Source organism: Acomys minous (assembly GCF_964271855.1).
Source record: "Acomys minous genome assembly, chromosome: 12".
Classification (NCBI taxonomy): Eukaryota; Metazoa; Chordata; class Mammalia; order Rodentia; family Muridae; genus Acomys; species Acomys minous.
In genome coordinates, this window is record NC_140493.1 from 13,306,391 (window position 1) to 13,413,840 (window position 107,450).

The following is a 107,450-nucleotide window of genomic DNA, read 5'->3' on the forward strand; positions in this document are numbered from 1 at the left end:
TTGAAGGCCAGCCAGGGCTACATAGTGAGACCCCCTCCTCACTCACTGCCCCCCAAAAAGGAAAAGCATATATGAAAGAGCAACAGTGACTTGCATACCTTCCTTAAGGAAGAGGACTTTGGGAGAGCCCCTTCACCTGCTGACATTGGCTCAGAGCCCTCTTACCTGTGATCCCCAATGTTTCCCAACTCCACTGTTTTAATATTAACTTTCCTTTTTGCCTCAACATCCGTTTCTACTGCAATATGTTGACAATTCTCTTTCTTCTTCAGCTGCACATAAAACGTCTCCATCACTAGTGTCTTGAGGTTTGGATCTGGTGTATCTCAGTGTGGAGTTATTTAACATCTCTTCTCTGCCTGAGTCTCACTGATCTCAATCATACGAATCTCTATTTCATCAGTGAAAAAAAATCTGATACTTCTTAAAAGCAGTTCCATCACTTAAGATATTGAGGAAGGGAGAGCTAAGGTTTGAGGCCAGCCTGAGCTACATAGTGAAACTCTTGTCTCAAAAAACCAAACAGAAAAATATGTGTGCACCATTCTTTTTTTTTTCTTCCAGCACTTCCATTAAACTCATATTGAATTTTCTGCCTCTAGTCTCTTGCTTATGTTTTTCATTCTATGTCTTTTCAGACAGTATTTTCTTTATTTTATTATTTTGTTTTGTTTTGTTTATCGAGACAGAGTTTCTCTGTGTAGCCTTGGCTGTCCTGGACTAACTTTGTAAAACAGGCCAGCCTTGAACTCACAGCAATCCTCCTGCCTCTGCCTCCTGAGTGCTGGGATTAAAGGCGTGTGCCAGGACCGCCCAGTTCCAGACAATATTTGCAATACTTTATTCACATTTATATTTTAGTTTATTTTCTTTTCAACTGTTTACAATCTGTGGATAAAGCTGTGTACTGTCTTAAATTTCATTAAATTAAATTTAAGATTCGACTAAAATTTCAATTACAAAGCCGGGTATGGTGGTGGCACTGCCTTTAACCCCAATACTTGGGAGGCAAAGGTAGGTAGCTCACTATGAGTTCAAGGCCAACCTGGTCTATATAGTGAGTTCCAGGACAGGCAAGGAAAAGCCACAAAATCTTCCTTCCTTCCTTTATTTATAAAGACAAGAGTTTTACTATGCTGGTCTCAAGTTCATAATTCTTCTGTCTCAGCCTCCCGAGTACTGAGATAATAACCATGCATATATCTGGTTCCTTTTGGTTTCTACACGTATTTCAACCTTGCCTATTATTACGTTAGATGTATTCAATATATAATTTGCTTTTTATTATTTGTACATGTGTTCATGTATGTGCAAATGCACATGTGTGTACAAATATGCCTACACAGAAGTGTGTATTGCATGTAGAGGACAAAAAATAATTTTGTATGTGGAGATCGAAAAATAACTTCCTTTGAGATAAGGCTTCTCCTTGGCCTGGCCCTCACCAGTTGAAGAGCAACTCAGGGGCAAGATGCATATGCCATCACACTTGGAATTTTTGCATCAGGTTTTCATGCTTATGAGGCATGTACTTCACTGACAGAGCTATCTTCCTGAACCACAGGTATTTAGTAATCTTCTTTTATTAATTTTTTTTTAAGATATGGTCTCTCAGTTTTCTTGGGCTCCAGTTCACACATTGATGCACCTGTAGGCATTTGCCTTCTCTGCAGCCTCTAGGTCACCTGGCACCTGGGGAAGAGCTGCTCAGAGGACAGTTGTTGGATCCTTGTCTCAAAGTATCCCGTTCCTGCTTAGGTCCAACTCAGATTCTCCACCTCTCATAGGGAAAGGACACAATTACAACGACTCTCTCGGGTTTTTGTTTGTTCGTTTTTAGTTTTTCAAGACAGGGTTTCTCTGTGTAGCCTTGACCAGGCTGGCCTACAAAGCCATATGCCACCATGCCCATCAAATCTTTCAGTCTTTTGTTTTTGTTTTTGAGATAGGGTTTCTCTGTGTAGTCCTGACTGTCCTAGCCTCACTTTGTAGACCAGACTGGTCTCGAACTCATAGAGATCTGCCGTCTCTGCCTCCCAGAGTGCTGGGATTACAGACATGCACCACGCCCAGCTGACTCTCTTCAGTTTTAAATTGCCTTGTGAGCTCAGGAAAACTCTCTTGCAAAGGTCTATCTACTTGCCCACCCCAGGGCCTATCTCCACCACGAAAACCTAGGTTTGGAGACTAAGTCAGGAAAAGAGTAGACTATGTCTATGTCTGGTCGTCCGCATAGAAGTCTGACCTTGATTGCTGTGACAAACCTCCCAACAAAAACAACTTAAAAGAGAAAAGGTTTATTTAACGCACAGTTCCAGATTATAGTTTACCATGGCCAGGCAATTCAGGCAGCAAGAGCTTGAAGCATCTGGTCACATTGAATCCACACTTAAGAAGCAGAGAGGAATGAACTCACACCACTCAGATCAGTGACATAGGTCAGGTCTTATCCGCAGGTAAGATGACAATCCTCCACAGATATATATGCCCAGAGGCCCATCTCCTAGGTAATTGTAGATGCTGGCAAGTTGACAAGACCAACCATCACAATTAGAAATACAGATTTATCGTTCAAAGACGTATGTTTAAGTATGATGTAACAGCAACAATGTGAAGCCAATCTCCAGATCTAATCCTGAAAGACAAGGGTTTTTGTTGTTGTTGTTTGGGTTTTTTTTTGTTTTTCAACACAGGGTTTCTCTGTGGGGCCTTGGCTGTACTGGACTCACTCTGTAGACCAGGCTGGCCTCGAACTCATAGAGATCCACCTGCCTCTGCCTCCCAAGTGCTGGGATTAAAGGTATGCACTACCACCACCCAGCCCCAAGACAAGAAATTTTGAGAATTTATTACCTGAGGGTATATGAGCAAATGGTATATAACTCTTTAAAATCATGTTTTCAAAGAATCTATATAAAGTTATTTTCTTACTATGAGTAATGATGAAAAATAAAAAAGCATGGTAGGCCGGGCGTGGTGGCGCACGCCTTTAATCCCAGCACTCGGGAGGCAGAGATAGGCGGATCGCTGTGAGTTCGAGGCCAGCCTGGACTACAAAGCGAGTCTAGGACAGCCAAGACTACACAGAGAAACCCTGTCTCGAAAAACCAAAAAAAAAAAAAAAAAAAAAAAAAAAAAAAGCATGGTATAGGACTGCATATAGTACAGTCTTGCTTATATAAAAGAAAAATTTGGGGTATATTCATAAAAATATATATATGAGATCTCACCAGGTAGTGGTGACTCACACCTTTAGTCCCAGCACTGGGAAAAGGGGGCAGGGGGGAGGCAGGTGCATCTCTTGAGTTCAGGGACAGCCTGGTCTACAGAGAAAGTTCCAGGACAGAGGACTACCCAGAGAAACCATGTCTCAAAAACCCAAAAACAAAAACAAACAAGCAAGAAAAGGTCTGTCTACGTACGTCTGGCTGTCCTTTGTAGACCAGGTTGGCCTTGAACTCACAGAATTCAACCTGCCTCTGCCTCCCAAGTGCTGAGATTACAAGCATGAATCACTCACTATACCTGGTCGAAAAATACAGGGTGTTTTTGTTTGGTTGGTTGATTTTGTTTCACATGTGTATGTTGGGGTGTGTACGTGTGTGTGTGCTAAAAACCTAAACTAGGCCTGGAGAGATGGCTCAGAAGTTAAAAGCACCACCGGCTCTTCCAAGGGTCCTGAGTTCAATTCCCAGGAACCACATGGTGGCTCACAACCGTCTATAATGTGATCTGATGTCCTCTTCTGCAGATAAAGCACTCATATACAATAAATAAATCTTAAAAAAAGAAAAAGAAAAAGAAAAAGAAAACATGGACATAATAGCCAGCCAAGGAGAAGCATAAAGAAGAAACAAGTGCAACTTGTTTGGGGGTTTAAAAAATAATTAAAATAAATCCTAAGGGGCCGGAGAGATGGTGCAGTGGTTAAGAGGCTTGCTGAGGACCTGGGTTTTAAGCACATGGTGTCACCCAACCATCCAGAATTCCCGTTCCCAGGGAGCCAGGGTCCTATTCTGACCTCTACATGCACCGGGCATGCATGTGTTGTACACACATAAATACAGGCAAAACAGTGCTCGCTTCGGCAGCACATATACTAAAATTGGAACGATACAGAGAAGATTAGCATGGCCCCTGCGCAAGGATGACACGCAAATTCGTGAAGCGTTCCATATTAAAAAAAAAAATACAGGCAAAACATTCATACAGTAAATCTAAAATATTAAAGATAAATAAATCTAGTGGGGCACACCTTTAAGCCCAGCACTCAGGAAGGCAGAGGCAGGCGGATCGCTGTGAGTTCGAGGCCAGCCTGGTCTACAAAGCGAGTCCAGGACAGCCAAGGCTACACAGAGAAACCCTGTCTCAAAAATACCACAAGAAAGAAAGAAAGAAAGAGAATCTTAAATAGGGTGGGGGAATAAGGAGATGGCTCCGCAGTTAAGAGCACTGTTGCTCTTGTAGGGTCTAAGTTTAGTTCCCAGCACCCACACTGGGTAGTTTACAACAGCTAGTATCTCTAGCTCTGGGGGAATCTGATGGCTCTGGCCTCTGTTGGTACCTACACTCATACACATACCCTGCCCCCAAGACACACAGACGTATACATAATTTAAAATAAAAATAATGAAACTTTTTTTTTTCAATGTAAGCTGTGACAAGGAAGAAGGCTTGGAGGCTAAGGCACTTGCTGCCCAACTCTCATGATCTGAAACATAAATGTCAGGTGTTGTAGGTGCATATATTATAAATCTATTTTATTTTATTGGGGTTCTTTATATCTTTCTCCCTTCTCCACTCCAAACCATTCCAACACCCCATCACCAGGTAAGAGAGAGGGAAGATTGGTGGGGAGAGGGGGGCGTGGTTCCCTTTAGTTACTTCCTGATGGTTAGGGTCGTTGGGTTCCTTGGGAAAAGGCCAATTTTTGTGTCAGGATACCTCCAACTTCTTCTCAACCTGCATCAACAGCAGCCAGGAGCAGCAGGGGAGCACCAGCCTTCTTTCTCAGAGCCACCCCCTCCCATGTTTCCCCTGGCTCTGGCATTTATCCCCTCTCCAGAATCCTCAGAATTAAACTATCTGCAGCTGGCAAAGACCACGGCCCTCTCTACACACCCTGGTCTACAGAGTGAGTTCCAGGCCAGCCAAGGCTAAAGAGAGAAACCCTGGGGGCTGGGGGAATAGCTCAGAGGTTTAAGAGCACTGGACGCTCTTCCAGAGGGCCCGGGGTTCAATTCCCAGCACCCACACAGTGGCTCACGACCATCTGTAATGAGATCTGATGCCCTCTTCTGACGAGCAGGCACACAGACAGGCAGAACATTATATACATAATAAATATATCCTTTAAAAAAAAAAAGAGAAACTCTGTCTCGAAAAAAAAAGTTACGTCCTATTTATGTAGCTGAGGGTGGCCTCAAATTCCAGCTCCTCCCACTGCAGTCACCTATTCCACACACACTCAAGTGTGTGTGTGTGTGTGTGTGTGTGTGTGTGTGTGTGTGCGTGTGCGCACGCGCGTGCACGTGTACAAGTCAGATGACAACCCTAGCACCTTGTTTGGGGTCTCTTGTTCGGCACCGCTTATGTCAGGCTAGCTGGCCTCTCAGCTTCCAGCAATTCTCTCGGCCTCTTTGCCTTTCATTAGAGGTATATTGAGATCAAAACCACATGTGCCCTATCATATCTTGTAGTGGAAGGTTTGGTGCCTTCCAAAACTCAGTTATGTTATGTAAACATGTTTTTGTTTAATCCCAGGTGTGGGATATGGGGCTGATTCAGATTGTCCGCAGCAGCAGACTATTTGCCTTGTCAGGCTCTGAGAGGGACGTCATCTTTGCCAGCTGGAGAGGGGATAAATGCCAGAGCCAGGGGAAACATGGGAGGGGGTGGCTCTGAGAAAGAAGGCTGGTGCTCCCCTGCTGCTCCTGGCTGCTGTTGATGCAGGTTGAGAAGTTGGAGGTATCCTGACACAAAAATTGGCCTTTTCCCAAGGAACCCAACGACCCTAACCATCAGGAAGTAACTAACCTTCATTCTCTCTTACCTGGTGATGGGGTGTTGGGACATACTGGGGTGGAGAAAGGACAAAAAGAGATAAGAAGCCATCAACCTCACTCTCCTTAGTAAACTGATAACGGGGCTGAGAGCTGTTAATGCTTTATTTAGCTCCTGCGTTCCACATTTTTGTTTTTCCTGTAGGCTTCCCTGTGCCTGTCATCCTGTATGTGCAGGGCACTTATACTTATTTTGCTGCTCCGGTTCCACACAGTAGAGAAAGAACGTGTGTGTGTGTGTGTGTGTGTGTGTGTGTGTGTGTGTTTGCTATGCAACGGCAAGGCATTTCCCTCAGGCACCTGCTCTCACAGACAACAGCAGCCGGGGTAGAGACACAGGTTCACACTGCTCCTGGTGCCTCCCCCAGAAACCTGAGGAACTCTTTTTCAGAGATATTCACTCTGGTGAAACTGGATCTTGGGCTCACTGAAGAAAGGGATTTTCAGGAGAAGTCAGTATTAAGCAGAGTTAAGAGTTTATTAAATGACATTTGAAACACAGATTTAAGCATAAAGTTATTCAGTAAAATAGGCACATTCAAGAGCATGAGTATTAGTGTCTTAGTGTTTCTATTGCTGCGGTAAAAACATCAAGACCAATAAGCAACTCGCGGAGGATAGGGTTTATTTGGCTTACACTTCACATCAGTCTGTAGTGGAAATTTTTGGTGTTTTTAAAAACTCAGTGATGTTATATAAACATATTTTTGTTCTAATCCCAGGTGTGGGATATGGAGCGGATTCAGACTGTCCGCAACAGTGGAGTATTTGTCTCGTGCAGGCTCTGAGAGGGGCTCTTTCCCAGCTGTAGATACTTTAATTCCGAGGACTCTGGAGAGGGAATAAATGCCAGAGCCCGAGAGAGAAGAGGGGGCTCTGAGAGCGAAGGCGGCTTCTGCTTTCCCCCTTGCTGCTCCTTGTTGCTGTTGATGCAGTTTGAGAAGAAGCTGGAGATATCCTGAAACAAAGATTGGACTTGCCCCAAGAACCCAACAGCCCTGACCAGCCGGAAGCAGCTGAAGAGAACTACGCCCCCTCTCCCCACTAACCTCCCTTCTCTCCTACCTGATGATGGGGTGTCGGAAGGGATTGGGGTGGAGGAGGGAGGAAGAGGCAGCAGAAACTCCAACATAATAAAGATAGATTTTTAAAAAGTACGCCAATAACATCCATCATCAAAGGGAGTCAGAACAGGAACCTGAGGCGGGAACTGACCCGGAAGCCATGGAGGAGTGCTGCTTCCTGCCTTGCTCCTCCTCAGTTTGTTTATACAGCCCAGGACCACCAGCCTGGAGGGCTTAGGCTCACAGTGAACTGAGTTCTTCTGCATCACTAATCAATCAAGAAAAGGACCCACAGGCCTGCCTATGCACCAGTGTGATATAAGGATTTTCTCAGTTGAGGTTTTCCCCTTCTCAGATGACTTTAGCTTGTGTCAAGTTGACAAAAACAGAAACAAAATCAACAAACAAAGAAACAACACCAGCCAGGACTTCTCAGAGTGGGCTTCTCAAACAAGAGCAACACTTTATTTATCTTAACAATAGCCACATGTACAGTTTTTGTGAGTTATGAAATTAAAAACTCCAAGGGCTTAAGAAATTTAAATGAGCTCACAGGATGGTGACCACCGTATCCCCAAGATTACAGTTGATTAAGGTAAAACTCTCCACCACGAAGATGCAGGAAGTTAGGATATCTTCACTGAAAACAAGAGTTTTATTTCTGAGGTCCAGGGACTCTATGCAAGACAGGAGTGAGTCGTATCTAAGGGCATATATAGCCAGGCCTTAAACCTAGGTTATTGCTACTTTAACATTCTTGCTTGAAAATATTTCTGTATGAAAGAAATATTATCTCACATAGCAAGCTTCATAACCAGTGATAACTCTGCTGACTTTTGTTGCTGTTTTTCTGGCTCTCTACTGCTGGTCACCTTCCTCCCCACCCCCACCCCCCACCCCAGTCACCTTCCCCACCCTGCCCTGCCCCCATCCTTTGTGCAGACTCCAGGTTCTTAAGCAGGGCAGACACCTCAAATGGGACCTAAACAGGGCAGGGACCAAATAGGAGAGCTCAAAGCTGTGACAAGGACAGAAGGGATGGCTTCCCTCTCGGCAAAAGGGACTGAAGAGGCGAGCTTGGTGACTTGAGGGCTCTTTTAACCTGGAGGTCCTGGGGCAGAGGTAAGGATACTGACCCTGTCCTCCCCACCGCTACCCCTGAGGAAAGGAAACCCTACAGCCCCATGCTCCACCCACCTGGAATACAGTGTTTAGTCGCTTGTGCTTCTGGCACCAGTTAGAGCAGCACATCTTTCTTCAGCCCATGCTGCTCCTTGACCACGCTGATCTTGCGTAGACTGAGTCTCCAGCACGGCAGGTACAGACTCTTCACATTGCCTCTCAAATGCTTCTACAGACTGAGGCAAGACAGCAAACAGTTTTTAAATAGGCAGACAGCTAGCGAGAGATATCCTGGATTAGATCAGGCTCAATTTCAATTACCCTCTCTCTGTCTTAGTGCTCACTGTCTGTGGAGAGACACCATGACCAAGGTATCTCTTATAAAGGAAAGCATGTAACTGGGGCTTACTTACATTCAGAGGCTTAGCACTCTGGTTGGTTTTTCCTCCAGACCCAAGCTCCCGGAATAACAACTCATGAAACTCAAATATATTTACAAGTGCCTAGCCCATATAGCTAGGCTCTTCTCAGACTAGCTCATAACTTAAGAATAACTCATTTATTCTAATCTACATTCTGCCATGTGGCTGGTTACCTGAGCTCAGGTACCATGTGTCGGTCCTCTTCACATCTTGCTGGTCAATCTCCTGCACCTGCCTCTCTCCCAGAATCCTGTCTACCAGATGTCCCACCTTCTATTTCCTGACTAAGGTACAGGGCATCAGATTTATTATTGACAGGTGCTACATCCATGCAATAATACAAGAGACTTCATCTACAGTTTAGTCCACTGTCATCATGGCAAAGATGAATGAGAGCACCCAGGCAGATGTGGTGCGGGAACAGTAGCTTAAGAGTTCCACATCTGGATGCACAGGCAGCAGGACCTGAACATTTGAAACTCCAAAGCCCATCCCTGCTGACAAATTTCCTCCAACAAAGCCACATCTGCCCCATCCAACACGGCCTCACCTCCTAACAGCCCCACTCCTTGGTAACCAAGCACTCATATCTGTGAGCCTATGGTTTCTCTGTGTAGCCTTGGCTGTCCTGGACTCATTTTGTAGACCAAGACAGGAGGTCACTTAGTGGCCTCCGAACTCACAGAGATTCAATGGAGGCCGTTCTTATTCAAAACAACATCCCCCCATTCCTCCCTGCCCCCCAACTCCCACTGTTTTGTGGGTTTTGTTGTTACTGTTTTTTTTGTGTGTGTGTGGTTTGTTTTGTATTGTTTTTGAGACAGGATCTCATTATGCAGCCCTGGCTGTCCTGGAACTCAGTATAAAAACCAGGCTGGCCTCAAACTCACAGAGATCTACCTGCCTCTGCCTCCCACGTGCTGGGCATAAAGGTGTGCGCCACCACACCTGGCTCCAATTATCCTTTGAACTGAGATGGCTTATTTCCAAGTTCTTGTGTCCCTCCTGCTAAGTTAGATGGGCAAACTGCCCTCACCCTCACTAAACCCAACCCAGCCTAAACAGAGACTTCAAAGCTTCCCCATCCTAGCTGAGGTTCCTGTTGGCGTTCAAAATGACCCACCCCCGAAGTGTACCCGCCCACGTCCAATCCAAGCCCTGCCCCACACCCTACTAATCTTCGTCCCACACATTCAAATCTGTTCCCGCTAGTATAGCCGTGGGCAACACAGGGGCTGGAAAAGGAGGCTAACGGCAGACAGAGACACAGGCCCCTGGGGTCACTTCAGGAATGAACAGTTTGCCTTTTTCCCCCGCTGCTGTTTATGTATCATCTAGCTAGCGACTGAAGATAGCTCTGCAAGCAGAACTTGAGCACAGAGTCTCTCTGACCACTTCGTTTCAGTTCCTCCTCCTCCCTCACCTCCCGTCCTGTGGTCTTGTTTTGCCTTGCAAAGGCATTGCCTTCTAAGCCTTATTTTGTGCTTGCAGTTTTCCACAGTGGCATATAGGTCATATTTTTGACCTGAGAAAGGAGCTGTAGACTGTCTGGACATTCCCAAGGTCAAATGCTGCTCCGTAGACACACACACACACACACACACACACACACACACACACACACACACCGTGTTATTCAGTAGGGTGTGACTTTGTGTGCTGTGCTGTGTGTGCTGTATTTTGCTGTAATAAATTATGGGTACAGTGGACTTCAAACTTCTTATCCTATAGCTATTTATTTGGTAGAGAAACTAAAGCAAGAACTAACAGGCTACAAGACTACTTGCCATCTCTCGCAGGCCTGCCCAAGAGCCTCTGTTTTGCATACTTCTTGAAGATTCTCCTGGTTTTGTTTTTCTCTCCTTAAAGACAAATGTAAGTACATTGCAAGAGACAATGCCTACTCCTTTTTTCTTTTTTTCTTTTTCTTTTTTGGTTTTTCTAGACAGGGTTTCTCTGTGTAGCCTTGGCTGTCCTGGACTCACTTTGTAGACCAAGCTGGCCTCCAACTAACATCGATCCACCTGCCTCTGCCTCCCGTGTGCTGGGACTAAAGGCGTGCGCCACCACACCCAGCCTGAGAATGCCTACTCCTAACACAGAGATTCATCTACCTTTCCCACTAGCATCTTTGTTTATCTGAGAAATTTATACTCAACTCCAGGTATATAGATAATATAAAGTACACAAACAAAACATTTAATGATAATTCATAAAATACTTAAAAGCAATTCTTAGGAATATATGCTACTTTACAATTTATTAAGATGGAAAAAATTGCTTCCTAATGAGATAGACCTGCTTATCTTTACATAAAACATTAAATTTTGAGCTGGGCATGGTGGCTCTTTTTTCTGTCTCCGGGAAAAAGAATAAATAAATTTCGGCCAGACAGTGGTGGCGCCCACCTTTAATCCCAGCACTCAGGAGGTAAAGGTAGGCAGATCTCTGAGTTCAAGGCCAGCGTGGTTACTCTGTAGAGAGACTTCCAGTATAGCCATGGCAACACAGAGAAGCAGTGTCTTAAAACAAAACATTAAATTTTGACTGAATATTTGATACTCTGGGATGCAGAACTTCTTCAGCATTTTTTCAAAATTGATACTCTCATTTTATAGCTCTCCATACTGAGAGTATGGCTTTAAATATGTAGTACGAAGTGGCAGAAATATGTTTAGCGCCATTTCAGACATACCTCTTGCCACAAAGACCCTTGGAATTCTTCATTTCCAGATGTCAAATAAAGTTATTCATGTTTTCCCTTTGCTATCTTACTGCTTCATTCTTGGAGGAAGAACGGGCAGGAACCTGGCCAGAGACAGGAGACCGACCTCACTCACCAACTGTTTCAATAATATACAATAGCCTCAAATCCTAGCCAAGCTCTTTCGGGTATTTGTTTCCACTTAGTGGTATGACAGCAGGTATAAAGCAAAGTATGCATGCTGTGTGTTCAAAACCGAGGGTACAGTGAAGTTGTCTAGTGGTCAGAAACATCTGCATTTCTTTCTTTTTTTGGTTTTTTCAAGACAGTGTCTCTCTGTGTAGCCCTGGATGTCCTAGACTTGCTTTGTAGACCAGGTTGGCCTCCAACTCACAGCGATCCACCTGCCTCTGCCTCCAGAGTGCTGGGATTAAAGGTGTGCACCGCCACATCCGTCTATGTCTAAATTTCTTTTTTTTTTTTTTAAGATTTATTTATTTACTGTATATGAGTGCTTTATCTGCAGAAGAGGGCATCAGATCACATTATAGATGGTTTTGAGCCACCATGTGGTTGCTGGGAATTGAACTCAGGACCTCTAGAAGAGCAGTCAGTGCTCTTAACCACTGAACCATCATCTCTCCAGCCCCCTATGTCTGGATTTCTAAGATTAATTTCTGGTTATTATTTGTTCAGAAACCTTTACTGTTCACCAACCCCCACATTCGGTCAAACCTCATTGGGTCCTGCGTGACTCACAGGTTAAGAAGCTGTGCTCTAATAAACCACATTTAAAGGACAAGCCATGCCATTTCCGATCTAACTGCCTTTACTGATAGGACCAGTTACATGAAAAACAGATTGTAATGATATGGTCTGCTCCAAGCAGACAGGAGACTCAAGGCCACATTCACCTAGAACCTCTGCCCAGAAAGCAGAGCCTATAACCCTCCCCCGGGCTTTAAAGCTAGCCAAAAATAAAATCATAGCCTCATATCTCCAGGCATGTCCAGCTCCTTAACATTGCAACATAACACAATGTTATCATCTACAAAGTTCACTCTCCACAAAGTTCATCGTCCAAAGTAACGTGGTTGTTAGAACACCCACCTGCACACCACGCGGCTCATCATTCCTGACTCTCTCCACCGAGTCCCATACCCCAACACACACACACACACACACACACACACACACACACACACACACACACGATTTCACTGTGTAGCTCTGGCTGGCCTGGAACTCACTCTGTAGACCAGACTGCCCACAAACTTACAGGAATCCACCAGCTCTGCCTCCCGAGTGGAGTGCTGGGATTAAAGAGCTGAGCCTCCACCGCCCAGCACTAGCTTACATCTTTGGGCCAACTCCCACAGCCTGACTCAGGGGATACCTCCCTGCAACGCTCAGTGAGACAGAGAGTGGAACTGCTCGCTCGAGCTATGACCTGACCTGACAACAGTCCATGATTTATGGTCCTAACTAGGACCTGGCGGCAGGTTCTTTGACCTGTATATTAGCTAGGTTGAACTAGATAAGGTGATATGAAACTTCTTTTTTGTTTGTTTTGTTTTATTATAATTTGTTTAGTTTCATTTTATGTGCATTAGTGTGAAGGTGTCAGATCCCTTGGAACTGGAGTTAGAGACAGTGAGCTGCCAGGTGGGTGCTGGGGATTGAACCTGGGTCCTTTGGAAGAACAGGCAGCGCTCTTAACCACGGAGCTATTTCTCCAGCTTTGTTTGTTTGTTGTTTTTTTGGTTTTTGTTGTTGTTGTTGTTGTTTTTCGAGATAGGGTTTCTCTATGTATCCTAGGCTGTCCTGGATTCACTTTTGTAGACCAGGCTGGCCTCGAACTCACAGCGATCCGCCTGCCTCTGCCTCCCGAGTGCTGGGATTAAAGGCGTGCGCCACCACGCCCGGCTTGTTTGTTGTTTTTTTAAAATCAAATTTCCCTTTTATTTAGGAGATTGGTCTAGAAACACCTCAGCTGTCTGAAGGCGTGCGCCACCACACCCGGTGACTCCTGGCTTTTTAAAACACACTTCATGAAGTTCTTCCCTAGGCTTTAAAGGGAAGCCTTTTCTTAACTTTAAGGTCTCATGTTTAGAGCCCTCTATATTTTATTATTTGTGTGATTCTCTTTCCCCCATCCAGAAGCTCAGTTATGGCCTTGAGGCTCTTTCATTCTAATAGACCTCATTCTTTCAAAGGAATTATGAATTGTGTTGGCTTCCCTGCTGACTGACCACTAAGGCCCCCCTCTCCGCGATATTTAACAGGCAGACAGACACACACACACACAAACACAACCTCAAAAAGAAAAACAAAACCCACCTCATAATAATAGTTTCTTGTGGCACATTTGTAGCGCTCATGGGGTCCATGCAGCGCTGGGCACGCCACACTGATTTCTATTAAGGCCTTCCAGCATTACATAAACATGCTGCCTTGTGGAAAAGAGAATTGTTGGAATTTAAAATTCTACTCTTGGGGGCTGGAAAGATGGCTCAGAGGTTAGGGCAAATGCTTCTGGGTAGCAAAAAAACCATTATCTTTTTTTTTTTTTAACTTAAAGTTAGAACTGGGTGGTGACAGCATATGCCTCTAATCTCAGCACTCAGGAGGCAGACGCAGGTGGATCTCTGAGTTTGAGTCCAGCCCGATCTACAGGGTGAAATCCAGAACAGCCAAGACTGCACAGGAAAACCCTGTCTTGAAAAAACAAAAAAAAAGGGGGGGCTGGAGAGATGGCTTGGAGGTTAAGAGTGCTGCCTGCTCTTCCAAAGGTCCTGAGTTCAGTTCCCAGCAACCACACGGTGGCTCACAACCATCTGTAATGGGATCTAATGCCCTCTTCTGGCGTGCAGGTGTGCATGCAATAGAACACTGTACATAATAAATATTTAATAATAAAAAAAGAGCACTGCCTGCTCTTCCAAAGGACCTGGGTTCAATTCCTAGCACCCACATGGCAGCTCACAACTGTCTGTAACTCCAAGATCTGATACCTTCAGACCAATGCACATAAATTAAAATTAAATAAAACACTTTAAAATAAAATTCCATTCTTCCATTCACTCACCAAGTGCTCGATCACTCTACGCCCTAGTCGGGTGTTTCACACTGCAAGTGTCACAGTGGAGGAGCAATATAGCACGGTCTAGAGCCTGGCTCCAGGTAAGCTTTGCAGAGTTTAAGTCCAACCGTCCAAGGCGCTGCGGATTGGCCTACGTCACTTCCTTGGTTACCGGCACAGGCCACGCAGGAGCCTGTCTTTACAGAGACCCGCCTGTAGGGCGTGACCAGAGCGCGCGTCGCTCGCAGAAAGCCGTCCACGATCTCTACCCTGAACACCACACCCCTGTGAGACTCTCTTCTGGCTTGAAAACAGTCTCAGGACTGCAGCCACACTCCAGCCGGCCGGAAGCGGAACCGATCTTAGCCGGAAGGAGCTTAGCCCACCTGAAGGTTGCTGAGCATCGGCGGGCGTTGAGCCACGTCATGGCGGCGGATGGGACAGGTGCGGCCGGAGGAGGAGCTGTCGGCGGTTGCCTGACCAAGGACAGCTTGCGGGATGCTAAGTGCCCAGCGGCGATCCCAAATCGGCGGCGCATTTCCTCCCTGTCTCGTGACGCGCAGCGCCGAGCCTATCAGTGGTGCCGGGAGTACCTGGGCGGTGCCTGGCGCCAAGTGCTGCCCGAGGAGCTGAGCGTTTGCCCCGTGAGGTCAGGAGTCAGCCTCGGGGGGGATCTCTCCAGATACTCCCTGTTTTGTCGCTGTCTGTGCTTAAGTAGGGTGGGGCGGGGTGGGGGTGGAGCCAGGTCCGCAGGCTGCTGTGCTGAAAGGGGTGGGTGGTGGGGCGTGGCGAGGTCTTACCGGGAGGTGGGTCTAGAATGGATCCCACCAATCGGGGGCGACCTATGCTGAACCTTGACTTGTCTGGCTCTTCAGCGGAGGCCTCAGCAACCTGCTGTTCCGATGCTCGCTACCGGACCACCTGCCCAGTGTGGGCGAGGAGCCCCGCGAGGTGTTGCTCCGACTGTATGGGGCCATCCTGCAGGTGAGGGCCATAGCTTGAAAGTGAGTTTGGACTTCTGGAGCAAGTGGTGCAGAAAGTGTTGCCTAGGTTATGTGGATGAATATACTGATGCTCCAGAGTTCCCAGTCAGCAAGACCAGAAGCCCTAGCGATGATGGATGAAGAAAAACATCATTTTGCACCCAGTGCCCACTTACCTCTAGCTCTTTCTGACTTGGGCCCCTTTGCCGTCCGTCTTCCTTCAGGGCGTAGACTCCTTGGTATTAGAGAGTGTGATGTTCGCCATCCTTGCAGAGAGGTCTCTAGGGCCCCAGCTTTATGGAGTGTTTCCAGAGGGCCGCCTGGAACAATACCTCCCAGTAAGAGCCCAGTTTTTGTAGTTTTTACCAAGTCCTTATCCCAGCCCCAATGTCTGCCATCAAATCCCAGGTAGGGAAATTTCCCTAAGGCCTTGATCTCCTCCCATCCCCCCATCCCTTCCCCCCTCCTGCCCCAGCCCCCTCACCACCCTGATAGGTTACTGGGTACAGAGCCGGCCACTGAAAACTCAAGAGCTCCAGGACCCAGTGTTGTCAGGAGCCATTGCAACAAAGATGGCCCGCTTCCATGGTATGGAGATGCCTTTCACTAAGGAACCCCACTGGTTGTTTGGGACAATGGAGCGGTGAGTCAACTTTGGGAACCGAAACGGAACTTATAGTTGAGGAACAAACAGGTGTCCCAGTATCTATCATAGACTCTCACCCAAATCACAGTGATAGGAAAATGTGGCCTGAGAGTCGATAGATTTGAAAGGGGTGGGGAAAGATAGAGTGAATGTATCCTTTTAAAAAAATATTTATTTAGTTATTAGGTATACAGTGTTTTGCCCGCACGTACATCTGTACGCCAGAAGAGGGCACCAGATCTTGTTATAGATGGTTGTGAGCCACCATGTGGTTGCTGGGAATTGAACTCAGGACCTTTGGAAGAGTAGGCAGTGCCCTTAACCTCTGAGCCATTTCTCCAGCCTGAATGTATCCTTTTTGGGCGTGGCCCTACAGGTACCTAAAGCAGATCCAGGACCTGCCGTCCACTGGCCTCCCCCAGATGAACCTGCTGGAGATGTACAGCCTGAAGGATGAGATGAGCAACCTCAGGTGAAGGCAGGCGGCACAGTGCGGTGGCACCAGGCATTTATCTGCCTCCTCCCCAGGACTGGCTGAGGCCTAGAGCCAGGAGCTAGTGATGAAGGTGGCTGTAGTCCCAAGGCCTTGTAACCTATGCCTCTCTACCTCTACAGGAAGTTACTGGATGCTACCCCATCGCCAGTGGTCTTCTGCCACAATGACATCCAGGAAGGTAGGAGAAAGTATGTGAGTTTGAGCCCAAGCTGAAGGGGAACAGAGTGCCCTAAAGTGACCAAAATCCTTATTCCCCCAGGGAACATCTTATTGCTCTCAGAGCCAGCAAATGACAGCCTCATGCTGGTTGACTTTGAGTACAGTAGTTACAACTACAGGTAAGAGTGGGAGGACAGTGTCCTAGCCAAACAGGCCAGGCCTTCATCTCTGCATCCTAGCTGCCCAGGGAGCTGACTCTTTGCTTTGTTCCCACAGGGGCTTTGACATTGGGAATCACTTTTGTGAGTGGGTTTATGATTATACCCATGAGGAATGGCCTTTCTATAAAGCAACACCCACAGACTACCCCAGCAGGGAACAGCAGGTATATAGACAGGCGGCTGGGGCGGGGGGGGGGGGGGGGGGGGGAAGCATTCCGGGGCTGGACATGGTGGGGCACGCCTTTAATCCCAGCACTCAGGAGGCAGAGGCAGGTAGACTACTGTGAGCTCGAGGCCAGCCTAGTCTACAAAGTGAGTCCAGGACAGCCAAGACTACACAGAGAAACCCTGTCTCAAAAAAGAAAAAAGAAAAAGCAAAGCATTCCGGTTTTGGTTTGGGAACAGAAATACTGGCTACAGAGTCACACCGTCTCCCCACTTCCTGACTCTTGTCCATTGATCTCAGCTCCATTTTATTCGCCATTACCTGGCAGTGGTCCAGAAAGGTGTGATCCTCCCTGAAGAGGAGCAGAAGAAAGTGGAAGAAGATTTGCTGATAGAGATCAATCGGTGAGGAGGGAGGGGAAGGTGGAGCAGGAGGGAGGGCATGGGAGAAAAAGGAGGGCTGCGGGTGAGGTGCCCGGCCAGAGGCGGGAGATCGCGCAGAAAGAACTGCAGTGGGGGAAAGGACTGGGAAAATGGCAGAGCAGTTGGCGCTTTGGAGACAGACCAGCCTGGAGGAAGCCAGGCAGTGCTAAATGGACTCTTGATTGCACCTCCTTTTCCCGCCCCCCCCCCCCACTCCCTAGGTATGCTCTGGCATCTCACTTTTTCTGGGGTCTGTGGTCCATCCTCCAGGCATCCATGTCCACCATAGAGTTTGGCTACTTGGTAAGTAACCAGTACGGTGGGCACGTTGGGTGGGGGCTGGGGAGGAGCCCTGGGCACGTCGTCCAGGGTGGCTGTGGGAAGAGCACAGCTCGGGCGCTGCCTCCAAGCCCTCATCACTGCTTTGTATGGTGGGCTTCCTTCCTTAGGAGTATGCCCAGTCTCGGTTCCAGTTCTACTTCGAGCAGAAGGGGCAGCTGACCACTTTGCACCCATCGTCTTGACGAACCAACCTCACCGCAGATTTCTCCTGGAGCCTCCAGGGCAGGACCTTGGGGGGCGGGGAGGAGACCCCCGACTGGGCTGTGCCTCTAAATGAGGCTCTTGTTGAAATAGCTGACCTCTGTCCCCCTGTCTGTCTGAATAGTTGCCTGAGATGGGCGTCTGGGAACCCCTGGGTCTGTGTACCTAAATAAATGAACTTCAGAAATACAAAATTGAAGGGCACAGGTTTAAGTGATTTCTATTTAATGCACTGGGCTTAAAAGTGATGGGGGAGCAGTCGGTTCCACTCATTGAGATCTCCTATCCCATAATATTCCCTGGCTCCAGTTTAGAAGTGACAAATACTGAAGATTGGGCTTAGAACTAACAGAAAGGGGACTTGGGGGAAGAGGACTGGAGAGGGACGGGGCAGCAGCTGGGCCCTGGATGGGATTGCCAACCTTGAGCCCTGGAATTAGGGAACAGGCTGCACAGCTGACTCCTGGTGACCTTTTCCCTACATTCAGCTATATTTAGCACTGATGCAACCACGCTCACGTGAGACCCTCCATTCCCCAGACCTTCTGCAGGCTTGTGAGAACCCTACCCACTCCTCCTAGGCGGGGGGGGGGGGGGGGGGCCCCCAAAAGGACGGGGTTCTGGTTTCCGCCCATATCTGTTTTCTCCCCACCCCAATTTGGGAGTGGGTGTCAAGTTCCCAGTGAGAACAGGGCGGGGCCGGGCAGGGGTGGCCAGGCCTGAAGGACGCGGGGACACGGGCCAGAGTGGCCAGACCCATACACCGACAGAAGCAAACCTGAGCTGTGAGTCGGGGACCAGCACAGGGAGGCCAGCCGGACCCAGAGGCATTCCATCCCACAACGCTTCACTCTTAATCTCACCCGAGCTTTCCCAGCGAGGACAGTGCTGGGAGCATCCGAACCTAGTCGCTGTCCAGGCCCGCTTCCCTTCCCTGAGCGTCTTTCCCCGACCCCAAGCCGCCCTTCGCTCTCCTTGGGGTACTTGGAGCCCGACTCTTGCAGCATTGCAGATGGGCCTGTCCGGAACCCCCACGAGGGTTCGGCAGCAGCGGCGGCGGTTGACCAGACTTGGAAAGGCCCAGCGGGGCGCCGTAGCACTGGGCCACGGGCGGGTTTGGGGGGTGGTCGCATAGGGGAGGGGGCGAAGGGGGGTGGGGAGCGAGGACCAGATGGGGCAGTGGGAGGGCGGAGCCTCAGCTAGAGGTGGCCGGCGGGGGCGGGGCTGGGTTGGGCACACTAAGCACTGTCTACCCCTACTCTTAGGTTCTGACTAACCCCCAGGATGGCGGAAGCACACCAGGCAGTAGCTTTCCAGTTCACTGTGACCCCGGACGGGGTCGACTTCCGGCTCAGTCGGGAGGCTGTGAGACACATCTACTTGTCTGGAATCAATTCCTGGAAGAAACGCCTTATTCGAATCAAGGTGTGGGCACAGGTGGTCCTCCGGATCTCTTTTTTTTTTTTTTCCAGCAGTGCCTAGGCCAGCTGTCAGCAGTTAGTCTCATTGACAGCGTCTGTCTCTGCTTTTGGCCAGCAGTACTGCTGCTGGTTATAGATAGGTTCCATCCAGCAGTGCAGAAGTCAGAAGGATGATGCTGTGGTGGGGCCATATATACATAAGTGTAATTGTGTGGAGAAAGAACACAGTGAATGGATGAGGCAAAGACCAGGCGCCCTTTCTCAAGACTTCCCAGGTGCCTAATTTACATTTTCCTACTCCGCAAGGATGCCTGTTTCTTCCCCTACAGAATGGCATCCTTAGGGGTGTGTACCCTGGCAGCCCCACCAGCTGGTTGGTTGTTGTCATGGCAACAGTTGGGTCTAACTACTGCAAGGTGGATATCTCCATGGGGCTGGTCCGCTGCATCCAGAGATACCTCCCTGAAAGGTAAGGCCTCTGAAAGACACCAGTTTCAGGCAGAACGGTGTCAGATCCGTTCCCAAGGCCAGCATTCTTGTACTGGACAGATCCAGAAAAGCAGCTGTTGGTGGCCAAGGGGCCCTTTCCCAGGGCTACCATCTCTCAGTTCCAAAGCAGTCTGCATTTGATGCACGCACCCAGAGAGCTCCTTTTCCATTTCTTCCCCTAAGAGAGTTCGTAGCCATCAACTACAATCAGCATTCCCTGCAGGATGGCCCCAAAGGGATATCCTGAAGACTTCCTCCTCCTCCTCCAAATAGGTATGGCCACTATGGGACCCCACAGACGAAGACACTTCTCAGCATGGTCATCTTCTCCACCGGAGTCTGGGCCACAGGCATTTTCTTATTCCGACAAACCCTGAAGCTGCTGCTCTCCTACCACGGATGGATGTTTGAGATGCACACCAAGACCAGCCATGCTACCAAGATCTGGGCTGTGAGCAGCAGCAGTGGGTGGGGAGCAGGCATCTGGCCTGAGATCATAGGAACCCTTATTCGGGGCTCTGAGGAAGCAGGGAAAGGCGGACTGAACATCAGTGCCGGGTGCATGGGTTTGCCCTAAAGGAGCCGGAGTGAGGGGGCCGTGGGGGGGAGGGTGTCTGAAGGTCTCAGTCGGTTCATTTTTTTTAGTTTGTGTCCGTTCTTCCTGCTGGCTCTTCCCCAACACTGTGCTCTGTACCTTCAGATCTGTGTTCGCCTCCTGTCCAGCAGGCGACCTATGCTCTACAGCTTCCAGACCTCTCTGCCTAAGCTTCCTGTTCCCAGTGTGCCAGCCACCGTTCACAGGGTAAGAGCCCGAGTGCCAGTGAGCACAGAATCCTAGATTTGGAGGGCCGGTCCAAACCTACAAGGACTGTTTTCTTTTCTTTTTTAAAAGTTCGTTTTAATTTTAGGTGCATTGGTGTTTTGCCTGCACATGTGTCTGTGTGAGGGTGTCAGATCATGGAGTTAAAGACAGTTGTGAGCTGCCATGTGGGTGCGGGGATTTGAACCCGGCTCCTCTGGAAAAGCACACAGCGCTCTTAACCGCTGAGCCACCTCTCCAGCCCAGGACTGTTTTCAATAAATAGCTGGCCTGAGAAGAACGGGGGGTCTGGTTGAGGAGAGGTGGTGAGAAGGTTAAGATGGAGGAAGCGACTAGGTGGCGGCGGTGGCACACGCTTTAAATCCCAGCACTTGGGAGGCAGAGGTAGGCAGATCTCTATGAGTTCAAGGCCAGCCTGGTCCTCAGAGCGAGTTCCAGGATAGCTAGAGCTGTTACACAGAAAAACCCTGTCTTGGGGGAAAAGAGAGAGAGAGAGAGAGAGAAGAGACAGACAGACAGACAGACAGACAGACAGACAGACAGACAGGGATGGAGGTAGCCATCTTTGTTAATCATTTGCCTGGACAGTACCTGGATTCTGTGCGGCCCTTGTTGGATGATGAAGAATATTACCGCATGGAGACACTGGCCAAAGAATTCCAGGACAAGACAGCCCCCAGACTGCAGAAATACCTGGTTCTCAAGTCATGGTGGGCAACTAACTACGTAAGTTCGCCCTCCCGGCCTTGTTCTGAGCCGCGTGTTCTTGAGATCCCTCCCTCCACTCTGACCTCCAGCCCTCTGGTCCGCAGGTGAGTGACTGGTGGGAAGAGTACGTCTACCTCCGAGGCAGGAGTCCCCTCATGGTCAACAGCAACTACTATGCCATGGTAAGAACCAGAGCCTCCTAGGGCTCCTGTGTGCCCAGCTCTGTCCCCAGCTCTGGAACAAGGATCTAGATGACATCCCAGAGCCTTTGCTTCCGTTTCCATGGGTGAGTGGGGGTTATGGAGTGAGGCCTGAGGGAAAGAAAAAGGGAGGAAAGACCCTACAGGAGCAGTCCAGAGCCAGCCTAGGGGATCCTGACACCAGAGAGAATTCTGAGACTGCCCTTGACTTTCTCAGGCTAGCTGCTCCATTGCTTCCTAACTCCCTGCCCCCTCTGGCCTCTCAGGCACAGGTTCTCAGCTATCTTGACACTATTTTCAGAGAACTTCATAAAAACCTACTTTGCAGCCGGGCGTGGTGGCGCACACCTTTAATCCCAGCACTCGGGAGGCAGAGGCAGGCAGATGGCTGTGAGTTCGAGGCCAGCCTGGTCTACAAAGTGAATCTAGGACAGCCAGGGCTACACAAAGAAACCCTGTCTCAAAAAAAAAAAAAAACAAATAAATAAATAATAAATTTTTAAAAATACTTTGCCCTTGTCCCTTTGTGGAGCCAGACCACAGGATGAATGCCAGCTTCTTGTAGTACTCAGGAAGTCACTGTCTGCCTCACTTCATGTGACTGCTGTCTCCACCATATACCTGTGGACAGGTAGCTGATCTTCCTGCTGCACAGTATCCAACCTCTCTTACTGTCCAAAGTATACCCTGCTAGCCTCCTGGAATTCCCCTCATCCACAAACCATCTTTCTAACAACTTTTTGCCTGTCAGAATCAAAGATTTGTGTTTCTTGTTGCTGTTTTGTGGGAGAACCCCTTTGAAGGAAAATAAGCAGAGTGTGAATGGGCAGAGAATAGCTCAAGGTTCAACCCTGGTTATACATTTCCAGAAGATCACCCTGACATGACGTAGGATGGAACATAGACAGGGCATACAATAAATACCTCAGGCCCCTGAAGAAGTCCCCTCAGGCTAGTGAGGCTCGGGTGACACCCAGACAGAGGTGCCCAACCTACAGACTCTGCTCCATCTATAGGATTTTGTGCTTATCAAGAACACAAATGTGCAAGCAGCACGCCTGGGAAACGCTGTCCATGCTATGATCATGTATCGCCGCAAACTGGACCGTGAAGAGATCAAGCCTGTGAGTGACAGCAGGGTTAAGGGGCGGGGCGAAAAAGAGAGGGCTGAATCTAAGCCATGCTGGGCCTTCCTCCCAGGTGATGGCACTGGGCATGGTGCCCATGTGCTCCTACCAGATGGAGAGGATGTTTAACACTACGCGCATCCCAGGCAAAGAGACAGGTACTGGGGCTACAGCCAGGCACCCATGAAGAGGAAGTCCTTGCCATGCCAGCTAGGTGCCCAACTATTATTTGTCTCTAAGCATTCCAGTGTCTCAGGGTCATGAATTTGTGAAAAGTGGTCAGTTTGTGAGAGATTCTGGGTAGTTGTTATTTACAGACTCGGTGCTGATGCTGGGACCCCAGAGGGGTCCAGAATAGTGGCTCTCCTTCCTGGGCCTCCAAGTGCCTAGGAAGGTAGTCATGTGTCAAAAGGAATGAGAGAAGCACTGCTAGTGTGGTGGAACTCGAGAGAAGACAAGCCATCCCTCTCAGAGCCTGAAGAGGAGACAGGAGCACTCACTAGGGCCACAGGGACTGGCTTAGTGTAGAAATCTACCCCTAGATAAAGGAAGGCCCAGGTCAGGTGTGAGGCAACCCAGAGTCTGCAGGGATCACCTGTGTGGGAGAGGTGGGCCCTTTCTGGGCTCGGGAGGGGGAACTGGCTGGTCCCTGAGGCCCCGCCTCAGCCTCTCACCGGCTTCCATCACAGATGTGCTACAGCATCTCTCAGAGAGCAGGCACGTGGCCGTCTACCACAAAGGTCGCTTCTTCAAGGTGTGGCTCTATGAGGGCTCTCGCCTGCTCAAGCCCCGAGACCTGGAGATGCAGTTCCAGAGAATCCTGGATGACCCTTCCCTGCCTCAGCCTGGGGAGGAGAAGCTGGCAGCGCTCACCGCAGGAGGAAGGTACCCAGGGCCTGTGGGAAGGGCTTGTCCAGGCCCAGGCTCAAGGCTTCATGAGAAGAAAAGTTTGACCCCCACCTCCATCCTAGAACTGGGGGCCAGAGGTGCATCCAAGGATAGGCACCTAATGCACAGTGAAGGGCACTAATGGTAAGGGCAGAGGACAGCTTTCAGGGTACCCAAGTGGCCCGACCTCACCTTGTCTCCAGATTCAGGCAGATCCTAAGAGGTACCCTGACTTAAAAATAACAACAAAAAAACCCCTACACATTGGTTCTACTGCTTTCCTGCCCCGTGTCCCCAGGGTAGAGTGGGCAGAGGCACGTCAGAGCTTCTTTAGCTCTGGCAAGAACAAGATTTCTCTAGACGCCATCGAGCGTGCTGCATTCTTTGTGGCCCTGGATGAAGAGTCCCACTGTTACAACCCTGACGACGAGGCCAGTCTTAGCCTCTGTGGCAAGGCCTTGCTGCATGGCAACTGCCACAACAGGTATGTGCCCCAGACTCGTGGGTCAGAGGTTAGAGTTAAAATTCAGTGGTTAGAATTATAGGCTAGCAGTTAGGGTTAGATTAAAGCAGAAGTCTGTTTCGGGGTTGATGGGCAGGTAGCATTTATTTGGGGTAAGGTGGTAATAGTTAAGGTTGGACGTTGAAGGTTAAGAATAAAGATTGAGGGGTAGGCAGTGGGTACCTGCTGCTAAGCCCAGTGACCTGAGTTCAAACCCCAAGACCCACGTGGTGGAAGGAAAGAACCAGCTCCTGAAAATTATCTTTGACCTCCACACAGGCATGTGTGTACACACACACACACACAAATGTAACTTAAATAATTAAAAAAAAACAATAGAAATGGATCATGTGTGTTAGCAGTATAGGGTTAGGGTTGTGCATGGGAGATCTGTATAATTTCCAAGCTTTGGGTCTACCCTGATCTACTCCTACAGGTGGTTCGACAAATCTTTCACTCTTATTTCCTTCAAGAACGGTCTGTTGGGCCTCAACACAGAACATTCATGGGCCGATGCCCCCATCATTGGACACCTCTGGGAGGTAAAGGCCTGGAGAGGGGGGACCTTCAGGGCAGGTCCTGGCAATGAAGCTTGTCTCTCAGTTTGGTTTTATCCCTGTAGTTTGTCCTGGGCACTGACACCTTTCACCTGGGCTACACGGAGACTGGACACTGCGTGGGTGAGCCAAACAAGACGTTGGCTCCTCCTCAGCGACTGCAGTGGGACATTCCTGAGCGGGTATGTGGACTAGGGTCAAGTGGGTCGGGTCTCACCCTCAGGACAAAGGAACAAGAGTGTCTCAGGGTGCCATGTGGGCCACAAGGGAAGCAGAGACCACAGGGCTGACTGAGACCCGTGGCTCATGTCCATAGAGCGCCTGGCAGTGCCTTCCTCTCCACCAGGCTCCGCATGGCCTCATGCTGAGCCCTCACAAACTGTCCTTTGTGTCCCCTGAGGCTGTTGGGCTGACTCTGCCTTTCATCTGTCACCTAGATTTCATACCTTCTTAGATCTAGAGGGCTCCTCAGAGGACTTTGCCCTCCACTGACCCTTTTTCCACATCGTGGCAGTGTCGGGCAGCCATCGAGAATTCGTACCAGGTAGCCAAGGCGCTGGCTGATGACGTGGAGTTATACTGCTTCCAATTCTTACCCTTTGGCAAAGGCCTCATCAAGAAGTGCCGCACCAGCCCTGACGCCTTCGTGCAGATTGCTCTGCAGCTGGCTCACTTCCGGGTAGGAGCTCCCGAGGGCGGCTGAGTGTGCAGGGCCTCCTCAGGGCCCCGCCTGCTTGATTCACCCTGCTGTGTACCCCAGGACAAAGGCAAGTTCTGCCTGACTTATGAGGCCTCAATGACAAGAATGTTCCGAGAGGGGCGGACTGAGACGGTGCGGTCCTGTACCAGTGAGTCCACAGCCTTTGTGAAGGCCATGATGAAGGGGTCCCATACGGTGAGTGCTCCCCTCACCCACTTCCTCTTCCTCCTTCACCCAGTTACCTCAAGGGCCAGGCCTACTTCACCTCTCTGCTTTTGATCCCCAGAAAGAAGACCTCCAAAATCTCTTCCGGAAAGCTTCCGAAAAACACCAGAACATGTACCGCCTCGCCATGACAGGGGCTGGGATCGACAGGCACCTCTTCTGTCTTTATGTTGTCTCCAAGTACTTAGGAGTCAGCTCTCCTTTCCTGGCTGAGGTCAGTGAGATTGTTGGGTGTGACCTCTGGCCTCTTGCCCTTAGGCCCAGAGCAAGGTCTTCTTGCCATAGGGCTCTGTGGAATTAATGTTCTTATGAGGGAAAGCCGACAAATATGTGCTCTGCCAGAAGGTGACAGTACTTGCCTGAGGAGAGTAAAAATGGGCAGAGGTCAGGGCGGGGCAAGTCAGATGGGACTAAGGCAGCTTTGGAGAGTTTATGCAGATGCTGAGGTTTTCAAACTCCCTTAGGGAACTCCAGCACCACACATGTCCATTTCTGTGCCCTCAAGTAGTGCCTTCTTGTGTTTTGTTTTGTTTTGCTTTTTTTGTTTTGGTTGGTTGGTTTTTGAGACAAGAGTTTCTCTGGATAGCCCTGGATGGCCTGGAACTCACTGTGTAGACCAGGGTGGACTCAAACTTAGAGATCCATGTGCATCTGGCTCCTGAGTGCTGGGATTAAAAGGCATGTGACACCACTGCCAAGTCTGTGCTTTGTGTTGTCTTGTTTGTTTATCTAAGACAGAGTCTTGTTGTGTAGTCTTGGCTGGCCTGGAATTCACTATGTAGACCAGGCTGACTTTGAACTCATGGAGGATCCTCCATCCTCTGTCTCCTGAGTATTGGGATGACAGGTGTGTGCCACCACGTCTGGCTGATAGCGTCTATATTGAAGTAGTTCTTTGTCGCTATCAGTAGGACAGGTGCACACTGAGTGCTCCATGTCTGACAGGCTTCCACTTTCCTGTTACAGGTCCTTTCAGAACCCTGGAGCCTCTCCACCAGCCAGATTCCTCAGTTCCAGATCCGCATGTTTGACCCAAATCAGTACCCCAACCATCTGGGTGCTGGAGGTGGCTTTGGCCCTGTGAGTGCCCCAGAAGGATGGTGGTTGGTAGCGCTAGGACCCTGAAGTCTCACTTTAGGGGTGCAGGGCCTCAACCAGATGCCGTAGGGGTGCAAGTACTTTATTTAGAGAAGACTTGTGTGAATGTAAAGTGATAACTTCTGGCCCAGGCAGGCAGCTACTAGGACTTAACCCATTTCACATGCATCGCCAGTGAGCCATCACCATGCCCAAGGCTAGTCTCCAGGGGGACAAGGGCCCTTCAGAAGTGCACTCGCCTGAGGAGAACTGTTCCCACGAGCTACTCTGTCAGAAGGCTACAGATGGTTACAGAAAGAGCCAGAGATGATCTATAGTATGAGTCCCTGAGGAAATGTGAGGCCCAGAACCCTGACACAGCGGCAGCATCCTTTCGAGGAACCAGGAGTAGAGGCACAGTCCTTTGGCTTGCATACTACATCCTGTATTAGGAGGGTGTGGGCTGGTCTCAGGAAGGCAGCATCCAGTGTGGAACGTCCTCCTGTAGGTCTGTGGGAAGGGAAGACACGTCAGCTTGGCTCGGGGTCTCATTTGCTTCTTGTCCTCAGGTGGCAGATCATGGCTATGGGGTTTCTTACATGATCGCAGGAGAAAATACTATGTTCTTCCATGTTTCCAGCAAGTTCTCAAGTTCAGAGACGGTGAGTCTCCCCTGCTCCCATCTGGGGGTGGTCCCCAAAAGAGCTGCTCCCTGGGGTAGCCCAGAAGCACATTCCATCTCTGGGTTTGTTAGAACCACAAGAGTTCACTTGTGGGTACAGTGGGTACAAACGGGTGGGAAGTGTCCTGAAAGTGTGTCTAAGCTCTCAGTTCCCCTCAGAACGCCCAGCGCTTTGGGAACCACATCCGCCAAGCACTGCTGGACATCGCTGATCTTTTCAAAGTTTCCAAGCCTGACAGCTGAGGACAAGAGAAATACCGGCTGCCCTTTTGTCCCCACCTGCTGGAGGAAGAGGCCTGTGGCCAGGTCACAGGCATAAGGGGTGGCATACACACATGCCCAGTTCTGAGCCAGCTCTGGCGGCAAGTGTGCCCAGGCAGATACTGCTCCTTGAGGGCCCAGTTGGAGGTGGGATTGGAGCGGCGAGGGGATTTTGATTTTGAGATTTTTTTTTTGTCTTGGTAGATGCTAATAAAAAATAAGGCTGTATAATTTCTCTCTCAGCCCTCAGGTGCCTATGTTTTGTTAGAGAACTATAAGGCCCTCTTTGTGCCCCAGTTCACACTAGAATGGTGGCAGGGGAGTGTTCCTGGGGGCTTCTCACCTGCTTTGAAATATGTGCCTTCCCTGAATGATGCTGGCCTTGAGAGCACTGCCCACCCTCTCAGGTGCACATGGAATAAATTCTTACCTTAGAACCTTTGCCTGTTCCATGGGACTTACTTCTGTTTGTCTGCCAGGGAGTGGGGCCCACCTGCCTACTCCTTTCCTTGGCACACCTTCTGTACCAATCTGGGCTAGATGCAAGCCTATAGAGCCTGTGGCACCCTCCCAGGCCTGAGGCCAGGGTGTCCGGTGAGCATCTCTGTAAGGTCACACTGGGTCCCCTGCAGCGACAAGCCACTTCAGTCTCACTGTCTTGCTGAAATAATATGAAACCAAGTTGGGCATGATGGCTCAATACCATTTAGACTTGCCATCAATACTTCTGAAATAGTATTGCCTCGCACTTAGCAGGCTGAGGCAGGAGGATTGCCAAAAAACTCAAAGGTAGTCTGAGCTGCAGAGTGAAACCCTGTCAAAGAAAGAAACAAAAAGAGTGAGCCAACAATAATCTTTCCTGAAGGCATAAGAAGCACCCAGTAACTACTGCTGCATGCTTGAATGAATTCAGACTCTGCGCTCTCCAGGTGTTAAGAACCCACAAACAAGTCAGATTTACAAATCATGTTTGTTGGGCACGAATATGACCCTGTTCTGGAAACTGAGCAATAACCAGGATACTCTCTCTGCCTATACAGAATTCACTACGAGAAGAGGCTGGTATGGGAAAGGGACAGTGCAGCTGATGGACACAAGGCTATTTATGGAATGACCCATTTAGCAAGTGTTTGCTGGATGCCTGTAGTGTGCATGGCAAGTGAACCACCAGGGACCAAAATTAGCAAACAGCCCTTCCTTTGGCACCCAAGGCCTTCAGTAAGGGACACAGATGACAACTAAACGTGTAGGTGACCATGACGTGGTAAGCCAAATGTCCGTTATTGTTCAGGCGAAGGTAAATAGAGGGACAGACAAATGGAAGGGCACAGTTTCAGAGTGTGGTAAAAAGGTCTTTTTAACTGAGGCTGCCAACTTACAGGGGAAAGGGATAGGCCCTGTTCTTTCCTGTCTCAAATCTGAAGGCAGAACATTCCTGGACAAACCAAGAGCCACGGGGGTGTGTTGAGAAATACCTGTTGTGAAGGATTAGCACACGATAGCCCAGCATCTACTTTAAAGTCAGAGAGCAGGAAGGCCAGGCAGACCTCGCTTGAAGAACAGATTCTGTCTTCTCCAAATAAAGGGAATCAGATTTTTCTTGCCAACCAGGAGGGTGTAACAAATAGGATGCAGTCATAGGAGAATCAGGAGGCCTGTCTAGAGGCAGTGGTGATGACGGCAGAGGTGGAGGAAATGACAGGACGTACACAGACTGGAAATGTGGGATGCTGAGACTGTCAAAGATAGGACTAACAAACCTGATGGGATCTCATGGATAGCTCACTTTTAAAAACTATTACTGCCGGGCATGGTGGCGCATGCCTTTAATCCCAGCACTCGGGAGGCAGAGGCAGGCGGATCGCTGTGAGTTCGAGGCCAGCCTGGTCTACAAAGCTAGTCTAGGACAGCCAAGGCTACACAGAGAAACCTTGTCTCAAAAAACAAAGACAAAAACGAAAACACAAAAAATAAAAACTATTACTATTACATTAATCTGGTCTACAAAGTGAGTCCAGGAGAGCCAAGACTACACAGAGAAATCCTGTCTCGAAAAAGAAAAAAAAAAAGGCAAAAAAACAAAATTACATTAAAACATTTTAGACTTATTTCATGTGTATGGGTGTTTTACTACAGGCATGCATGTGCTTGTACCACGAGTGTGTCTGGTGACCATGGAAGTCAGGGTGTGAGATTTCTTGGAACTGGAATTACAAATGATTGTGTGCTATACAGGAATGTTCATTCAGAACATGGCTGCTCTGGCAAGAGATCGCATCCAAAGATCTAGGTCTGCATGATACAAACTCGCCTTTACTCCAGGAAACAAAGAGCTCTGAGTTCAAGGCCAGCCTGGTATAGAGCAAGTATCTGGTAAAGAAAAGCTTAGGTCCTGGTGGTGGTCCATGTCTTTAGTCCCAAATGAAGGTAAAGTTAATTTGTAGAAGGAAGCACCAATGTTTGACAGTGATGTCTAATTGAGTGGCAGAAAAGGTGACAAATCAGAGAGGATTTGACAGAATAGGATACACCCAACTCTCACAAGAAGAGAAAAGAAAGGGAAGCTACTCAAGAGGCCGTTTTACAGAGTGAGGAGGCAGTTTTTAACCAGGACAGTAAGAGTGAGATGGGTTGCAAAGAGAGAGGGAACTCAGGTGAAGACAGAACTAGAAGGAGCCAGCGAACGAGAAGGAGCCAGAAGATTAGAGCAGGTTGCTGAGTTTGAGGCCAAGCAGAGCAATTCAAGGCCAAGAGAGAGAAGCCAGACTGAATGAGTCAGCTGGGAGAAGAGTTTGAGGCAGAACAGCTGAATTGAACCAGCCAGCCCAGAGCACAAAAAGAAGTAGTAAGGGTGAGCTCATTAATCAGTAAGTCTCAGAGGCTGAAAACATCTCAGGCCTAGGTTAGCAGAAGGAGGCAGTAAGCCTCCCAGACAACAACTGAGCCAGGAGAGTATGTTACTTCTACAGTGAGCCAAGTGGAAGTTAGGGACCAAACCCCCAGGGTCTCCACAAGAACAGGCGCTCTTAACCATCGTGACATCTTTCCAGCCACAAAATGATTACTTATTTATTTTGTATCTATGTGTGTGGGTGAGTGCATGCATGCATGTGTGTGGCAGTCAGAGGACAACTTTGTAGAAGCTGGTTCTTCCTTCCCACCATGTGGTTCTAAGGATTGAAGTCAGGTTGATAGGCGTCACAGCAGGCACCCCTGCTCGGCCATTTTCCTGGCCCTGTAATTCACATTTATTTTTATTTTTTTAATTTTTTTTTTTTTTTAGCAATAGAGTGATTAGATGAGAAGTTAAAATGTTAGTGCTGTAAGAACCGCCTGTGAAGGGCTGGGACTGTGATTCAGCTGCTAGAAAGCTTGCCTAGAATATTTGAAGCTCGGGACTTGGTCCCTAAGACCATGTAAACCAAGTTAGATGGTGCCTGTGGTTGCATAGTTTGAGGCCAGTCTGAGTTACTTGACCCTTTCTCTTTAAAAAGGAGGAGAGGGAAGAGGAAAGAAAAGAGAAAAATGTATGAAAATGTCTCAAAGATTCTTAGACTATAAATTAAAAGCTGAGAAAGATCTAGCCTCCTTATAACAACTATTATAATAGTCATTAAAACCTTAACAACAAAGCCAAGTGGTAATGGCGCATGCCTTTAATCCCAGCACTCAGGAGGCAGAGGCAAGTGGATCTCTGTGAGTTCGAGGCCAGCCTGGTCTACAAAGTGAGTCCAGGACAGCCAAGGCTACACAGAGAAACCCTGTCTCAAAAAACAAAAACAAAAACAAAAAAAACAACCAAACAAGGCTACACTCCATGTTAGAGATTCATCCTTGAGCTTCCAAAATACTTGAACAGACTTTTTTCTCATGAGGCCTATGTCACCTTCTATGAGGAAACATCAGGGTTTCAATAGGTTTGCGGCAACAGTAGTTCAGCCAGTGTGGGAAAAACTGAACAGGGAATTTCCAACAAGCTGGTTTGTAATTCATGTTAAAATTCGGTCATTCAAGTTCTTACATCAAATTTGTTCTTAGTTAAAATAAGGGAGAGCAAACTCTGTAATGCTAAACCAGTGTATAATCCTCTGGCAACCACACACCTGACCTAAATATGCACCAGTAAGTCCTATGTGTTTGAAAAAGTCTGCGATAGTTAAGACTTCAGCTTTGGGGCTGGAGAGTTGGCCCGCTGGTGAGACCACCTGTTGTTGCTTTTGCAGAGGACCCAGGTTGCAGTTGCCAGCACCCACTTGGTGGCTCACAACTGTAACTCCATCCAGTCCCAGGGGATCTCTGACACCGTCTTCTGACCTCTGCATGCATCTTTCATGGATGTGACACACATACAGGCAAATCACTCATTCACATAAAATAATAAAATCTTTAAAAAAAAAAAACAAACAAACAACCACCTTTTGGTCTTAACAGACAAATCCTAATCTCACTGCCCAGTGCTTTAATACAAGTAGAACATTCTAGGAAACGCTGTGAGGCCGTATGCCTAGGCTGGAATAGGATCACAGGAGGACAGTTTGGTCAGGTATGTAAGGGCATGGGCATAGCTGACAGATCCTCTGGCCTTCCTGAAAGAGCAAACTTCTTCAAACTTCCATAGCTGGCTTCCGCAGGACATTTGAGACAGCACACCTCCAGTGCCAGACAGTCAACTACCCACAAACACAGAGCCACGCACCTTCCACCCATTCCGATCCATGACTTCCTTCTTCATTCTCTCTGCAGAAACAGACTCAGCTACGCCCCCCCCCCCCTTTTTTTTTAAACTTTGCTTTTTAAAAAAAAATTATGGAGGCCGGGCGTGGTGGCGCACGCCTTTAATCCCAGCACTCGGGAGGCAGAGGCAGGCGGATCGCTGTGAGTTCGAGGCCATCCTGGTCTACAAAGCGAGTTCAGGACAGCCAAGGCTACACAGAGAAACCCTGTCTCAAAAAAACCAAAAAAAAAAAAAAAATTATGGGCCAGGCATAGTGGCTCAGGCCTTTAATCCCAGCACTTGGGAGGCAGAGGCTGGCGAATTGCTGTGAGTTCGAGGCCAGCCTGGTCTACAAAGTGAGTCTGGGACAGCCAGGGCTACACAAAGAAACCCTGTCTCGATAAACCTAAAATAATAAGAAGAATAATAAGAATAATCATTATTATTTATTTATTCATCATATTACATCTCAATTGTTATCCCATCCCTTCTATCCTCCCATTCCTCCCTACCTCCCACTTTCACCCTATTCCCCTCCCCCAAGACTGTGACTGAGGGGGACCTCCTCCCCCTGCATATGATCATAGGGTATTAAACTTTGCTCTTGCTAGAAGTTCTGCCTAGAATCTTGGTCCCTTTCTTTTTTCTTTGGCTGACTTCATTGCCCATCAGAGTTAACCCTGATTTGTGGTTTGTTTGTTTGTTTCCTTGTGTGTGATAACAGAAGTCAGGGGTGAGCTGTTTATGCAGTTGGAAAATGATTGGAAGTTTAAAGGGTAACTCAGATTGGAAAAGGACAGTCAGAAAACCAGGTTCAGAAGAGGCAGGAGCCGGATCGTATATGCAGTGATTTGACTAAACAACACCCTTCTCAATAAACAATAAAAGGAGCCAGAAGGTGGTGATGCACGCCTTTAATCCCAGCACTCGGGAGGCAAGGTAGGTGGGTCTCTGAGTTCGAGGCCAGCTTCGGTTTACAGAGTGAGTTCCAGGACTGCCAGGGCTACACAGAGAAACCCTGTCTTATAAAACAAAACAACAACAACCAAACAAACAATGAATGGATGGATGCTCATTGTGCCCAGAATTATTTGCCTTCACTCCTGCTGTTTTCCTCTCTGGCAGCCTGCTAAGGATAAGAATGCCAAGGAGAGCCGGGCATGGTGGTGCACACTTTTAATCCCAGCACTCGGGAGGCAGAGGCAGGCGGATTGCTGTGAGTTTGAGGCTGGCCTGGTCTACAAAGTGAGTCTAGGACAGCCAAGGCTACACAGAGAAACCCTGTCTTGAAAAACAAAAACAAAACAAAACAAAACAAACAAACAAACAAAGAATGCCAAGGAGAAAATTCTGAGGGTCCTACATGGTTTGTATTCTCGAATCTGAAACTTGGTGTCTCGAAGTTAGTTCCATACTGACCTGGCTCCCGCTTTTCTCCCAACCAGACCCTGTTGAACCTTCCTGGGTTTTAACTCCACACTTCCCTCCTCTGTGCTCATGCCTTCCTTTGTTCACGCTTCCATCATTACTCAAACCACAGTCGGCTCCGTCTCCATCCTGCCTCGTTTTGACCAATCAATCTCCTGATGACGTGCCCCACACAATATGTCCATGGTCCCTGGATGAAAACTGATTTGGAGGTTGAAGCGATGGCTCAGGGAGTAAGAGCACTTGCTGCACAATCGTGAGGATCCGTGTTTGAATCCCTGGCACTCATGTAAAAGCCAGGCACTGCCACACGGGTCTGTAACCCCAGTATTGGGGGATGGAGAGAGCCAGACACCCCCAGGAGTTCACTGGCAAGCCAGTCTAGCAGAAACAGTGGGCTAAGTTTATTAACACCACCTGTCTCAAAAACATAAGGCAGAGAGTGACAGAGCAGGAGAGCCAATGTCTTCCTGCAAGTGTGTAAACACACGCGGCTTTACCCGGGGGTGGGGAGTCAGGGGGAGGGCAGGCTGGGGAAGATAGTAAAGTGTTTGCCTTACAAGCAGGAGGACTTGAGTTCAGTATCCAGGGCTTGAGGGGGGTTGGTTTGGATTAGCCTTTTATTAGCCTCCTCCCAACTAGAGATATGGTTTTTGGTTGTTTGTTTTGAGATTTATTTGTTTTATTTATTTATTTATTTATTTATTTATTTATTATTTTGGTTTTTCAAGACAGGGTTTCTCTGTGTAATAGCCCTAGCTATTGTGGAACTCTCTTTGTAGACCAGGCTGGCCTGGAACTCACAGAGATCCTCCTGCCTCTGCCTCCAGAGTGCTGGGATTAAAGGTGTGAACCACCACACTTCGCTAATTTCTTTCTTTCTTTCTTTCTTTCTCTTTTTAAAATTTATTTAATTTTAATTTATGTGCATTGGTGTAAGGGTGTCAGATCTTGGAGTTACAGACAGTTGTGAGCTGCCATGTGGGTGCTGGGAATTGAACCCAGATCCTTTGGAAGAGCAGGCAGTGCTCTTAACCACTGAGCCATCTCTCCAGCCCATTTTTTTTCTTTCTTTTTTGTTATTATTTATTTATTTTTATTTAATGTACATTGGTGTTTGGCCTGCAAATATGTCTGTTTGAGGGTGTCAGATCTTGGAGTTACAGACAGTTGTGAGCTGCCATGGGGGTGCTGGGACTTGAACCCCAGTTTTGGAAGAGCAGTTGATGCTCTTAACTGCTGAGCCATCTCTCCAGGCCCAAGATTTATTTGTTTATTGTATTTATGAGTGTTTTGCCCGTGTGTCAATATGTACATCATGTATGCTTCCAAGGTGCCCTTGGAAACTGGAAATCAGAAGGTAGCTTTGGATCTTCTGGAAGTGGACTCAAAAATGGTTGTGCTAGGAACCAAACCTAGGTCCTCTGGGAGAGCACAGCGTTCCTTTGGTTGGTTGGTTTTGGTTGTGTTTTTTGTTTTGTTTTTAATGTACAGTGTTCTGCCTGCATGTACACCTGCATGCCAGAAGAGGGCACCAGATCACCATGTGGTTGCTAGGAACTGAACTCAGGACCTCTGGAAGGGCAGCCAGTGCACTTAACCTCTGAGCCATCTCTCCAGTCAGGGGTTTGGTTTGGTTTGGTTTGGTTTGGTTTGGTTTGGTTTGGTTTGGTTTGGTTTGGTTTGGTTTGGTTTTTTGAGACAGGGTTCCTCTGTGTAGCCCTGGCTGTCCTGGAACTCACAGAGATCTCTGTGCCTCTGCCTTTCATTGCTGGGATTAAAGGCATGTGCCATTACACCTAGCACAGTGATTGCTCTTAATCGCTGAACCATCTCTCCAGCCAGCCCTAAGTGGAGTTTATACTCTTGCCTCATAAGTATTGAGTGGAAACAGGACCATATCGGGCAGACTTGGGCTGGAATTGGTGCACAGCACTTCATCTGCGTGTTCCTCCTTTTCTGTACGCCCCTATCCTGTCCCTGCCTGCCCCAAGCACTGACTTTCCCTGTGAGGCAGGTGCACCAATGTCCGTCACACATAATACTGGACATTTAACAAATGTTCATAGCACCTTCTTCTTCTTCTTCTTCTTCTTCTTCTTCTTCTTCTTCTTCTTCTTCTTCTTCTTTTGTTTTTGTTTTTCGAGACAGGGTTTTTCTGTGTAGCCCTGGCTGTCCTAGACTCGCTTTGTAGACCAGGGCTGGCCTCGAACTCACAGCGATCCGCCTGCTTCTGCCTCCTGAGTGCTGGGATTAAAGGCGTGCGCCACCACGCCCAGCTCATAGCTCCTATTCTAAGCCAGGTGCTGTCCTGAACATTAGGGACACTATAATCAGACAGGGCCCTGCTCACGTGGCGACACACAGCGGCAGGTAAGAAAGGAACATAACTGTTAAGCACTGGGGGCTGTAGGGGTTGTGGAACACAGTCAGGAGGCACCTTCGGCCTTCCCTCACCTCTACTCCATTCACAGCACCTAAACCCAGGTTAAGACCAGGAAAGGCCAAGTTGAAGGCCACGGAACAGGCCCCGCCCACTTATAAGTCCCGCCCTCAGCAGAAAGCTAGCCAATGAGAGCGAGAGACCAATTCCGGGGCGGGACTAGTAACGGAAAGGGGCGGGGCGTCGTTGCCAGGAGTCCCCTCCTTCCTTTCCCGCCTCCTCGTGGGCTGTGGAGCTGACAAGAGCGCGGGCCCAGCCTGAGGTGAGCGAGGCCAGCGCGCCCAGGGGCCCCCGACTGTCGCGGCACGCCTGGACCTGAGGGAGTCATGGACTCTGGGGCGGGGTCCCCGCGGTACTCACCGCCTCCCACGAAAACCTTCAACCGCTGTAACTCGCCGCTTGCTTACGCCCCTCAGGCCTCACCTGCCTCTTCTAACACCTCACCTTTTCCCCTTAGTTCCTACGCCCCCCAGACCCAGCTTTCCTTCATAGCCTCACCCTACAGCCAAATATACCACCCTTCAGTCTCCTCACACACTCCAAGTACTTCCCCTCAGATCTCCTCATCTCCGTACCCTTACCTCCCCTCAGCTTCCTCTCACTCCATAACCCCTCAACTTACCCCACATCCTCTCCCCCCTTAGCTTCCTCAGCCTACACTCTTTTTGTTTTGTTTTTGTTTTCCAGACAGGGTTTCTGTGTGTAGCTCTGGCTGTCCTGGAACTCGCTCTTTCCCCCCCCCCCCTAAGATTTATTTATTATGTATACAGTGCTCTGCCTGCTTGTACCCCTGCAGGCCAGAAGAGGGCATCAGACCACATTCTAGATGGTTGTGAGCCACCATGTGGTTGCTGGGAATTGAACTCAAGACCTCTGAAAGAGTAGTCAGTGCTCTTAACCACTGAGCCATCTCTCCAGCCCAGGAACTCATTCTTTGTTTGTTTGGTTGGTTTTGTTTTTTGTTTTTTTCTTTTTTTGAGACAAGGTTTCTCTGTGTAACCTTGGCTGCTCTGGACTCGCTTTGTAGACCAGGCTGGCCTCGAACTCACAGCGATCTGCCTTCCTCTGCCTCCCGAGTGCTGGGATTAAAGGCATTTGTCACTACACCCAGCCAGCTAGAACTCGTTCTTAAGACCAGGCTGGCCTCAGAATCACAGAGATCCTCTTGCCTCTGCTTCCTGAGTACAGGGATTGAAGGCCTACACCACCGCTGCCTGCCTTCAACCCACAGCCCAGATGCTCTCCTTGTTATTATCCTCCTCTCAGAATCTTCAACCCCCACCACACATCCTAATCTTTTTTTTTTTCACATCCTAATCTTTCTCCCCTCGTCTCCTCACACTATTCCCTTGCCTCCTTCCAGATTCCTTGACTCAACGCCCTAGATGCCTCCCCTTCATCTCTTCACTCCACACTTTATCTCCCTTTTATCCACTTCTTCAACTCATCCTTATCCTCTTTCCTTAATCTCCCTGTCCCTCTAAGACAGTGGTTCAGTCTCCAAACCCTTAAGATCTTTTCATTCAGTCTCCTTGCCCTATATCCAAAATGCCTTGCCTTTAAGCTTCTCACCCACACCCACTCTGCTCACAACAAACATCACCCTTCAGCTTCTCCTCACACCTGAGATGGTTTGAATAAGACTGTCCCCCCCCCCCAACCCCACCCCATAAGCTCATGTATTTGAATGCTTGGTCTCTAGAGAGTGGAACTCTGAAAGGATTAGAAAGATTAGGAGGTGTGGCCTTGCTGGAGTAGGTATTGCCTTGTTGAAGGAATTGTGTCACTGGGGGTGAGCGTTGAGGTTTCAAAAACCCTTATCAGGCCCGTGTGCTCTCTCTGCCTCTGCAGCAGCATGTAGCTCAGAACCTGCTTGCATGCCCCCGTGCTTCCTACTTTAAGAGGTGCCTTGGTCATGGTGTCTCTTCACAGCAATAGAGCCGTGACTAAGTTGGTACCAGAGAGCGGGTATTGCTGTCACAGCCATGACCGTGCTGCTTGGTGGAATGTGGACTTTGGAACTTTGGGTTACGAAAGCAGTTGAAGGCTTTAAATGGGGCTTAATGGGCCACCCTAGTAGGAGCATGGAAGACAGTGGTGCTGAGACAGTGTAAATTCTGGTGGCCCAGCTAATGAAGTTCAGAGTGGAAGAATTATTAGTAAGTGGCCTACAGAGAATTCTTCTGATAGTTGGGCAAATGTGGCTGTTTTTTGCTCTAGTTCAAAAATCTATCTGAAATTAAATTTAAGAGTTTTTGGACTAATGGCATTGACAGAGGAGATTTCTTTCTTTCTTTCTTTTCTTTTCTTTTTTATTTTTTCCTCTTTTTTTGGTTTTTTGAGACAGGGTTTCTCTCTGTAGCCTTAGCTGTCCTGGAGTCACTTTGTAGATCAGGCTGGCTTTGAACTCACAGTGATCCACCTGCCTCTGCCTCCTGAGTGCTGGGATTAAAGGTGTGTCCATGCCTGACATGACAGAGGAAATTTCAAGACAGCCTAATATTGACTATTTGATATGGTTATTAGTGGTAGCTCTCATGCAGTGCTACAGTATAAAGGAACAAGGGAGGCTAGGAAAAATACAAAATGTACAGTGTGAGGAGAAATTTTGTTGGAATATTTTGTTGGAGACAAGTCCAGTGCTCAAGGAGATAAGAAGTTTAAAGAAAAGCCAGAAAAAAACATAAAGAAAAGGTTAACTTCAAAAAAGAAAAGAAAAGCCTCCTGCTAAGTGGAATAAAGAGAGTAGTGTCCTCAGGGCAAGAACCTACCCAGCTAAGCGTCCACCTTGTGAATGGAATTAAAGGAAAGCTTAAGCAGTAAAGGAAACCGTCAACCACAGAAAGCTGAAGCAAGTGTAATTGGATAAGGAGGCCGTGTTCCTGTCTGAGCGAACAGTAGAACCGTGGCAGCCTCAGCCACATGGTTCTGGCTTTAGAATCAAAGATACAAGTAAGGGGTTATGGAGTGTCCCTTCACAGCTAAGGAAAGCCGATGAGGTGTGTGTCAGGAGAGGCCTGTATGGAGGCCTAGAGAGGCCGTTGCATGAAGCTGTGAAGGTAAAGCCTGGATTGTGTTGAAGACCCCAAGATGTTAAAGAGTTGTGGGATACCTGTTATGAGTTTCCTTTGTCATGATGTCTTTTCACAGAAATAGAACAATGACTAAGACACACCCTAGGTCCCCTCACCTCAGTTCTCTTAACCCACAGCCTAATCCTGCTCTCCTGACACCCACATCTTATATCCTAGGACCCTTCCCCAGAACCTCCTCCCCTACCCAGTCTCTTCTCCCCAAACTCCAGACACTTTCCCTCAAGCTCTTCACACCCTAAGTCCCCTGACTTCATTGTCCTCACCCCTCAGTCCAGATGCTTCCTCTTACTCCCTACTTCATACCCTAAGGCCCCTTTTCACAGTCTCTTACCCAGACCCTAAAATCTCTGCCATCCTCCTCCTCACTGCACACCCTACGTGCCCCTTCCTCAAAATTCCTGTGTTGTAATCAAAGACTCCTACCCTGAGTCTCTCCCTCCAAACAGTTCCTGCTCCTCTCCCCTCACATCCTGAGTCTCCCACCATCAGTCTCTGCATCCCTCATTGCAGACATTCCCCCTCAGTCTCCTCCCCTCACAAACCCTGGTCCTCACCGCATTCTCCTCACACTACACATCCCAAGTCCTGAGAATTGTGCATAAGTGCATCATTTTGATCTATCCAATTCCTCCTATATGCCACCACCACCTCTTGATTTCATTACCTCTTCTTCTTCAACTATTGTTGACTTATATATATGACATACACATACATATTTTTTTCAACCTACAAAGTCTAATAAGTGTTTCTCCTATGTGCATGTGTTTAAAACCAACCACTTAGGGTTGGGTGCTTGTCCCTAAAGAAAACTGGTTCTTCTTTCATCAGCCATTGACTGCCTGTAGATATTCATCTAAGTATGTAGCCATGTGATAATTTCCTCCTTCCATGTTGGCATGTTGATCGGTATGGTATTTGCAGGTCTTGTGCTGGCAATCATATTGTTAAGTGTCTGTGGTTGCAACAGCACCTTTGTGTCCAGAAGAAACTGTCTTGCAGCAGTCATCCTGGTCCCCAGGCTCTTACAATATTCCTTGAACTTTCGGTATAGGGATTATGTTATAGATGTCCCACTTGGGGCTGAGCACCCCACCGTCACTTAGAATCCACATTTGGACCATTTGTAATAACCTCTGTACTACCATCCACCTGCTACAAAAATAAGCTTCATTGATGAAAGATTGAAAGCTGCACTTATAATATAAAGGTAAGTATTTAGAAGGCAGCTGGAAACTCTATTTTTCAGCAGCATGCTAGTAGCAGCTTATCCTCTAGGGTCTATGGCCTCTTCAGCCATGGGTTCTTGGCTAGGTTTACAGTAGCCGGCAGGAGTTCCTCCCAGTCAAGCAGGCTTTATAGGTCCAAACATATAACTCTTGGTTACCCCCAAGATACAAGTGCCACTACTGTACCATTGGGAATATCTTGCCAGTGCAGAAGTTGCTGTTCTCATGCTTTACAGTGAGGTAGAACTGCTGATAACTCTTCTCCTTTGGAAGCTTATACATCACCTTTTGACACTATGAGGGCCAACACTGAGGAACTGGTAACACTTCCAGATACCAGTTTCCTTTCTTCCAGTGCGGTGACAGATGTGTATGGTGTCTTCAGCAGGAGGGTGTTACCCTCATGCTTTGGCAAGCAGCCAAGAACAATGGCAGTAGCCTGTATTGTCTGGGGGTCTCCTAGATTTGAATCTTTAGGCCTGAGTGTGTAGCTTGGAATAACCAGTCAGGAAAGCAGAAAGGAGCCATTGCAGGCATGGGGGAGGGGGTGACAAGGAGCTCTAGATGCAGAGAGCTGTGGCAGGAGACAGGCCAGAAGGGAAGAGAAGGACGAGGTGGGAAGGGAAGATAATACAGAGGGAGAGGAAGGAAGGATAAATAACACCAAGAATGTTTGGGAAAGTCATTGGAAAGCTTGTTATTTTATAAGCTTTCTTAAAAGTATTTTTAAATGGTTACTCCATACAGCTGAATAATGCACCCCCCAGGAACTTCATGCAACAACCCTCAGTACCAGGCAGATGATATCTCCCTTTGAGTTGTTTATTAGTTGTATTCTAAGTCTAGTAGCAAGTTTTTGTTGTGGTTGTTGTTTTGTTTTGTTTTCCAGATAGGGTTTCTCTGTGTAGCCTTGGCTGTCCTGGACTCGCTTTGTAGACCAGGCTGGCCTCGAACTCACAGTGCTCCACCTGCCTCTGCCTCCCGAGTGCTGGGATGTGCGCCACCACTGCCTGGCATTCCAGTAGCAAATTTTAGTAATAACTTTTTTAAAGTTTTTGCTTATTCCACTTATACACTTAAACTCATCTGATTATAATCTTAATATAGTCCATCTCTTTAAGTACCTCAATTGTCTTAACAAACCCGTCATGATTTTTTTTTTCTTTTTGGTTTTTTGAGACAGGGCCTCTCTGTGTATCCTTGGCTGTCCTGAACTCACTCTGTAGACCAGGCTGGCCTCGAACTCACAGCGATACACCAGCCTTTGCCTCCTGAGTTCTGGGATTAAAGGCGTGCGCCACCACGCCCGGCCCTCCCTTCGTGATTTCTTAATAGTTAGGTTCTCTTTTGTTTGCTTGATTTTGGTTTTGGTTTGATGCATGTTTGTGGTTCTTTGACATATTTCAGTATGTAGCTCAGGCTGGCTTAAAACTCATGATGATCCTCTTGCCTCTCCCTCTCAAGCGCTGACCTTACAGGCACATGCCATTAACTCTAGTTTCTTTAAGTAATTCTTATAAATATCACATCAGACTTGCAGTGAAACTTGCATTCCTTTAAATGCCCCCCAAACTGTAAATAAACTTTGGTTGAAAATTGCAGTATGTTGCTAGGTGTGGTAGCGCACGCCTATAATCCCAGCACTTGGGAGGCAGATGCAGGTGGGTCACTGTAAATTCAAGGCCAGCCTGGTCTACAAAGCAAGTTCAGGACAGCTAAGGTGACACAGAGAAACCCTATCTCAAAAAAGAAAAAAGAAAATTGCAATATGTAATAAATTACACATTTTAAAGCAGAATAGTTAAATTAATCTATTGCCCTAATATGCCTAATTAATTCTCTTCTATATCCAAATGCACAAAATGATGAATAGTCATAGTTATTGTTTTTATTCTTATAAACATTTAGGGTTGTAAATTGTTCACATTTCACACAAAACACCTTATCCCATACAATTTTGGGGAGTTCCTCTCTTGTGTTCTTTGTTTGTTTGTTTGATTTTGTTTTTGTTTTTTGGTTTGTTCTGTGTTTTTTCAAGACAGGGTTTCTCTGTGTAGTCTTGGCTGTTCTGGACTTGCTTTTAGACCAGGCTGGCCTCAAACTCACAGTGATCCACCTGCCTCTGCCTCCCAAGTGCTGGGGTTAAAGGCGTGCGTGCGTGCGTGCGTGCGTGCGTGCGTGTGTGCGTGCATGTACCACCATGCCCGGCTCCATCTCCTGTACTTTTAAGACCCTCGGTTACAGTTTAGTAAAATCTTCATGATGGGAGAATACTGGCTGGAATGCCTAGACTTGGGGACATGACTCTGCCCTGCTCTTCTACCTGTCGGTTCTGTACCCCTCGTCTCTGGATGCTTCCTTCTCCATCTGTACTCAACCTTAGCGGTCTCCTCATTGTGGACAGCATCCACACTCCAGAATCCACTTATCTAACTTCCTATCAGCATCCCTGTTCAGACGCATGGGAAGCATACTAAGCTTGTGCCTGCGATGGTTAGTTTTAATTGTCAGCACAATCTAATCTAACAGAATCACCCACCTAGGAAGAGTCTCCGTGAGGGAGCCTCGTGGCCCGTGGAAAGGCTGTGGGAGATGTGGGAGATTGCCTCGACCCTATTGAATGAAGCGGGAAGCACTGTGGGCGGCACTGTTCCCTGGCCTGGGTCTTCTCTGTAAGAGTGGAGACAATCAGCTGAGCATTAGTAAGCACGCGTGCATTTATTCTTCTTCCCTGCTCTTGACTGTGGATGTGACTCAGTGCTTCCAGTTCCTGCCTTGACTTTCTCACAGTGATAGACTGTGAAGTGTAAGCTGAGTAAACCCTTTGCCCTTAAAGTGGCTACTGTCAGGGTATTTTATCATGGCAATGCTAACCAAAACCAGGACAAAAAACAGTGAGTGGGCTTGTTGCTGTGATGAACTTGACGGTATAGCTTTTAAACCTAATTTTAACACATTTACTCTGTGTGGGAGACAGACAGACGGACAGACAGGCAGAATGCATTGCCCATGGAGAACAGAGGACAATTTTGAGAATCACTTCTCTTTTTACACAATATGGGTTTCTAGGAATTGAACTCAGGCTGTCAGGCTTGGCAAAAAGCACTCTTACGACCAAGCCATCTCGCCAGTCCTAGAATTGCTTTTTGTGGAAAGAATGTGGAATTGGCCGGGTGGTGGCGGCGCACACCTTTAATCCTAGTACTCGGGAGACAGAGGCAGGTGGATCCCTGTGAGTTCGAGGCCAGCTGGTGTATAATGTGAGTCCAGACAGCCAAGGCTACACAGAGAAACCCTGTCTCGAAAAAAAACAAAACAAAACAAAAAACAAAGAATGTGGATTCGTTTGATGCCTTGGGCTAGAAAAGCTACTGAATGATGTAAGCAGAGCCTACTGGGCCACATGTGTGCTTGGAAGAGAAATGCAGACAGTGGAGGCTCAGCTTAGGGGCCCAGAAGGGACTAAGAACTCTATTAGGAAGAAGGATAGTGACCACTCATGTGGGTATCCACTCTGCTCATGTCTTGAGATCCTGTGTGAAGATGGATTTGGAGGTAACTGGTTTATTCAGCAGAAAAAAAATCAAAGCAAGGCATTATTCAGGCTGGTGCTGCGGAAGCAGCTGTAACTGAGAGAGATCAGCACCATTGTGGAGAAGCTTCCTGCTCTGCAGTGCAACAATAGGAAGTATTCCTCAGGGATGCTGATGCAGCTGTGGTCCAAGGAGGCCAGAGGACATTAAAAGCTAGCCGTAGAACTGGGCAGTGTTGTAAACATGGTTTCATGTGGCACTGGTTTTGAAAGCATGACAGATTCAAGATTCAGATGAAGAATAGCTGAAGCCAGGTACCACTGTGGCAGGGTCAGAGATCCTGTGAAAAGGCCCTAAAGACGGGTGTGGTGGCGCACACCTTTAATCCCAGCACTCGGGAGGCAGAGGCAGGCGGATTGCTGTGAGTTCGAGGCAAGCCTGGTCTGCAAAGAGAGTCCAGGACAGCCAAGGCTACACAGAGAAACCCTGTCTCGCAAAACCAAAAAAGAAAAAAAAAAAGAAAAGGCCCTAAAGGCTGCTGAGTGAAACTGTGATGATGAAGCCTTAGTTGCATTGCAGAGCCTGGGATATTGAAGATGCCAGGATAGATTTTTGCAGCCACCCATACAGCAGAATTAGTCTCTTTCATTTTGTATTTCTTTGCTTCTTACAAGAGAACCATAAAGATTTTAACTTTATCATCTTGTGGTTCGTAGTCATGGACCTCCCCTCATCATTCATCATAGTTTTAAAGTAGTATCCAAGCTTTGTTCAGTTAGTTGGCTACAGCTCACAACTGGATAAGAATTGGGGTCACCAGAGCTACACTGAAATTCTTCAAACTATAGTAAAAAGATTGTTATCTTTTTAATATGTGTAATTCTGCGCCTTGAACCCAGGGCCTTCACTGAGCTACATCCACCCTTTGCCCAAGAAGATTGTGTTTCATCCTAAAAGAAACAAGAAGTTCTTGAGAAGTTTCAGTGGTACGATATTTTCACATCATTAAAAAAAAAATCAACACCCTGAAAATGGGCTGGGCAAGATGAGACTACAGAAGGAAGGCCATTTACAGACTATAGAAACAGTCCCAGTGAGAGGCGAGAGCCTGACAGTCAGTTCTAATGCCCTGCCTGATAGATACACCTCTCTCTCCTCTCTCTCTCTCTCTCTTTGTTGTTGTTTTTTGTTTGTTTGTTTGTTTGAGACAGAATTTCTCCATGTAGCACAGCCTGGTCCTGGCTTGGTCTACAGAGTGAGTTCCAGGACAGCCAAGGCTACACAGAACAACCCTGTCTTAAAACAACAAAAAGCACCATCTGAATCTTCAACATAAACAGGACAGTGAAGCAATGGGCATCACGATTGTCTGTTTTGTGCCAAGAGAAAGGGCTGAGAGGACCCTCACTGACATTCCAAAGCCAGTAAAGGAGAGGGCCCAAAGAGAGCAGCTTAGGAGCTAGCAGAGAGATCTAACTTAAATACCAGGAGGATTCTGAGCAGGAGAAAATGCCTGCCTCGTAGGGGCTAAAGAGGTTAAATATAGGGGCTGGAGAGATAGCTCGGTGGTTAAGAGCACCACCTGCTCTTCAAAGGTCCTGAGGTCAATTCCCAGCAACCACATGGTGGTTCACAACCATCTGTAATATGATCTGCTCCCCTCTTCTGGCCTACAGGTGTACGTGCAGGCAGAACATTGTATACATAATAATAAAAAATAAATCTTAAAAAAATATGTATATATATATGGACAGAGGTGCCATGAGTATGCCTTTTATGACTGGTCTAATCAGTTTCAGTGAGAAGCAGAGAAAGATACCAGACTACAAGAGAGTGATGAGGTAGGAACCCCAGGACAGGTCAACCTATGTGGCCTGGCTATAAAACCGGGACTAACCCTACAAAAAAAGATTCAAGGAAGGTGCTCCAGATGCTTTCTTTTGTTCTGTTTTTCAAGACAGGGTTTCTCTGTGTAATAGCCCTGGCTGTCCTGGAGTCACTTTGTAGACCAGGCTGGCCTTGAACTCACAGTGATCCACCTGCCTCTGTCTCCCAAGTGCTGGAATTACAGGCATGTGCTGCCGTGCCTGGATCCCCCCACCTTTTTTTAAATCACCCACTCTCAGCCCACTGCCATGGCCACCTGTTCTTAGAAAACTATCTCACTAAAAAAAAAACAGGCCAACAGAAAAGATGGGCTCCCCAGTGAGGAATGGCTCCAGAAGTGACCCCAAAAGGTCATATGCCCTACCCCATACCTCAAATCTGCCTCATGCCTGTCAGAGGCCTTCTGGTCTGGCCCCAGAATTTCACCCTTATCCTGGTGTGGTGCCTATACCTGTAACCCCAGCACTTTGGAAGTGGAGGCAGGAGTATCAGGAGTTTAAGCAAGTTCAAGGTCAGACTGGGCTACACAAGACCATGTCTTTCAAAACAAAACTTCCTTCTAACAGTTTGAGGATGACAGACACTGACCAAAAGCAACTTGGGGAGGAAAGGGCTTTTTTCTTTTTTTTTTTTCTTTTTTCTTTTTCTTTTTTTTTTTTTTTTTTTTTTTTGTTTTTCGAGACAGGGTTTCTCTGTGTAGTCTTGGCTGTCCTAGACTCGCTTTGTAGTCCAGGCTGGCCTTGAACTCACAGCGATCCGCCTGCCTCTGCCTCCCGAGTGCTGGGATTAAAGGCGTGCGCCACCACGCCTGGCTGGAAAGGGCTTTTTTCATCTTATAAATTACACTCCACAATCAAGGGAAGCCAGAGCAGGAGCTCAAGCAGAGACCTAGAGGCAGAAGCTGGAGCAGAGGCCATGAAGGAGTGCTGCTTACTGGCTTGCTCGGCTACCTTTCTTACACAGCCCAGGTCCACCTTTTAGGGATGTCACCACCCACAGTGGGCTAACCTTCCTATATAAATTAGCAATCGCAAAATGCCCCACTGGGGCTGAAGAAATGGCTCACAATTAAGAGCACTTGCTGCTCTTGCCAAGGACCTGGGTTCAGTTCCCACCAGCCTCATAGTGGCCAACAACTATTATAAAGCCAGTTACAGGGGATTCAGTGCCCTCTTCTGATTTCCATTCACGTGCACAAAACCCCAAACAGACAGACAGACAGACAGACAGACAGACAGACAGACACACACACACACACACACACACACACACACACACACATAATTAAAAGTAAATCTTGAGGACTGGAGAGATGGTTCTGCAATTAAGAGCACTGGCTGCTCTTCCAGTGGGCCTGGATTCAGTCAACTCCAGGACCTACAAAGCAGCAGCTCACAACTGTGTAACTCCAGTTCCAGGGGATCCGATGCCCTCTTCTGGCCTCTTCAGATGTTGCATACATGAGATGCACAGGTGTACAGGCAAGCAAAACACCCATACACATAAAAATAAATAAACAAACCTTTAAAAATAATATTAAATTAATTAAATAAATTTTTGAAAGGAAAAAAGGAAAAGAAAGGGGGAGAGAGAGAGAGAGAGAATAATTTTTCCCACAGACATGCTCACAGGCCAATCGAGTGGAGGCAGTTCCTCAGCTGAAATTCCATCTTCCAGGTGTGTCGAGTTGACAGCTGAAACTGATTATGACACATAACAAGGGCCAAAGGGAAAAAAGGAACAATTAGCATTGCTATAGTCCGTGTGGACCCGTCCACACACTTCTGTCTAACCTTCACAGAGCCTCTGGGGCATGAGTGGTGGAGTCCAACCTTGAGAGATGGCAAACGGCTGCTGAGGGACCGCCCACCTGTGAGCCGTAGGGAGGGAACTAAAGTGCTGGATGTCCCATGCAGCTTCTTTCCGTTCACTGCCTAGATGGCTGACTCTGAGCCTGGGGAAAGAAGCTATGATAACATGCTGAAAATGCTGTCCGACCTGAATAAGGACCTGGAAAAGCTACTGGAAGAGATGGAAAAAATCTCAGGTAGGATGCCTTCCCAAACACCGCCTTTCCTTCCTCAACAGCTCTGCTGCTCCCTAAACTCACGAACCTATACCAAGTGCCTTCTCTAGCAAGGGTTTCTCCAGCACCTTCCAACTCATAGCTGGTAACTATGGCAACACAAAAGTTAGCAGCTCCAGTGACTGGCTTTGAATTATTTTGTGATTATCTCTCATGTGATTACATCTCACTTCTACCATTGGTCCATTATCATCTTGAAGGCAGAAAAAGACGCACGTAATCAGCGTAGCACCAGATACTACCTCCCCTATGCAGCAGATGGCAAGCGTGCACAGGTCATTATTGCACTGGGGAACAGAAGGTGAACAGTCTGTCTGTGAATTATTTAAGTAAAGGTTTGGAACACTCATAAAACTAGTGTACTCCTGAGAATGGGAGGCACAGTACTATGGAATGAAACAGCAACAGGATGAGTGCTTTCTTCATTCTTGGGAAATAATATTATTTTGTTGTTTTATTCAGTGTGTTTCAATGAAGCAGTAGTAGCAACAACATCATAATTTTATATGTTTTTAATTCAAAATATGTATAATTCTAGAGGCATGCAGATCTCTGAGTTCTAGACCAGCCTTGTCTACAAAATGAGTTCCAGGACGGCCTGGGCTACACAGAGAAACCTTGTCTCAAGACAAAATGAAAGACTTAATTTTGGGCCTGGAGAGGTAGCTTAGTGATTAAGAGCACTGGCTGCTCTTCCAGAGCTCCTGAGTTAAATTCCCAGCACTGGAATTGCTTCTATAATGGAATCTGATTCCGTCTCTGGCACCTCATGAAAACAGAACACTCATATACATAAGATAAATCATATTCATATGTATATATATGTAATTCTTATAATCTATGAGCCCAAATTTTGCTACAGAAAATAGAGAGTGCTTTACCGTACATAGACATGTATATTTTATTCAAATTAAAACAATTTTAGAGCAAGCAAGATGTCTGTGAGTACAGAAAGGCACTTGTAGCTGAGCCACAATCCAGGGATTGTGAGTTTAATCCCTGGAACCCACAGTGAAAGGAGAGAACTGACTCCTACACATCGTCAACCTCTGACCTCCACACATGTATGATGGCACATGAGCATGTGTGTACCAACACACACAGGATCCTGCATGCACACAGTGCACATAAACTCGGGCAGGCTCATGCACATACACAGAAACACAGTTTAATTTTTAAGATGTAGCCAAAAAGCTATGTAATTCCAGTCTAACTGTTTGTCCTTTTATTAACTAGAACTACTCTGTGCCTTTTAAACTTAGAAGCGAGCCTGCTGGTGGTGGCGCACTCCTTTAATCCCAGATTTGGGAGGCAGAGACAGGCAGACTTCTGTGAGTTTGGGGACAGCCTTCTACAGAGCAAGTTCCAGAACAGCTAAGGATACACAGAGAAGCCCTGCCTCTAAAAAACCAAAAAAACAAAACAAAGCAAGAAAACAAGAAAAAGAATAGAAACTTGAATAGAAATCATTCCTTTTGTGAAAGTGGGTAAGGGCCAGGAATAGACATCAATGTGACCATAATTTTAAAATATGAACTAAGATGAAAATATTTACATTTTATATTAAAATGGCTAGCACTAATAATGTTGTGTTGTTGTGATGGTGCTAAGATGGAGATGAAGAACACTCCAGAAGACACGGTTGAGACAAGTGTGAGGGGTCAGAAAGGTGCCAAATTCCTGAGATGTCTAGCCAAAGAGGGCCAGACTGAGGAGACAAGGACTAGAATCACCCAAGGGCTTTCACCATTCTCCTCTAGGTGACGGGCAGCTTCAAGGTTTCAAGCCTTTCCCTTCACAGGGATTTTGGAGGTTTGATTTGGTTTGGTTTGGTTTTTTGAAACAGGGTTTCTCTGTTTTAGCCCTTGGCTGGCCTTGAACTTCACAGAGATGCACCTGCCTCTGCCTCCCAAGTGCTGAGATTAAAACCGTGTGCCACCACTACCCAGGCACTCACAGGGATTTTTGACATGATTTTGTTGTTGTTGTTGTTTTATTTGTTTATAGCCTGATCCCAGCCCCCTCCCTTCTCCCAGTCCCACCCTCATGCCCCTTCCACATGACCCCACTACTTCTCAGAGAATGGGAGAGTCCCAAGGGGTACCATCCCACCCTGGCACCTCAAGTCCCAGAAGAACTAAGCACAATCTCTCCCACCGTGGCCTGATGAGGCAGGCCACTAGGGGAAAGGGATCCAGAGGCAGGCAACAGAGTCAGAGACAGCCTCTACTCCCATTGTTAGGGGACCCACATGTTGACCAAGCTGCATATCTGCTACATAGGCGTAGGAGGTCTAGGCCCAATCCATGCATGCCCTTTGGTTGGTGGTTCAGTCTCTATGAGCCTCAATAAGCCCAGATCAGTTGACTCTGAGGTCTTGTGGTTTATCAGATGTTTTATCACAGCTTAAGTGTGATAAACCCTAATGCAAACAGTACCACAGTTGGGGACAAACTATTCGAATGGCCAAGACTGAAGATATTTCTCATTCAACTACCACACAAATCTTCATACAAATTGTCTAATTTAAGGAATAATATATTATTTTTAAAGTTTTATTTATTCATTTATCATTCCTTAAGAATGTTATCAATATATAAGCAACCACAAATTAAATGCTGTTTTAATTTTTTGAATAATTTATTTTGGTTTTTTGTTTTGTTTTGTTTTTAAGAGAATGTCTCACTATGTAACCCAAGCTAGGCCAGGGGGATAGATCATGGGGTTACAAGTTCAGAATAAGCTGAAAAGCATAGTTTGCAGCATACATTAGGCTAAGGAAATAGAAACTTATTCCTAAAAGGTACCAAGAATTAATAACAGTGTATGACAATGTGGCTCCTTAACAGCAACGTGGCTCCTGTTTTGGTTTCACATAGCTCTAGCTGTCCAATTACTCACAGTATATACCAGCCAGACCTCAGAGTCACAGAGATCCCTCTGCCTCTGTCCTGAGGGTTGGGATTAAAAGATTGAACCAAGACACCCGACCTCTACATATTTTTCTAGGCACATACTTGTGTGGTTTTGTTCCTATTAGAAGTGGATACTTTCTACTTTACTAAGCCACAGAAAGGCTGCACAGGTCTGGCTATATAGTACTCTTCTGTGTTACTGATAGTGATAATAACAGCTTTGTAGAGGAGTGTTAATTCAGAACATGACTGCTCTGGCAAGAGATCACATCCAAAGACCTTCTAGGTCTGTGTGATCCAGCTGGAATACAAACGTGCCTTTAATCCAGGAGACAGAGGCAAGCAGACCTGAGTTCAAGGCCACCCTGATATAGAGCAAGTATCAGGTAAAGAAAAGCTTAAGTCCAGGCATGGTGATATATGCCTTTAATTGCAAATGAAGGTAAAGTTAGTTTGTAGAAGGAAGCACCCATGTTTAAAAATGATACCTAATTGAGTGGCAGAAAAGGTGACAAATCAGAGTTAACAAAAATAGGATATGCCCAACTCTCACAAGAAGAGAGAGGAAAGGGAAGCTACTTAAAAGGCAGTTTTTCAGAGAGAGGAGACAGTTTTACCAGGACGGGAACAGAGAGATGGGTTGCCGAGAGAGACCACTCAGGCGAAGATGGAATGAGCCAGAAAATGAGAAGGAGCCAGATTAGAGCAGGTTGCTGAGTTAGTTTAAGGCCAAGCAAAGCAATTCTGGGCTAAGAGAGAAGCCAGATTGAATAAGTCAGCAGGGAGAAGAGTTTGAGCCAGAACAGCTGAGTTGAACCAGCCAGCCCAGAGCTCAGAAAGAACAAGTAAGGGTGAGCTCATTAAGCAGCAAGTCTCAGAGGCTGAAAACATTCTAGGCCTAGGTTAGATTGTATGGAGGCTAGAAACTTCCAGGACTGGGCCTAGGTTAGCAGAAGGAGGCAGTAAACCTCTGAGACAACAACTGAGCTGGACAAATAAAAACTACGTTTACACAGCTTATGTTTACTTTTTTTTTTACCATTTTTTTTATTAATTTGTTCATATTACATCTTGATTGTTAGCCCTTCCCCTGTTTCCTCCCATTCTTCCCTCCCTCCCACTTCCCCCCTTCTCCCCTCCCCTATGTCTGTGATTGAGGGAGACCTCCTCCCCCTATATATGCTCTAAGATTATCGAATCTCTTCTTGGTAACTTGCTATCCTTCCTCTGAGTGCTGCCAGGCCTCCCCATCCAGGGGACGTGGTCAGAAAAGGGGCACTAGAGTTCTTGTGAGAGTCAGATCTCACTCTCCACTCAATGGTGGAGAATATCATGTTCGTCAGCTAGGTCTTGGTAGAGGTTCGAAGTTTACTGCCTATTTCTCCTTGACTGGTGCCTTAGTTTGAGGAGGACCCCAGGACCCAGATCTGCCTGTCATAAAGTTCTTCTTGTAGGTTTCCAGGACCCTCTGGATCCTTTTATTTCCCCATTCTTCCATGCTACTCTCGCCTAAAGTCTCAATAGGATGTCCTCTCCTCTGACCCACTTTCTTGGTAAGTAAAGTTTTTCATGGGACGTATCCCTTGGGCTAGTGTTTTGATATAAGTGAGTATATACTGTTTGTCTCTTTTTGCTTCTGGGTGAACTCACTCATTATGATAATTTCTAGGTCAATCCATTTGTCCACAAATTTCGGGAATTCCTTGTTTTTAATAGCTGAGTAGTACTCCATAGTGTAAATGTACCACAGTTTCTTAGTCCATTCTTCTACTGAGGGACACTTAGGCTGTTTCCATGTTCTGGCTGTTATGTATAAAGCAGCTATGAACATGGTTGAGCATATGTCCCTGTTGTGTGTTAGGGCATTTTCTGGGTATATTCCAAGGAGTGGGATAGCTGGGTCTTGAGGAAGCCCTATTCCCATTTTTCTGAGAAAACACCAGATCAGCTTATGTTTATTACATACCACATTGATGTATTCCTGTGGGCTCTAAATACATTATTTCATTTACTTACAACAGCTTTAGGGCTATCTACCATTATATCCTGTTTATGGATGAGGTGGCCTGGTGGGGAATGTGATTACCATATGTTGGATGCCCTAGGTTCACTCCCTAGCACTAACTCTACCTTTTCTTACCCCCAGAAAAAGAGAAAAAGAATAATGTAGCTAAATACTAATAAATAGCTGAAATAGCTCTCTACCTTTTTATTGGCAATTCTGGAATCAGATCACTCAAGGAACTGTAAATTCTTGCTAATTCTCTCTTGAGAATCATCACAGCTTTCCTACTCACCGTCCTTTTCCAAACTACCCTCAGTGGCTTAGGGTTTTGTTATGGAAGCACCCAAATCCTCGGGCACCCAAATCAGTATCTGCTATCTATTCCTGCACAATAAATCCAGGATGCTGGAAGCCAAAAGCATTTGTTATGGCCCAACTTTAGAAGGAAATAAATCTGAATTTGGCATAGCTTTAGGTTCTGGCTATGATTCCCCTAAGATCAAGTCGCTAAGCCAACCATCGCTTCAGTCCCTGCACACTTGACTGTGTGCTGGAAAATCTGCTTCCAAACTCATAGTTGGGGACAGGAGATTTTGTTTCCACCTTCTTTCTTTTCCTTCCCTTTCCTTCCTCTCTTTGGATGGTGGTGGTGCTGAGGCCTTAGGAATACTAGGCAAGTCATCTCTCCTTGAGCTACAGTCTTAGCAGGAGGCTTTTCTGTGTGACCTCTTCTTAGGGCTGGTCTTGACTTTGCCTGCCACTTCTCTGTCACACACATACTGTTTACTTTCTTCTCAGCATGTTTCACAATCTCCAATGACTTATTTGCTGGGAATCTGTCTTCTCCCACCGCAGCTTATCATGGACAGTTCAGGAACCCAGATATGTCCTCTCTGTACCCTTCTGTATAGTACCAGAGCTGCCTTAACAAATGGCAGGACAGAGTGGCAGTCAGTAAACAGTAAATGCATGCAAACCTCGAGTTCCTTGAGAAGCACATTTCTGAACTGGGATGTGGTAACACACACCTTTAATCCCAGCACTTGGGAGGTAGCAGCAAGAGGAGTTCAGGGTCACCCTCAGCCACTTAGCAAGCTTGAGGCCAGCCTGAGTGACATGAGACCCTATCTTTACTGATGTCCTTACAGTGCTTGGAGCCATGCTGCCAGCTAACTTTTATCAGTAATTCTAACTACAGGCATGAAGGGGCCTCCTCCTGTTCAAAATACAGATGTTACCAAAGTCATTTGCAGCTACAGGATACTCTTTTTTCTTGACTTTTACTGTAAATATATTTATGTTATGTGTATGGATGTTTTTGCCTGCCTGTGTGCATGACTTACACTATGTTTGCAATGTTCAAAGAGGCCAGAAACGAGTGCCAGAGTAATCATCTGAGACTGGAGTTAGAGACAGTTGTGAATGGTCTGGTGGGTTCTGGAAATCCAACCCGTGTCCTCAGGAATAGCAGCAGTGCCCTGAACCACTAAACCAACTCTCCAGCCCCCAGAACACTCTTCAGAAAGGAACCTCCTTGGGAATTGTTGTCTTAGGATAAAATTCTTGTTTCACTTTGTTAGTTTGTTGATTTGTTTTGTTTTGTTTTCTTTTTTTAGACAGGGTTTCTCTGTGTAGCCTTGGATGTCCTGGACTCACTTTATAGACCAGGCTGGCCTCAAACTCAATCTGCCTGCCTCTTCCTGTAGTGCTGAGACTAAAGGTGTGCACCACCACGCCTGGCTGTTGGTTGATTTTTTTTGGGGGGGGGAGGTTTTTATTCTTCCCATGTTAGGCATCAAGTCAAGGCTTCGTGCGTGCTGTGGAGGGTGTGGGGGTTTGAATGAGAATGGCCCTCATAGGCTCACAAGTTTGACTATTTGGTCCCCAGTTAATGGAACTGTTGGGGAAGGATTAGAAGGTGTGGCTCTCTTGGAGGAGTTGTGTCACGCTAGGCCCAGTCTCACTCTCTATCTCTGCCCGCAACTTGTGCATCAGATGTGAGCTCTCAGCTAATTCTCCAGTGCCATACCTGCCTGCCTACTGCCAAACTCCTAGCCATGATAGTCATGGACTCACTCTCCGAGTCTATGTAAACAAGCTCCCAATTAAATGCTTCCTTTTGTAAGTTGCCTTGTCATAGTGTCTCCTCACAGTAATGGAAGTGACTAAGACAGAGGGCCCTACCCCCATCTTCAGAAACAAGGTGTGCTAAAGAGTGCGTCCATCTCTTTTCTATGGACGCTGGCCTCATAAAAGATTTTCTTTCTCTGATTTGGCCTAGGAAGCTCAGATTCATTTCTTTTAGCTATTTTTGTTTTGTTTTGTTTTCTTTTTTGTTTTGTTTTGTTTTCTGAGACAGAAGTTTCTCTGTATTAGCCCATTCTTTGAGCTACTTTTATCCCCTGATGTTATTTTCTTTCCCACCTTAAGTCTTTGCCCTGAGTACCTAAATTATTTATTTTATAATAAAAGTTTCTAGCCAGGTGTAGTGGTGCACACCCATAGTCCCAGCACTGAGGGGGCAAAGGCAGGCCATCTCTGTTAGTTGGAGACCAACCTGGTTTACAAAGCAAGTCCAGGACAGCAAAGGCTACACAGAGAAACCCTATCTCGAAAAATAAAAAACCAAAAAACCAAATTAAATTGAAATTTAAAAGTTTCTAATGTTAAGCAGTTCTTCTCATGTGGGCATGCAGGTTCGTTGCTCAGAATTCTACCTCCCACCAAACCCTGAGTGCGAACATAACGGGGCCAAGTCCTTTGATAGCCATAGCAAGGTCATCTTTCTTCTAGTTTCTGATAATATTCCTTATTTCCTCCTGAGTTCTCATCAGAATGGCTTTACCATCTGCAGGTCCCTAAGCATTCTGTCCAGCGTTGCATATATTCTCTAAGAAGATGCAGGGTTTTTCTCTAAATTCAAGTTCCATTCGTGACAATACTGTATCATGCATTTCTATTATAAGCTTCAAAACTCTAGCGGCCTCTACCCACCACCAAAGCTGCCCCCACACTTGCAGGTGTTTGTTATAACAACACTCTCCTTGTTGTGCTGACTAATCATCTGGGGATACTAAAACAGATGGCCACAAACAAAATAGCTTTAAAAATAAACATTTATTTCTCATGGTCCTAGAATCCAGGAAATCCAAGATCAAGGTGCCAGTGGGTTATCTGGTGAGAATTGTCTTCCATGTTTGTCTAGTCATCCACCTTCTCAGTGTGTCCTCACAAGGCCAATTGCAAGTGCTGTGTCTCTTTTAAAAAGACACCAGCCCCATGAGTCACGAGGCTCTTCCCTTATTACTGCACATCTCAAAGGCCCATTACCTAATACCATTAACTTGTATTTCAGTACATAAATGTGGGGCATACATGCATTCAGTCTATATCATGTGCTAGGAGTTTGTATATTAGCGGTTGGCTCTCACTTGAAGCTGGTAGGTATTCTGTTTTGTGAATGAGGAGGCTTGGTTAGCAAATGAGCACCCTTGTTGAAGCTCACGTAGCTAGCAAGTAGAGAGACAGGAAGCCGACTCTGCTCTCGTGTGCAGATCCATAAGGCATCTGCTGCCTGGAAAGTGTGCTCTTCAGACCCTTTGAGTTAGAATGAGCCCAACCTGCTAGACAAAAACTCCATATGTTGTGGAATGGGCCAGTGGTCTACAGTGTAGGAAGGTCCCAAGTGCCACTCTCAATCCAAAAACTAAAGACCCCCTATGGTAGCAATAGTCATATGAGCTCTGTTGAGACTCTGCAGGTGCCTTTTCCTGTAAACTTTCCACAACTAAATCACTTCTCTATTACTTCATCTGTGACGAAGAGATGTTGCTTGCATATATATATGTACACTTGCACAGCTCTCACTAATCGTCTTCCTACAGTCTCCTTGGTTAATTTCCTTGATGATATAATTTCCCAATGTATCCAATAAGGGGACATGGATGTTGTGCTCAGTTGTCATGCAGAGGGGCGACCATGTTCTGTAAAGCTCTAGAGATGTGGACGCGCAGAACAGGCTCTGCTCACACCTCCACTGAATCTGCACAAGAACTGTGCGCTCCCTTACAGCCCCAGTAGATGCTGCCCTCAGGCTGTTCTGAGAAAAAAAGAGGAGATGCTTGGCTGTATGATACTGAGTGCTCGAAGATGCCAGACCTCCCCCGGAGGACTCCTGCCCTGTGCCTCTCTGCTGTCAGGTAGATAGGTGTCGCAGATCACTGAGCATGAGAAAACATCTAATTTGGGTCTTATGGGTCTAGAAATGGTCATCTTCCCTGAGCATGTGAGCCTGGGTAAAAAATGATGACTTCTTAGAAGTCAACCGCAACTATTAGCTGTGAACTACATGCAAGTAAGGGCCCGTGTTTTGCTCTAGTTTCCCTTCCATTCTGTCAGACCAGCCTCCAGCTTATTACTCTCATTGCCTTAAATTCTGAGAAGTTACCTCATCTAGAATATCAGCAGGTGTCATTACTGCTACTCTAGAGAGAAGTTTTATGGTGTCAGATACTTGGTGTCCCCCAGGGCCTGGCCCCTAAAGCCGAACACAGTCCCCCCAACCCCCCCCCCAGAGCATCAGTACCTCTCACCTGACTGGGCCTGTTTGGTTGTTATAGTGCAGGCAACCTGGATGGCCTATGACATGGTAGTCATGCGTACCAACCCCACACTAGCAGAGTCCATGCGCCGGCTGGAGGATGCTTTCCTCAATTGCAAAGAGGAGATGGAGAAGAACTGGCAAGAGCTACTCACCGAGACCAAGCGCAAGCAGTGAGCCACCACCTGTCACCAGCCGAAGGGCAGAACCCATGGGCATGGGTCCAGAAGCCCAGACATGTAGCTGTGTGCACGGTATTTGTTTCTCAATAAACTTATTTTCAAGCAAACCCAAGAAGCCCTTTCTGTCTTGCACTGACCCAACTTCACAGCAGACTTTGTAAGCAAAGAGACAAGTGTGTGAGGAAGATGCTTTCAGCACGCCAAACACCTGGTGGTATCCGTTGTACTAATCATAGAATAAATAGGGGGAAATGGCCAGGTGGTGGTGGCGCACGCCTTTAATCCCAGCACTTGGGAAGCAGAGGCAGGTGGATCTCCGTGAGTTCGAGGCCAGCCTGCACTATAGAGCAAGTTCCAGGACAGCCAGAGCTGTTACACAGAGAAACCCTGTCTAAAAAAAAGGGGGGGGGGGATGAGATTATAGATACAGGCACTTGCTGCTCAGGACTGATTGCCTGAGATCAAGCCCTGGTACCACACAAAGGAATAAGGAGAGAAGCAAGTCCACAGAGTCACCCTCTGATCTCTGCACATGCGCCAGGACACACGCAGTCCCCTCACAATAACAGTAAATAGTTTCTTTTAAATTATTTTATTATTCCATGTGTATGGGTGTTTCCCCTGCATGTATGTCCATGCACCACATGCATGCAGTGCCCACAGAGGCCAGAAGAGGGTGTAAGATCCCCTGGGACTGGAGCTACAGACAATTGTGAGCCACAAGATGGATTCTAGAAATCAAACCTGGCCCCTCTGGGAGAGTGCTTAACCACTGAGTTGTCTCTTCAGCCCCTAAATTCTTCTTTCTTTCTTCCTTCCTCTCTTTTTCTCTCTCTCTCTCTTTCTCTCTTTCTTTCTTGTGAAAAAAAGAAAGAAAGAAAGATGGTTCAGTTGAGATAAGCCAGGTTGCAGGTCAGGACAAGCAGCAGTACTCAGATTTACCTACCTGCCTAAAGTGGGCTTTAGTGGATGAAGGGAGAAAGCACATGATTTTGAATGTCATTTGTCCCAGGCATCAGGCCAGGAGGCCATTGGTGATCTTGTCCCCATGGGACTCCTGAATGACAGGGGTCGAGGGGAGGGTTAAATGCCTCGTCCTGGTTCACACAGGTAGCAACAGGTACAACTAGATTAAAACACAGAGCTCATGTAGAGGGGAGCCTGTCAGAAGTGGTGCGGGAGTCCAGAGTTGAAGAGAGGCTCACAGTATGCCACATGGTCTTGGGCCAGCCTGGGCCGGGACTGGGGGCAGGAGGGTCATTACACAATCAAGGGACAGGATATTCAAGTGCCGTTCAGACCCAGGATAGCAAAACTCCAGAGTGAAGATATTTCCTGAGGAACTGTTTGCTTTCCTCTTCCATCTTGAGGCAATGTAGGAAGTTCAAATAGGTTTCCAGTGAGTATTAAAGGATACCACAGACAGAAGTGGCTGTGATGAAACTAAGACATCCTAAGCAGGTAGGGCCTGGGCCAAAACCAGCAAGGTGGGGTGGAATTCAGAAGGAATGGAGGGAGCCAGGCCTCCAAGGAGAGGGAAGCAGAAGGAATCTCACTTCAGAGATAATGTCCCAGGTCCACTCAGACCCACACAAAAAAGGGTTTCCTGCACAGTTCTGCCTCTTTTCCAGCACTCAGAGCGTGGTCTGTAACCAGGTCTTGGGGGGCAGAGTCAGAGTGAATGGATAGAGGACCCCCTTACTTCCCAGGGGAAAGGGTTGCAGCTCCTTGGCCTGAAACAGAGCAGTCCCCTCCGAAACTGTGAAGGTAGCGGTGACCTGGTGGTTGAGACAGTAAATGGTGCTGCCCAGCACAGTGCAGTGCAGTGGGGCAGGGTCAGGCAGTGGCAGGGAGGCGGCCCGGCTCCAGGAGCCTGTCACTGTGTTGTAGCGCATCACCGCAGCACCTACGCCCCGCAATAAGTCAAAGCGGTATAGGAAGCCCCCTAGTGCCACCATATCACTGGACCGTCGGTGGCTGGCGCTATAGGGACACTCATCCCATGAGTCCTTTACAGGGCTGTATCTGAGCAGGCGGTAAAAGAGGTGACCCCCTGTGACGTAGATATCTCCTCGGCAGACCACAGCCTCATGGGCCACCGGGAAGGTGCCCTCAGGGAGGGGTGCCCTCAAGGTCCAGGTGTCTGTGCGTGGGTCATAGCGCTCCATGCTGTACAGGCACTCACCACCAATGGCATAAAGCATTCCGTCCAGAGCCACCAGCTTGAGCTGGGCCCGGGCTTGCTGCATGGGCCGAACCTGGCTCCAAATGTTGGTCAGAGGGTTGTAGCAGAATACCTTGTTGGAGCAGACAGCCTTGGCACCAGAACCCCTGATGCCACCTGCCAGAAACAGGTAGTTATGCATAGTGCAGAGGCCACAGCCCCGGAGTGGGACCTCTTCTGGTACCTGAGTCAGGGGCCGCCACACATTCTCTTGTGGGTTGAACACGTGGAGGTGCGTGTGAAGATGCGAATGTTCAGACCTGACTGCAGGAGCCTCCTCACCAGGAGGGCCCCTCGTGAGCCCTGAGCGGCTCACCTGATAGAGGCTGGGCAGCACGAGGACTCCCAGCACTGTCTGGCCCTGGCAGGTCCGCAGGTTCAGGATGCGCTCCCTGTCAGCTCCACTCAGCTGACGGTAGAGATGTGGGTCTCCCAGAACGTGAAGCAGATTGTTGCTCATCAAGACATAGGTCTCCTGGGCTAAGGCCAGCTCACCATGCTTCTGGGCAAAAGCCAAAACCTCCAAGCAGCTGCCTAGGTCTAGCTTTGGAGGCCATGGTACCACTGTTGTGGTAGGCTCTGCAGCCTGTGAGCAGTACTTCTGGGGCCCCTCCACCACTCCCCAACTCCCGGGCTTCTGCAGAAAAACCATAAGCTTTTGGGTCTCTTTCTGCCTCTCTGTGAGGATTTCCCTGCCGCCTGCCGGTCTGGCTCCCTCCTTCAGCACCTGCCCCTGGGGCTGCTGGGGTACTTCCTGGGTAAGCATCTGTTCAGAGCTCTGAGCTATGCTACGTTTCCTCCGCGGCCGAGGCTGGGGGATGGGCTGAGCATCTTGCCTCGTTGTAGTAGTTGGTACAGGAGCAGGCTGTGCCCGTGCGGGCAACTGTGAGGCAGCCGCAGGCTCTGCAACTGGGGGCAGCAAGCCTAGACTTTTCTGCATGGTTCCATCTCCTCTAGGGTCTAGGGTCAAAGGCTCATTAGTCTCCAAGCTCACTGCCTCTGTTTCACATCTAGCCTCCCCTAAGCTCCCTGAATCTGCTGGTGTGACTAACCCTGATGATAGTCTGGGTTTGTCCTGAAGGCTGGAGATGGCTCCTTCAGAGGCTGGCCCTGGCTGTCTATCTTCAGAGTATGTGAACGTGCTGGGCCCTGCAGGACTCTGGGGATCTGCCCTTGGGATACTGTCTTGGGCCTTTTCTTGCCTAGGGAACGGGTGGTTCCTAAGAACCATGGTAATAAGATTACCCCAGCTATTTGAGACTCGTCCTTCCTGGGAGCTCTTGGACAGGCCTGCACTCGACTCCCTAGACAGAGGCTTTGGCTCACTGCCTACTGCAGGATCTTGGGCTGCAACGAGGGCAGAGGCTGGAGTTGGGGGTGATGTTGGGGTTGGTGGAGTTGGTGTTGAGATTAGGGTTAAGGCTGTATCTAGGGCTGGGCAGGGCGGTGATGTTAGAGACGGGGTTGCTGTCGAAATTGGGGTTAGGGCTGTAACAGGGGCTGGGGTTAAGGCTGAGGCTGAGGTTAAGGTTGGGGGTGATACTGAAGGTGGTTCTAGGATTGCTACTGGCCCTGAGGTTGAGGCTCCCGCTGAGGCTAAAGTTGGGGTTGGAAAGGGTCCTGGCCCTGCTCTGAGACTGTCACCACCAGAAGGACCCTGGCTAACTTCCAGGGGCAAACTGTTTAAAGGAGCAGAGGTAGAGACTGTGTGTAGGAGCCCAGGGACGGGATGCTCTGCCACAGCAGAGGATGGAGCCAGCTCAGTGTCCCGGCTCAGAGGGGAGGCTGGAAAACTGTGGGAGGGAGTGCAGCTCTGGGCTGCAGCTGGACTGCCAGCAATGGGCTCACTTGCCTTGTCTTGGCATGACCCTCTCCCTTTGCCAGTGAGGTGGCCAGCTCCTAGTTTCTCTGTCTTGCTCTGGCCAGCAGCTTGGTCCACTTCACAAGCCTCAGGGCGCAGCTCTTCTGGCAGGGCACCTTGTGACGGACTGAAGTTGCTGGTGACAACAGCTGCCCCACTCTCTCTGGCCCAGGTTACCTCACTAGCCAGGATCCTCTGAGTCTCCCCAGGGGCAGGGCATCCAGTCTCCGTGCTGTCACCGCCCTTAGCCCCTGAGCGTGCAGTGCTGGTGGGAGCGAGCCGAAGGCTGCTCCTCCCACGCACGTCCTGGAAAGGGTCCGCCTGAGGCCTACTGACTACAGCATCAGCTGGGCCCATCTCCTGAGGAATCTCGCTCCCCCTGTCTGAGTGGAGAGATGAGGGACCTGTAAGGGAACTGCCGGTGAGGATGTCTTGGGTGGCTGCGGCTGCCATATCCACAGCATCCCACACACTCACCACAGTGCCCAGGCGGAGGGGGTCCGGCTTTAGAGGTCGGTAGGGTCTGTCTCCTGAGCTGGCACCAGGCCTCCGTCGCCGCCGATGCAAGCTGCCTAGGCCTCTCCCCAGGGGGCCAGAAGGCCCCACAGCCAGGTGCCAGGGGCTGGTGTCCTGTTGCTCCATACGGATGGGGCCCTGTCGAGCTGTCCCCTTACCACACGTGCCAGTTACCTCCGCCTGGATCTCTGTTTTGCTGTCAGGGCTTCGAGGAGTAAAGTGAATAGTGATGGGGACAGGGATATCCCTTGCTTTGTGGTGGCGCAGGAAAGATGTTTCTGGCCTGGGTGGCTCCTTTCTCTTCTTTCCCAGGGATGCTGGAGTGGTCCCTCTATTGGCCACCTCTTCGGGTGTCTTGAGTGGAAGCCGGGTCTCTGAGGTCTTACTTCCGCCTATTGATGGCTCTAGGTCCTGGCCACTAGCTGTAGCAGGTCTCCTCTGGCCACCTCCAGCAACTTCTGATTTCTCCTGTCCTTTGCTCTGCCCGTCACTGGCATCACTGGCCTTGGACTTTGGGTGCAGGGCCTGCCTGCCTCCTCCCACCTGAGCAAGTTGCACGCCTGGAGTTGTAGCTGCTGATCCTTGTGTCTCCTGGTCCGGCGTGGAGCCAAACCATTGCAAAGCCAGTGCTATGGTGGCTACCACTGCTAGTGCCAACAAGGTGAGTATGGCTCCATCCCAATCGTCATCTCCATCACCATCCCAGCCCCAGAGGGGACCACCAACCTCTAGAGCGCCCTGGAGCATGGCGAGGCTTGCAGATCTACTGTGAAGAGCCGGCTCTGGCTGGCAGCTATGCGTGCCCCACACCCAGCTTGAGCTGTGCTGGATGTGCAGATGACATTGCAAGCAGTCCGCCTAGGACAGCCCTGTTAAGGTGGACTGATTCTCCAGGCCCCTACGGGATACCTGCCTGCATTCAAGTTAGGCCGTATCAAGAGAGGCTGTGGTTTACAGCAGCCTGCCCTGTTGTGTATATCCCCCATCCCAGCTCCTACCTCTGTCTTCTTTGCTCAGGGTCCTGGGAACAAACAGCAGTGTTTCTGGACATTCTACAAACATCTCATCCCATTGTCTTCTGCCTTAAAGACCCTCAGACCTGCCCCCCCCCACCAGTTCACCCTAAACCCCATAGGCTGAACAGGAGCTCTGGTAAGGAAGGGTTACCAGGCAGGGAGATGCTAATCTTGAGTCTCAGCAACATGATGCAGCCCTGATGAAATTACCAGAAACTGGAGAGGCCAATTCCACCACGGCCTTGAGGGAAGGGGGTGGGGGTGGTGATTTGGGTGGGCTCTCAGAATGAAAAGGTAGACCCTCAGATGAGGGTCATGTGAGTGACCATGTGGGTTTGGGACAGGTGAAGTTCCCACCCACCCACCCACCCCCCTCCTCCAGCAGCTACCAGACACTGCTCCAAGGAAATAAGTTTGCGAGTCAAGAGGGAAAAAATAAAGGTGAGAAAGAATGAAAGAAAACAAACAAACAACCCCTCAAACAGTCTATCTTCCTCTCCGTGGCCAGTTTTAATCCACTCCGGGAGCCTCCTGGCCTTCTTTCACCCTTTTGGCCTGCTCGGCTCTCATCCCAGTACCTCTCACAAGCTCAGGGCACAGCCTGCCTTTCCTGTGTCCGTCAGAAGCCCCTCTGGCTCAGGTGCTCTACCAGCCAAGCTCCTGGGTACCCTCTCACTCCTCCACCTTCCCCGCCTGAACCAAGTCCCACCCCATCCCACCCCACCCCACCCCCTCACCCACTTTATTCCCCACCGCCACCCCCAGGCTGGCTTGTGGATATCTCATTAGGCATAAGTACGTAGGTATTTATGGCAGGGGCCTTCTCAGTCTGCTCATCACTGAAATTCATTACTGAGAAAAAAAAAATCTTTCTGTTTTGTTTTGTTCTGTTTTTCTAGACAGGGTCTCTCTGTGTTAGCCTTGGCTGTTCTGGGCTGGCTGGGTAGACCAGGCTGGCCTTGAACTCACAGAGATCTGCCTGCCTCTACCTTCGTGAGTGCTAGGAATGCAGACGTGCTCCACCCCGCCCTGCCTCAGGAGGGAGTCTTAACACATTTACCAGGTAGGACCCAGACTCAGAAAAAGAGACCGGAGTCCCAGTATAAAAGCTCTGCCGACAAGAAAAGAACGTTTTCCTCTGAAAGACAACGGACCCAAGGTCTCCTTGACTCAGACATCAAGGAGGTGCCAAGAGTGTCCCTGGCACCTCGCCTGGCCTCTGCTGAGCCTCAAGTATCTCATCTGGCCTGGTCCCATCCCGGCTTCCCATCAGAACTATTAAGTGACATCGAGAGGATGGGGCGAGCCCCACACCTTAAGGTGGACTTCAACTAGCAGAGGACTTCCTTGCCTTTACTCTCTGTCCCCGTCTCAGGCTCTGTCTGCTTCTGTGGTTAAGTTTAGAGACCCAGGACCTTCAATAGATAAGAGTTGATGCTTCTCTTATACCTCCTTTATGGGCTAGCCGGTGCTTGGTTAGCTCCACGCGGCTTCTGAAGATCAGGCCAGTTAGAGTGAGGAGGGTCACAGGGGAGCCACAGAGGGCAGCGTGAGTGCAGGAATCAACACCAACAAACCCACAAGGAATGATGGCCAGGGCGGGGAGGCCTCATGAGATGAGCAGGGCATGCTTAGTCCTATCAAAAAGGAAGACGGAGGGCAAAACTTAGTTGCGTCTAGATCAGTGGCTCTCAGCCTTCCTGATGCTGCCTGCGATGCTTTAGTACAGTTCCTCACGCTGTGCTGACCCCCAGCCATAAAACTATTTCATCGCTGTTTCAGGACCGTTACGTAAATACCTGATATGCAGGATATCTGATGTGCAACCCCCTAAGTGGGTCGCGACTCAGAGGATGAGAACAGCTAGTATAGCGACACTGTGAAGCTGGAGAGAGAGCTGAGCCAGCGGTGAAGAGACACTGCAGGGCGGGGAAGGTGTCTGAGGCTGTGGCTGTGCTCACACACACACACACACACACACACACACACACACACACGCCAAAGGACAGCCACTTCCACACATCCCTTCCCAGAGGAAGTTAAGAAGAAGTAGCACTTGCTAGAAAGGTTACAAAGAATGAACCACACAACTGGCCTATGTTGACTTTAAAAGCACAGACGGCATGAATATTATCAAAGAAAACTGAGAAAGGGGGGCCTAGGAGGATCTGATGAGCAATGGCGACCTCGCCTCCCCCCCATCTCCATGAGAGAAGTGGGGAATATCTGCTTGCATGTGTAAAGTTGGTTCCTCCAGAGACGGCACAGCACAGCACGTACATTACATCAGCTGTGGAGCTAAATACAAAAGAACCGCCAAAACATAAGCTATGCGGACTATCAATCAAAGCTCATCATACATAAGCTTTCTCTATTACTGAAATTTTTAAAAAATGAAAGTACCTATAATCAAAACATCATGTTGTGATATTTATAAGCCCATCCCTAGAATAATTTCAATGCTTAGAAAATATTAACCTCTGCCGCTGGGCAGCGGTAGCGCATGCCTTTAATCCCAGCAACTTGGGAGGCAGAGGCAGGTGGATCTCCGTGAGTTCGAGGCCAGCCTGGACTACAGAGGGAGTTCCAGGACAGCTAGAGCTGTTATACAGAGAAACCCTGTCTCGAAAAACAAAAACAAAAACAAAAAAATATTAGCCTCTGCCAAGTGTGATGGTGCATGTCTTTAATCTCAGGACTCAGGAGGGAGAGGCAGGGGAATCTATGAATTTTTGGCTAGTCTGGGCCACATAGTGAGCTCAAGGACAGCCAAGGCTATATAGTAAGACCCTGGTCTAAAACAAACAAACAAACAAAAAACAAAAACAAAAACAAACCCAGTAAATGCAAAGAAATACTCAAGATCTATCACAACAAAAATTAATGAAATAGAAGTATAAAAAAACAAGCTGGAGAGATTCAGCAGTTAAAAGCACAGGCTTGCAGAGGACCTGGGTTCAACTCCCAGCACACATGCACAGGCTCCTAACTATCTGTAACTACTAACTCCAGGCCCAGAAGATGCACTGCCTTCTTCTGGCCTGCTCAGGTACTGCAGGCAGAGATGGTGCACAGACATACAGGCAGGCAAAACATGCATTTATTTAAAAAGAAAGGTAAAAATAACACAAATGATCAACAAAACAGTTAGCTCTTCAAAACAATATCAAGAAACCATTAGCCAAACTAAACAAGATAAAAGACAGGCTAGGCAGGCAGCACACAACTTTAATCCCAGCACTTGGGGGCAGATGATGGTTCTCTGAGTGCTCAAGGCCCACCTGGTCTACACAGTGAGTTTCAGGACAGCCAGAACCACATAGTGAGACCCTGTCTCTAGGGAGAAAGAAGTAAAAAAAGAAAAGAAAAAAGACCTAAATTATTCCCACCACTTGGGAAGCAGAGGCCATCTTGGTCTTCAGAGTGAGTTCCAGAACAGCCAGGGCTACACAAAGAAACTCTGTCTCTGAAAACCAAACCAAAAAAAAAATTTATTTTACATAAATTAATGTAATAAAAACATAAGTAACATCCTCAAAGTCAGAAATCACATGGCCATCTCAATAGAAAAGGCTTTGACAAAATCTAATATTCTTTTATGATAAAAAAAAAAAAAAAACCTGAAGAAGCCGGGCGTGGTGGCACACACCTTTAATTTCAGCACTCAGAAGGCAGAGGCAGGCAGCTCACTGTGAGTTCAATGCCAGCCTGGTCTACAAGGTCAGTCCAGGACAGCCAAGGCTACACAGAGAAACCCTGCCTCGAAAAACCAAAAAACCAAAATCCTTGAAGAAAATAGGAACGGGCTGGAGAGATGGCTCAGTGGATAAGAGCCCTGACTGCTCTTCCAGAGGTCTGGACTTCAATTCCCAGCAGCCACATGGTGGCTCACAACCATCTGTAATGTGATCTGATGCCCTCTTCTGGCCTGCAGATATACATGTAGGCAGAGCTCTGTATACATAATAAGAAATAGATAAATCTTAAAAAAAAAAAAAAAAAAAGAAAAGAAAATAGGAACAGAAAACCCTGTCTCAAAGAGAGAGAGAGAGGAAGAAGAAGAAGAAAAAGAAGATGAAGAAGAAGAAGAAGAAGAAGAAGAAGAAGAAGAAGAAGAAGAAAAAGAAGAAGAAGAAAGAGGAAGAAGAGAGAAAGAAAAAAAGAAAATAGGACTGGAAGAATATTTTAACATAGTATCTTAACATAACATAATAAAGACTATGTGTGACTGGCCTACAGCCAATATCATACTAAAGAGAAAAAGCTTAAGAACATTTTCACTAAAAACCAGGAGCAAGGCAGAATGACTTTCTCCACCTTTATTCAACATATTTCTTGAAATCTTAGCTACAGCAATAAAACAAAAGAAAATACCAATAGACACAAGTAGGACTAGAAGACAAACCACCCTTGTTTGGAGATACTATGCATAAAAGACTTTAAAGACTCATTCCGTAGATTAGGCTCTCCCGGAGAACTGACCTGCCTCTGCTGAGTACAGGGACAGGTGCCGCTGCACCTGGCCTGGTATCTAAGTTTCTGTTGGCTATCACTTTCACCTTTACCAAGCTCACTGAAATGCCATCTTTTTACAAATAGATATATATATCAGAATATATATATATATATAATCTTTGATGCATTCTTTTGTGTTTATTGAGACAGGATCTCACTATGCATCACAGGTTGGCCTTGAATTTGAGATCCTCCTGCCCCAGCTCTGAGTGCTGGAACTACCTGCTTACTCCAAAGTTTCCTTATTTTTAAAAATCTTTTGCTGCTGTTGTTGCTTGCAAAATGAACTCTAAATGTCATTAAGATTTTCACCGGGCGTGGTGTTGCACGCCTTTAATCCCAGCACTTGGGAGGCAGAGGCAGGCGGATCTCTACAAAGTGAGTCCAGGATAGCCAGGGCTATATGGAGAAACCCTATCTCCAAAAACAAAACAAAACAAAACAAAAAAGATTTTCATTAGCACTGAGGTTATCTTAGAGCTGTACATCTTTCTCTACTTTAGATGCATTCTAATACAGTTTTCCTCTGAAATATTTTATATCATTTGTGACTCAAGAGCTGAGTTTCCTTTTGAGTCCAAAATTTTTAAAGTTTACTTTTAAAAAAAAAACTTCATTGAGAATTTGTATTGGCGTGTGATCCAGTCGTACATTGCAGTCTCTCTATTATATTTATATTATTTTATGACCCAAAATATTAGTTTTGCAAATGTTTCATGGGCTTACATAAATGCATAGTTAAATTGAGCTTTCTGTATTCTTCCTTTATTCTGAAGCTTGCTTGTTTGTTTGTTTGTTTGTTTGTTTGTCTGCAGATCTGTCTCATTCTGGAACCAGTGCGTTGGTCTGTGACCCAGCCTAATGCCCAGCCAGCACACAGCCTCGGCAGTGGCAGGCTGAAGGCCCTGGAGGGTGGGGTCAGGCCCTTGGTCTGGTTGCCAGGAAGCAAGATGGGACATAATGGGGGTCTGAGAGTTTTTGACGAGAGGGTTGTCACGCTCCCCAGCTTTGCTTTCCCAAGAGGGTAGCCACAACAGCAGGTCAGTGCATCTCCTGGCCTTCCCTCCAAGCACCCTGTGCCCCTTTAAGGACCTTCCCAGCATCTCTAAAATCCCTCTCTCACGCAGAAACTCCACTTTGCAATGTCTGGGTCCGAACTTGGCCCGAACTTAAACATTTGTACTGAAACCCCTGGGATAGAAGTCCATAGATGACTTTGAAGCTCGTTTCTGCCCCAGTGCACCCGCCACCCATCCTGGGAAACTATTGTTTGTTTTCCCGGTGCCCTGGGATACGTGCTAGGCTTTGCACTCGGTCGTACTGGTCCCGAGTGGAGCTGGAGAAGTGTGTCTCCTAAGAATTCTGCCCACAGGTGCAGCAAAGCCATAGGCGCCCCCCGCCTGCGTCATGGGCTCAGAAGTCTGGGTCGGCACTTGGCGCCCACATCGGCCCCGAGGCCCCATCGCGGCGCTCCACAGAGGCCCGGGGCCCAAATACAAGCTGCCACCGAACACCGGTAGCAAGGGCGGGTGTCTGGGAGGAAGGGGGGAAGGTGGTACTGTGGGCGGTCTACACTGCTGCCTGAAACCCAGGCACAGTTGTGCTTGGGGCAAAAGGGGAGGCCAAAAGATGAAGGGTGTGTTCTGGGCCTGCCTTGATGAAATGGGGGAGGGAAAGGAGATGACAGCCTCTGGGCACTGCGGGAGGTGACGCGGGGACACTCCGCAGGTTACATCTTGCACGACCCGTCTCGGCCGCGCGCCCCCGCCTTCACCTTCGGCTCCCGCCTGCCCCTGAAGCATACATCCTACGGGCCCGGGCCGAGCCACCTGGTGCCTGCCCGCATGACAGTCCGCGGCATGGAAGGCGCCCCGGCTTTCTCCATCTATGGTCGCCTAAGCCACACGGCGCCCTTCCGCACTCCGGGACCGGGTCAGCACCCTGGGGCCCGGGTCTCCCCAACATGGAACTGTCTCCAAGAACGCCCATTAGGAAATTCCCCCGCCCAGAATGCCGGGAACCTCCTACCCATACCCAGAATCCCTAACCCCACTGTGGCTCCAATTTCTCCTTAGTGCCAAGACCCCAGGCTAAACTCCCCATACCTCACCCACCCCCACCCCCCCCAGTTCTGGCCCACACTCTTTGTCCATCCCATAGGCAGGTATTTCCCAGAACGTGCGGGAAACATGACGCACCCCTCCGCTCCTCGGCATACCATGGCTTCCCGAAACTGGGGCATCCTCTCGAAGCAACAAACCCCAGGTGAGGCCAGAAGGGCTGGTTCAACACTAGGGACCTTCCCGCACCCCATCCGGAAGTCTGCCATAAAAGCAAGGAGACCGGTACAAGTGCCTTCTTGTTGGCTGCTCCTTAGGCCCTGCGTCCTACACTGTGCCTTCGCTCTTGGGCCCACGTGTCATAGGCAAAGTCTCAGCCCCAAATTACTCGTTCTATGGCCGCAGCACTGTGGGCAGCTGCTTCGAGGACCTCAGCAAGGTGGGCAAAGGGCTGGCTGACAGCTGAACGTCTCTAGTAATCAAGAGGGTCAGTGGAAAGCCCCCGTGGTGGCACACGCCCTTAATCCCAGCGGCGCTTGGGAGGCAGAGGCAGGCAGATCTCTGTGAGTTCGAGGCCAGCCTGGTCTACAAAGTGAGTCTAGGCAAGGCTGTTATACAGAGAAACCCTGTCTCGAACCCTCCCCCCCCCCCCAAAAAAAAGGGGGACCAGTGGAGAGTTTGGAGTGGTGAAGAACTCCAGGCATCTCACCACTCGTCAAACTGAAGCAGAAGTTCAAAGCCAGCCTGGGGTGTATAGTGATATTTGGGAGGGGGAGGGGAAAGGGAGAGGGAGGGGGAGCGAGAGGGAGACAGGGCCTGCCAGCAGTTCACACGGGACAATGGTGATGGGAGCCAGCACCCCTCTTGTCCTCCTAGACCCCAGGCCCCTGTGCCTACCACGTTGTGAACCCTGGGATCTACAAGCCTCGAGCCCCGCAGTTCACGATGTTGGCGCGGACTTCGCCACCCCAAGACAGCACACCGAAGCCAGGACCTGCATCCTACAGCGTGGACAAGGTGGTGTGGAGTCCAGGAGGGTCAAGGCGCAGGGGATGAGGGTCTGAGGTCTAAGGCATGGGTCAGAGTCCCCGGGGAACAGGCACCCCTGTAGGAAGCCGAACGCTGGCTTGGTAAGGTCAGCTGCGTCTCCTGGGCCCGCAGCACCGGAAGCCTCGTGGCTGGACCTTCGGGATCAGGCATTCAGACTACCTGGCCCCCATGATAGCCCACGTGGACGACTGACGCCAGCAAGGCGGGCACTGGCCCTCGGTTGTTTGCTTAAAAGCTTTTCAAGCCAGAGTTGTGTGTGTCTTTCTTTCTGCGTGGTGGGCAAGGGGGGATAGGACGTGGCCATCGATGGTGTCTGAACTTAGAGATCAGGCAGGCAGGGCAGCGGTGCTCAGGACCCATTCGTACCAAGACCCCAGGGAACCAGCAGAGTGAAGGCCAGTCTGGAGCGCCATAATCTGACCCTTAAGGTCCCGGGAACATCAATTGGCCACAAGGCAGCCGATAGGGAGCCGCTACTAAAGCGGTGATTGGCCCTACCTTGACAAGTGCCGCCTACTGGGACCGCCCTGTGAGTTGTCCCTGAACTACCTGTTGGCCACCAGTCTCTTCTGCACCTACCTCCACACCAGGCTGTGGGATACAAGGCTGGAACCGGGCCAGATCCAAAAAACTGGTAAAGGCCCCTGGACTGAATAGGTAGTGGAGTGGGATCAAGTTGTGAGGTCGAAGCCAGACAGAGGGGTGGGGGTGGGGGTGGGGGGTTGGTGTTGAGAAAGACGTGGGACAGCGATGGACATCATAGACACATATAAGAGCAAGGTTCAGACAAGTGAGCATGGCTTCAGGGATATGGGTGAAAGGGGAGGTTCCACCAGCCTCTTAATATCCCCTGCAGGTTGGAGCAATGGCAGCTCCTGGGACATCACCTCCCTCAGCCCCAGAGGCAGCTGGTGCCGACTCAGGGGGAGGGAGTGGGGGGGCCAGGCAGCTGCCTGAGCTGATCCGGCTGAAACGAGATGGAGGGCATCTGAGCGAGGCAAATATCAGGGACTTCGTGCACGCTGTGATGGATGGAAGCGCACAGGACACACAAATTGGTGTGTGGGAAGCCCTAACTAGACCCTGATCCCTCACTCCCCAACTGCCCCATACGTACCGCAAGGATCCACAGTAACTCACCGCCATCACGGGCCCCAGGAAACTCATGCTTGCTCATATGCCGGTGCTAGGGGCCATGTTGATGGCCATTCGGCTGCAGGGCATGGACCTAGAGGAGACGTCTGTGCTGACTCGGGCCCTGGCAGAGTCTGGGCAGCAACTGGAGTGGCCCAAATCCTGGCACCAGCAGCTTGTGGATAAACACTCCACAGGAGGTGTGGGCGACAAAGTTAGCCTGGTTCTGGCACCTGCCCTGGCTGCATGTGGCTGCAAGGTTAGTGACCACCAACCTCTACACATCTCTGGCCCACTCACAGGCACCTCCCTACCCTCAAGCCAGGCTCAAAGCTCTCAAACCCAGGGCTGTCTCATTCCCCAATACCGACCAAATATTCCATGATGGAATAGAGAAGGGACCTCCTCCAAGAGCTGACAGGAAGAGCTGGTTCTTTTTTCTTGTTCCTCAGACTTGGGTCCCAGATAATGAGTACCAGTCCCTGCCTTACTTACAAATTACTCCCCACCAAGTACAATTTCTTTTCCTTTCCACCAATTTTAAACATTAACTGAAATATTACAACTGCTTTCGGGGGGGGGCTTCTTTTTAAGACAGGGTTTCTCTGTGTAGCCTTGGCTGTCTTGGACTCACTTTATAGACCAGCTGGCCTCGAACTCACAGCGATCCACCTGCCTCTGCCTCCCAAGTGCTGGGATTAAAGGCATGCACCACCACCAGCTGGCTTGCTTTTTTTTTTTTTTTTTTTTTTAAGTGATTTCAGCTGATGTTCTTACTGGAGGAAAGATGACATGGGGAAAAGGGGAGGTGTACAGGGGCAGACAACATTCCTGTCCACCAGGTGCCAATGATCAGCGGACGCAGTCTTGGGCACACGGGGGGCACACTGGATAAGCTGGAGTCAATTCCTGGGTTCAGTGTCACCCAGAGCCCAGAGCAGGTACATGTGGGCCACTAATCGATCACTGATCAAGGTTGAGGGAGTCACTGGCCAGAATCACGGGATGATCAAGGGATAGGTTATTTATCTAGGTCACTAGTGAGAATGTTGACTATTCTAAAGGTCGCTGATTGTACAGAGGCCTGGAGTCATCCAGAGAACTTTGGTCAGGACCATTACTCGGGAATGGGTAGAAAACACTGTTTGAGCTGCTAAACATTAATGTGTCACTAACTAGCTGATCAGGATCCTTGGCATCAGTCACCGGAACCGGATTATTGACACCCCCTGGTCATGTTTGTAACTTTTGCTGGGTCACTGGTCAGGGCCAGTGAGAGGGGGAGTCCTTCCTCAGAGGTCACTGACAGTGTCTGAACAGATGCTGCTGATTCTTGAGGAAGTCGGCTGCTGCATTGTTGGCCAGAGTGAAAAGCTGGTTCCTGCTGATGGGATCCTGTACGCTGCCCGAGATGTGACAGCCACTGTGGACAGTGTACCACTCATCACAGGTGACCTGAGATGGGGTACCCTCGCTCACATGCAATCCACTAGACAGACTTTTTATCACTGAGGCAGCCCCTCCTTGTCCCCAGATACATACCTTGGGATAACATTTTTTCTTCTCCACAGCCTCAATCCTCAGTAAGAAGGCCGTGGAGGGACTGTCCACTTTGGTGGTGGATGTTAAGTTTGGGGGGGCTGCAGTCTTCCCAGACCAGGAGCAGGCCCGAGAGCTGGCAAAGACGTTGGTGAGCCCGTGCTAAGCCTGAGTGGCCTTTCTGTGAAGGGATGTCACCTCTGTCATACCCCTGCCTCTGCCCACTCGACTCTCCTGGTAGAACCAACTGGCAATCCCACTTTCCAGACTTCCTACCCTATCCAATTAAGGCTGTCTTGACTTTGGGTCTGGGTAAATTCTCCACAGAGCCCCTCCACTTAGGGTGAATGACAAGCCCACCCCACCACCACCACCTCTGAGGCCTGGCAGTGTTGGTTTCTGACCTCCACCCTAAGCCTTTACTGACATCCTAAGCCGGGTGCAGCAGGTATGGGATCTGATAACGCCGCTGGACATTGAGTAGTGTCTCCCCAGGTTACCGTGGGGGAGAGCCTGGGGCTGCGGGTCGCCACAGCCCTGACTGCCATGGATAACCCTCTGGGCCGCAGTGTGGGTCACACTCTGGAAGTGGAAGAAGCGTTGCTTTGCCTGGATGGTGCGGGGCCGCCGGATCTACGGGAACTGGTCGTTAGGCTAGGTGAGAGGGCTGGGGTTAGGACCACAGTATCTGTATGCCAGGAACTCAGCTTCTGAGCTCCACCCCGCCCGCCCGCCAACAGGGGGAGCCATCCTTTGGCTTAGCAAACAGGCGGAAACCCAAGACCAGGGCGCCGCCCGAGTGGCCGCGGCCTTAGATAACGGCTCTGCGCGGCGCCGCTTCCAGCTGATGCTTTCGGCGCAGGGCGTGGACCCACGCTTAGCCAGAGCGCTGTGCTCCGGGAGCCCCACGCAACGCCGACAGCTGCTACCGCACGCCCACGTGCAAGAAGAGCTGCTCGCACCTGCAGACGGTAAGACCGGATATCCTCGGCACCAGGCCCCACCCCACTTCCTCTCCGTCTCTTTCCGGGTCCTGGCACATGAGCCCGCCTTCTCCTTTTAGGCACTGTGGAGGGCGTTCTAGCGCTGCAGCTTGCCCGTGTGCTGCACGAGCTCGGAGCTGGACGCTCTCGAGCCGGGCAGCCGATCAGGCCTGGAGTGGGTGCTGAACTGTTGGTCGACGTGGGCCAGTGGCTGTACCGCGGTAAGCGCTGTCTGGAACCCGTAACCACTCCTACCCTTCAGGTCCTCCGCTGTGACCTAGGTAACCGCTTCCGTCGCCCTCACAGGGACCCCTTGGCTCCGCGTGCACCTGGACAGCCCTGCGCTCAGCAGCCAGCAGCGCTGCGCTCTACAGGGGGCGCTCGTATTGTCAGACCGAGCACCCTTCAAGGCCCCATCACCCTTCGCTGAGCTAGTCCTCCCATCGACCACCGCACAGCCTTAAAACTCGACCCCACCGCAGCCGGGTGGGTTCTGTAAGAGACCGGGGGTGGGGGCGGGACCACGACACAACTGACCTACGCGGTTTGTCTTTGCCGGTGCTGCGCACCATGGTGAGCTAGAGACCTGTTGGGGCCCAGAAAGGGGGATGTATTGGAAATATTTGCCAACACGCGCCCCCACTGTCTTCTCAGGTTGGTCCCAGCTCAGGGACAAATGGGTCGATGGTGCCCTGGGCATGCGCTGTCTCCTCTCCTCTGAGCCATCTCAGAGAAGAGCCAAGCTTGAGCCACACAGGACAATATAATTGAGCCCAGTAAGCTGTTGCTGGTGGCTCTAAATGGTAGTTGTAACCTTCCCTTGACAAAGCCCAGGGGCCCTTGCAGAAAACATGGAGTTGATAAGGCATGGGACGAGGGACTGCAGAGGCATGTGCCAACAAGTCTGCCCAGGAAGGTGTCAAGGCAGACAGCAGCTGGGTTGTGTGACTTTGGTGGCACTTGTTTTCTACTTAGCCCCAGATCACCCAGAAGTGACCCTTGAAGCCAGAAAGTATTTCTTTAAGGTCGTAAGCCAGAATATCAACATCCTCCCTTTAAAAAAGAGCATTTATTGTAAACAGACACATGCGTTGAAATGCCCAGGCAAAGCATATTCACAATGTTCCCAGGCATCCAGAGGGAAGGGAAGCCTGGCAGTTGGCGGGGTGAGGCTCACTGTGGACTTTGATGTTGCCTAGGCTGCAGCATAAGGTACAACAGTTCTGAGTTCAGATGAGCTAGTGCAGGCGGCTGGCTAACCTGCTTGAATGTGGGTGACAAGTTTCTCTAGCAGAGGCCCCAGGCACCTCATCTGGTCTTTTCTGACTTCTGGCACCTCTGTTCATTTCCAGGAGCTTCAGGTCCGTGATGCTACCATCTCTAGGGCCCAAAGCCTGGCCCAAGCTCTCTCACTTGAAGCCTAGAGTTCTTCTCAGGGTCACAGGAGGTGAAACTCAGTATGTAAAGTCCCGGCACTGGTCAGGGCAGGGCCAGCCCCGAGGCCCAGGGCTAAGAACTAGACTGCTGATCACTGCCCTGTTTGGGGCTGGGCTGGGCTGGGCCTGGCTGTCCGCAAGAGCTGAGAAGGAACAGTGGCGCCAACAGAAACGGACAGAGGCCCTGCGCCAGGCTGCTGTGGGCCAGGGTGACTTCAGCCTGCTGGACCACAAAGGCCGGCCTCGATGCAAAGCTGACTTCCGAGGCCAGTGGGTGCTGATGTACTTTGGGTTCACTCACTGCCCTGATATCTGCCCCGATGAACTGGAGAAGCTGGTGCAGGTGGTGCGGAAGCTGGAGGCAGAGCCTGGCCTGCCCCTGGTGCAGCCTGTCTTCATCACGGTGGACCCAGAAAGGGACGACGTGGCAGCCATGGCCCGGTATGTGCAGGACTTCCACCCCAGACTGCTGGGGCTGACTGGTTCTACAGAACAAGTGGCCCAGGCTAGTCGCAACTACCGGGTATATTACAGTGCTGGTCCCAAGGATGAAGACCAGGACTACATTGTGGACCACTCCATTGCCATCTACTTGCTCAACCCAGACGGTCTCTTCACTGACTACTATGGTCGGAGCAGGTCAGCAGAGCAGATTGTAGACAGTGTACGTCAGCACATAGCCGCCTTCCATAGCATCCTGCCCTGAACTATATATACTGCCTAGGCCCTGTCATTAAATGGATGTACTTAATCTGTGTGTGTGCTCTGTACCAGCAGCCCACTTAAATGGTTTGTTGGGTGAACAGGTGAGGTGGCAACACCACTTTATTAGGCTAGGCCAGCTAGGAGGCAGCACTGGAGTAAGTGGCCCCACTATACATTGGGGGCACAACAAGACCTGCAGGCATATACTACCTTCCACCCCTGCCTCAGGGCACTCCACTCAAGGCTGGGCCATGGATGGGGCAGCGTAGGTCTGGAAGCGTGTGTGGGCTCGCTGGTGTGTGAGCAGTCTCAGAGACATGGTGTCCACAGCTGCCTCCAGTCCCGGCTGCTGGGTAATCTCCACCGTATAGTCATTAGCCTGTGGAAACGAGCAGTTAGCCTGTGGGGATGAGGAGTCCAGGGGTGTTTCCCCAGCCCTTGTGTCCCAGGCCACTTACCAGTTGCAAGGAGGCCAGCATGGAGCGGCACACCTCAAAAGCAGGCTGCCCAGCTACAAGCTCTGCAAAGGGACACCACTCATTGAGCCGGGGAAACTGTGAAACCAGCTGGTCCCCACAGGTGTGGATATCAAAGGGCACGTGCTGCTCCTGCACAGGAGGAGGACATGTTAGCTTCATGTGGAGAGACAGTTCTGGACAAAGGCCAGGCTGTGGGAGAAGGACATCATTGGTGAAAGCGTGCCTCCTCACCTGCTCCTGGAGCAGGGGCTGAATGGTATTTTCCCAGTCCCTGATGCGTTGGCTCAGCTCTGTCTCCTGCACAAACTTCTGGGAGGTGGCAATGAAGAGTTCCTACAGAAGGACCAGTGGGGGGGGAGGGGGAGAAGGGAAGGACCAGTGGGTTCTCCCTTGCAAGGAAGGACCCAGGGTGCCCCCACTGCTCCCACCTCTGTGAGCCAGGCCTACCACATTTCTTCGGACCAGCTCCTCATATCTCAGGGACTCTGGCATAGCCTCTGCATCTAGAAAGCCCAAGCATGAACTGCTGCAGCTATGGAGCCACGTATCCGCCCTCCTGCAGCTCTTGCTCCCTCAGCACACCTCAAATCCCCACCTAGGCCTACCCAGGTCAGCAGCTTCCTCAGGCATCACCCCATCAGGCCTGGCATACTCTTCGGGCTCTAGAAAGTCATCTGCGGAGACATGAGAGAGGTGAGCAGAGGCGGCTGCCCGGCCAGTGGAGGTTCTGAGAGCACTAGCACTGACCTCCAGCCACCATCAAAGGCTGTACCTGCTGCTACCCCTAGGTCTTCTAGGGACTCTTCCAAGCGTTCCTCCTCTACAGGCCACAGATCCTCCGAGGCCCTGGGCAGCCATGGCTCAGTCATCTGTCCAAAGAACATGTATGAGGAAACTCATCTTCCAGGTCCTGTGGGGCCTCAGACCTCAGTGCTATGGGTACTTGCCTTCCGTCTCCGCAGCTTTTGAAGGGTCTCTAGCTGTTCTTTGACCTGCTTCCAGTACAGCACGTCCATGTCTGCAGGAGAAGGCCTTATAAGGGGCTTCCCCATCCAACCCAAGCTCGGCCTTGTCCACCCAGAGCTTCGAGTGACCCCGACAGGCGGGACAGGGGTAGAGCTGGGGAGAGTAGAAAAGACTGTTTTCTCTGAACAGGGACGTAGGATCCCAGCCTCACCTGCAAAGGTTGGGCCCTTCCGCCGAGTCCTCCTGCCATCAGTATTTTCAGCATCTGTGAGACAGTGGTTAACAAGAGGCAAGCCAAAACCTCAATGGTCCACAGATGGGACTGCTCACAGCACCCAGGAAAAAGGGTGTGCCACCTTAGCCCACACATTCACTCACAGGCAGCCAGGTACCACTGGTGGAAGTCCTGCAGCTTGCTGGCACACTTCCTCTTGCGCTTCTGTCCTGGAGCCTCCTCCACAGAGGGTGGCACGGAATAGGGTTTACCTGGAGGCGCAGAGGGACTGCCTCAAGAGTAGCCATGGGAAAGGGAAACAGAACCCACCTCTAGCCCATTACCTCAGCCCAGAAAGGGAGTGCAAGTGAGGTGCCACCAACCCTGCTTACCTTTCTGGAAGATCTTCGAGTCCAGGGAGTCAAAAGGGTCCAGGCTCTGCCAGGGGTCTGGGGTCTTCTGAGCACAAAACACAAGCAGAAGCTGAGGAGGGGAAAGTGTAAGCCCTCCCTACTAGAGCCGCCGCACGTGACAGCTCAGGATCAGAGCCCCAGAGCTGCATGGTGGAGAAGTACTGAAGGTCTAAAGGCCAACAGGGCAAAGGCAGGACAGGTGATGTGAACATGCCTTTCCCACCAGGGCACAGGGACTTGGCATCTCTCACCTGCGGCAGGGAGGCAGGTTCCAGGGGCCCTTGTCGCTCCTGCAGCATGCATCTCCTTAGCAAGGTGGTACTCTGCAAGAAATAGGCTCTCTTCTTCTGGGCCCTGTGCACTCAAGACTCTCAAGATCCCAGAAGTTCTGCTCAGGCTCACATCAATAACATATGGTTCAAGGGCAGGCTCAGGGCCTAACTCAAAGATTAAAAACCATACAGAGGACTGTCAAGTGTTGATGAAGAGCTCACCTGCTAGCGTGAGGACCTGAGTTCAATCCCCAGCATTCACATAAGTAGCCAGGTGTGCTGGTGCTTACTTATGTTGCTTAACAGTTTCCTCCCAGATTCACATGATGACATAGGACGTGAAAAGCGAAGTGAAACAACACAATGTTCTAAGGCAGAGGTTCTCAACCTTCCAACCATAAAAGTATTTTCCTTACTACTTCATAACTAATTCTGCTACGGTTACAACCATAATGTAAATATCTGCTATGCAACCCCCAAAGGGTTGTGACCCACAGATGGACCCACTGTTCTAAGGGGAGGTCAAACACTCCACCCTGCAAGGAAGCTCCTTGCGCTCAGGAAATAACTCAAAGCTTCAGGAACTATCTAAAACTGATCAGATGCACTATATCCCCACCTCCTCAAGAGCACATATACATAGAGGCTGCTGAGAGAAGGCTCTCCAGCAGCCCAACCACTTAGGTTCAGAGGCAGAGACCAGTCACGCTGTGCAGAAGACACTCAGGCAAACTGAGCCCCCGAAAGGATATTCTCCAACCTGTTGAGCTACCTGCAACCTGTGCAGTGGCTCTGGGTTTCCAGCTTTTAGTTCCCTAGACAGAGTGAGCAGACATTTGCTCTTAGCTCCCCGAAAAGAATGTCACACAACAGAACTGACACCTGAACAGGGACGTGACAGGATGAAGTGGAAGTGTCTGTGGGGATGCTGGGATGACAGTCATCTTCTGTGTGGTATGGGGTGGCATGCCTGCTTGAGGAGTGGGGTCCATCACAGGAATATGGAGAGGCCCTGAAAACAGCTAAAAGGTGTGGTGTGTGGTCCGACAGCGCCTCAGGGCGGAACATCGGCAAGCAGCGGAGGAGGTTGCTTGGCCATTGCTATGTACAGTATGAAATGTACCTGAGGCTGAGACGGTGGCCAAGCAAGAGCTTGTCTGTATAAAGGAGAAACTGCAACCCTGAAGGGAGATGCAGCCTCTCATCTGACAGGAAAATGGGAGGATGAGGCGGGCCCCTGACCTGCCATTTCTTAGAGCTTAGAGGCTGAAAGGAAAATAAAGTACAAAGTAGATTCATGCTCAGAAGCCCTTCCTGGGATCTAAGAACTCGGAACCCATGGGGATATTACGAGTGAGGAGGACATGATGGAACGTGATGGAAGACACCCCTCATGAAAGAGCCTGCCGAGTCTGCCTCGTGTCATCCTGGGACATGGAATCAGACAGGGTCAGCCTGACAGCTGTGGAGACAGAGTCTGAGCAATGTAGCCGCCCACCCTCCTTAAGGCAAAGGCTGCATAACCTGGGACATGGAGGAAGCCATAGGAACTTGGTTACCTCTGTCTGAGGTCCGCAGAAATGTCTGGGAATGGAAAACGGTGGAGGAAGGATCAGGCCCTGCTGAGGGGACTGGGACTAAAGCAGCTGTGTTTGAACACCACTTTGCCAGGCCACACAGAATATGTAAACAGGAGAGTTTTTAAAATGCTTGACTCACTAGTGACCTGAGACTGCTCTGGGATGTGATCTTGATGAGGTTGGAGACTTTGCCGATCTAACAGTCTAGAGCAGCGTATGAGTCGAGTTTGTAAGGCGCTGAAGCACCAGGGAGGAGATACAGCCAACAGCGGGCCCTCTGTGTAACTGAAGAATGCTAAGTGTGACTGCTACAGAAAGGCTCACGAAGCTTTGGGCAGGCCAAACAGATGTGTACCCCAGTATCCCACGGTCCCTCCCTGAACACTAGAAGTTCGGAAGGCTATAGCTAGGGGCTGCAGCAAAAGCAGCCTGAGCACAGTGCCTATAGAGCTTTTGGTCTTGGTCAGGCACAGAAGCAGAAGAACACAAAGACTTGTCGCCCTAGCACTGGGGAGGTGGAGATAGGCAGCTTCCTGGAGTTGAGTGGCCAGGTGGCCTAGCCTAACAGATGAGCCCCGGGCCCTAGTGAGAGACCTTATCTCAGAAGACAGGGTGGAGACTAGAGATGGTTCATCAGTTAAGAGCCTGGCTACTCCAGCAGAGGACCCACCCAAGTTTGGTTCCCAACACCCCCTGGGCAGCTCACACTGTCTATAAATCCAGTTCTAAGGGATATAACCGCCTCTTCTGGCCTCCACAGGCACCAGGTATGAATGCACGCATGGATGTGCGTTTACTCACACACATGAAATAAAAATAAAAGGAATCCTTTTTTTGAAAAAAGAAAAGCAGGACAGCTCTTGAAGAATGAAACTTAAGCCTCTGGCTCCCACATACACGAATACAAACAATCCTAAGGAGAACTAGTCATGGGGAAATTTTTCCTTTAAAAACACAGTATCACAGCCAGCTACGATGGTGCACACCAGTAATCCCAGTACTAGGGAGGCAGAGGCAGGAGGATCGCTGTGAGTTCGAGGCCAGCCTGGTCTACAAAGTGAGTCCAGGACAGCCAGAGAAATTCTGTTTCAAAAAAAAAAAAAAGGAAAAAACCCAACAAAACAAAACACAGTATTGCTGGGGATTTAAGTACACAGTAGAGTACTAACCTAGCATGTACAATACACTGGGTACAACAGCTAGCTTCAAGTAAGTAAAGGAGCAAGTAAGGAGAGCACAAGAGCCTGGCATGCTAGCTCAGTACTTGTCCCAGCATTTGGGAAGCTGAGGCAGGAAGATCACACAAGTCCAAGATTAGCCTGGGCTATAAAAATGAGACCCCATCTCTCCAATAACCAAACCAAACAAAATGAATAATAGACTATAACCTCTACCCGGAATTAATAAATGCTACTGTTTCCTCCTAAATACAGCAGGTTGGTGTTAAAATAAATAATTTCCTCTTTTGTGTGTGTGAAGTGTGTGTGATGTGCATAACGTATTTTTTCGCTTGAGTGTGGCTATACACATGTGTAAGTCCAGCCCTGATGTTAGGGTCCTCCTCAGTGGGCTCCACCATATTCACTGAGGCAGTCTATCAAACAAACCCACGTGTAGTCCTGCCAGCCAGCTTGTTCTGTGCATCCTGTCTCTACTGCCCAGGGCTAGCATTCCAAGCAGGCTGCCACACCTACCCTAAATTTATGTGGCTTCTAAGGATCTCAGCCCCGGTCCTTAGGTCCCATGCTTATGTGTAAGTGTTTTAACCACTGAGCCACCTTCCCAGCTCCTGAGTGGATTTTTTGCTTTCAATATATAGCTCAGGCTGGCCTAAAACTCTTCACAATCCTGCCTCAGCCACCAGGGTATAGGGATTCTAAGTATTAATGACCCTGCCTGGTTTTACTTAAAAAAAAAAAAAACTTTAAAATTTCTGTATATGTGTAGGGAGACAGTATACACATGTGCAAATGCCCAGGGAGGTGGCACTGGATTCATCTGCATATGTGTAGGGAAGCAGATGCCCGTGGTGGAGGCACTATCTCCCCATCCCACCTGCTGTGAGGTCCTGGGCTCGGCCGACTCTACAGCAGCCTCCAGGGGCTCCTCTGCCACATCCTCTGCATCCTCATCTCCACCGCTGAGCACTGGGCCTTCTAGAAAAGTGTTTGGGTGGGAACCAAGAAACCAGTTAGCTCTAATGAGGTGGAGGCGAGGCACCGGATGGAGCTTCCGTGTAAAAGGCTCATAGCCAAGTCCCAGAAGAGATGGACAGGCCAGTCTCTCCTCTACTCCAACCGAGCTATCGCCAGCCCACATAGTCTTGCCATTTACATTTACCCAGAAGAGACCTGGGAAAGCAAATCTCACTGAAGATTGAGCCCCAGCACAAGAGCCAACAAAGACTGTATCTGCTACTATAGGCCTGTTCCCCAAAAGCCAATGAACAGGAAGCAGACAAGACAGGCTAGGGAAGCCAAGAGCATCCAAAGTCAGATCCCACTTTGCTCTACCTCCCTGATGCTCCCTCCCCCCCCCCCTCTCCTCACCTGGCTCTGGGGAGCCGTTGAGTACAGAAACAGGACTCCCATTCCTAGACACTTCCATTGGCTGCTCCTCAGCATCTGGGAGACAGATATTAGACTGGTCAGGGTCCCTACTGGTGCCCAGTGAGCCTCTCTAGATTGTCAGCCAAAAGCAGAACCCAGCAGGCCCCAAGCCTGGGACTAAGGTACCAGGTACCAGGCCCCAGTACTGAGCCGAGCTGGCAATCAAGGTACAAAAGAAGGATGAGGGAGAGAAGCTCTGGCCAACCTATTCAAAGTGGAAAAAGCACGTGGAGAGAGACAGCTTCTAAGAGTAGAGATGGCAGGTAGAAGGTACCCAACAGTAGTTTCCCAAAAGAGAGACTTCTACTACTTCCTCCCCACTAAGCCCGCACATCCAAAGCCTCACCTTTCTGGCTCCTTGGCGTGGGGTACACAGCCACAGGCTCCACAGGACACATTCCCACTGGATCCAACATAAAGGAACCTCTGGGATGGGGGGTACACGTGTTCATCCTGAAATCCTTCCGGCTGGCCAAGATCTCACCCTGACAGCTGTGTTGGCAAAAACATACTTGTTCCCGAGGCCCTCGGCAGGCAGGCCTCCTGCCCTTCTCTCCCACGCCAGCTCCGTGTGGTACCTATACAAGGGGCTGTTGTTCTTTTCCACATCATCAGGAGCCACCAGGGCCATGGGCAGAAGGGGTATGATAAGCAGCTCCTGTGGGCCGGAGGGGAGAGCTCGGGATTCTACCCAGAGTAGCACTCCAACTGCTATCCCCACCTCACAGGGCCGGGACACTCACACTGGACGCCTGGTCATTTTTCAGATCCACATTAGCCCGGGAGTCCGGGAAGTCATCCAGTGACACGAACTGCAGGAGACAGCACAGACCCATGGCATCAGGGCCAGGCAAGCACCTAGGGCTCAGGCCACATGCCCCAACTCAACTCACCTCTTCCTCCATCTCACAGGAAGTCCCTGAGTTGATAGCCCTGTTGTTCCCATCTTCTTGTACTAGAGAGAGCTGCTTGGCTCGCCTGAGAGAGTAAAACATACCAAGAGCATCCTGGGAGGCTTCAGGAGCCTCCCAAACTGCCAACAGAACACAGCTAAGAAGAGGAAGGCCTCTTACTCCTGGCTCACTTGGGTTTTTGTTTGTTTTGTTTTGTTTTTTCGAGACAGTGTCTCTCTGTGTAGCCTTGACTGTCCTGGACTCGCTTTGTAGACCAGGTTGGTCTCGAACTCACAGCGATACGCCTGCTTCTGCCTTTGCCTCCCAAGTGCTGGGATTAAAGGCGTGTGCCCTGGCTCACTTGTAATACTCACCTCTTGCCAGAAATAAAATCAAGAGCCTGGTAGACCAGCAGATAGAGGTACTCCACCTGGTAACCAGAGGCAGACAGTAAGGATGTGGAAAGGAGGGGCCTGTCTAAAATGCTGTTTGGAAACACTGCCTAGGGCAGGGGACCTTTCTTATTAGACACTGGTACACATCAAATCTGGCCATCGCCTCCAAATTTCCATATAAGCCAAGCCAATTCGACTACTATTAAGTAACTCCCACTACCCAGAGTGATGGCATATGCCTGTAACCTCAGCACATGGGAGGCTGAAGCAGGAGGATTACACTGAGTTTGATGCCAGCCAAAACTATACAAAAGTTCTGGGCTAGAGTGTGAGATTCCATTTAAAAAAAGAAAAAAATGACAAGCCTGCTCAGAACTCAAAGGCTTGAGGCAGGAGAGTCTCAGACTCAAGGCCAGCCTGGGCTGTGTGCCTAGCTACTGTCAGAAAACAAAGCACACTAGCTACACAAACAAAAACATAAAACACAAAAATAACTCTCTGGGGCTAGAGAAATGGCTCGGCAGTTAAGAAAGTTTGCTGTTCTTTCAGAGGACCTGCATCTGGTTCCTGGCAAGCACAGCAGCCTCTCACAACCACCTGCAGGTCCAGCCCCAGGGGAATCCAACGACCCAGGCCTCGGGACCTGCACTCATGTGCACACAACCACACACGTAAGTACCTGGCATGCCAACACATGAATCTGAGTTTGAACCCTCAGAGTCCACGTTAAAAAGCCTAACACAGCAGTGCATGCGTGTAACCCCAGCCTTGGAGAAGGCTCCGGTAGCAGAGACACGAGGAGCCCTGAAGCTCACTGGCCAGCCAGCCAAAGGTATCAGTGAGCGTCAGGTTAAGTGAGAGACCCGGTCTCAAAAACAGCAAGAGTTAAGAGATTAAAGGCAACAGACATCAACCTTAGGGCTCCACATCCACGTACATACACATGCGCAGGGCACACACACAACAATTATAATGATAATAATCTCAAGTCCCGTCAGTCTCATCAGAATTACTTTGACAGCTGAGGTTTCTATCACTTACTTGCCCCATATTCCACACAGCCTCCTTGACATAGGTCACGGCCATGTCCCGATGGGTGCCCACCATGCTTCAGACGGCTCCTGGCACCTCCCCCACAGACCAGAACCCTCACATATAGTACCCACTGTTCTTACGCCCGGCACCCCAAGGCCAGCTGCAGCTCCCCCTCCTAGCTACGCAACCCCACTCACAGGAAGGTGCCATGAGTCTCTGATGGCCGTCTCAACGGGAGGCCTATGGTGAACCTGTCTGACAGATCTTTCACTTGCTTCTTCTTTTTTTTTTTTTTTCTTTTTCTTTTCTTCTTTTTGATTGAGACTAGGGTTTCTCTGTGTAAACCTGGTTGTCCCGGAACTCAATTAGTGGTCCAGCCAGGCCTCAAACTCAGAGATCTGTGTGCCTCTGCCTGGTATTAAAGGGTGTGCCACCACCTCTGGATTTTCACTTGCTTCTTATTGGTCCCCTCTTAGGGGTTGGTCTCGTCACTGTGTATTCAGATGCTGATTTTTGTGCCCAGAGTTCGGGCACAGAACAGTCTGGACATGGGCACTGTCATTACTATTGAAGAATAGTAATAGCCCTGTCTCAACGTTATGTAAAAATTGTCCTCCACCATCTCTGGTCAACAAAAAGTCGAACAGCCAATAATAGGGCAGGAGACACTGGGTGTGGTGATGCATGCCTGAGTTGAGGCGGGTCCCAAGGGAAGCAGAGAGAGGAGATAAGGCTGCCATGAGGACAAAGATGGAACAGGAGTGCTAGGGTCAGATGCCACGAGGGCAAAGATGGAGTGGGAGTGCTAGGGTCAGATGCCACGAGGACAAAGGTGGAGCGGGAGTGCTAGGGTCAGATGCCACGAGGACAAAGATGGAGCGGGAGTGCTAGGGTCAGATGCCACGAGGACAAAGATGGAGCGGGAGTGCTAGGGTCAGATGCCACGAGGACAAAGATGGAGCGGGAGTGCTAGGGTCAGATGCCACAAGGACAAAGATGGAGCGGGAGTGCTAGGGTCAGATGCCACGAGGACAAAGGTGGAGTGGGAGTGCTAGGGTCAGATGCCACGAGGACAAAGGTGGAGTGGGAGTGCTAGGGTCAGATGCACAGTCACACCTGGATCTTTATGTGGGTGCTGAGGGCCCAAGCTCAGTCCTCATGTTTAGACAGCACTTGTGCCAACTAAACCATTCGAAACTCAAATTTACCTTGGCACTGCAGATCACGTCTGCTATCCAAACACAGAGCAAGCTCAAGGCCAGTCTGAGCTAATAAATCCTAACTCAAAACCTAACAGATTGGAGATACAGCTTGCTTGGTGAAGCATGTACCTAGCATGCACAAAGCCCTAGCTTTGACCCTGCCCTAAGGACTCCAAAACTTGGACACGGTGATATACACCTGTCATATTCCTGCCACTCCAGGAGTGGCGGCAAAGGGATCAGAAGTTCAAGGTTATCTTCCTCTGATATGCACGCACAGTGTTTGAGATCAGCCTGGGATGCATGGGATGTGTCTCAAAAAAGCAAACACTAAACCCCCAGTTTCTCTGGCATTGAGAGTAATGAAGGGTGACCTACGGTGCAGGCAGGTCGCAGATCTGTACCGTGCTGCCATGGAACCCACCTTTTTACTGTAGACACAGGCTGAGCCCTGGATCAACAGTGCTGCCTCGACGAAGTTCATTGTGGTTTTGCCTTCGTCAAAAGAAATGCAGATCTGGTCCAGCTGTAGGAAAGAACATCAGTGAGCTGGACTTGGTGGGCATGGCTGTGATGCCAGCAGGTGGGAGACAGAGGCAGGACTCAAGGTCTGCCTGAGCTACATAGTGAGACAGTCGCAAAGGCAGTAAGACAGCAGTACAGGAGAAGCCTATGCTCACGTCCTCCAGGGCAGCTCAGTCCACCACCCACAAGCACAGAGAACTCCTAGCCTACTCTGGAGCTTGCCAGCTGCCTCTGGCTGTTTCTAGAGAAAAGGTACACCTTTGTGAGTCCCCCTGCTTCCTAGATCCTTGGAAACCAAGTATTTTGGAAGAGGGAGGTACCCAAAGGATACTGACCATGATGGTTAAAGCTGCATACCAGCTCTCATCAGCATCCACATTGTACCTATCCAGGCAGAGACAGGAAATGGGTGGCATAAGCAGCTCTCCCTCTGCAATCCTCCTTGGCCTCTGTGAGCCTTGGCTCTTAACCAGTGTTTTGGTTATTTTTTTCCCCCTTGAACAGGGATGGACAGATCGATGCCATGTGCATCTGTCCCTCCCTGGTCAAGCTATGAGCCACACTTATGTCAACAATTGCCAAACCTATCCTCAGAACAGCTTTCTTCCTGAGGTTCTGGGGTTCCATTTACAAATACCTATTGAGGGTCTTAGAAAAAAAAAATCAAAACACCCCACAGAACTGTTCTTCAAGGTATTGGGGATTGAACTCAGGTTTCTTGCAGACACTCTTACTATTGCCCAAACTGTCTTATTCAACTATCCAAATTTTTGTTTTGTTTTTCGAAACAGGGTTTCTCTGTGTAGCCTTGGCTCTTCTGGACTTGCTTTCTAGACCAGGCTGGCCTCAAACACACAGTGATCCCCCTGCCTCTGCCTCTGCCTCTGCAGGGATTAAGGGTGTGCGCCACCACACCCGGCTGACTATCCAGATTTTTTAAACAGGTATCACATCAACAAGTCCATGCTGCACTCCAGGCAGCCTCACTTCTGCCCAGGAACGGAAGGATCTGGGCTCCTCTGCTCTTTCGCTCACCAGCCAGTTCAACCTGGGAACAGCCCGTACCACTTCAGCTTCCTGTCCAGTGGCAGCTGCCCTAGGCCAGCCTAACCTCTAACAGGGCTCTTTCAGACCCCCAGTCTTCTTCTGTCTGTTCTTTATAGGTTTTCTGCCACTTGGAGAAAACCTGCAGAATACCAGAAATTCTAAACAAGGCCTCCAAGGGAGGTCTCTAAACTCACCAGTCTCTTCCGGCTACCATCCTTTACCCGTGAGCTCTACTTTTATGCATTCCCCTGAGGCAAGTACATAGAATGTTTCATCTTATCAGATATGGCAACTCCTTTTTTACCTCAAATAAAATCAGGTCCCTCAGTCAGAGCCTTTATAGTATCCTAACTTTTTCTTTCCAGTCTAACATTTGTTTGTGACAACACAGATACAGGCAATGGGGGGAGAGGGAAGAGATCTGCTTTGTCCACTATCAGCTCTGACGTCCGGCTTTTCATTAATCTCTCTAGTGACTATGACTATTTCAGTTTTTGTTGTAAAGATTACATTGGTTTATATAAAACAGAAAGAATCAGTGCTTAGGCCAAATAATACCCAACAATGTGGTTCCTACTTTGACAGCCATACTCCCTAAAGAGCAGGAATTTTGTTTAATTTTCGTTGTTGTTGTTTGTTTTTGTTTTTTGAGACAGGGTTTCTCTGCGTAGCCTTGACTGTCTTGGACTCGCTTTTTAGACAAAGCTGGCCTCGAACTCACAGATCCACCTGCCTCTGCCTCAAGAGCAGGAATTTTATCAAAGCGTCAGTTACTCTTTGCTTGCCATCCTTTTTTTTTTTTTTAAACTTTAAGGTGGTTATTGGCACACAATAAATAAATGAATAAATAATGTAATACCATAAGGTATGTTAGAACACTCTGATAACTGTATGGATAACAAACAGAGAGCATAGACAGCACCAGTGGCCGAGTAGCAAAGTGTCAGGAGATGCAAAGAAGTCATTTTGTTGTTATTTGAATTTTGAAACAGGGTCTCATATAGCTCAGGCTAGCTTCAAATTTATTCTGCAGCCAAAAATGATCTTGAACTGACCCTCCTACCTCCACTCCACCATCAAGTATTGAGATGACAGAAACGACAGCAATATACCCGGCATAGAGAAAAAGAGCTGGTCAACCCAGGAAGCAAATTTAACAGACCCTTTTAGGAAAACTGACTGCACAGTGTGACCTCCTAACACTGCTTTTGGCATTTCTAGGCCAACTATGCAGGGCAAGTTGATCATCAGATCACATGTTCATTTAATATGCATTTATCCTGCACCTACTATATGTCAGTTATATTACAAAGGAGAAGAAAGCATATACGTAGTCTCTACCCTGTGGGGTGGAGACAGACCACAAACAAGCAAGTAAGCTGAAGAATAGCGTGTGACGTTGTGTTATAACAGAAAGAATTATTTTAAATAGTCAGCTGACACTTAAGCCTTAAAGAAAGAGGGCCGGATGTGACGGCGCACACTTTAAATCGCAACACTAGGGAGGCAGAGGCAGGTGGACCTCTGGGTTTGAGGCCAGACTGGTCTACAGAGTGAGTTCCAGGACAGCCAGGGTTACACAGAGAAACTCCCCTCTTGAGAAGCCAAAATATAATACATAAATAATAAAAGATTTAAAGGATGAAAAAGACTCAGCTATAAGTAGAAGAGTCACTAGTAAGACAAGAAATTACAAATACCCTTCAGCCAAGAGCAAGCACGGGATGCCATAGGTTGACTGTTCAAAACAACCATAGCAACAAGCATCTTGAGGTGTGGCTTAGTGACAGGGCACTTGCCTACCATACATGAAGCCTGTGGCCAGTGAGCTGGCTCAGTGGATAAATGACACTGCCATGAAGCCTGGTGACCTAATTCAGTTCCCAGTACCTCCAAAGTACAAGTAAAGAATAGACTCCCACAAGGTGCCATCTGACCTCCACAAGCACACTGGCATGCATGCACCCACACACACACTACTTTTAATTTTTAAAATCAAAATCACAAAAACAAAAAACCCACACGAGGTACAGAATATTCATGGGTAAAGCTAAAACTACTGAGCAACACATGCAGTGAAAACCCGAGGGCTTTAAACTAACCAATGTTGTGGCCTGACTAAATTTTCCCCCCAAAGATGTGCATGTGCTTGATTTATGTGCACCGTGTGCTTGCAGGGGTCCACAGAACCAGAATGCGGTCCTACAACCCCTGGGAGTTAAAGGCCACTGTGAACTGCATGATTTGGGTTCTGGGAACCGAACCCAGGTCCTCTGCAGGAGCAACAAGTGCTCTTAACCAGAGTCACCTCTCTAGCAATCATTTTACGTGTCTAAAACATTAAGTGGGTGTTCTGCTTGCATGCAATTCTGTGCACCACTTGCGTGCTTGGTGCCAGTGGAGGCCAGGTGAAGGCACTGGATGCCCTGGAAGTTACAGATAGTTCTTATGTGTCCTGTGGAGGCTTAGAATTGAACCTGGGTCCTGTGGAAGACCAACCAGTGCTCTGAAGTGATGAACTATCTTTCCAGCTCACTACACCCCATTTCTCTCTCCAGTTTTAATTCTTACTGCTAGATGGTGCCCAATCTAGGAACTTGCATGGGAAGCTTTTAAATATCTAGGTGTAATAGGCCTAGACATAACGGGGGAATGGACGAACTTAAGTAATATTCTGGCAACATAACTGACAGACTCCATAGGTAAAGTTGGTGTGGGATATGAGGCCTTACTACATCTCTTAATTTTCACCGTTAGTTATACAGTAAAACTCTATACCAAAATAGAGGACTAGAATGTGGACCAGCAATCAAAAGCTCCACTTTAAATAAAACCCAAGAGTGCGTATAACATCCCAGCACATGCCAAAGGAACGGCTACAACAAACAGATTCGGAGGCAACACTGGGACAGCTTACAAGGAGGAGCAGTATGGGTATATCCCAGCACATAGGGCTGAAAACCTGTATTTTAAAAATCACACAAGTAAGATTTTCTATTTTTAAGGGAAAGAAGGCTCCACCCCGAGTAGCTCAACACTTCAGAGAAGAAAAAAAAAGCAGCAGTGAAATAGAAATCTTAACAGTACTGTTTCAGAATGGAAATTATCAGACCAACAAATGCTCCCCAACTGTATTAATTACAAGTCATTTCCAGGGTCTCTTGTATTCTGTTGGATGAACACCGCTACTGTTCAAGACAGATCTGTAACTATTCAGTAATGGAATCCGATTGTGTTGGGTTAAGGAGTGAAAAGGGCACAAACCGAGAAGACCTAGACACGGAAGCTAAAACTGTTAGCACAGAACGCTATAGGCTAGACTACGGCAAAAAACCAAGGGCGGATCCTTCAGGACAGAGCTGGCTCAAGTTAAGAGGCCCGGGTGTGGGTGCGTCGCTCTACTCTAGGGAGGAGAGTGGGCGGAGCTTGAGGTCTAAAGATAGGAAACCCCTTCCGGATTCAGACCTCTCAAATACAGTAAGAGTCCACGCACAGTAGGGTTGATCAGTATTCTCAAATAATCAGGTGGCTGAGACAAGAAGATTTCGAGTTTAAGGCCTGCCTGGGCCTGCCCCCCCCCCCCAAGGAGAAAAGGGGCACAAAAAGGAAAAAGTAATTTAAAAAGGCAGCCTGGCGGTGGTGGCGCACACCTTTAATCCCAGCACTTGGGAGGCAGAGGCAGGCGGATCGCTGAGTTCGAGGCCAGCCTGGTCTACAAAGCGAGTCCAGGACAGTCAAGGCTACACAAAGAAACCATGTCTCGAACCCCCCCCCCAAATTAAAAAGGGTAGTGGCAGAGCGCTTGCCAAACTTGTACAAAGTCCTAGGTCAAATCCTAAACATTACAAAAGCAAAACAAAACAAAAATTATGCTTTCTAACGTACTGCACTCCTCAAAGAAAATGGAAATAATATATTCATTGGATAAAATTACCACCCAACCAAATCGATTACAATTTTCACTAATCGGCAGACTTGACAATGACAGCGCCAGGATAATCTAACTGAACAAAGTTTCCCGAGGCAGACTGGAGTTGGGGGAGTAAAGAAACAAGACTAAAGACAAAACACCAGACCGCTACAGACCTGGAGGCGGAGAGTGGCAGTGCAGCCTGGGTCCCCAGGCCGGTGCCATTCCCCGGCCGCCCTCACCTCCTCCAGATACTCGCCCAGCTGTGTCGCCACGTCCACCTCCCAGTTCTTAGTGAGATCCCGAATGGGCTGCAAGAGGTGAGCAAAGCGCACCTCCACATCCTCCATGTCCAGACAGGGACTAGAGGCCCGGGACCGTACACTGCCTCCGGATAGGACCAACAGGTTTAACCAGCTACTGGCTCTGGCGGCATTTTGGCGTTCCCGCCCAGGAAGTACGTACACAGGGCGCGGCGCGCACACCTATGACGTAACGCGGGCCCAACTTCGAAGAGGTAAATGGAAACACAAGAGGAAAAGAGGCGGCCCTAGCGGGGGCGTGGCTGCGCGTTTGGGGCGTGCCCAGGAGCATTCGAAAAGATTAAGTTTCTGGGCGGGTAAACCGGGATTTGCTTGGCACTGGGTGGAGCTCCGTGGCCAAACCGGACGGATTCCGACTTGGGCGTGGGCCAGAGGCGGGGCTGTAGCGGTGGCACTGCTTCTGAGGACCGCGTAGCGGACATGGCGAGCTCCCGGGTCCCACGGCAGCTTTTCCTGCAGGGTGTGGCCGCAGTCTACTTGTTCGCTTTTGCGTCCCTCTACACCCAGATCCCAGGTGAGGGTGCCGAGGGTGGAACACTCACACGTGGTATATCATCCCTTCCTTCGCCTTGCTGCATATGAGCTCTCTGCGGCCCTTGTGAGGTCCAGGCCCCTCTGTACGCGGGGCTAGGGGGCGATAGTTTGTGTATTGCAGGCAAGAAGAGTTGGGAGTTGGGGGGCGAGAGAAAGGTGCGCAAGGGTCGGTTTCCGTAACTATTAGGATTCTCATCTAGGATCAGGGTAGAACCCGGAGGGGAGTGTGGGTGGCAGATTTCAACCTGGACTCTGTGGGGCAGGTAGGAGAGGGCTGGGCTCTGCCTGGGGGAAGCTGCAGACCCAGAGTCAGGTCTTCTGAACATGAGATTGGGGTCAACACTTCCTAACCTTGAGAGAGCATCTGGTAGAGCAGGCCCTACCTGGGGTGGGAACATCTGCAGGCACAACCTGGGATGCAGGGGTGCGGGGGGGGGGGTAGCCTTTGGAGACCCTAACAATAGGGCGTCTGCCTTCCTGGAGCTGATTGGTTGGTGGGCACCTTCAGGACCTAAGTTCGGATGGATTTAGTTTAGGAAGGCAGTATCTTAAGACCTGGCCCTGCCATGCCCTCCCACAGGCCTCTATGGCCCAGAGGGCATCCTTCCTGCTCGAAGAACACTGCGGCCCCAAGGCAAGGGTCGGTGGCAGCAGCTGTGGGAAAAACCAACGCTGCTGTGGGAGGCACCAAAACTGGGGCTGGATACTGCCCAGGGTCTGGATCTACTGACTCTGTTGGGCTCCGTGCTAGCCCTGGGTGCCCTGCTCCTGAACTCTCTGCGACATCCCTTCATCTACCTGCTGCTCTGGGCTGCCTACCTATCAGTGTGCCAGGCAAGTGAGACCCTTAGAATTTGAGCCTGTGTCTAATCCACCCGCTCTGCCTCACCTCGTGCAGCAGAAACACAATGGCTCTCTTAACAGCTCCTCTCCCTACAGGTGGGCCAAGTGTTCCTTTATTTCCAGTGGTGAGTGACTTCCTGGGCCAAGTGCTGCTGCCTGAGGCTGGGCAGGGATGTTTGCCTCGCCTGGGAGGAGCCTGGGAGGGAAGCAGCAGCCTTAATAGGGAAAAACCTTTTATCATATTTCCTCTCCTTGTAGGGACTCCCTGCTGCTGGAGACGGGCTTCCTGGCTATACTGGTAGCCCCACTGAGGCAGCCATCCAAGCACAAGGTCCCCCAAGGTGGATTAGCAGGCGCCTCACCCCATGAGGACCTCCCATTCTGGCTCGTGCGCTGGCTGCTGTTCCGACTCATGTTCGCCTCCGGTGTGGTGAAGCTGACCAGCCGCTGTCCTGCGTGGTGGGGACTCACTGGTGAGGGCCTGGGCCTGGAGCTGGGGTGTTGTGGAAGCTCTTAAGCAGCCCTGACCTCCATCCCATTCCCTGCAGCCCTCACCTACCACTATGAGACACAGTGCCTGCCCACGCCAGCTGCCTGGTTTGCCCACCACCTGCCGGTCTGGCTGCACAAGCTCAGCATGGTGGCCACCTTCCTCATCGAGATTGCAGTGCCCCCTCTCTTCTTTGCCCCCATTCGCCGCCTACGATTGGCTGCCTTCTATGCTCAGGTGGGTAGTGTATGGACATCACCGCTGGCCAGTGAGTCTTGTTGGGGCCAGAGCAGGCCTGGGAGTGGTTAGGTAGATGGGTGCTGTAGGGAAAGCACTGCAGGCAGAGATGTAGTGCTATTCGGTTCAGGTGTGTACCGTCAGGTAAGGCTGTTGTCTTTGTGAAGATGTCAGTCTCCAGGCTAGTAGGGCCCGGGAAGAAGAGCCCTCTATAGATCTGATTGCAGGCCTCCCGTGCAGGTACTACTGCAAGTCCTGATTATCATTACTGGCAACTACAATTTCTTCAACCTGCTAACCTTGGTGCTCACCACTGCCCTCCTGGATGACCGGCACCTGTCTGCAGAGCCTGGCCACAGATACCACAAGAAGATGCACACCTGTGAGTGTCATCCTGTCATGACAACCAGACTGATGTCATCTGCCCGGTATTTCCCAAGAACCCCTTTTCCACCTCCACTCCAGCCCCTTGGCTGTAGATCCTCAGCCAACTTGTGACTGTCCTTACCCATAGCCTGGCCCAAGACCCTGCTGACCATGTTGTCCCTGCTGCTGGAGCTGACTGTCTATGGGCTGCTGGCCTATGGCACCGTGCACTACTTTGGCCTGGAGGTTGATTGGCAGCAGGATATCATCGTCTCTAAAACCAGTGAGTGCCAACTTGGTGGGGGGGGGGCAGGGGGGAGGTCTGAGGAAAAGGGCTGGGTGAGCCCCTAATCACAATCCCCCCACCCCTTATTTGGCAGCCTTCACCTTCCACCAGTTCTCCCAGTGGCTGAAGATGGTAACCCTGCCTACTGTGTGGCTGGGGGCAGCCTCCCTGGCCTGGGAGTTGCTTATCGCCCTCTGGAGGTGTGTATATATACCTGAGGGCAGTGGAGAGGAGGCTGTGTTCAGATAAGGCCTGACCATACACGGGCCCCGTGTCCCCAGGTGGATTCATGTACAAGGATGGCTGCGGAAATTCTTTGCCAGTATCCAGCTCTCCTTCCTGGGCACCGCCACAGTGGCCTTGTTCTTGATCAGCCTAGTAGGTAACCCTGTGGAGAATGGGTTTGGGGTAAGATGGGGCAGGACTGAGCTGTGGCCTGCTTGCCTGCAGGTACCTTACTCCTACATGGAGCCTGAGACCCACGGGCGTCTCTGGACTGGGGCTCATCGCCTGTTCAGTTCCGTGGAGCATCTACAGCTGGCCAACTCCTACGGCCTTTTCCGTCGGATGACTGGTCTGGGTGGGCGGCCTGAAGTGGTGCTGGAGGGCAGCTATGACGGACACCATTGGACAGTGAGCCCTCTCAAAAGATGCGGGGGTGAAGGGACCCAGTCCAGCCTTCCCAGCTAACGTTATGTCCATCTGTCAGGAGATTGAATTCATGTACAAACCCGGGAATGTGAGTCAACCACCCCCTTTCCTGATACCCCACCAGCCGCGCCTTGATTGGCAGATGTGGTTTGCAGCCCTTGGCCCACATACACACAGCCCCTGGTTCACCAGCCTGGTGCTCCGTCTCCTGCAGGGCAAGGAGCCAGGTGAGCGATAGTCTGGGAAAGGGGCTGGGAAGGGAAGGACAAGTTCAGATTCACAGTAAGCTCTCTTCCCCTGCCGCAGTGATCCGGCTGGTCCAGAACCAGGTTGCCAGGTATCCCTTTCATGAGCGGCCACCCACCTACCTGCGGGCCCAGCGCTATAAGTACTGGTTCTCACAGCCCGGGGAGCAAAAGTAAGCCTGCAGTGGTGGATGGGGTACCAGGGCCTGGGTTATAGCCACATGGTGACTGTCATTCTGTTACAGCCAGTGGTGGCACCGCCAGTGGGTAGAAGAATTCTTCCCACCTGTATCCCTGGGGGACCCAACGCTGGAGACGCTGCTCCAGCAATTTGGGCTTCAGGTATGAAGGAGTCAGCTGGACTGGTGAGAGGTAGCAGGGTGCTTACCCATTGCAGGTGTGAACCTCAAGGGCTTTTCTCGGTTTTGTCTCCATAGGATAAGAGTCCACCCCGGACCCGCAGCCCCAGCAGTACCCTAGCTCAGACGCTGAACTGGGTGCGGACGCAGCTGTCTCCTCTGGAGCCTTCTATCCTGCTATGGGGGCTCTTGGGGGCAGCGGTGACTGTCCGAGTTGTGCGGACCCTACTGGCTCCCCGCCCACTCCAGTCCTCAAAACCGGCTAGAGAGGAAAGACGTAAGCAAACTCCCAAGAAGGATTCCAGAGCTACCTCTGAGCGGGCTGGCCTGGCCCCCAACAGCAACAGCAGTGACTCCTTGGCCCCCCGGCGGAAAAAATAGCTTCATGTGCTGTCAGCGTCCATCATGTGCTGACGAAGTCAGATCCCCGGGGTTCCAGCACATACCATGACAGAGCCCAGCCACTGTGCCTTAGCCAGTCCTGCCAGGGCAGATGCAGACTGGAGCGCTACCCCTGAGGATAACTTGGTGTTACCAAGAGCCCTACTTGTCCCTCGACGCCAACCACACCCTTCACTAGTCACCTTCTACTGTCTTGGCAGCCAACCCAGAAGTGGGCATGAGGGCAGCTCAGGACCTTTCCTGGGACATTGTAATCAATGTACCCATAGGTGCAAAGGCCTGAGTCTGGAGCTCCTACCCATCCCGCTGTGGAAAGGGTGAGCTAGACCTCCTGAGGATAGGAGCCAGGGGTGGTGGGGTCCATGAGACAGGGCGGGCCTGCCCCTGAGACGGCACCAATAAAGGCACCATTTCTACATACCCGTTTACTGGTGGTTTCTTCCTTCTGAGGAGACCTGAGGACAGTGGTACAGCCTAGACTGGTTATTAAATGGGCTCCTTCCTGTCACTCGATGTTCTCCATAAAATAAACAAAAAGGCAGCCTGGCAGTGGTGGCACATGCCTTTAATCCCAGCAGAGGCAGGCAGAGTGCTGTGAGTTCAAGGCCAGTCTGGTCTACAAAGTGAGTCCAGGATAGCCAAGGATACACAGAGAAACCCTGTCTCAAAAAAAAAAAAAATTTTTTTTTTAAAGCCTAAAAAAAAAAAAAAAAAAAATACCAGGAGCCAGGCATGGTGGCGCATGCCTTTAATCCCAGCACTCGGGAGGCAGAGGCAGGCGGATCACTGTGAGTTCGAGGCCAGCCTGGTCTACAAAGCGAGTCCAGGACAGCCAAGGCTACACAGAGAAACCCTGTCTCAAAAAAACAAAATAAAACAAACAAAAAAATGCCTCAGTGTGGCATATCCTGGCCAACCTGCAAGATGAGAGCTGTGAGGCCAATGGAAAAAGATGAAACTAGAGCCACCTAAGCTGGGCATGGCATGTGGCACATGTCTTTAACCCCAGCACTCAGGAGGCAGAGGCAGGCAGATCGCTGTAAGTTCGAGGCCAGCCTGGTCTACAAAGGAAATCCAGGATAGCCAAGGCTACACAGAGAAACTCTGTCTTGAAACTTTCCCCCGAACCCCCCAGAAATAGAACCACCCAAAGACCAGGGAACTTCTAGAACACAGCCTCTCTCCACCTCCTGCTTTACTTCTGGTCTTCAGAAAGGTCAGAGTGTAAAAAGGATAAAGGAGGAAGAGCAGAGATGTTTGTGTTAGCAGAGGTGCTAGACCTGGGATGGAAAAAGAAGGTGCCTGTGGTCCCCTCTCGCCCTGTCCTGGGAAGAGGACAGAGTGGAGCTGGAGTCCATTTCTCAGGGTCAGGAGGTCAGAGCCCTCCTCCCTGGCATCTTGCAACACAACTGCAAATTCCAAGGACCTTCCTGTCTGTTTATCCCGAAAACTGCCATTGTTGATATGTATTTGTTGTTTTGTTTAGTGGTTTTTGTTTTTGTTTTACTTTGAGACAGGATTTCTCTGAGTAACTCTGGCTCCCCTAAATACCCTCTGGCCTCAAACTCAAAAATCCTCCTGCCTCTGCCTCCCAAGTGTTGGGATTAAAGGGGAGCACCACCATGCCTAGCCATGCCCAGTTTGTTTTTTGTTTTTTTTATGTGTTGTGAAGATCCGCTTATATGGTAAGCAATTTACTGACTGAGCCATCTCCCTGACCCCTTAACTATATTTTAAAGATTGACTTTAATAGCCTTTAATTACATGTTTGTTTGGGTATGTACATGTGAGCACAGGTGGCAGAGACAGCAGATCCCCCTGGGGTTACAAACAGTTGAACCACCAGATATGGAGGTGGAGCCTGAACTTGGATCCTCTGAAAGTGCAGCACACACTAACTGCTGAGCCACCAGTGTATCTAAGTCTATATTTGTGAGAAAGATTAAGCTTTGTCACAGGTGGAAGCAGTCTTGGCGGGCTTTACCCTTGGGGTACCCCATGAATACCTTGTGACCGACTGAGTGGAGCCATCCTGGGCCTGGAATTCAGGAAGCAGACCTGGGAACCCCAACTGGGCTATTGTTTTTCTAATTGACCCTCAACGGGAGACAACGGCCCTTACCATGTGACTCAGGCAGGTGGGGAGGAGAGAACAACAGGTTAAGCCCGGGCTGGAGCACATGTGGAGCAGCGAACAGGCCAGACCTGCAGGCGAGCCAGAGAGACATCTAAGGACCCGTCCCGTGGAACGGATACTGGAAGGTTCACTCTTTTGTCCCTTTAACCTTTTTTCCTTCTCGTGTAAGCTAGTTGGGTTGTATAATAAAGTTTAATTGTTAAGAAACAGAGCCAACATATATTTTTGTAGCACTCAAAATATTTTGTAACTATAATCTCTTGCCATTGTTTCTAGAACTTTCCCAATACCCCAAGCAGAAGCCCTATATCCCTTAAACATGAATCCTCCTTAGTCCCTAGAAACTTGTGTTGTTGTTGTTGTTGTTGTTTCTTCTTTTAAATTCTAGACACCTAGAAATTGACCCTGTGCAGTCCCCATCTCTTAAATTGGCAAACAATGTATATATTTATGATACAATATATGATAATTTGAAATGTGTTCAACATATGAGTCAGTTAATTAACACACATATATTTTGTGTATGTGTGTTTAGGACTTAAAATGTATTACATTTATTTATACTAGGTAGTACATGCTTGTGGAGGACGGAGACAGCTAATGGGAGCTGGTTCTCCCATCACATTAGTTCCAACAATTAAACTCAGGTCTTCCTGCTTGGTGGCAAACACTTTCACCAGGTGTGCCATCTCAGCACTCACTCCTATTAATAATTATCTGAAAAAGAAAAGAAAAGCCTGGAGGTGGTCGTGCATACCCTAGGCAGAGGCAGGCAGGGCTACACCAAGAAACCCTGTCTCTGAGAGGGATGGGGGGGAAAAGGTTATCTCTTCTGGGCTTGGGAGAGAGTGGAGGGATAAAACTATTCCTGTAGAGACTTGAACCCTCAGAATTCATGGGAAAACATGGATGACCGTGAAGCCAACTTTTAGTCCTAAACACAGAGACAAGGGCTCTCTGGAGTAAGCTGGCTAGCCAAAATAGCCAAAATGGCAAGTTCTGGTTCAGCCTGGGCATCCATACGCATGCGCATGTGGATCCACACACAGGAGTTCCCGTCTGCATGGAAGCACACGTGCATCCACCTCTCCCTCATTCTCTTTCTCTCTGTCGCTCTCCTTTAAGAAACAGGCATGGCGGCAAGCATTCAGAAAACTAAGACAGACAGGAGAATCACACGTCTAGACAGACAGTTCCAGGCTAGCCTAAACTACACGTAAACTCTTGATTTAAACGCAAAACCAGAGCTGGGCATGGTGGCGCATGCCTTTAATCCCAGCACTCGGGAGGCAGAGGCAGGCGGATCACTGAGTTTGAGGCCAGCCTGGTCTACAAAGCGAGTCCAGGACAGCCAAGGCTACACAGAGAAACCCTGTCTCGAAACCACCCCCCCCAAAAAAAAACCCAAAACCAGCCGGGCGTGGTGGCGCATGCCTTTAATTCCAGCACTGGGGACAGATCACTGTGAGCTCAAGGCCAGCCTGGTCTACAAAGTGAGTCCAGGACAGCCAAGGCTACACAGAGAACCCCTGTCTCAAAAAACCAAAAAAAAAAAAATAATAAAAAAAGCAAAACCAAACCAGACAAAAACCTATCTGGAAGAGAGCTGTGCAGCTCCCTTTGCAAACTTTGGTTGGGGGTTGTATCTGAGGCTAGCCTAAGGTATAGTATCAGATTCTGTCTCTGAAGAACAAAGAAAGGGAGCAATTCTCTTAGAGAAAGAAATTTTTTTTACCAGCTTCGGTCTCTTGATTGCTGTGATTATAGGCATGAAACATAATTATACTTTCAGTTTCTTTGAGGAAACTGTTTAAAACTTTTTTAGGTTGGTTTTTTTTTTCTAAGATTTATTTATTATGTATACAGTGTTCTGCCTGCATGTACACCTGCATACCAGAAGAGGGCATCAGATCTCATTATAGATGGTTGTGAGCCACCATATGGTTGCTGGGAATTGAACTCAGGACCTCTGGAAGAGCAGTTAGTGCTCTTAACCTCTGAGCCATCTCTCTAGCCCCCTTAAATTTTTTTTAAATTACCTTTTCTCTTGTATATTGTATGTTAAGCAGATTGTCCACCATCGGTTCCTCCCTGCCCTCTATTTTCTCTGCCTCCCCTCCCCCATCAGGCCTGTCCTGCCACTAGATAAGCTACACCATGGGTGTGGGTGTTAACAATCCACATATTGGAAAGTAGTAAATCCACACACAAGGTAGAAACAGACTGCTACTTCCATTATATATATGATTGTGTATGGTTACATAAAATCAACTGTTTTCCATAATGGCTCCACTAATTTATATTTCCAGTAATAGTATGAAAATAAAGTGGGCAGTCAGTAGTGGCATATGCCTTTAATCCAGCACTTGGGAGGCAGAGACCAGTGCATCTCTGACTTCCAGACCAGCCTGGTCTACAGAGCAGAGGACAGCAAGTGCTATTACACAGAGAAACCCTTGTCTCCAAAAGACAAAATAAAATAAAAGTGTGAAAATAGTCACTTTCCTCCACATCCTCACTGGTGCATTATTCTTTTTTGTTTGTCTTTCGAGACAGGATTTCTCTGTGTAACAGTCCTGGCTGTCCTGGACTCTCTTTGTAGACCAGGCTGGTGCCTTCTTCTGGCCTGCAGGCACACATACAGACAGAATGCTGTATACATAAATAAATCTTTAAAAAAAAAAAAAAAAAGTCGGGCATGGTGGTGCACACCTCTAATCCCAGCACTCCGGAGGCAGAGACAGGTGGATTGCTGTGAGTTTAAGGCTAGCCTGGTCTACAAAGCGAGTCTAGGACAGCTAAGATAACACAGAGAAACTCTGTCTCAAAAAAATTTTTTTATTTTAGCTGGGTGGCGCACACCTTTAATCTCAGCACATGGGAGGCAGAGGCAGGCAGATCACTGTGAGTTCAAGGCCAGCCTGGTCTACAAAGTGAGTCCAGGACAGCCAAGGCTACACAGAGAAACCCTGTCTCGAAAAACAGCAAAACAAAACAAAAACCCTGCCTCCTCTCTCTTCCCGCCCCCTCCCCTATCTCTTTGTGTTGCACCCTGAGTAGCTTCCCTTTCCTCCCGTGAGAGTTGGGCATGTCCTACTATGTCAAATATGCTCTGATTCCTCACCTTTTCTGCCCTGTGTACATCAGCGTGTCCATGTCCATTGGTGTCATCCTTCTCCAGGCCATGGTTAGGCGGCCATGTTGGTGAGACTTCATGGGCTTAACTTCTGACATTTTTAGGAGACAATCTTCTACAGTCCCTGCTCCTCTGGCTGTTTCTTTTTCTCCTCTTCTCTCCTTTCTTTAGACAGGGTTCACTATGTAGCCCTGGCTATCCTAGACTCGCTTTGTAGACCAGCCTGCCCTCAAACTCACAGCAATCCTCTGCCTCCCAAGTGCTGGGATTAAAGTCGTGCACCTCCACCCTGGCTGCTGCTCTGGCCTTTACACTCATTCTACTTCCTCTCCTCAGCGACCCCTGAGCCTTATGTATTGTGGTTGTAGGCGTATCCGTTGGGACGGAGCTCCACAGCTTGTGGGAAGGACTGTAAGCTTTGTCACAGGTGAAAGCAGTCTTGGCAGGCTTTACCCTTGGACACACCATGAATACCTTGAGATAGACTGAGTGGAGCCATCCTGGGCCTGGAATTCAGTAAGCAGACCTGGGGACTCCACCTGGACTATTGCTTTTCTAATCGACCCTCAATGGGAGAAGGAGACCACCCTTCACCCGTGACACAGGCAGGCAGAGAGGAGAGAGCAGCAGCAGTTCAGACCAGGCTTGAGCGTACGTGCATCAGCGAACAGGCTGGACCAGCACGCAGGCCAGAGACACCTAGGGACCTGTCCCATGGAACAGATACCGGAAGGTTCACTCTTTTTTTTCCCTTTAACCTTTTTTCCCTCTTGTGTAAGCTAGTTGGGTTGTATAATAAAGTTTAATTATTAAGAAACAGAGCCTACAAGTGGCACCCAATGTGGGGTTTGAACCCACAACCCTAAGATTAAGAGTCTTGCTCTACTGACTGAGCTAAATAGCTCTCCATTTTGATTGGGTGTTGGGGTAAAATCGTTTTATTTGGTTTGTGTGTATGCATGATTTGTCCTCATGTATGTCTGTGGCCTGCCTGCTGCCTGAGGAGACCAGAAGAGAGAGATCCCCTAGGACTGGAGTTATAGACAGTTGTGAACTGCCATTGGGTGCTGGGAATCGAATCCAGTCCTCTGGAAGAACAGCCAGTTCTCTTAACCGTAAAGCTCCTCTCCAGCCCATGCACCATCTTTTTCTATATATAATTCTAACAAGCCTGAGGTGAAATCCCAGTGCATCTTCTCTTGCTATGCTGTGGTGCTGGAGAGGCAGGCAACCCAGGGCCTCCTGCATGTGAGGCAAGCACTCTACCATTAAACTGCCATCGCCAGTGTGCCTCACTGTAGTTTTTGTTTACATTCTTCTGATTCTTAGTGATACTGAGCATTTTTTTCATACACCTGTTGGCCATTTTTATGTCTTTTGAGAGAGAGATAATGACGGTCTTACTATTTCACCCAAGCTGTGGTGATCTTGCTCAGCCAGCATCCTGTGTAATTAGGACCACAAGTGTATGCTACCAACCTCAGATCTGGATGTCTCTAGAGAAATTTCTGCTTTAAACCTTTCCTTCCCCCCCCCCCCCCCGCTCATTACTGTTGGGATAAAACTGAGACCACAAAGCATGGTGTATGCCAGGGAAACACTACCACTGAGCTACACCACAGCGCTCTCCCTCTCTCTCTCTCTCTCTCTCTCTCTCTCTCTCTCTCTTAATTTTGTATGTGTAACACATGCCTGCATACATCAGAAGAGAGCATCAGATCCCCTAGAACTGGAGTGGAAACTCTTGGAATCTACAAGGATGACTCTAGAGAAGACTCCAAGTAAGGGGGGGGGATACAGAGCCTGAACCAGCCACCTTCTGTAACCAGGCAAGGCTTCCAGTGTTGGTATTGGGACACCAACCCAAATGCAAAACTTTCGAACTATAATTTATCCTACCTGCAAGATGTGCTGCCGTAATGGGGACAAAGAACTTGTAAGAGTGGCCAACCAATAACTGGTCCAATTTAAGGCCCACTCTATGAGAGGGAGCCCACATCTAACACTGTCTGGATGGCTGGGAACCAGCGGCTGGATAGCCCAGAGACCTAGGAGAGACCAAACACAACTGGCAAGGGGGAAAAAGTCAATGAAAAGATCTCCTGATGCTATTATGCTATCATAAATTGATGCTTAGCCGAGTCATCATCAGAGAGGCAGCATCCAGCGTCTGATGGGAGCAGATGCAAAGACCCACAGCCAAACAGTAGGAAGATCTCAGGGCACCTCACAGACAGAGGGAGGAAGGATTACAGGAGCCAGAGGGGTCAAGGACACCACAAGAACATGGCCCACAGAATCAACTAAGCAGGGCTCTCATAGGAGCTCACAGGGACTGAAGCAACAATCAGGGAGCCTGCATGGGTCTGAGCTAGGACCTCTGCAGAGAGGTATGGTTGTGTAGCTGTGGTTTTGTGGGACTTCTAACAGTGAGGCTAGGGGGTGTCGCTGACTCTGACCGCCCTTGGGATCCTTTTCCTACTATTGGATTGCCTTGTCCAGCCTTCTTGTGAGAGTTTGTGCCTAGTCTTATTGTAACTTTTTATGCCATGTTGGATTGATTAATATCCCTGGTAGGCCTTCTCTTTTCTAAAGGGAAAGAGAGGAGGAGTGGATCTGGAGAAGACAGGAGGTGGGAAAAGTAGGAAGGGAAACTGAGGCAGGGATGTAATATACGAGAGAAAAATAAAAGAAAAATGTATATGTGTACCTCATACCTGCAGGAGTGCTGTTGTTTTATAAAATGAAAATCCCAATTGTTCGATTTTACCAATAAAGAAAGAATCAGGAGGGGCTGAAGAGATGGCTCAGTGGTTAAGAGCACTGACTGCTCTTCCAAAGGACCTGGGGTTCAATTCCCAGCACCCATAAGGCAGCTCACAACTATCTGTAACTCCAAGATCTGATACCCTCACACAGATATACATGCAGGCAAAAATACCAATGCACATAAAATAAAAATAAATTAATTTAAAAAAAAATCAGGAGCCGCTGGTCATGGTGGCACAGGTCTTTAATCCCAGCACTCAGGAGGCAAAGGCAAATGGATTGTTGTGGGTTCGAGGCCAGTCTGGCCTACAAAGTGAGTCCAGGACAGCCAAGGCTATACAGAGAAACCCTGTCTCTAAACAAAACAAAAGAAAACAAAAAAACAAATTGGCGGTGCATGCCTTTGATCCCAGCACATGAGAGGTAGAGGCAGACAGATCTCTGTGAGTTCAAGGCCAGCCTGGTCTACAAAGTGAGTTCCAGGACAGCTAGAGCTGTTATACAGAGAAACCCCATCTTGAAAAACCAAAAACCAACCAAACAACAACAAAGATCCAGGAGCCAGATGCTGGAGTGAAAACCTGCTAGCTCAGAGAGGCCAAGAAAGCACCCAGCTGACCTTCCTACTCAGATCACATCTTAGAGGAAAAAGCCCAAAAATCTCACTAGTGCAGCTGACAGCCCAAGAGGAAAAGGCCAAAACCCCAGGGCCAGAGGCTTGCTAGCTCAAAGCTAAAAAAAACCTCCTTCTTCTCCCCGCTGTCTTAAGTACCCTTCATCTCAAAATCTCTCTTACTCTTTAATCCCTGTCAGCTGTTTTCTTGCTCTGCCTCTTGACCTAGCGTTATATATTAAATCCTGTGTACAGAAAGCTCTTAAAGGTATGTGCTAGGAGCCAGGCATGGTGGCACATACCTTTAATCCCAGCACTCGGGAGGCAGCGGCAGGCAGATTGCTATGAGTTCTAGGCCAGCCTGGTCTACAAAGTGAGTTGAGGATAGCCAGGGCTACACAGAGAAACCCTGTCTTGAAAAAAAAAAAAAAAGGTGTGCGTTAGGGCTGAAGCACTCCAAATAAGAAAGAAATCTGTACAGTTCGGGGTTCCCAGTGGGATCAAGTATCCTGCACCAGAGCCCTCAAAAATCAGAAGAGGGCACCAGATCCCCTGGAATTACAGGTGGTTATCAGCTGCCATGTGTGTTCTAGAAACCACCTCAGGTCGTCTTGTAAGAGCAACAAATGCTCTGAAGCACGAAGCTATCTCTCCAGCCCTGTCTTTGCCCATATTTTATTGAGTTATTTTCTTACTATTTAGTAAGGTCTTTATATTTTTCGGTTAATCCTTTTTAGAAATGTGTTTTCTCACACTCAGTGGACAATCTCGTCCCCGGGTTGATTTGATTGTTTCCTTTGTGTGGGAAGATCTTTGTTGTAATCACCTTTACAAATTTTTTTCTTCAGTTTATTTTTATGTGCATTAGTGTTTTGCCTGCGTATATGTCTATGTGGGGTGTCAGATTCCCTAGAACTGCGCTTACAGGCAGGTGTGAGCTGCCATGTTGGTGTTGGGAATTGAACCAGGATCCTCTGGAAGAGCAGCCAGTGCTCTTAACCTCTGAGCCATCTGTCCAGCCATTTACATTTATATATATATATATATATATATATATATATATATATATATATATATATATATATATATATTTTATTATTATTTTTTTTTTTTTTTGGTCTTTTGAGACAGGGTTTCTCTGTAGCCTTGGCTGTCCTGGACTCGTATTTATATATTTTTAATTTTTGGTTTTTTTGAGACAGGGCTTCTCCTTATTCCCTTGTTTGTCCTGCACTAGCTTTGTAGACCAGGCTGGCCTCAAACTTACAGAGATCTGCCTGCCTCTGCCCCTCTGAGTGCAGGGATTACAGGTGTGCTCCACCATGCCTGGCTTTAATATATACCTACATTTTAAAAAAGATTTATTTATTATTTATATAGTGCTCTGCCTACATGTACACCTGCAGGCCAGAAGAGGGTATCAGATCACATTATAGATGGCTGTTAGTCACCATGAGGTTGCTAGGAATTGAACTCAGGGCCTCTGGAAGAGCAGGTGCTCTTAACCTCTGAGCCACCTCTCCAGCCCTTTAATATATATTTTAATGTACGTGTGAGTACTTGCACATGTTTACTTTTTTTTCCCTGAGAGAGAGGGTTTCTCTGTGTATCCTTGGC

At 49.0% G+C, this 107,450-nt stretch overlaps 9 protein-coding genes and 1 long non-coding RNA gene across 18 annotated transcripts; 7 read left to right on the forward strand and 3 right to left on the reverse strand.

Annotated features, from left to right (window-relative positions):
* Positions 1–9,140: 9,140 nt before the first annotated feature.
* On the reverse strand, positions 9,141–14,619 carry LOC311609689. Its single transcript, XR_014783466.1, has 3 exons — positions 14,463–14,619; positions 11,366–11,478; positions 9,141–10,532 (listed from the first exon to the last, which is right to left on the reverse strand). It is a non-coding gene; the product is annotated as an uncharacterized lncRNA (long non-coding RNA).
* A 98-nt stretch (positions 14,620–14,717) lies between these two features.
* On the forward strand, positions 14,718–18,286 carry CHKB (choline kinase beta). The gene is made up of 11 exons (XM_084802946.1): positions 14,718–15,105; positions 15,332–15,440; positions 15,664–15,777; positions 15,949–16,082; positions 16,462–16,557; positions 16,701–16,759; positions 16,841–16,919; positions 17,017–17,125; positions 17,428–17,531; positions 17,771–17,852; positions 17,999–18,286. Exons 1-11 carry the CDS (start codon positions 14,882–14,884, stop codon positions 18,071–18,073), a joined length of 1,185 nt encoding a protein of 394 aa, XP_084659072.1. The 5' UTR covers positions 14,718–14,881; the 3' UTR covers positions 18,074–18,286.
* A 217-nt stretch (positions 18,287–18,503) lies between these two features.
* CPT1B (carnitine palmitoyltransferase 1B) lies at positions 18,504–28,191 on the forward strand. 2 transcript variants are annotated; one of them, XM_084802926.1, is made up of 19 exons: positions 18,504–18,877; positions 19,358–19,517; positions 19,843–19,982; positions 20,276–20,453; positions 20,703–20,804; positions 21,411–21,548; positions 21,635–21,712; positions 22,747–22,854; positions 22,931–23,015; positions 23,547–23,742; positions 24,044–24,229; positions 24,684–24,789; positions 24,870–24,986; positions 25,319–25,483; positions 25,565–25,699; positions 25,791–25,943; positions 26,696–26,809; positions 27,376–27,468; positions 27,648–28,191. In XM_084802926.1, the coding sequence occupies exons 2-19, from the start codon at positions 19,377–19,379 to the stop codon at positions 27,729–27,731; spliced, it is 2,319 nt and encodes a 772-aa protein (XP_084659052.1). In that variant the 5' UTR covers positions 18,504–18,877; positions 19,358–19,376; the 3' UTR covers positions 27,732–28,191. The 2 variants fall into 2 exon arrangements, with proteins under 2 accessions (XP_084659052.1, XP_084659053.1); XM_084802927.1 differs by lacking the exon at positions 18,504–18,877 and adding an exon at positions 18,897–19,072.
* Positions 28,192–36,502: 8,311 nt separating this feature from the next.
* SYCE3 (synaptonemal complex central element protein 3) lies at positions 36,503–57,965 on the forward strand. Of its 3 annotated transcripts, none has more exons than XM_084802964.1 (3): positions 36,503–36,596; positions 48,014–48,122; positions 57,701–57,965. In XM_084802964.1, the coding sequence occupies exons 2-3, from the start codon at positions 48,014–48,016 to the stop codon at positions 57,856–57,858; spliced, it is 267 nt and encodes an 88-aa protein (XP_084659090.1). In that variant the 5' UTR covers positions 36,503–36,596; the 3' UTR covers positions 57,859–57,965. The 3 variants fall into 3 exon arrangements, with proteins under 3 accessions (XP_084659090.1, XP_084659089.1, XP_084659091.1); XM_084802963.1 differs by lacking the exon at positions 36,503–36,596 and adding an exon at positions 38,408–38,493; XM_084802965.1 differs by lacking the exon at positions 36,503–36,596 and adding an exon at positions 40,503–40,636.
* A 1,532-nt stretch (positions 57,966–59,497) lies between these two features.
* Positions 59,498–63,211, reverse strand: KLHDC7B (kelch domain containing 7B; the record flags this gene model as incomplete). The annotated part of the gene is made up of 1 exon (XM_084802916.1): positions 59,498–63,211. One exon carries the CDS (start codon positions 63,209–63,211, stop codon positions 59,498–59,500), a length of 3,714 nt encoding a protein of 1,237 aa, XP_084659042.1.
* Positions 63,212–68,951: 5,740 nt separating this feature from the next.
* On the forward strand, positions 68,952–71,470 carry CIMAP1B (ciliary microtubule associated protein 1B). Of its 2 annotated transcripts, XM_084802951.1 has the most exons (7): positions 68,952–69,035; positions 69,368–69,511; positions 69,724–69,927; positions 70,156–70,260; positions 70,373–70,494; positions 70,932–71,072; positions 71,217–71,372. In XM_084802951.1, exons 2-7 carry the CDS (start codon positions 69,403–69,405, stop codon positions 71,295–71,297), a joined length of 762 nt encoding a protein of 253 aa, XP_084659077.1. In that variant the 5' UTR covers positions 68,952–69,035; positions 69,368–69,402; the 3' UTR covers positions 71,298–71,372. The 2 variants fall into 2 exon arrangements, with proteins under 2 accessions (XP_084659077.1, XP_084659078.1); XM_084802952.1 differs by lacking the exons at positions 68,952–69,035; positions 70,373–70,494 and having other exon boundaries at positions 69,271–69,511; positions 71,217–71,470.
* A 176-nt stretch (positions 71,471–71,646) lies between these two features.
* On the forward strand, positions 71,647–76,253 carry TYMP (thymidine phosphorylase; the record flags this gene model as incomplete). Of its 2 annotated transcripts, none has more annotated exons than XM_084802940.1 (10): positions 71,647–71,739; positions 71,962–72,163; positions 72,296–72,498; positions 73,082–73,180; positions 73,560–73,689; positions 73,811–73,929; positions 74,274–74,436; positions 74,519–74,749; positions 74,842–74,982; positions 76,114–76,253. In XM_084802940.1, the coding sequence occupies exons 2-10, from the start codon at positions 71,971–71,973 to the stop codon at positions 76,128–76,130; spliced, it is 1,296 nt and encodes a 431-aa protein (XP_084659066.1). In that variant the 5' UTR covers positions 71,647–71,739; positions 71,962–71,970. The 2 variants fall into 2 exon arrangements, with proteins under 2 accessions (XP_084659066.1, XP_084659065.1); XM_084802939.1 differs by lacking the exon at positions 76,114–76,253 and adding an exon at positions 75,068–75,225 and having other exon boundaries at positions 71,648–71,739.
* On the forward strand, positions 76,130–76,948 carry SCO2 (synthesis of cytochrome C oxidase 2; the record flags this gene model as incomplete). Its single annotated transcript, XM_084802950.1, has 1 exon — positions 76,130–76,948. The coding sequence occupies one exon, from the start codon at positions 76,130–76,132 to the stop codon at positions 76,901–76,903; it is 774 nt and encodes a 257-aa protein (XP_084659076.1). The 3' UTR covers positions 76,904–76,948.
* A 51-nt stretch (positions 76,949–76,999) lies between these two features.
* On the reverse strand, positions 77,000–92,912 carry NCAPH2 (non-SMC condensin II complex subunit H2). Of its 3 annotated transcripts, none has more exons than XM_084802934.1 (20): positions 92,685–92,912; positions 87,385–87,486; positions 84,703–84,758; positions 84,329–84,413; positions 84,179–84,247; positions 84,014–84,093; positions 83,782–83,927; positions 83,376–83,450; positions 82,882–82,982; positions 79,226–79,297; positions 78,954–79,020; positions 78,726–78,833; positions 78,559–78,612; positions 78,329–78,399; positions 78,154–78,250; positions 77,987–78,055; positions 77,829–77,884; positions 77,613–77,714; positions 77,361–77,510; positions 77,000–77,281 (listed from the first exon to the last, which is right to left on the reverse strand). In XM_084802934.1, exons 1-20 carry the CDS (start codon positions 92,790–92,792, stop codon positions 77,141–77,143), a joined length of 1,809 nt encoding a protein of 602 aa, XP_084659060.1. In that variant the 5' UTR covers positions 92,793–92,912; the 3' UTR covers positions 77,000–77,140. The 3 variants fall into 3 exon arrangements, with proteins under 3 accessions (XP_084659060.1, XP_084659058.1, XP_084659059.1); XM_084802932.1 differs by having other exon boundaries at positions 92,702–92,911; XM_084802933.1 differs by having other exon boundaries at positions 92,778–92,890.
* Positions 92,913–92,967: 55 nt separating this feature from the next.
* LMF2 (lipase maturation factor 2) lies at positions 92,968–97,596 on the forward strand. Of its 2 annotated transcripts, XM_084802928.1 has the most exons (14): positions 92,968–93,279; positions 93,880–94,133; positions 94,239–94,267; positions 94,401–94,615; positions 94,691–94,869; positions 95,110–95,251; positions 95,384–95,518; positions 95,616–95,721; positions 95,803–95,899; positions 95,972–96,154; positions 96,231–96,399; positions 96,479–96,590; positions 96,663–96,759; positions 96,855–97,596. In XM_084802928.1, the coding sequence occupies exons 1-14, from the start codon at positions 93,186–93,188 to the stop codon at positions 97,155–97,157; spliced, it is 2,115 nt and encodes a 704-aa protein (XP_084659054.1). In that variant the 5' UTR covers positions 92,968–93,185; the 3' UTR covers positions 97,158–97,596. The 2 variants fall into 2 exon arrangements, with proteins under 2 accessions (XP_084659054.1, XP_084659055.1); XM_084802929.1 differs by lacking the exon at positions 93,880–94,133 and having other exon boundaries at positions 93,191–93,279.
* Positions 97,597–107,450: the final 9,854 nt, after the last annotated feature.

Excerpts from the sequence above, each read along its gene's own strand:
- SYCE3 (XM_084802963.1), top strand. The coding sequence starts at position 38,467 with ATGAAGTTCAGAGTGGAAGAATTATTA. Across the intron at positions 38,494-48,013 it reads TCAGAGTGGAAGAATTATTA|ATGGCTGACTCTGAGCCTGG; the intron begins GTAAGTGGCCTA and ends TTCACTGCCTAG. Across the intron at positions 48,123-57,700 it reads AGAGATGGAAAAAATCTCAG|TGCAGGCAACCTGGATGGCC; the intron begins GTAGGATGCCTT and ends TGGTTGTTATAG.
- NCAPH2 (XM_084802934.1), bottom strand. The coding sequence starts at position 92,792 with ATGGAGGATGTGGAGGTGCGCTTTGCTCACCTCTTGCAGCCCATTCGG. Across the intron at positions 77,885-77,986 it reads TGAGGAAGCTGCTGACCTGG|ATGCAGAGGCTATGCCAGAG; the intron begins GTAGGCCTAGGT and ends TGGGCTTTCTAG. Across the intron at positions 77,511-77,612 it reads AGCCCCTGCTCCAGGAGCAG|GAGCAGCACGTGCCCTTTGA; the intron begins GTGAGGAGGCAC and ends CCTCCTGTGCAG.
- CHKB (XM_084802946.1), top strand. The coding sequence starts at position 14,882 with ATGGCGGCGGATGGGACAGGTGCGGCCGGAGGAGGAGCTGTCGGCGGT. Across the intron at positions 15,106-15,331 it reads CTGAGCGTTTGCCCCGTGAG|CGGAGGCCTCAGCAACCTGC; the intron begins GTCAGGAGTCAG and ends CTGGCTCTTCAG. Across the intron at positions 15,778-15,948 it reads GCCTGGAACAATACCTCCCA|AGCCGGCCACTGAAAACTCA; the intron begins GTAAGAGCCCAG and ends TACTGGGTACAG.
- CIMAP1B (XM_084802951.1), top strand. The coding sequence starts at position 69,403 with ATGGGCTCAGAAGTCTGGGTCGGCACTTGGCGCCCACATCGGCCCCGA. Across the intron at positions 69,512-69,723 it reads CAAGCTGCCACCGAACACCG|GTTACATCTTGCACGACCCG; the intron begins GTAGCAAGGGCG and ends GACACTCCGCAG. Across the intron at positions 69,928-70,155 it reads CTTCCGCACTCCGGGACCGG|GCAGGTATTTCCCAGAACGT; the intron begins GTCAGCACCCTG and ends TCCATCCCATAG.
- CPT1B (XM_084802926.1), top strand. The coding sequence starts at position 19,377 with ATGGCGGAAGCACACCAGGCAGTAGCTTTCCAGTTCACTGTGACCCCG. Across the intron at positions 20,454-20,702 it reads ATGCTACCAAGATCTGGGCT|ATCTGTGTTCGCCTCCTGTC; the intron begins GTGAGCAGCAGC and ends CTGTACCTTCAG. Across the intron at positions 25,700-25,790 it reads TGATGAAGGGGTCCCATACG|AAAGAAGACCTCCAAAATCT; the intron begins GTGAGTGCTCCC and ends TTTGATCCCCAG.
- LMF2 (XM_084802928.1), top strand. The coding sequence starts at position 93,186 with ATGGCGAGCTCCCGGGTCCCACGGCAGCTTTTCCTGCAGGGTGTGGCC. Across the intron at positions 94,268-94,400 it reads GTGTTCCTTTATTTCCAGTG|GGACTCCCTGCTGCTGGAGA; the intron begins GTGAGTGACTTC and ends CTCTCCTTGTAG. Across the intron at positions 96,400-96,478 it reads CCTGCAGGGCAAGGAGCCAG|TGATCCGGCTGGTCCAGAAC; the intron begins GTGAGCGATAGT and ends CCCCTGCCGCAG.